Genomic DNA, 144,179 nt, shown 5'->3' on the forward strand with positions numbered 1-144,179 from the left:
ACAAATCCACTATTAAATTAAATTGTTACAGATCACAAGTCTTAGTATTCAGCACAACTATGTTACTAGCAACACAGCTAACTTGTATACAATTTGAAAAGCCTATTCTGCAAACTCAAATCTCTCAATGACTGGTAAGCTTCAACGAATCAATCTTTCCCTTTCTTCTTGTATCAAGGACTCACCGATCTCAAGTATGATATGTGAGAAAGAATGCAGTGAACAAGAAGAGTAAGTATGAAGGAGAGTGTTTCCAGAAATCAGTTTGTGAAGACTATGCAACACATGAAACAATCAACAATACCTAATATCAAAAACTCTACCTTCACATGTCAGTTTGAAAACCTTATATAGAGGAGCAAGACTCCCCCTTAATCAAATCTCTTCTTAATCATAGAATAAGATAAACATAGAAAGGTTTTAAAACTGTTTTGAATATGCAATCAAATCTTTTCTAACAGTAATCAATATCTCTATCGGATATGCATTTTGAAAGTATTGTCAATCAGATGAGATTTTCAGATCAATTAAAAGCTATGCATATCAATTTAGAATCATGCAATAATGATATGAATTAAAGACACCTTCATCGTAAGATCAGTGAGCATGATTCCCTTGATTTCCTCTTGATGATCCAATAGTCTTGAGTCACCGGAAAGGCAGGAGAAATATTCTCCTAATCCTTTGCGACTTCTGATCTCCTAGTAGCCTTTTGTTTCCTAGTGTCTTTGGGAATGTGTGTGTTGAATGAGAATAGCCTAACATACTTACAAAACCCTAAAAAACCGAAGAGGTACTAGCTTTGCAATTCTTTCTCTCCAACAAAGGCGAATCCAACTTTCTGAAACCAGCTGCAGGAATACTTAATACCTTAGTTGCATTGAGAAAGTCTTATTTCTCTAATATGCAAATCTAGGTAGGAATAATAATGAGATTTTTTTTTTATTAGAGGAAGACGTCAAACTTTTATTGATCATGCAAACTAGTGAGTACAAATTTGAGTAACAACGTTACTCAAAGCTGGAGAATGGAACCTTCCCAAACAAAGTGAAAATTTGAAGCTAAAGCAGCCTTTGCTATGTTATGAGTATAGCACTCTATCAGCATAAGACAATGTAGAAGAAGGAAAAGAAGACAACAAAAATCTAATATCCTCCATCACTCTTCCCAATTCAGAGACGTCCTCATTCCCATTTGCCTAGACCGCAAGCACAATAGTCAAGCAATTAGACTCAATAGCAACAGGGGCGAAATGAAACTCCTCCACCAAACTTTAAGCTGCCCTCGCAACCAATGCCTCCATCACCACTACAAAAAGGCTCTTTAGTTCAATTAAAGTAATTAACTTGTCTTATAGATATATAAACATGGGCCGCGATAACCAATCAATATTATGAATGCAAAAGTCAATCAGTAGTAAAGTCTGGTCTCTTTAACACATCAGAATAGGTAAAGTAATTAATCAATTTACCCAAAAAGCTAAAGTAATAAATGAATAATTTACTCCATTGAAGAAAACCCATCCGACATTATATTTTCTTCACCAATATTTATATAAAATTCTTTTAGTATCTTTCGGAATTCAAAGTTTAGAGGGTGTATAAAATATAATTTTTTCTTGATTTAATGATTAGTTCTTCTTTTATAATTTTTCTTCAAAAGAAGAATACGTGAAACATTGAATTTAATATTGTATCGCTCAATATTGACATTGCGATGTTGTACACTAATTTAATGTCTTGGGAGGGTCCAAATTCCAAATCTTGGTTCCACCCCTGACTACAAAATTGCACAAAAGCACGCCGAGCACATGCTCCTCCAACAACCAAACCAGTGCTATCATGCACCACTACACCCCAACTCCCTACACCTCCTAAGAAAACCTTAAGCCAACCAACCTGTGGAGGCTGCCACGCCCTAACACTCCTAATGGCCTCCACACGCACTGATCTAGATGCCTTGAAAGCTGTGAAGAAATAATTCAACTGGAAAAAAAAAATCTGATTCATAGAGAGAAATTTATCAGACTAAGAGCATCTTTAGCTGACTCTCTATTTTGGCTCCTTAACTATTTTAGAGAGCATGTTTAGCTTTTTATCTATTTTAGCAGCTGCACTAGACTCCTAAATGGCTCTCTATTATAACTTTTAGCTATCTCGCTCTTAAATATAGAGAGCGAGATGAAGCTCTCTATTATTTAAAACATTCATTTTGAGTTATTTTATGTAATTTATAAATACATTTAAACTATTTTTTTTTTGATCAAATAAAAACTTCATTAATAATGAACTGCTTACAACGAGTTTTAGGCGACATCTCTTATACAAAAATGGCCAATAGACTTCACACTGGAACTCTATAATGACTGACTCTAAACTTGCACTACAACTGTATGGCAAAGACAACAAACGCAGGAGCAGTGAATCTTTGACAGCTCACCTCTTGTCCAGCCAATAAGAACTCTAAACTGGACAACTCACTTGTGTCAACACTAACTCACCAACCAGAGTCCTCCTGACTAGCTTTTGATCGACCAAGCCAACACTCGTTGTGACCTAAACCCGACCAACAGAATTCCCGGACATTCGGACCTGGGACTAAAATAAACCCCACACCGTCACCACCAAATTGTCAACACCATCAACCCACAACTGCCTCAACTCGCCATCGCCGCCGACCCAAAACCAGACAGGAACTATCCACTAGAAGGCCATTAATGCTCGTCTATGGCACAGCCAGACTTTTTTGCTGACCCAAAACCAGATAGGTAGGACCCACTAGAAGGCCGAAGCGAAGATTGTCTCTGCCACATCTTGTAGTACACACGACCCGACAGCTAACACCTAACACAACTGGAAACAATAGCTAATACCACACACCAAACCTTGGTTGTGCCTTATTACCAACAAAACAAAAACAAAAATAAAACCCAACCCTAAACCCTAAAAAGACTGAAAACAAAAAACCAAATAATCCAGGCCCAAAATGCATCCGGCCCACGTTGAAGTAATTGGTTGCAGACGTAGTGACCCAACCATCTTGCCGGCGCACCACCGTCTCCTACCTTCCGCCAGCAAGCCACGCCGTCCTTCCTTAGGTCGAAAATGAAGCACTCAACCCAGATCGGTATCAACCGATCCGATCTAGACACAATACACTTGAAAGGGAAGACCAATAGTCACCAGCTGAGCCCGGCCCAACCTCACCATGCCCACCGCCGGCAGACCACCAATTGCGTCGTCCGTCCATTGTCGTCGGACCAACATCATCGTCATTCCACCATCCCCGCCGCGCCAAAGGTAAGCGCCGCCTCCTCCAAGCAAATCGATTCCCAAATTGGACCCGTGAAACTCACTCCAGATGGGATCAGTACGATCCGATCCAATCCACGCCGCCACAGATCCAACCTTGCCCGGCAACCTCCGAACCTGCATCTCCACACTGTTTCGTCGACGATCCCAGCGAAGCAGCAACCCAAACACAGCTACTGTGAGCCCCCGAAAATTTTGTTTAATTTTTAGAATGTAATTTTTCGCCAATAAGATTTTCGCAAGGTAATTTAAGTGAAGGAATTTATTTTGGAAATTATTTTGGTATCGAGATTACGATTCGGGCCTCATGATTTAAGTGTGGGCCAGAGTTCCTCGTTTTGGGCCTAAGATGAAGTCAAGAATTAATTAAGGAAGTTTCAGACGAAAAGCGAATGAAAGAAAAGTCCCGAGCCCAAAACCCGAAAGAAATTAGCTAGGAGAGTTTCGTAATTCGTCGCAAGGGCAAAATTGGTATTTCACGCACACAACTATAAATAGAAAAAAATTGGAAGCCCTAGTCCCATTTCTCCCTTGCAGCCGCGTCCTTCTCCTTCCCTCTCCCCCGACCTCTCGCTCTCTCTCTCTCGTTCTCCCTCTGCCATCACCGGAGACTCCATCTCCGGCCACCATCTCACCACATCACTTCCACCAGTCGACGCAACACCTGAACCCGACCAAAACCCACCCGGAATCACCGACATGCATCGCCGGTAGCCTCCACACGCGACCACCAAAAGCTGCGACACCACTGCCCTTTCTCCTTCGTCGATTTCCGACCATCACCATGCCACACTGACACCACCGTCCGACTCAGTGGACAAGGAAGAGCGAAACCCGTGAGCATCATCACTCGTCGATGTCGGGAAACCGCCGTACCAGCATCGTCGGAGGCCTCGGCCCTGCATGCCCTCGTTCTCTACTCTCCAGCTCGGATCGAGCTAAACAACCTCCGTAGCTGGAATCAAGGCTTCACGATGCATCAAAGCCATAGACCCTCAGCCTCCGATTTCGGCCAGAGCCCCCGCACGCGTCTCACGCGCCACCGCTGGCACGTGAGCCAACCTAGCGTCACCGTGAGCACCACCAGCTTATTCTCTTCGTTCGGTAAGCTGGATTCTATCCCTTCTTCTTAGTGAGGCTTCTACTTTGATCTAGATTGAGAACCCTAACTCGATTTCTTAATTTGAAATCTGTGAGGATTTTGGAATATGTGTTCTGGAGGTTTTGGAGGAAGGGAGGTCTGCAAAATTGTAAGCCTTCGGAGAAGAGAAGTGCTGGGTCAGTTCCATTTGTATTGAGGAAAGGTAAGGATTCAAGAACTCGGTTTTGGAATGAATTTGGTTAAGAGTTGGACTGTTGATCTTGTCATATCTGTTAGGTGCCCAAAGCAATTGTTGGAGCTGGATTGCAGCAATTGGATTTAGCCCTCAGTTTGGAGAAGAAGAAATGGTAAGGGTCTGGGTTTTGAATCTATTGTTGGTGAAACTGTGGTGGTTGTAATCTGTTGTTTGTAGCCTCATGAATGGGAAAGTGTTAAAATGGTGATATGGATATGTTGTTGAGTGGATTGGAATTGATAGGAAATTGTCCTTGTTGATTTAATTATGAAAGCGGTGATTTGGCTAATTGCATGAGAAAAATTATAAATAAGAATGGACCGGTTTTGGATAAGTGAATTAATATGTGGAATGTTCAATTTAAGGTCCGTGAATAGAAATATTCCAAACCTACCATATCCCGGAATTATTGTATAATGAAATTATTCGGGAATGGTGGTTGCTATTTAATAGCTTAGGGTTTAAAGGCTAAATAAAATGAGGTCAAACCGGTTGACCGAAATTTTAGTATGGGAAGAAGTGTGATCACCATATCCCGAATGAGCTTACTATGTTAAATGAATTGTTCGGGAATGGAAATTGCCATTTGTTTTCTTAAGGTAAAAAAGGTAAAGAAATGAAGGTGCAGGTGCTAAGTATAATCACCATATCCTAAATGATTCAAATGCTATATCATTTGGATTTGGATTGTTTGGGAATGGATAATAGAATTTATCAACTAAAGGAAAATTCTATAAACACAAGTTCTAGATCATTTTTCGATTAAAGGATAATCCGATGGACTATAAGGAAATTAAGTAAATGTTTTGGTTGCTCGGTTAGTTGAGTTATAATGAAGTCAGGTTACTTATTGGTTTAATTTTATTATAAAGGACCCGAGCGTGTGCATTTGGAAGTGGACAAAGTGTTGAAAGTCGAGAACGAACCCGAATGTGGGCAAGCACTCCAATTCCAGGTAGGGTGAGCTGTCCCTTCCTTGTTAGAGGCTTTTCAGTATATGTGGAATGCTATACTATGATAGTATGTTGCCTGCAAGAACGTTTTTGGTTGTTCATCAGTCGATGCCTCGTGATACATGTGTTTTCAGAGCTGATAATTGTTGATTGCGAAAACCGAGGCTAGACTTGCATGTTGAGATACTGTACCCTTTGTATGTTTGTGACCTGAAAGTGAATGGGACCTAGACGCGTTGATTCCTAGGGATCCCACGGTGTCGATAACCGTGAACCTCCGGAGGGGGCTGTGCTCCTATGTTTGTCGGGGAAAGGTAAGTACAGACAGTGAACCAGTCATAGGAGACTCAGAGCCAGGAAATGGACACTTTCGCTACTTGTAGTCACAAGGACTACAAAGTAGTTGGCTGGTTCTCTTACTCAGGACGAACCAGATCGGTCACTGATTTATTTTACTTTAGCCGGCAGGTAAGTATCTCGGAGCTCCAAGTGTGTGAAGCATACTGCACATGTTTAATGAAAGAAAACGAATGTTTGTGGTTGCCACTTTTCTTAAAGCATTTTTCGATAAACGTGCACAATATTATGTAGTAAATATTTTCAAGTATATTATTTTTTCAAACCTAGCATGGTTGGGTCGGCCCCTACTGGGCATGCGAGGACGAAAGCTCACCCCTACTATAGTGTGCAGGTTTCGAGCATGTGGTCGGGAAGCGTACAGGGGAGGCACATGGCACGGCTTGGCGCATTTCTCTTTAGTTTTATCAAAAGAAGGTTTTGGTCCTTAATCGGATTTTGTAGTAGCTAGTTTATTTACTTTTTATTTATTTCCTACTCGTTTACAAAAAAATTCCGGGAGACCCGTAACCCTGGGGCGCGTCTCCCATACTTGTAGTTACTTAGTAATCCGTTTTATTTTCCAAATTGGGCTCCGATTGCAAGCCCAAAACTCTTAGCCCATTTCGAATTCCGCTTTTGACAATGTGTTGTTAGGTTGCTAGAATGATTTGTCCAAGAAAGTGTTTTGTAAACCAACAACCTAAACTCAAAAGGCCTTGCGGTTTCGGGTTGATGAGCTATCGAGATGCCATTCGTGACATGTCGATTCCTCATTGGCTCGGAGTCGCGGCGCTGTGGGACCCCCCTTTCGGGTCACCACAGTAAAGTGGTATCAGAGCTCTAGGTTCCGAAATACTTTCGAAATCGTTTTTGCAAAACTGCAACCCTTGTCATAATTTTTTTCAAGTGTCGAATTTGGTTGGGCAAAACGCTCGAATTTCTTGGACATTTTAAAGTATGTTGGTAAAAAAAAAAAAAAAAAATGTTTTCGACGTCCTTCCTTTATTTTATTCTTCCCGGAGGATACCCTATTGCCTTATTTCGCTTGCAAATATTTTTCATTGAGGCTACTTCCGAGTCATTCAAAGAATTTCCAACGGATTTAAAAAGTAAAGATACATTTGAGGTTCCTGGAAAAAGAATTTTGTTTGTTTCCTTGTGGTGCTTTAAAGTTTGGTTTAAATTTTAAATTGCCAATGCCGTCATGATGCCACTCGACCACAAACGCTCCAAAGGTAGTAAGTATGAAAATTGGATAAAGTGTTGGGTAAATTATTAGGGGATTGAGCATTAAGGAGTTAACGAAGTTATATTCGGTGAGTTGATACTCGGAAAAGTAAGTTAGAGATGAAGTTGAAAGGAATATTTGTGTACCCCCATGCTAGTGTTATACAGTAAATTTTATTGATGGATTAAAGTTGTTGTACTACATATATTGTTGCACGTATTGAAAAATATAGAGTGTTGTGTGGAGCAAAGTGAAAAATTGAGTAAAAGTGAGATCATGTCCCCTATATAGTCATTTGGATAAGTGGTGTTCGTATTTTCACTCGATTTCCTCTTCTTCCTTCCGAGCGATGGCCCGACTGCAGCGGTTCCCCATCGATGCTCTACGGAAAGAAAGTGTGATTTTCGAGTAAGGTAGACACCACTCAAGTGTTTCCCAAGTGGTGGATTGATAGGGAAACTTGTAATGGCAACACAAACATGAAATTGATTATTGCTTGAGCTTGGCATCTCCCCAATCTTGTTGTTAATTGGTGGAACGATATGAAGCTTTGTTGCTTTGGAAACTCTAATGTTGTATTGTTGTGCTGACAAGATTACTTTGTGGGGAAGCACAGAAATTCAGGAAAGACCAGTGGAGTCACATAAACTATTCTTGAGTTGTCATTGGTCTGCATAGAGTTGAGAAATTATGTTCCCTATAATCAGGGAAATTGTTGGGAAAATAAATGATTGCGGAACCAGCAACGTACTCGGAAATGTTAGTATGCTTTGAGATCACAAGGTCACGACCTTGTACTGGTATTTAGTAGGATCACTAGCAACGTTTCTAAGAATGGTCAAGAAAAGATCTTTAAAGGATTATAACTTTAGCAGCCAGTTTTCTGTACTTCAAGGAATCTTTGATCGCTTTGAAGTCAATAACGCTACGAATTTCAGAACGTAGACAAGTTGGTAGCACACTCTTGAAAGACAACTTTGATTACGTGGTTAGAATGACGCTGAAATGGTGACGTCAAGGCGTAATTGAAAAGTTCAAAAATCTAGGTGACAAATTGCGCATTTACCTCACGTGTTTGCTTTTGAGACAAGGAATTCGTAACATTTCTTCCACACCAGGAGTTTACATTAACTGTTTTACGTTCTTGCCTCTTACTACAAAAGTTGATTTTCGTCTCTTGCATTACTAAAATGTTTTCCTCATAAGTCAAGAGACTACACCTTAAACAATCAAGTTTTCCTTACTAAAGTGTTCTGTTTTACAAAGCTCGAACATTTTGGGTTCTTCAAAAAAAAAAAAACACAAAAAAAAAAAAAAACAAAAAAATTCTACAACCTAGACTTTGAAAACAAACTCAAAACTATCTTCAAGGCTGTTTCAGCAAAATGCATTTGAAATTATTTCCTTACCTACCAAAAAGTTTGTGCCAACAAATCTTGTTCGAAAAGTAGGAGAGTTTACAATTTCCCTATTCTGTTTTCAAGCAAAAAAAAAAAAAAAAAAAAAAAAAAAAAAAATTGAAATTCCAAGAATTTTACTATTTTGTCTCCGCAACTACTCGAAATTTAGTTTTATCCGACCTCTACTACTTTTAAATTTCTGAAATTTTGACGACGGTCTCAGTCAGCATTTCTACATCGAACCTACTGATCTTGATTTGGTTGAAATTGCATATCCAAAATTTTAGTAGTGAACTCATTCAAAATTATTTTCCAACTTCTTGGAAACTTGAAATGTTAGTCTCGTTGTGGCTTTCTCTTATCATTAGTTATCTTTTATGTAAACTGGTGGTTGAAAGAATGTTAGTTCACCTTCGGATTTACTCAGGGCACCCATTTCGAAAGTAAAGGATTACTTTAAAGGAGAATATTTAGAAATTACTTTTTCTTGTTGTCGGACGAGGACACAAGAAAATAAAGTGCTTGTAACCGATTCAACTATTTTGGCTTGACCAAAAATTGAAGGAGCGCTTATGACTTGATTTTTGAGTTTTGACATCAAACGAGTTCGTATGATAGAAATGATAGTTCAAGGTCGAGACCGTTAATGGAAATGCTACGAACTTTACAAATCTCGAGGAGTCAACTTCGATTGGTGATCCTCGAATTTCGTTGAAACTTAGCGAAAAGTATTGTTGCAACTTGATGCCTTGAGCATTGGACGGTTTGTTTGGTCAATGCCAAGCGACCTATTGATTGGTGTCTCATGACGTGTTGTAGGTACTTAGGTGTTGCGATTTCACAATGTGACATCGAATTTACTGAATCGTTTGCTTGGTTTCGACGTCATATGTACAAGCTGCCACAATTGTTTGTCCATGGAGTAAACAGTATCCGCTAAGCTACGTATAAGTGTGCATGAGGTATGACAACCAAGATCGTTGATAACTACGAGGCGGACGACAGCGATGACATCGTTGACGTGTCATTTGTAGTGACGCTCTACGAAACTTATTTAGGTTGACCAATGGAGAAAGCTCGGTTTCTCTCCTTGGTTGCCACTTATATTTAAGGCTCAAATTCCCGAGTAATTTTATACTCTCGTTAAATGGGAATTGAGCGTAGACGTCGATTTGTTTTCGGTGATTTTGAAAAGTAAGCGATTATTGCATGGTTGCAACGAAGTTGCTATTCAGCGAGTTGCTTATCGAAAAGAAGCAAGATTCACGGAATAAAGTGTATCCTATGGAACGTATGATAGGAACACTTACTGAATTGATAAAGATAGCTCCGGAATGGGGATATGAAATTAATGGAAGCACGAATTGTGAAAGTTTTACGAATGTCATTGTGTTGTGTAAGATAATGTGTGACGGGGCATTCCACGCGAATTGTTTACAAGTAATGCTTGAGGATTCTTACACTAAAATGTTGGTCATTTAGTTGTGGAAATGAGGTCGACGAGTGGATTTGCCACTGCTTTGCAGTATGTGGTTATTGAGATTAGTGGTTGACTAAGTGTTAGTCCCCGATTTGTTATAAGACTCTTTGAATTATTCGGAAAGGCTAAAATTATAATGTCTTTGTATATGGCATTGAGCTCAGAGGAGTTGGATGAGACAATGAAATCAAATGTTTGCACATACACACACAATGTGATAGAGGAAAAGTGCAATTTGCGAAAAAACAAATGGTTATAGAGTTTGATGAGGTCGTCCCCATAAGTGGAGTAAGATGTACCATGTGAATGGTAAAGGTTCAAAAAGTATCAGAGGAAGGTAAAACAATGTCTTGTGCAAACTCGAGCCCGAGGTGAAAAGAAGTAACCTCTCTCATTCATACATTGGGTAAATTTCGAGGACGAAATTTATTTTAAGGGGGGTAGAGTGTGAGCACCCGAAAATTTTGTTTAATTTTTAGAATGTAATTTTTCGCCAATAAGATTTTCGCAAGGTAATTTAAGTGAAGGAATTTATTTTGGAAATTATTTTGGTATCGAGATTACGATTCGGGCCTCATGATTTAAGTGTGGGCCAGAGTTCCTCGTTTTGGGCCTAAGATGAAGTCAAGAATTAATTAAGGAAGTTTCAGACGAAAAGCGAATGAAAGAAAAGTCCCGAGCCCAAAACCCGAAAGAAATTAGCTAGGAGAGTTTCGTAATTCGTCGCAAGGGCAAAATTGGTATTTCACGCACACAACTATAAATAGAAAAAAATTGGAAGCCCTAGTCCCATTTCTCCCTTGCAGCCGCGTCCTTCTCCTTCCCTCTCCCCCGACCTCTCGCTCTCTCTCTCTCGTTCTCCCTCTGCCATCACCGGAGACTCCATCTCCGGCCACCATCTCACCACATCACTTCCACCAGTCGACGCAACACCTGAACCCGACCAAAACCCACCCGGAATCACCGACATGCATCGCCGGTAGCCTCCACACGCGACCACCAAAAGCTGCGACACCACTGCCCTTTCTCCTTCGTCGATTTCCGACCATCACCATGCCACACTGACACCACCGTCCGACTCAGTGGACAAGGAAGAGCGAAACCCGTGAGCATCATCACTCGTCGATGTCGGGAAACCGCCGTACCAGCATCGTCGGAGGCCTCGGCCCTGCATGCCCTCGTTCTCTACTCTCCAGCTCGGATCGAGCTAAACAACCTCCGTAGCTGGAATCAAGGCTTCACGATGCATCAAAGCCATAGACCCTCAGCCTCCGATTTCGGCCAGAGCCCCCGCACGCGTCTCACGCGCCACCGCTGGCACGTGAGCCAACCTAGCGTCACCGTGAGCACCACCAGCTTATTCTCTTCGTTCGGTAAGCTGGATTCTATCCCTTCTTCTTAGTGAGGCTTCTACTTTGATCTAGATTGAGAACCCTAACTCGATTTCTTAATTTGAAATCTGTGAGGATTTTGGAATATGTGTTCTGGAGGTTTTGGAGGAAGGGAGGTCTGCAAAATTGTAAGCCTTCGGAGAAGAGAAGTGCTGGGTCAGTTCCATTTGTATTGAGGAAAGGTAAGGATTCAAGAACTCGGTTTTGGAATGAATTTGGTTAAGAGTTGGACTGTTGATCTTGTCATATCTGTTAGGTGCCCAAAGCAATTGTTGGAGCTGGATTGCAGCAATTGGATTTAGCCCTCAGTTTGGAGAAGAAGAAATGGTAAGGGTCTGGGTTTTGAATCTATTGTTGGTGAAACTGTGGTGGTTGTAATCTGTTGTTTGTAGCCTCATGAATGGGAAAGTGTTAAAATGGTGATATGGATATGTTGTTGAGTGGATTGGAATTGATAGGAAATTGTCCTTGTTGATTTAATTATGAAAGCGGTGATTTGGCTAATTGCATGAGAAAAATTATAAATAAGAATGGACCGGTTTTGGATAAGTGAATTAATATGTGGAATGTTCAATTTAAGGTCCGTGAATAGAAATATTCCAAACCTACCATATCCCGGAATTATTGTATAATGAAATTATTCGGGAATGGTGGTTGCTATTTAATAGCTTAGGGTTTAAAGGCTAAATAAAATGAGGTCAAACCGGTTGACCGAAATTTTAGTATGGGAAGAAGTGTGATCACCATATCCCGAATGAGCTTACTATGTTAAATGAATTGTTCGGGAATGGAAATTGCCATTTGTTTTCTTAAGGTAAAAAAGGTAAAGAAATGAAGGTGCAGGTGCTAAGTATAATCACCATATCCTAAATGATTCAAATGCTATATCATTTGGATTTGGATTGTTTGGGAATGGATAATAGAATTTATCAACTAAAGGAAAATTCTATAAACACAAGTTCTAGATCATTTTTCGATTAAAGGATAATCCGATGGACTATAAGGAAATTAAGTAAATGTTTTGGTTGCTCGGTTAGTTGAGTTATAATGAAGTCAGGTTACTTATTGGTTTAATTTTATTATAAAGGACCCGAGCGTGTGCATTTGGAAGTGGACAAAGTGTTGAAAGTCGAGAACGAACCCGAATGTGGGCAAGCACTCCAATTCCAGGTAGGGTGAGCTGTCCCTTCCTTGTTAGAGGCTTTTCAGTATATGTGGAATGCTATACTATGATAGTATGTTGCCTGCAAGAACGTTTTTGGTTGTTCATCAGTCGATGCCTCGTGATACATGTGTTTTCAGAGCTGATAATTGTTGATTGCGAAAACCGAGGCTAGACTTGCATGTTGAGATACTGTACCCTTTGTATGTTTGTGACCTGAAAGTGAATGGGACCTAGACGCGTTGATTCCTAGGGATCCCACGGTGTCGATAACCGTGAACCTCCGGAGGGGGCTGTGCTCCTATGTTTGTCGGGGAAAGGTAAGTACAGACAGTGAACCAGTCATAGGAGACTCAGAGCCAGGAAATGGACACTTTCGCTACTTGTAGTCACAAGGACTACAAAGTAGTTGGCTGGTTCTCTTACTCAGGACGAACCAGATCGGTCACTGATTTATTTTACTTTAGCCGGCAGGTAAGTATCTCGGAGCTCCAAGTGTGTGAAGCATACTGCACATGTTTAATGAAAGAAAACGAATGTTTGTGGTTGCCACTTTTCTTAAAGCATTTTTCGATAAACGTGCACAATATTATGTAGTAAATATTTTCAAGTATATTATTTTTTCAAACCTAGCATGGTTGGGTCGGCCCCTACTGGGCATGCGAGGACGAAAGCTCACCCCTACTATAGTGTGCAGGTTTCGAGCATGTGGTCGGGAAGCGTACAGGGGAGGCACATGGCACGGCTTGGCGCATTTCTCTTTAGTTTTATCAAAAGAAGGTTTTGGTCCTTAATCGGATTTTGTAGTAGCTAGTTTATTTACTTTTTATTTATTTCCTACTCGTTTACAAAAAAATTCCGGGAGACCCGTAACCCTGGGGCGCGTCTCCCATACTTGTAGTTACTTAGTGATCCGTTTTATTTTCCAAATTGGGCTCCGATTGCAAGCCCAAAACTCTTAGCCCATTTCGAATTCCGCTTTTGACAATGTGTTGTTAGGTTGCTAGAATGATTTGTCCAAGAAAGTGTTTTGTAAACCAACAACCTAAACTCAAAAGGCCTTGCGGTTTCGGGTTGATGAGCTATCGAGATGCCATTCGTGACATGTCGATTCCTCATTGGCTCGGAGTCGCGGCGCTGTGGGACCCCCCTTTCGGGTCACCACAGTAAAGTGGTATCAGAGCTCTAGGTTCCGAAATACTTTCGAAATCGTTTTTGCAAAACTGCAACCCTTGTCATAATTTTTTTCAAGTGTCGAATTTGGTTGGGCAAAACGCTCGAATTTCTTGGACATTTTAAAGTATGTTGGTAAAAAAAAAAAAAAAAAATGTTTTCGACGTCCTTCCTTTATTTTATTCTTCCCGGAGGATACCCTATTGCCTTATTTCGCTTGCAAATATTTTTCATTGAGGCTACTTCCGAGTCATTCAAAGAATTTCCAACGGATTTAAAAAGTAAAGATACATTTGAGGTTCCTGGAAAAAGAATTTTGTTTGTTTCCTTGTGGTGCTTTAAAGTTTGGTTTAAATTTTAAATTGCCAATGCCGTCATGATGCCACTCGACCACAAACGCTCCAAAGGTAGTAAGTATGAAAATTGGATAAAGTGTTGGGTAAATTATTAGGGGATTGAGCATTAAGGAGTTAACGAAGTTATATTCGGTGAGTTGATACTCGGAAAAGTAAGTTAGAGATGAAGTTGAAAGGAATATTTGTGTACCCCCATGCTAGTGTTATACAGTAAATTTTATTGATGGATTAAAGTTGTTGTACTACATATATTGTTGCACGTATTGAAAAATATAGAGTGTTGTGTGGAGCAAAGTGAAAAATTGAGTAAAAGTGAGATCATGTCCCCTATATAGTCATTTGGATAAGTGGTGTTCGTATTTTCACTCGATTTCCTCTTCTTCCTTCCGAGCGATGGCCCGACTGCAGCGGTTCCCCATCGATGCTCTACGGAAAGAAAGTGTGATTTTCGAGTAAGGTAGACACCACTCAAGTGTTTCCCAAGTGGTGGATTGATAGGGAAACTTGTAATGGCAACACAAACATGAAATTGATTATTGCTTGAGCTTGGCATCTCCCCAATCTTGTTGTTAATTGGTGGAACGATATGAAGCTTTGTTGCTTTGGAAACTCTAATGTTGTATTGTTGTGCTGACAAGATTACTTTGTGGGGAAGCACAGAAATTCAGGAAAGACCAGTGGAGTCACATAAACTATTCTTGAGTTGTCATTGGTCTGCATAGAGTTGAGAAATTATGTTCCCTATAATCAGGGAAATTGTTGGGAAAATAAATGATTGCGGAACCAGCAACGTACTCGGAAATGTTAGTATGCTTTGAGATCACAAGGTCACGACCTTGTACTGGTATTTAGTAGGATCACTAGCAACGTTTCTAAGAATGGTCAAGAAAAGATCTTTAAAGGATTATAACTTTAGCAGCCAGTTTTCTGTACTTCAAGGAATCTTTGATCGCTTTGAAGTCAATAACGCTACGAATTTCAGAACGTAGACAAGTTGGTAGCACACTCTTGAAAGACAACTTTGATTACGTGGTTAGAATGACGCTGAAATGGTGACGTCAAGGCGTAATTGAAAAGTTCAAAAATCTAGGTGACAAATTGCGCATTTACCTCACGTGTTTGCTTTTGAGACAAGGAATTCGTAACATTTCTTCCACACCAGGAGTTTACATTAACTGTTTTACGTTCTTGCCTCTTACTACAAAAGTTGATTTTCGTCTCTTGCATTACTAAAATGTTTTCCTCATAAGTCAAGAGACTACACCTTAAACAATCAAGTTTTCCTTACTAAAGTGTTCTGTTTTACAAAGCTCGAACATTTTGGGTTCTTCAAAAAAAAAAAAACACAAAAAAAAAAAAAAAACAAAAAAATTCTACAACCTAGACTTTGAAAACAAACTCAAAACTATCTTCAAGGCTGTTTCAGCAAAATGCATTTGAAATTATTTCCTTACCTACCAAAAAGTTTGTGCCAACAAATCTTGTTCGAAAAGTAGGAGAGTTTACAATTTCCCTATTCTGTTTTCAAGCAAAAAAAAAAAAAAAAAAAAAAAAAAAAAAAAAAATTGAAATTCCAAGAATTTTACTATTTTGTCTCCGCAACTACTCGAAATTTAGTTTTATCCGACCTCTACTACTTTTAAATTTCTGAAATTTTGACGACGGTCTCAGTCAGCATTTCTACATCGAACCTACTGATCTTGATTTGGTTGAAATTGCATATCCAAAATTTTAGTAGTGAACTCATTCAAAATTATTTTCCAACTTCTTGGAAACTTGAAATGTTAGTCTCGTTGTGGCTTTCTCTTATCATTAGTTATCTTTTATGTAAACTGGTGGTTGAAAGAATGTTAGTTCACCTTCGGATTTACTCAGGGCACCCATTTCGAAAGTAAAGGATTACTTTAAAGGAGAATATTTAGAAATTACTTTTTCTTGTTGTCGGACGAGGACACAAGAAAATAAAGTGCTTGTAACCGATTCAACTATTTTGGCTTGACCAAAAATTGAAGGAGCGCTTATGACTTGATTTTTGAGTTTTGACATCAAACGAGTTCGTATGATAGAAATGATAGTTCAAGGTCGAGACCGTTAATGGAAATGCTACGAACTTTACAAATCTCGAGGAGTCAACTTCGATTGGTGATCCTCGAATTTCGTTGAAACTTAGCGAAAAGTATTGTTGCAACTTGATGCCTTGAGCATTGGACGGTTTGTTTGGTCAATGCCAAGCGACCTATTGATTGGTGTCTCATGACGTGTTGTAGGTACTTAGGTGTTGCGATTTCACAATGTGACATCGAATTTACTGAATCGTTTGCTTGGTTTCGACGTCATATGTACAAGCTGCCACAATTGTTTGTCCATGGAGTAAACAGTATCCGCTAAGCTACGTATAAGTGTGCATGAGGTATGACAACCAAGATCGTTGATAACTACGAGGCGGACGACAGCGATGACATCGTTGACGTGTCATTTGTAGTGACGCTCTACGAAACTTATTTAGGTTGACCAATGGAGAAAGCTCGGTTTCTCTCCTTGGTTGCCACTTATATTTAAGGCTCAAATTCCCGAGTAATTTTATACTCTCGTTAAATGGGAATTGAGCGTAGACGTCGATTTGTTTTCGGTGATTTTGAAAAGTAAGCGATTATTGCATGGTTGCAACGAAGTTGCTATTCAGCGAGTTGCTTATCGAAAAGAAGCAAGATTCACGGAATAAAGTGTATCCTATGGAACGTATGATAGGAACACTTACTGAATTGATAAAGATAGCTCCGGAATGGGGATATGAAATTAATGGAAGCACGAATTGTGAAAGTTTTACGAATGTCATTGTGTTGTGTAAGATAATGTGTGACGGGGCATTCCACGCGAATTGTTTACAAGTAATGCTTGAGGATTCTTACACTAAAATGTTGGTCATTTAGTTGTGGAAATGAGGTCGACGAGTGGATTTGCCACTGCTTTGCAGTATGTGGTTATTGAGATTAGTGGTTGACTAAGTGTTAGTCCCCGATTTGTTATAAGACTCTTTGAATTATTCGGAAAGGCTAAAATTATAATGTCTTTGTATATGGCATTGAGCTCAGAGGAGTTGGATGAGACAATGAAATCAAATGTTTGCACATACACACACAATGTGATAGAGGAAAAGTGCAATTTGCGAAAAAACAAATGGTTATAGAGTTTGATGAGGTCGTCCCCATAAGTGGAGTAAGATGTACCATGTGAATGGTAAAGGTTCAAAAAGTATCAGAGGAAGGTAAAACAATGTCTTGTGCAAACTCGAGCCCGAGGTGAAAAGAAGTAACCTCTCTCATTCATACATTGGGTAAATTTCGAGGACGAAATTTATTTTAAGGGGGGTAGAGTGTGAGCCCCCGAAAATTTTGTTTAATTTTTAGAATGTAATTTTTCGCCAATAAGATTTTCGCAAGGTAATTTAAGTGAAGGAATTTATTTTGGAAATTATTTTGGTATCGAGATTACGATTTGGGCCTCATGATTTAAGTGTGGGCCAGAGTTCCTCGTTTTGGGCCTAAGATGAAGTCAAGAATTAATTAAGGAAGTTTCAGACGAAAAGCGAATGAAAGAAAAGTCCCGAGCCCAAAACCCGAAAGAAATTAGCTAGGAGAGTTTCGTAATTCGTCGCAAGGGCAAAATTGGTATTTCACGCACACAACTATAAATAGAAAAAAATTGGAAGCCCTAGTCCCATTTCTCCCTTGCAGCCGCGTCCTTCTCCTTCCCTCTCCCCCGACCTCTCGCTCTCTCTCTCTCGTTCTCCCTCTGCCATCACCGGAGACTCCATCTCCGGCCACCATCTCACCACATCACTTCCACCAGTCGACGCAACACCTGAACCCGACCAAAACCCACCCGGAATCACCGACATGCATCGCCGGTAGCCTCCACACGCGACCACCAAAAGCTGCGACACCACTGCCCTTTCTCCTTCGTCGATTTCCGACCATCACCATGCCACACTGACACCACCGTCCGACTCAGTGGACAAGGAAGAGCGAAACCCGTGAGCATCATCACTCGTCGATGTCGGGAAACCGCCGTACCAGCATCGTCGGAGGCCTCGGCCCTGCATGCCCTCGTTCTCTACTCTCCAGCTCGGATCGAGCTAAACAACCTCCGTAGCTGGAATCAAGGCTTCACGATGCATCAAAGCCATAGACCCTCAGCCTCCGATTTCGGCCAGAGCCCCCGCACGCGTCTCACGCGCCACCGCTGGCACGTGAGCCAACCTAGCGTCACCGTGAGCACCACCAGCTTATTCTCTTCGTTCGGTAAGCTGGATTCTATCCCTTCTTCTTAGTGAGGCTTCTACTTTGATCTAGATTGAGAACCCTAACTCGATTTCTTAATTTGAAATCTGTGAGGATTTTGGAATATGTGTTCTGGAGGTTTTGGAGGAAGGGAGGTCTGCAAAATTGTAAGCCTTCGGAGAAGAGAAGTGCTGGGTCAGTTCCATTTGTATTGAGGAAAGGTAAGGATTCAAGAACTCGGTTTTGGAATGAATTTGGTTAAGAGTTGGACTGTTGATCTTGTCATATCTGTTAGGTGCCCAAAGCAATTGTTGGAGCTGGATTGCAGCAATTGGATTTAGCCCTCAGTTTGGAGAAGAAGAAATGGTAAGGGTCTGGGTTTTGAATCTATTGTTGGTGAAACTGTGGTGGTTGTAATCTGTTGTTTGTAGCCTCATGAATGGGAAAGTGTTAAAATGGTGATATGGATATGTTGTTGAGTGGATTGGAATTGATAGGAAATTGTCCTTGTTGATTTAATTATGAAAGCGGTGATTTGGCTAATTGCATGAGAAAAATTATAAATAAGAATGGACCGGTTTTGGATAAGTGAATTAATATGTGGAATGTTCAATTTAAGGTCCGTGAATAGAAATATTCCAAACCTACCATATCCCGGAATTATTGTATAATGAAATTATTCGGGAATGGTGGTTGCTATTTAATAGCTTAGGGTTTAAAGGCTAAATAAAATGAGGTCAAACCGGTTGACCGAAATTTTAGTATGGGAAGAAGTGTGATCACCATATCCCGAATGAGCTTACTATGTTAAATGAATTGTTCGGGAATGGAAATTGCCATTTGTTTTCTTAAGGTAAAAAAGGTAAAGAAATGAAGGTGCAGGTGCTAAGTATAATCACCATATCCTAAATGATTCAAATGCTATATCATTTGGATTTGGATTGTTTGGGAATGGATAATAGAATTTATCAACTAAAGGAAAATTCTATAAACACAAGTTCTAGATCATTTTTCGATTAAAGGATAATCCGATGGACTATAAGGAAATTAAGTAAATGTTTTGGTTGCTCGGTTAGTTGAGTTATAATGAAGTCAGGTTACTTATTGGTTTAATTTTATTATAAAGGACCCGAGCGTGTGCATTTGGAAGTGGACAAAGTGTTGAAAGTCGAGAACGAACCCGAATGTGGGCAAGCACTCCAATTCCAGGTAGGGTGAGCTGTCCCTTCCTTGTTAGAGGCTTTTCAGTATATGTGGAATGCTATACTATGATAGTATGTTGCCTGCAAGAACGTTTTTGGTTGTTCATCAGTCGATGCCTCGTGATACATGTGTTTTCAGAGCTGATAATTGTTGATTGCGAAAACCGAGGCTAGACTTGCATGTTGAGATACTGTACCCTTTGTATGTTTGTGACCTGAAAGTGAATGGGACCTAGACGCGTTGATTCCTAGGGATCCCACGGTGTCGATAACCGTGAACCTCCGGAGGGGGCTGTGCTCCTATGTTTGTCGGGGAAAGGTAAGTACAGACAGTGAACCAGTCATAGGAGACTCAGAGCCAGGAAATGGACACTTTCGCTACTTGTAGTCACAAGGACTACAAAGTAGTTGGCTGGTTCTCTTACTCAGGACGAACCAGATCGGTCACTGATTTATTTTACTTTAGCCGGCAGGTAAGTATCTCGGAGCTCCAAGTGTGTGAAGCATACTGCACATGTTTAATGAAAGAAAACGAATGTTTGTGGTTGCCACTTTTCTTAAAGCATTTTTCGATAAACGTGCACAATATTATGTAGTAAATATTTTCAAGTATATTATTTTTTCAAACCTAGCATGGTTGGGTCGGCCCCTACTGGGCATGCGAGGACGAAAGCTCACCCCTACTATAGTGTGCAGGTTTCGAGCATGTGGTCGGGAAGCGTACAGGGGAGGCACATGGCACGGCTTGGCGCATTTCTCTTTAGTTTTATCAAAAGAAGGTTTTGGTCCTTAATCGGATTTTGTAGTAGCTAGTTTATTTACTTTTTATTTATTTCCTACTCGTTTACAAAAAAATTCCGGGAGACCCGTAACCCTGGGGCGCGTCTCCCATACTTGTAGTTACTTAGTGATCCGTTTTATTTTCCAAATTGGGCTCCGATTGCAAGCCCAAAACTCTTAGCCCATTTCGAATTCCGCTTTTGACAATGTGTTGTTAGGTTGCTAGAATGATTTGTCCAAGAAAGTGTTTTGTAAACCAACAACCTAAACTCAAAAGGCCTTGCGGTTTCGGGTTGATGAGCTATCGAGATGCCATTCGTGACATGTCGATTCCTCATTGGCTCGGAGTCGCGGCGCTGTGGGACCCCCCTTTCAGGTCACCACAGCTACCAACTCAATCTTCCCTTTCCAAGCATCTACTACAAGTTTCCATTTTGTTTTTTGTGCCCACATCCTTGACGGTAATTCTTGTGGTTTACAAATTTGGCGGTACATTCAAGAATCACGTTTTTTTTTTTAAACGAGAATCACGTATATTTTTTACCAAACCGGGACAGCAATGTCATTTTAGAATCAAAACGACGACCCATAACCAGATCCACTGCACAAAACGACAAACCTCCCCACAACAAAATAAATATAAACCACGAACTACTCCCGAGTGCACAAACCACATTGTTGCTCTAGATAACACGACCACCACTAATTCCCAGTCAGCACTTCTCTCTCTCTCTCTCTCTCTCTCTCTCTCTCTCTATTCACCACGCGCCTCTGCCATCCCTCACGCGCCTCTCCGATGGCCATCACTCTCCACCTCTGCCGCATCCCGCCCCGCACCGATCTCTTCTCGCCTCACAGCCTCGCCGGCAGCGTCTGTTTCCGCAGCCGGAGCTCGCTCCCCGTCAGATGCTCCGGCGACTCCTCCGCCGCCGTGGAGTCTGATTTCGACGCCAAGGTGTTCCGTAAGAACCTGACCCGGAGCAAGAACTACAACCGCAGAGGGTTCGGCCATAAGGAAGAGACCCTCGAGCTCATGAACCGCGAATACACCAGTAAGCTACTAGCTAGCTATGAATAATTTCAGTCATTAATCGAAGTATTGAAGAAGAATTATTCGGTAAATAATTGAAGGATTGAACGATTTGAATTTGAAAATTTTAGGTGATGTTATTAAGAAGCTGAAGGAGAACGGGTTCGAGTACACCTGGGGAAACGTGACCGTGAAGCTCGCCGAGGCGTACGGGTTCTGTTGGGGCGTTGAGAGAGCCGTGCAGATTGCTTACGAGGCCAGAAAGCAATTTCCAGATGAGAGGATTTGGATTACCAACGAGATCATTCACAATCCGACTGTCAATAAGGTTCGTTATAAATTCTTCAATTTTCGATTCAAGTGAAGGTTGATGGTTGATTTCGTTTGTAAATTGATTGATTGGGATGAATAATGGCAGAGGTTGGAGGAGATGGAGGTGAAAAACATTCCGATTGAGGAAGGGAGGAAGCAATTTGAGGTAGTGGACAAGGGTGATGTGGTAATTTTGCCTGCTTTCGGAGCAGCAGTGGATGAAATGCTGAGCTTGAGTGACAGAAATGTTCAAATTGTTGACACTACTTGCCCTTGGGTTTCCAAGGTAGTTATTTATTTATTTATTTATTTTTTCATATGTTTTGAACTCTATTTTTTAATAGGATATGAAAATTGGGTCTCATATTTCATATATACAATGTCTCTATGTGTGAAGGTTTGGAATACTGTAGAAAAGCACAAGAAAGGAGACTACACTTCTATCATACATGGTAAATATGCTCATGAGGAAACTGTGGCCACTGCTTCTTTTGCCGGAAAGTATGTTATAGTGAAAAATATGGATGAGGTATGCAAGTGATATGTACGTTGTCGTTGATTTGTTGGCATTACAAAAAATTTTGGCTTCAGTCTTTTTGTTAGTTTACTATAACTTTGAATTTGATTACAGGCATCGTATGTGTGTGACTACATTCTTGGTGGTGAACTTAATGGGTCTAGCTCAACTAGAGAAGCATTTCTAGAGGTGCATTTCTGTTAACTGTTGCTTCTGTATGAATTTGCTAGTTTTTTGGGCTTCATGCAGAGATTTACTGTTTTAATTCGGTATGAATGCAGAAATTTAAGAAAGCAGTTTCTCCAGGGTTCGATCCAGATAGAGATCTTATTAAATGTGGCATTGCAAATCAGACTACAATGCTTAAGGGCGAGACTGAAGACATTGGTTAGTGAACTGTTATGCTAGGTTGGTTCATCTTTGGTGAAATTTTTTTTATTTGCAAACTATTAACTGCATCCTAATGTCAATCTAACAGGAAAATTATTAGAGAAGACCATGATGCGCAAGTATGGAGTGGAAAATATCAATGACCATTTTGTGAGCTTCAACACAATATGTGATGCGACTCAGGTATTGTTTTTGTTGATGATTTTTCTAGTCTGATTTATTGTCTGATACTAACTTTTTATTATATTGTACAACATAGTTCTTCATCTTCTTATAACCTTCTATGCTATGTATAAATTTAGCAAGAAAGAGAAAACAATGGTGTTTCTGACTGCCCATAGCAGCCACTAGGATTTCACCTATTTTGTTTACAGATTAGCTTGAAAGCAGAGTGGCTTTACCACAGTGCACTGCCAGTATAGGCACTGCATTAAATGCTGAAATACTTGGTGTGACTCAAAGATCATCTTTTTGTTACATTTACAGGAGCGACAAGATGCAATGTACAAGCTGGTTGAGGAAAAGCTAGATCTTATGTTAGTTGTTGGTGGGTGGAACTCGAGCAATACCTCTCACCTACAAGAGATTGCAGAACTTCGTGGAATTCCCTCATACTGGATTGATAGTGAGAAAAGAATAGGACCTGGAAACAGAATAGCTTATAAGCTAAATGTGAGTTTGTGGAGACATGATAATCTCATTTGTTGATGCTTATATTATTGTTTTCTCTATGCCCATTACACCTCTTGTAATTTGTTTATAATTTGTTACAGCACGGCGAGTTGGTTGAGAAAGAAAACTGGCTGCCTGCAGGTCCTGTGACTATTGGTGTGACATCTGGTGCCTCAACTCCAGATAAGGTAATTATTTTTGGTGGAATTGTTGCTAGAACCATTGAACTGCTTTATTTCAAGTATTGTGAATTTTCCCTATGATCTTAGCTCCATACTTTCCGTTTCCATTTGGCTTTTTCGTAGGTTGTTGAAGACGCCCTTATCGAAGTGTTTGACATCAAGCGTGAAGAGGTTCTGCAACTCGCATAATCTAGGTTAGGCATGACTAGACACAGTACACAGTACACAGTACAAGTTTAATCATACAACTTGGTTATTGTAAAATCGAGATGAAAGGCGTTACTGTATTGAATGTATGTTACAGTTCCATGAACCCTAGAAATGTAATTGTTGTATGATATAAAGGTCAAGGTTCTTGGTTCTACTGTTATAACTTCTCCCGTCTTGGCTGTCCTCTTCTCATGAGCTCAAGTTACTCTTAAATTTGGTTAACTCAAGCAATATCGTCTTGTCGAAATTAATAACCCCATCAAAAATTTCAAATATCATTACTTCAGCTGGTAATCCCATCCACTTGAACTCAATTTCCATACGGGGAAGAGTAGTTTTCAAAAGTTTTGAGTAACATACTCTGCTATCATCTTTTATGACCGAGTGAAACTGGTGAAAATTTCATGCATCTAGAGCCCAATCAATTATGGTGGGCTGGCCCACGGGATTTTTATTCCCTCGCACTTAATGGTCCATTTTTCAACTCCAACAACAGTTGTAGTACTCTAGACTTTTAAATTCCATAGATTTCTTTAAAAGTTTCACTAATTTCATATACAATACACTCCCCTAAAAAATGTTGGAGAAACAACCATGCATAATAAGCACAAACATCTTCAAAATATGAACTTGGTGAGTTTGCGGTGGAAAGCACAAGGAAAATGTGTTCAATTGTGCTTCGAAAATTAGAAGATCTTTCATTACATCCAAATGTCTTATGTCTCAGCAACTAGCCATTCAATGCTATCTTATAGCCTGGAATGATTCAACTAATTCGGGAACCTGATAACGCAAGCAGTTTGATTTGCAAATACCCTTTGTTTTTTGTTAGTTTTTCTCCTACAGCCATCGTTCTTCCTCCTCGGTCCAGTTTTTTGTTGTGCAGAGAAAAGAAGCAACAAATGAATAGTTTCGGAAGATTCAAGACTGGAATCGTTCCAACTCATACAAGTGGGTTTACTCATTGGAATCCCCTCCTAAATATACAGGGTAATACAGCTACCTTCAGTGTATGAGAATGTGATTTCTCTCTTTGCTCGACTTCCTGATAACACCTTTACTCATTTGTATAGGGAAGCGAATGAAGCAGCTCATTGTCTTGCTCGCTGGTCACTAGCAAATAAATCTTGTAATAGTTTCTCCCTGATTGCTCCTCCTATTGTGGAAGAGGTGATTTCTAAACATTGCAACCATTATCGATACCATTCAACGAATTTTTTTGTTTCTTTAAAAAAAAAAAAAACAACGAACAATAGTTTGGCGATCGAATTGAATAGTGGTTACAATGTTTAACTAGGCTTGACGAAGGCACTCTTAAAGATGTCAAATCGAAAAGGTTTTCATGTTAGAATGGTTTTAGCTAATTGGAGTAGGTAGTTAGGTACCAACCATATCAGAAAATAGGGAAGCTTAACTATCTATGATCAATATTTTATGTTGGAATTTTTGGCATACTAGGCATAAGGTTTTTTTCAGCAATTTAGTCCTCATCCTGCTGAAGTTCTAATGGTTGCTTTGACTTCTTTTTCTCACAATGTTCAAGCTGATCCTTCTCTTACAAAAGTTATGAGACATTTGGTCTCTGTCAAAAGCCGAAAGGATCAAGACAATGTTAAGAGCAAAACCCAGATCCTTCTTTAAATCCAAAAGCTCTGGTGCTCTACAGTATTGTGGGAACATGGCGGTGAACTTGCTTACGTAGCCAAATCCACAATGAAAACCTTAAGAGCTGTGGCAAAGTTAAAAGGTAATCAAGAAAACTAAAATCATTTTACCACCCTGAACTTTGCACCTAAAATCATTTCAGTCCTCAAACTTCTAATTTGATCGCTTGTGCCTGTTTCAGCTGTATAGATGGTGGTATAGTCCAGCGGAATCACAAGGTGTCTTGTTCTGTCACTATCGCTATCGGTCTCGTTTATCTGTAAAACAAACAAATGTCAGAGGGAAGACCGGGTGTGTCGGCCTTTGACGCTCCGATGCGTAAGTCAGTATCGTTATGAGATAAAGATAATAGAAAGCGATAGTAAACAGTTACCTCTTTAGGACGTTGGAGATGACTCTTTTGTAGAGGATTTGGGGAGATGCGGTTTCTTTGCACCAGATGTGGGACGGTTGAGTTTCCGATACCCCCCTTGGTGGTATCGGGAACCCTGCTTGAGAGTACTTTGCTGATCCTTGGTGGCTAGATGAGCCTTGTGCTTTCGATACTTGTGCCTGGGAGGTATATATACCAACAAATCCCCCAATTCCCCGGTCAAGAGTCCTCTTAGGTGGGGAGTTTGTTCTTGGTAGAAGTATCGGAAGTGCAAGGCGAGTCTCCTTACCACGTGGCTTCCGTACAACCATTATCCCCAGTCCCTCAAGTCCCCAACTAGGAGGAGTGTTGACTGGGGTGGAGTAATTTTCTTTTCAAAGTCCCCCAGGTACCCTCTTTTCTTTTGTATCGATATCGGGTGCTTGGGTTAGGGTTTCATGTATCTTTTGGCGTATTCTCAATACCCTGGCGACACGTGTCTTGTTATCATTCGTACTTCGTGTGCAGGAAGTCTGGCGTACTGGAGTCCGTAACATGTAATAATGGGGTAGTAGGGAGGGAGCCGAGGCGACGGCGCACGACCACTGTTACACTCAGACATGTCTGACACGTGACGAGATCTCATGATGTAGTCCTTGCACATCCAACGGTCCTCGTGCTCTCGCGGACCTTATATATAGGTGGAGGAGAGAGACGGGGGCGGCTACTGTTCCTCATATTTTGATCAAATTTTGGGAGAAGAAGCTGGATAAAGTTGGGGCTTTTGACATCCAGAAAGGTTGATTCTTAAACCGTTGTCAGAGTTCTTGGGGCTGGAAGGGTTTGCGGTCGCTGTTTTCCTCATCAGCTTTTGTCAAACAGATACGATTTCGTAATGCTTTCTGGGTTTCGTTTTGGTTGTCTGTTATTGAGAGAACATGGGTTGCAGCGGGTTTTTGTCGTCTTTTGTTGGTTTGAAGTGGAGAAGGTTGAGTCTTTGGCGTCGTTGTGGTGGGTTTTAAGAGTTGGGTTGGGGGTTGTGGGGTGTTTCTGCATTGTGGCTTTGAGGTGGTGTGTGCGGATTTTGAAAATTTTGTCGTGGGGCGGGTTGGGGAAGGCGATAGGTAGAGTTGACTAACTTTGACTGACCTTAGGTGTGCCGTTCGTAGTATGGCTCGCGAGCAATGTGCCCGTGGCTGTGGGGGCGGTGAAGATTCTTCTCGTGGTGGTCCAAGCCACGTTGGGCCTCCCGAGGTGGAAGCGGGTCACGAGAGTGCGGGTTCTGAGGAGTACAAGCTGTTGGAGGTTCCTCAGTCTCTGGGTGGGCGATTGCTGCTAGCGCCTGACAATATGCCAGTTGACCAACTGGGGTGTAATATAACCCAAGTGCAAATTGATGATATGAGGGCGACTTGGGACATTCCGAATAATATCTTGCTGTGACCTTTGAGAGATGGGGAGTTCTTTAGCCATCCCGAGTTGGGATGGGCGTGTTTTTATAAATATCAGCTGAAGTATGGCCTGTCTTTTTTGATACCGGATGAGATGTAAGACTTGTTGTCTTACCTCAACATTGCTGTGGGTCAATTGTCGCTTAATGCACTGAGGCAGCTTCTATGGGTTTTATTGCTTTGGAGGATTAGCAAGCAATAATGTCCCAGTATAGATGAGTTCAATTCCTTATTTAAGATGCAATATTCAACGAAGACTGGCGATAGGGGATGCGTGAATTTTCGTGGGCGGGTTATCAATGATGACCTACCGTTCAATATTTATACTCGATGGAAAAGTAAGCCTTGTCTCGTTGGTGGTCTCTGGCAGAACCCCGATATGGCTCATTGGGTGCCTACCCGATTCCAGCCCATTGGTGAGTCACATGATGATGTCTTTGGTGTGACTATTATGGATGTGTGCTAATAGTGTTTGTTTTTTATATTAGTGAGGCAAGAATCTAACCTTAGCCAGTTGGAGAGTAAACGCATCATGAGGGTGTTGGGCAAGTTCCCTTTGGGGAAGAGAGGGTTTTACCGCCTATGTAGGCTTGTGATATACAAGAGATGGCGATTGGGAAGGCGTCCTGGTAAGGTTTTGCCCTTGTAACTGGTGTCATATCGGTATCGCATTTCTGACATGTTTTGTTCTTTTTGTAGCCAACTTGCCGAACGAGGCTGCTAGAAAGAGTGACGCCCCTTACGTTGACGCGGCTACTGATGCCATTATTGAGGAACTGGTTCGCGATTCCGAGGCGGTTAGGCGGGCGAACCTTGACTTGCAGACAAGGAAGCTTTACGATACCGGTCATCGCGTAGTCCTGTAGTTGCCGTGAGACATGTACGATAGGTTCCCTGACAGGGTGTTGTAGTTCCTTAATAACCTGGCAGTGGATGCTGAAGGGGCACTAACGGGTGTTGATGTTGGCGAGGTCCAAGATAGGCCGGCAAGACAGAGTCGTTCAGTTCAGGCGGGTGAAGCGAGGTAGCGTCCTCAGGCGCAAATAGAACAGAAGAGGAGGTCACCCCAGATTGGAGGAGAGGGGAGGCAGTCCCCCCGAGTTCAGGTGGTTGAGGGAGGATCATCTACCCAAGCTCCAAGTAGGGAGGCTAGCCAGTCCCCCCGTGTGCAAGTGGAGGAAGGGGTTCGCGAGATCGGACAGGGCTCCCATGATGTTGGGGCAGGGCAGCAGGTTCCACCCCCCATTGAAATGGAGATTTCCATAGAGGAATTATTTGAGGAAGTTGAGAGGCGGCAAAGTGATGCCGGCGCGAGGGTTCGCTTGGTGGAAGATGTTGTCTTGGAATAGTTGGAGGGTGTTCTTGGTGCCGATATCGGGGGTCCCAAATCATAGGAGGTGATCACCGTTGACAGTGGCGAGGCTGAGGTGACTAGTTAGGCCGTTGGTAGAGAGGTGGTTACAGACGCTGGAGATCCGTAGCGAGATGCCAGCGCGCGTGGTGATGGTGAGAATATTCCTGTGGCAGTTTGTGCGTAGCCAGGCTAGGGGTATGGAGAGTACCTGTGCGCATACTGATGGCGCTGCTAGCCAGAGGAAGAGGACTGCCTCTCAGCTTCGTCTCGGGAGTCCCCCGATGGGGGTGAATGGATCCTCGTGGAGGAAAAAGGTCTTGGGTTGATGGGACAGCCTGGTCGAGGTCCACGAGTGAGGGGTCTCAACACTTTCGTGATGAAGTGGTTGGAGGCCTTGCCCGTACTCTTGGTGAAATTGGCATTACTGATGGCGCTATCCTGCACATGGTGGCGGATCTGCGCAACTATCATTGTGATCGGGGCCGAGTTAATATTGAAGATCCTCAAGCTGGGTATCGCGATGCTCAGGAGAGGTTGTTGAGGATAAATGTACTTTTATGTTGCCAGTGGTTGTATCATTGTTCTGTGTTTCTTATGTGGTTGTTGTGTGTAGGCTGTGAATGTGAATTATCAGGCGTCGTCGGAGCTGCTAGAGCATTTTGATCGGGAGATTGCCCAGCTCAGGGGCGATTTGGAGGGGGAAAGACGGAGGACCCAAGAGCTCAAGGACTTGCTGGATCACGATAGGGTTGGCCGAGAGGAGACGAGACGGGCGATCAATGGAGGCATTGCCAGGAGAATGGAGCTGGAACAGTTACTAGCTGTGGAGGAAACAAATCGCCGAGAGGCCGAGGAGGCTCTTGGTCCTTCGAGGGATGCCAACTTGGACCTTATCAGGAGGTTACAGCAGGTTGAGTTGGGAGTCCAGGCCCTGGAGGAGGTTAGAGAGCAATTCTGCTATGTGGATATGCGTTTTCAAGAGTTGGAAAGGCAAGTCCGAGAGCGAGATGCAGAGTTGGAGCTCTATGATGCAATGCTGCAAAGCTTAGCCCCTTATCTTGATCGCGTTACTGAGCTGGAGGGGCAGCTAGGGATTTTGTAGGGAAAAGTTGATCGCTTGAGGGTTGTCGAGCATTAGGTGGGAGAAAAGGATGCGGAGCTCGAGCGCTTGATGAAGGAGGTGGCCGAGGAGCGGTCTCGGGCCAGCTCTTTTGCTGATGACAGCCTCCGTCTTCGTACGCAAGGGGAGACCCATGCAGACAAACTCAAGAAGGCCAAGAGGGATGGTGCATTTCGTGCCGTCGATGAGTACTTGTTATTGCCCCACTTCTAGGCGAGGCTGGATCAGGCGTTCTCAGAAGGTGCCTTTCACTAGATTCGCGAGGGACGTGCTGGGGGTTGGCTTGATCATGATAAGATGGTTTGCGATATGCAAGCGAAAAAGGCTAATAGGGAACAAAGTAGTGCCGGTGGCAGTGTTGTGATCCAGGAACCACCGGCGAGAGAGCCGGGGAGTTGGAGATGTCGATGACTGTGTTGGCGAGGGTGGCGAGGCTCTGGTTGTGGAGACGTTGCAAGGGGGTGATGACATTGAAGGGTTTGAGACATGGGCGGGGCAAGCACGCAGTGACGAGGGCGATAATGTTGAAGGGCTTGATGTCGAGGGCAAGCGAGCGCGTAGTGCCGAGGGCGAGACTTAGTTTTCTTTTGTAGCTATTTTGGTTTGGGTCAGCGGTAGGTTTGCTGACGTGTAAGTACTTTGGATTTTGTTGGGATATTGGTCGTTTGGCCTATTTTCTGATTTTTACTTCCCTTGGAAATATGGAAAGTCATTTGTTGGGAGTGGTTATATCGATGGGCGATAGTCCCCCATGCGTTGAATGTATTAACTGTCTTGTCTATTTTCAATGTCGTCATTGTTGCAGGTCATTAAAGTGGTGCGACCTTTGGGTGTTCTGAGGCGGTTTTGGTAACAGCTCATTCGCTATAAATAGGTGAGGTGAGTTTGGGGTGGAGCAAACCCACAACATGGCTTTTTTCTTGTTTTTCGTTTTGCTTTTGCTTGTGAAATCACTCATTCCAACCATTAGTTTTCGCATTCAAATTTCTGGGCTTTATAGCTTAATCTCATGCCTGTGTTATAGGCTTTATAGCCTGATCTGAGGCAGGCTCAGCCCCTCCATCACTTGAGGGGTTGAACAATCGGTGCTCTGGGGAGCTGAACCTTCTTTCAAGTGAGAAACCCAAGGGCACCGATAGCTGGTGGTGCGGCGTGGGTACAATGATGGAGATTGGGCGGCGATAGGGCAGAGAGTGAGTCTGTCCTCCAGTCTTTACCACCAGAATTGGACCAGCCTGTCAGACAAGCACCTTCAGCGCCGACGGTAGTGATCTTCTTTCGAGGCTCCTCAAATTCCAAAGGATCAAGCATGTCGGAGGAATGATATTACTTTATCTAGAACATACTTGTGTATCGTATTTTGTAATGAATGGACTTTGATGTATTGCTATTGGCCGCAAAGCCTTTGTAGTAAATGAAATCTTTGATTTTGGGTATACCATTTGTTATCGGTAGCGCGAGGCGTTGGCGATTATTGGTTGTTCGCTATTGACATTGGCTTGTATTTGACTTGGCGATAGCTTATGCCTTGTGAACCTTGCGTTTTATTGGCTTATTGGCGATTGTATGTTTAGATTGGCGATAGCATATTTTGGGTAATGTCGAGATCTTTGGTGTGGCGATTATGATCGTAGGTTTCTGATATACGCATTTGAGATGTCGTCGATGATGACGCGTTTTGAAGTATCATTAGTGATTGCTATGCGTTGGCGAGGACAGATTTGGAGATTTATGTTGGCGATAACGTATCGGACGTGATAAGTTGGTATTGCGCTCTTGATAGGACGTTTTTTGATATCAGTCATTTACCTTTACATTATTTTCCTTTACGCTTAATCATTGATCATTGGCATCGATCATTAATTCGTGTTGTTAAGATTTAGTAATCATTGACTCGCATTTAATCAGTGGTGTTGGCGGTATGTCGTTGAGATTTATTAACTAATCGCGATGGGCGACACAAGGGTTTGCGAGGGATAGCATTGGCTATATCAGCAAAACCGGCCATGAGCAATGTTTCTTTTGCATTGTTGGTGACGCTTGAGCAGTGAGTTGGGATTGCTATATAGCGTGCCCATGCCCTTAGAGTATGTCATTTTTATATTTGAGCCACCTTGTGGCTTTATTGTGGTAGGCGATGCTGGGTTTGCGAGCAATTATTATGGCGATAGCCAGTCAGCGATCGTAGGATGTAGGTACAGATGAAATTTGCAATATGTGGTGGTAATAAAAGGGTTTCATTGAATGCTTCTCTAAAGACAGGTACACGGTACATTAGATAATTTAAAACCTTGGTGGTAATATGGTTGATACTAGTATGAGACCTGGGTGGCAAGAGGGCGATCTTGGAGCTTGGGTACGTTCAGCTTTACTTGGGGTAGTAGCAGAGGTGTTGAGCATTCCCTGGGTGTGGCAGTATGTTGCCATCACCTCTTCTTAGGTAGAAAGTGGTCGGCCCAACTACTTCAACGATCTCGTAGGGTCCTTCCCAGCGGGCCTTTAATCCTGTCGGGGTTGGCATTGTTTCCTTCATTACCTAATCCCTTATAGCGAGTAGGCGAGGCATGACCCTGACATTATAGTATCGGGCGATGTGTTGCTTGTTATTTATGTTGTGCAGGTGTGCTCACTCTCGGCGCTCTTCCAGGAGATCGAGATTGAGGTTGAGGCCCTCGGAGTTGGTTGCCTCGTCAAAGCATGCCACCCTATCGCTTTAGACTTCCTGTTCCACAGGGATGACTGCTTTTGTGCCAAACGACATGCAAAAGGGGGACTTGCCGTTAGCTTTGGTTGAAGTTGTCTAGATGGCCCAGAGGACTTCTGGCAACTTTTCTGCCCAAAGGCCCTTGGTGTCCTCGAGTCGTTTCTTTAGATTCTGCTTGATGATCTTGTTGATTGCTTCTACTTGTCCATTTGTCGGATCTTGGTGTCGTACTAGCCGACGAACTCCCTGAGTATGTTATTGTTGAATTGAGCACCGTTATCGGTGATGATTGTTTCAGGGATTTCGAACCGGTAGAAGATGTTCTTTCAGAGGAAATTTATGACTTTGGCGACCGTGATGGTTGCGAGGGCCTCTGCTTTCACCCACTTGGTGTTGTAATCCACAACGACAATGGCAAATTTTAGCTGTCCTGGCGCTATGGGAAACTTGCCAATGAAGTCCAGTCCCCACTGGAAATATGCCCAAGGGGCGATAATGATGGTGGAGAGTGGCACAGATGGTGCGATTTGAGAGTTGGCGAACTGGTGGCACTTGAGGCAGGCGCTGGCGATATGCTTTGCATCGTGTTCGATTGTGGGCCAGTAATACTATGTACGAAGTGCTTTGAATGCCAAGTTTCTGGCTCCTGCATGGTTGCCACAGACTCCGCTGTGTAGTGATAATAGTACTCGCTGTCATTCCTCAAGAGAGATGCATTTTAAAAGGGGGAATGATTTGCCTTTCTTGTAAAATTTTCCTTCGCGGATTGTGTATAGTGTTGCTCTTCTGCGAAGACTTGTAGCGATAGCCTTATCTGTTGGCTCGATGCCTTTTGAGACATAGTCAATGAACGAGTTCATCCATGAAGGTGGCCTTTGGCTTTCTGTGGTGAAGGGTCTATCAATACTTTGTTTGTCCAGGACTTCTACCTTGATGCCTTCAATGTCTGTGCCGGGTGGCGATGTTGCTAGCCTGGCGATTGCGTCTGCCTTGGTGTTCTGTGGTAGTGGGATCAGGGCGATCGTGTGGGAGGTGAGACATTGCTTGAGTAGGGCTATTGTGAGGGATTGATAATAGGATAAATGAGGTTCCTTGGCCTGAAAATCGCCATCGACCTGGTTGACAACGAGTTGTGAGTCGCTGTAGATTTTCAAGTCTTTTGACCCTGAGTTCTTTTGCTAATTGAATGTCATCTATCAGTGCTTCATACTCGGCTGTGTTGTTGGAAGCTTTAAACTTGAACTTCAGTGCGTACTCGTATGTGTGCCCTTCTGTGTCAGTGAGAATCACGCCTGCTCCGCTGAGTTTGCTATTAAAGGAGCCATCGACATGGAGCGTCCACATCGGGGTGGGGTTGGGTTCCGGATTTGTCTCGCTTTGAGGCTCGCTTTCTTCCAAGGGTATGAAGTCTGCTATAAAATCTGCAGCGACTTGCCCCTTGATGGGGGTGCGTGGCACGTAGTGGCTATCAAACTCGCCTAACTTAATGGACCACTTTACCAGCCTTCCTGAGGATTCTGGCTTCTGGAGAACTTGCTTTAAGGGCTGGTTGGTCAGTACAAGGATGGTATGTGCCTGGAAGTATTACCTTAATCGCCTGGCAGTGGTGAGGAGTGCGAGGACAAATTTTTTGATATCGGAGTACCTGGACTCTGCGTCGTTGAAACCTTTGCCTGTGTGATATACTGGTAGCTCGTCGATGCTCTCTCTCCTGACGAGGGCAGCGCTGACTCCTGTGACCGATACTGCGAGATATATGTACAAGATCTCCCCTAAGATGGGTTTAGAGAGGGTGGGTATAGACGCTAGGTAGTCTCGGATTCCCTTTAATGCTTTGTCATGCTCTGGTCCCCAATTGATATTTTCAGTGCGGTGGGTCTTGAGGAGCTTGAAAAATGGTGCCCATTTGTCGGTTAGGCGAGATATGAACCTAGCGAGAGCTACAACCTTACCTGTGAGGGATTACTTCGTTTCTTGTTTTTGGTGGTGCCATATCGAGAATGGCTTGGACTTTCTCTGGGTTTGCTTCGATACCTCTCTTGCTAACCACAAAACCCAAGAACTTACCTTTGAGGACACCAAATACGCATTTGTCAGGGTTGAGTCTCATACCATACTAAAGTAGGACATATTGACGATGCCTAGATTCTTGATGTGGTCCTCGATGGTGACACTCTTTACTAGCATGTCATCGACGTATACCTCCATTATTTTCCTGATATGATCTGCAAACATGGTATTGACTAACCTTTGATATGCTGCTCCAGCATTTTTTAGTCCAAATGACATTACCTTGTAACAGACGTACCTTTGTCGATGGTAAAAGATGTGTGCTCTTGATTGGAGGGTTCCATGGCGATTTGGTTGTATCCCAAGAAGACATCCATGAAACTTAGAAGCTTGTGCCCGGCAGTGGAATCGACAAGTTGGTCAATTCGTGGTAGAGGAAAATTGTCCTTGAGGCAGGCCTTATTCAGGTTGGTGTAATCAAAGCATATGGGCCATTTGCCATTAGATTTCTTTACCATTACGACATTGGAAAGCCTGACGAAGCCGATGTCCTGGAGCTTCTTAACTTCTGCTTCGATGGTTTTATACTTTTCTTCTGTGAAAGCCCTTCGCTTCTGTCTGACAGATGGTGAGTTTGTGAGTGAGTAGGTTTGGCGATATGCCTGGCATGTCAGCATACGACCATGCGAATACTTCCTGTCTGGATTTGAGGAATGCGATCAACTCTGCTTAAAAGTACGGATTTGTTTTGGAACCTATTTTGACCTTCCTTTCTGGTAGTGTGTCGGATATAGAGACCGATATCAGGTCTTCCAAGGCGTCTGGCCTTGGGTGTTTGAGCTTCCTTTTGTCTTCTTTCTTTTTGCTACGGGTATCGCTATCTTCCTGGGTCTCGGGATCCTCTCTTGGATCGTTAGGCTTGTCAGATGGGGAGGGAAGGTCTGTGGCGAGGAGTATCTCATGTCTGTCGTGCCCTCTTGCGACGGTCAGGGAGTTGGTATCTTCATAATCAGCATGTGTCCTGCCACAAATCATTGAAGTCTCCAAATGGTGTCTCGCCCTCGAATGACGTTGTAGGATGAGGGACAGTCGACGACGATGAAGTGTGTTGTCATTGTAGTGATAGTGCTACCTCCGCCGAGTGTGATGCGTAAGTTGTCTGACCCCAGGGGTTGTGTGATTTCTCCTACAAAGCTTATTAAAGGCTCGTGATCCTGGGTGAGTTTCTTCTTGTCTCGCCTTAGACCTTCGTAGCAACTGCTGAACATTACGCTGACCGCGGCGCCGCTGTCGACCAAGACCCTGTGCCATCGATAGTGGTCGATAACCATAGTGATCAAGAGGGGGTCGTTATGGTGTTTCCTTATGGCGTCCTCCTAGCGGTTAAAAGTGATCGAGTCCCAGTCCACTTGGGGAGTGTTGCATCCGTAACTGAGTCCTAATATTTCTTGCCCACGAGGGCATTGGCATTTGGGTAGGTGAAGGGTCTCGGCACAGGGTGCACCGCCATTTATGGTAAATATCTGTCCATAAACTTCGATGGCGTTGGCTCCTGTGGCGGGGGTGCAATACTGCTGGAGTTTACCGTTTTGGATAAGGCGCTTGATGGCATTCTTTAGTGCCCAACAGATAATGGTAGGATGGCCTGCTCCCTCATGGTAGGTGTAGTACTTACCGTTGTCTCGGGTCTTCTCTTGTCCAGGTCTGCGCTTTGGTGGGCGCGGGATGATATCCCTGTTGTTGTTCCAGATGTCTTCATAGGAGGTAGTGAAGGTGGTGTAGATCTCGTATCTGGGTGCATCATACTTTGGGGTCTCCTTGTATCAGTTGTTGCTGTATGGCGCATCGCGATATCGGCTGTTTGATGAATTGTGCTTGGGCTTCTTGGGGCTTTTGTTGTACTGCTTGTCTCTCTTATCGCTGCTGTAAGTGGTTTTTTCTCGTGGTGTTCTTTCATTATGATGGGTGGGCTTGTCCCTGTTGCCCTCTCTGTTCCTATTATAGGTACTCCGGCTAGGGTTAGTGAGTTGAGGTATAGTGATAGGGTTGGTACTAGTGTTCATATTACGACCAAATGTATCGTACTCGGCTTGGGCATAAGCAGTAGCGGCATCGAGTAAGTCATCATATGTGGTAGAAGGGTTAGTATTGATTTGGAGCAGGAAGTATCTTGGCTGAAGGGCTTGCTTGAATGCTGATGCTGCCAAGGTTGGGTCGAGAGAGCAACACTGGGTAGCCTGTTTCTGCCACCTTCAAACAAAGTCTCTTAGGCACTCATTGGGCCTATTTGTGTCTGAACAGGTCAGGTGTTGTGCAGTAGCCACTGCCGCATAAGATGAATCGCCGGAGGAACTTGTTCCCGAGTTTCTGGAAGCTATCGATGGAGTTGGTGGGTAGGTTGAGGAACCAACTCAAGGCTTTGTCTGTTAGTGTTTCCTCGAATAAGTGGCAAGCCACAACATCAATGTATCGTGTTCCATGCAGCAAGGATTGGAATACCTCGAGGTGATGATACGGGTCTCGAGTGCCATTGTATTTCTCACTTTTGGCCTGTATCCGAGGTCTGAATGGTCCTATTTTTCCATAAAATCCCGCCGTTATCGGTTGCCATCCGGATCTATTCTCTGCGCTTTCAATCCGTGCTTGTAAGGCAATGACAGTTTCTCTCATCTGGATTAATAACCTTGTTTTGGGGTCAGGTAGGGGGACGGTGGTGACGTTTGTAGCCGTGTTGACCCCTGATGTGCCTGCCATGTCCGGTGCGGGTTAGGGCAGTGGTGCTGCGTTGAGGTGGTTGGGGAATAGAGGTGTGTTGCGGTAGATTATTTGTGGGCTCGTGCTTGTGGTCCCTGGTGTTAGGCCTGCGAAGGTTCCAGAAGTGTCAGTTGTCGAGGTTAGGCTGAAAGTGCCAACGAGGCCAGTACTCGGGTCTGTGGTTAGGAAGGCCCCAGGTCTGTTGATACCACGGATGGTAGGCATTGGTGTTTCTTGTTGACGGGCCCTGTCGAGTGCTTCATTATTCGCAATTCTTCGGTGAAGTGCATTACGAAGAATGTGGTTTTGGTTGGCCATGTTTTTCCCCTGTATGTTGGCTTCTGCGGCCCCTAGGCACTCGGCCTCTGCTTGCTCACGCAATTCCAAGAGGTCGTGTTTGGTGATTTCTAGTGCGGTTATGGGGTCCGTCGTTACAACCGCGGAGGCCTCGCTGCTGGGGCTAAAGAAATCGAGTGTACGTTGGACCTCACGAGTAGCGTCCTCATGCGGGTGGTCATCGGGGGTGTTGGTAGCCATTGGTAGAGTGTATTGTCTTGCTAGCAAGGGTCTAAGGGGACTCCTTGACCGGACCCGCCCTGAATTTCACCCCGAAATCAGAGGTGGCCCTATGGGGCCCACCTTAGAAATAACTCTACCAAAAATTCAGCAGAGTCACCCCTAAAATGGACTACCCAAAACCTGTGGAAACACATTCACACTTCTAAACAACCCTCCAAAAGCTCCTGGAGCCACGTTGCTCCCAAAATTGAACAACTCCACAATTCAGAGTGTCATAATCATCCAAGTATCTCAAGTTACAACCAAGTCATAGGTTACAATATTAATACAAAAGTCCCATGGTTATCAGAGCAGTCTAAAGCCACAAAAACAACGGTAAACAAAGTAGGTTAGCAAGTAACCTACGAAGGATAGATGGCAGCGGTGGTGCTAAGCCTCAACTCCTAAAGCCGAACAGCTACACTGCAGACTGGGCAATTGAAACCGAAGGGCCCAGGGGGAAAGTATATAAAAACGTTAGTGTGAGTGGACAAAAATAAGTAATTGTAAAGAAAAAGGGTTTTATGCTTTCCCACATTTATTCCTTTAAAAAATTCGATGCATGCAACAATTAAGGAACACAAACCGACTGATGTTCAGCTCAAGAAAACCGACTAGCCTCGCTAGTCACAATAACCAAGTAAAAAGATTGAAACTCCGATACTCAAGAAAATAAGACCAGCCCCGCTGGTTAAGGGAAATCGGACTAGCCCCACTAGTCAAAATAATATAATAAGTAGGGGAAGATGATAGCCATACGAGTGAGCCTCCCAGGCTCGGGTGATAGCCTCCCAGACTAAAGTACTCCCATACTCCCATATATACCCTTACGCCACTATGTGTGGCGATTAGGATACTGGGCTTCAGTATTACTGTCAGGAGAATGGAGCTGGAACAGTTACTAGCTGTGGAGGAAACAAATCGCCGAGAGGCCGAGGAGGCTCTTGGTCCTTCGAGGGATGCCAACTTGGACCTTATCAGGAGGTTACAGCAGGTTGAGTTGGGAGTCCAGGCCTTGGTGGAGGTTAGAGAGCAATTCTGCTATGTGGATATGCGTTTTCAAGAGTTGGAAAGGCAAGTCCGAGAGCGAGATGCAGAGTTGGAGCTCTATGATGCAATGCTGCAAAGCTTAGCCCCTTATCTTGATCGCGTTACTGAGCTGGAGGGGCAGCTAGGGATTTTGTAGGGAAAAGTTGATCGCTTGAGGGTTGTCGAGCATTAGGTGGGAGAAAAGGATGCGGAGCTCGAGCGCTTGATGAAGGAGGTGGCCGAGGAGCGGTCTCGGGCCAGCTCTTTTGCTGATGACAGCCTCCGTCTTCGTACGCAAGGGGAGACCCATGCAGACAAACTCAAGAAGGCCAAGAGGGATGGTGCATTTCGTGCCGTCGATGAGTACTTGTTATTGCCCCACTTCTAGGCGAGGCTGGATCAGGCGTTCTCAGAAGGTGCCTTTCACTAGATTCGCGAGGGACGTGCTGGGGGTTGGCTTGATCATGATAAGATGGTTTGCGATATGCAAGCGAAAAAGGCTAATAGGGAACAAAGTAGTGCCGGTGGCAGTGTTGTGATCCAGGAACCACCGGCGAGAGAGCCGGGGAGTTGGAGATGTCGATGACTGTGTTGGCGAGGGTGGCGAGGCTCTGGTTGTGGAGACGTTGCAAGGGGGTGATGACATTGAAGGGTTTGAGACATGGGCGGGGCAAGCACGCAGTGACGAGGGCGATAATGTTGAAGGGCTTGATGTCGAGGGCAAGCGAGCGCGTAGTGCCGAGGGCGAGACTTAGTTTTCTTTTGTAGCTATTTTGGTTTGGGTCAGCGGTAGGTTTGCTGACGTGTAAGTACTTTGGATTTTGTTGGGATATTGGTCGTTTGGCCTATTTTCTGATTTTTACTTCCCTTGGAAATATGGAAAGTCATTTGTTGGGAGTGGTTATATCGATGGGCGATAGTCCCCCATGCGTTGAATGTATTAACTGTCTTGTCTATTTTCAATGTCGTCATTGTTGCAGGTCATTAAAGTGGTGCGACCTTTGGGTGTTCTGAGGCGGTTTTGGTAACAGCTCATTCGCTATAAATAGGTGAGGTGAGTTTGGGGTGGAGCAAACCCACAACATGGCTTTTTTCTTGTTTTTCGTTTTGCTTTTGCTTGTGAAATCACTCATTCCAACCATTAGTTTTCGCATTCAAATTTCTGGGCTTTATAGCTTAATCTCATGCCTGTGTTATAGGCTTTATAGCCTGATCTGAGGCAGGCTCAGCCCCTCCATCACTTGAGGGGTTGAACAATCGGTGCTCTGGGGAGCTGAACCTTCTTTCAAGTGAGAAACCCAAGGGCACCGATAGCTGGTGGTGCGGCGTGGGTACAATGATGGAGATTGGGCGGCGATAGGGCAGAGAGTGAGTCTGTCCTCCAGTCTTTACCACCAGAATTGGACCAGCCTGTCAGACAAGCACCTTCAGCGCCGACGGTAGTGATCTTCTTTCGAGGCTCCTCAAATTCCAAAGGATCAAGCATGTCGGAGGAATGATATTACTTTATCTAGAACATACTTGTGTATCGTATTTTGTAATGAATGGACTTTGATGTATTGCTATTGGCCGCAAAGCCTTTGTAGTAAATGAAATCTTTGATTTTGGGTATACCATTTGTTATCGGTAGCGCGAGGCGTTGGCGATTATTGGTTGTTCGCTATTGACATTGGCTTGTATTTGACTTGGCGATAGCTTATGCCTTGTGAACCTTGCGTTTTATTGGCTTATTGGCGATTGTATGTTTAGATTGGCGATAGCATATTTTGGGTAATGTCGAGATCTTTGGTGTGGCGATTATGATCGTAGGTTTCTGATATACGCATTTGAGATGTCGTCGATGATGACGCGTTTTGAAGTATCATTAGTGATTGCTATGCGTTGGCGAGGACAGATTTGGAGATTTATGTTGGCGATAACGTATCGGACGTGATAAGTTGGTATTGCGCTCTTGATAGGACGTTTTTTGATATCAGTCATTTACCTTTACATTATTTTCCTTTACGCTTAATCATTGATCATTGGCATCGATCATTAATTCGTGTTGTTAAGATTTAGTAATCATTGACTCGCATTTAATCAGTGGTGTTGGCGGTATGTCGTTGAGATTTATTAACTAATCGCGATGGGCGACACAAGGGTTTGCGAGGGATAGCATTGGCTATATCAGCAAAACCGGCCATGAGCAATGTTTCTTTTGCATTGTTGGTGACGCTTGAGCAGTGAGTTGGGATTGCTATATAGCGTGCCCATGCCCTTAGAGTATGTCATTTTTATATTTGAGCCACCTTGTGGCTTTATTGTGGTAGGCGATGCTGGGTTTGCGAGCAATTATTATGGCGATAGCCAGTCAGCGATCGTAGGATGTAGGTACAGATGAAATTTGCAATATGTGGTGGTAATAAAAGGGTTTCATTGAATGCTTCTCTAAAGACAGGTACACGGTACATTAGATAATTTAAAACCTTGGTGGTAATATGGTTGATACTAGTATGAGACCTGGGTGGCAAGAGGGCGATCTTGGAGCTTGGGTACGTTCAGCTTTACTTGGGGTAGTAGCAGAGGTGTTGAGCATTCCCTGGGTGTGGCAGTATGTTGCCATCACCTCTTCTTAGGTAGAAAGTGGTCGGCCCAACTACTTCAACGATCTCGTAGGGTCCTTCCCAGCGGGCCTTTAATCCTGTCGGGGTTGGCATTGTTTCCTTCATTACCTAATCCCTTATAGCGAGTAGGCGAGGCATGACCCTGACATTATAGTATCGGGCGATGTGTTGCTTGTTATTTATGTTGTGCAGGTGTGCTCACTCTCGGCGCTCTTCCAGGAGATCGAGATTGAGGTTGAGGCCCTCGGAGTTGGTTGCCTCGTCAAAGCATGCCACCCTATCGCTTTAGACTTCCTGTTCCACAGGGATGACTGCTTTTGTGCCAAACGACATGCAAAAGGGGGACTTGCCGTTAGCTTTGGTTGAAGTTGTCTAGATGGCCCAGAGGACTTCTGGCAACTTTTCTGCCCAAAGGCCCTTGGTGTCCTCGAGTCGTTTCTTTAGATTCTGCTTGATGATCTTGTTGATTGCTTCTACTTGTCCATTTGTCGGATCTTGGTGTCGTACTAGCCGACGAACTCCCTGAGTATGTTATTGTTGAATTGAGCACCGTTATCGGTGATGATTGTTTCAGGGATTTCGAACCGGTAGAAGATGTTCTTTCAGAGGAAATTTATGACTTTGGCGACCGTGATGGTTGCGAGGGCCTCTGCTTTCACCCACTTGGTGTTGTAATCCACAACGACAATGGCAAATTTTAGCTGTCCTGGCGCTATGGGAAACTTGCCAATGAAGTCCAGTCCCCACTGGAAATATGCCCAAGGGGCGATAATGATGGTGGAGAGTGGCACAGATGGTGCGATTTGAGAGTTGGCGAACTGGTGGAACTTGAGGCAGGCGCTGACGATATGCTTTGCATCGTGTTCGATTGTGGGCCAGTAATACTATGTACGAAGTGCTTTGAATGCCAAGTTTCTGGCTCCTGCATGGTTGCCACAGACTCCGCTGTGTAGTGATAATAGTACTCGCTGTCATTCCTCAAGAGAGATGCATTTTAAAAGGGGGAATGATTTGCCTTTCTTGTAAAATTTTCCTTCGCGGATTGTGTATAGTGTTGCTCTTCTGCGAAGACTTGTAGCGATAGCCTTATCTGTTGGCTCGATGCCTTTTGAGACATAGTTAATGAACGAGTTCATCCATGAAGGTGGCCTTTGGCTTTCTGTGGTGAAGGGTCTATCAATACTTTGTTTGTCCAGGACTTCTACCTTGATGCCTTCAATGTCTGTGCCGGGTGGCGATGTTGCTAGCCTGGCGATTGCGTCTGCCTTGGTGTTCTGTGGTAGTGGGATCAGAGCGATCGTGTGGGAGGTGAGACATTGCTTGAGTAGGGCTATTGTGAGGGATTGATAATAGGATAAATGAGGTTCCTTGGCCTGAAAATCGCCATCGACCTGGTTGACAACGAGTTGTGAGTCGCTGTAGATTTTCAAGTCTTTTGACCCTGAGTTCTTTTGCTAATTGAATGTCATCTATCAGTGCTTCATACTCGGCTGTGTTGTTGGAAGCTTTAAACTTGAACTTCAGTGCGTACTCGTATGTGTGCCCTTCTGTGTCAGTGAGAATCACGCCTGCTCCGCTGAGTTTGCTATTAAAGGAGCCATCGACATGGAGCGTCCACATCGGGGTGGGGTTGGGTTCCGGATTTGTCTCGCTTTGAGGCTCGCTTTCTTCCAAGGGTATGAAGTCTGCTATAAAATCTGCAGCGACTTGCCCCTTGATGGGGGTGCGTGGCACGTAGTGGCTATCAAACTCGCCTAACTTAATGGACCACTTTACCAGCCTTCCTGAGGATTCTGGCTTCTGGAGAACTTGCTTTAAGGGCTGGTTGGTCAGTACAAGGATGGTATGTGCCTGGAAGTATTACCTTAATCGCCTGGCAGTGGTGAGGAGTGCGAGGACAAATTTTTTGATATCGGAGTACCTGGACTCTGCGTCGTTGAAACCTTTGCCTGTGTGATATACTGGTAGCTCGTCGATGCTCTCTCTCCTGACGAGGGCAGCGTTGACTCCTGTGACCGATACTGCGAGATATATGTACAAGATCTCCCCTAAGATGGGTTTAGAGAGGGTGGGTATAGACGCTAGGTAGTCTCGGATTCCCTTTAATGCTTTGTCATGCTCTGGTCCCCAATTGATATTTTCAGTGCGGTGGGTCTTGAGGAGCTTGAAAAATGGTGCCCATTTGTCGGTTAGGCGAGATATGAACCTAGCGAGAGCTACAACCTTACCTGTGAGGGATTACTTCGTTTCTTGTTTTTGGTGGTGCCATATCGAGAATGGCTTGGACTTTCTCTGGGTTTGCTTCGATACCTCTCTTGCTAACCACAAAACCCAAGAACTTACCTTTGAGGACACCAAATACGCATTTGTCAGGGTTGAGTCTCATACCATACTAAAGTAGGACATATTGACGATGCCTAGATTCTTGATGTGGTCCTCGATGGTGACACTCTTTACTAGCATGTCATCGACGTATACCTCCATTATTTTCCTGATATGATCTGCAAACATGGTATTGACTAACCTTTGATATGCTGCTCCAGCATTTTTTAGTCCAAATGACATTACCTTGTAACAGACGTACCTTTGTCGATGGTAAAAGATGTGTGCTCTTGATTGGAGGGTTCCATGGCGATTTGGTTGTATCCCAAGAAGACATCCATGAAACTTAGAAGCTTGTGCCCGGCAGTGGAATCGACAAGTTGGTCAATTCGTGGTAGAGGAAAATTGTCCTTGAGGCAGGCCTTATTCAGGTTGGTGTAATCAAAGCATATGGGCCATTTGCCATTAGATTTCTTTACCATTACGACATTGGAAAGCCTGACGAAGCCGATGTCCTGGAGCTTCTTAACTTCTGCTTCGATGGCTTTATACTTTTCTTCTGTGAAAGCCCTTCGCTTCTGTCTGACAGATGGTGAGTTTGTGAGTGAGTAGGTTTGGCGATATGCCTGGCATGTCAGCATACGACCATGCGAATACTTCCTGTCTGGATTTGAGGAATGCGATCAACTCTGCTTAAAAGTACGGATTTGTTTTGGAACCTATTTTGACCTTCCTTTCTGGTAGTGTGTCGGATATAGAGACCGATATCAGGTCTTCCAAGGCGTCTGGCCTTGGGTGTTTGAGCTTCCTTTTGTCTTCTTTCTTTTTGCTGCGGGTATCGCTATCTTCCTGGGTCTCGGGATCCTCTCTTGGATCGTTAGGCTTGTCAGATGGGGAGGGAAGGTCTGTGGCGAGGAGTATCTCATGTCTGTCGTGCCCTCTTGCGACGGTCAGGGAGTTGCATTGTCTCGCTATCTCCTGGTCACCTCTGACTGTGAGGATACTCGGGAGTGGGTATCTTCATAATCAGCATGTGTCCTGCCACAAATCATTGAAGTCTCCAAATGGTGTCTCGCCCTCGAATGACGTTGTAGGATGAGGGACAGTCGACGACGATGAAGTGTGTTGTCATTGTAGTGATAGTGCTACCTCCGCCGAGTGTGATGCGTAAGTTGTCTGACCCCAGGGTTGTGTGATTTCTCCTACAAAGCTTATTAAAGGCTCGTGATCCTGGGTGAGTTTCTTCTTGTCTCGCCTTAGACCTTCGTAGCAACTGCTGAACATTACGCTGACCGCGGCGCCGCTGTCGACCAAGACCCTGTGCCATCGATAGTGGTCGATAACCATAGTGATCAAGAGGGGGTCGTTATGGTGTTTCCTTATGGCGTCCTCCTAGCGGTTAAAAGTGATCGAGTCCCAGTCCACTTGGGGAGTGTTGCATCCGTAACTGAGTCCTAATATTTCTTGCCCACGAGGGCATTGGCATTTGGGTAGGTGAAGGGTCTCGGCACAGGGTGCACCGCCATTTATGGTAAATATCTGTCCATAAACTTCGATGGCGTTGGCTCCTGTGGCGGGGGTGCAATACTGCTGGAGTTTACCGTTTTGGATAAGGCGCTTGATGGCATTCTTTAGTGCCCAACAGATAATGGTAGGATGGCCTGCTCCCTCATGGTAGGTGTAGTACTTACCGTTGTCTCGGGTCTTCTCTTGTCCAGGTCTGCGCTTTGGTGGGCGCGGGATGATATCCCTGTTGTTGTTCCAGATGTCTTCATAGGAGGTAGTGAAGGTGGTGTAGATCTCGTATCTGGGTGCATCATACTTTGGGGTCTCCTTGTATCAGTTGTTGCTGTATGGCGCATCGCGATATCGGCTGTTTGATGAATTGTGCTTGGGCTTCTTGGGGCTTTTGTTGTACTGCTTGTCTCTCTTATCGCTGCTGTAAGTGGTTTTTTCTCGTGGTGTTCTTTCATTATGATGGGTGGGCTTGTCCCTGTTGCCCTCTCTGTTCCTATTATAGGTACTCCGGCTAGGGTTAGTGAGTTGAGGTATAGTGATAGGGTTGGTACTAGTGTTCATATTACGACCAAATGTATCGTACTCGGCTTGGGCATAAGCAGTAGCGGCATCGAGTAAGTCATCATATGTGGTAGAAGGGTTAGTATTGATTTGGAGCAGGAAGTATCTTGGCTGAAGGGCTTGCTTGAATGCTGATGCTGCCAAGGTTGGGTCGAGAGAGCAACACTGGGTAGCCTGTTTCTGCCACCTTCAAACAAAGTCTCTTAGGCACTCATTGGGCCTATTTGTGTCTGAACAGGTCAGGTGTTGTGCAGTAGCCACTGCCGCATAAGATGAATCGCCGGAGGAACTTGTTCCCGAGTTTCTGGAAGCTATCGATGGAGTTGGTGGGTAGGTTGAGGAACCAACTCAAGGCTTTGTCTGTTAGTGTTTCCTCGAATAAGTGGCAAGCCACAACATCAATGTATCGTGTTCCATGCAGCAAGGATTGGAATACCTCGAGGTGATGATACGGGTCTCGAGTGCCATTGTATTTCTCACTTTTGGCCTGTATCCGAGGTCTGAATGGTCCTATTTTTCCATAAAATCCCGCCGTTATCGGTTGCCATCCGGATCTATTCTCTGCGCTTTCAATCCGTGCTTGTAAGGCAATGACAGTTTCTCTCATCTGGATTAATAACCTTGTTTTGGGGTCAGGTAGGGGGACGGTGGTGACGTTTGTAGCCGTGTTGACCCCTGATGTGCCTGCCATGTCCGGTGCGGGTTAGGGCAGTGGTGCTGCGTTGAGGTGGTTGGGGAATAGAGGTGTGTTGCGGTAGATTATTTGTGGGCTCGTGCTTGTGGTCCCTGGTGTTAGGCCTGCGAAGGTTCCAGAAGTGTCAGTTGTCGAGGTTAGGCTGAAAGTGCCAACGAGGCCAGTACTCGGGTCTGTGGTTAGGAAGGCCCCAGGTCTGTTGATACCACGGATGGTAGGCATTGGTGTTTCTTGTTGACGGGCCCTGTCGAGTGCTTCATTATTCGCAATTCTTCGGTGAAGTGCATTACGAAGAATGTGGTTTTGGTTGGCCATGTTTTTCCCCTGTATGTTGGCTTCTGCGGCCCCTAGGCACTCGGCCTCTGCTTGCTCACGCAATTCCAAGAGGTCGTGTTTGGTGATTTCTAGTGCGGTTATGGGGTCCGTCGTTACAACCGCGGAGGCCTCGCTGCTGGGGCTAAAGAAATCGAGTGTACGTTGGACCTCACGAGTAGCGTCCTCATGCGGGTGGTCATCGGGGGTGTTGGTAGCCATTGGTAGAGTGTATTGTCTTGCTAGCAAGGGTCTAAGGGGACTCCTTGACCGGACCCGCCCTGAATTTCACCCCGAAATCAGAGGTGGCCCTATGGGGCCCACCTTAGAAATAACTCTACCAAAAATTCAGCAGAGTCACCCCTAAAATGGACTACCCAAAACCTGTGGAAACACATTCACACTTCTAAACAACCCTCCAAAAGCTCCTGGAGCCACGTTGCTCCCAAAATTGAACAACTCCACAATTCAGAGTGTCATAATCATCCAAGTATCTCAAGTTACAACCAAGTCATAGGTTACAATATTAATACAAAAGTCCCATGGTTATCAGAGCAGTCTAAAGCCACAAAAACAACGGTAAACAAAGTAGGTTAGCAAGTAACCTACGAAGGATAGATGGCAGCGGTGGTGCTAAGCCTCAACTCCTAAAGCCGAACAGCTACACTGCAGACTGGGCAATTGAAACCGAAGGGCCCAGGGGGAAAGTATATAAAAACGTTAGTGTGAGTGGACAAAAATAAGTAATTGTAAAGAAAAAGGGTTTTATGCTTTCCCACATTTATTCCTTTAAAAAATTCGATGCATGCAACAATTAAGGAACACAAACCGACTGATGTTCAGCTCAAGAAAACCGACTAGCCTCGCTAGTCACAATAACCAAGTAAAAAGATTGAAACTCCGATACTCAAGAAAATAAGACCAGCCCCGCTGGTTAAGGGAAATCGGACTAGCCCCACTAGTCAAAATAATATAATAAGTAGGGGAAGATGATAGCCATACGAGTGAGCCTCCCAGGCTCGGGTGATAGCCTCCCAGACTAAAGTACTCCCATACTCCCATATATACCCTTACGCCACTATGTGTGGCGATTAGGATACTGGGCTTCAGTATTACTGTCACAAAGACAGTAACCAGCGCCACAAAGGCGGACGGGCTTCCGTGATCCCATCACGTCGCCACAAAGGCGGACTCAATGCTAGCATGATAAAAATCACCCCAAAGTATGGCACAAGAAAACATATTCGAAAATCCAGTAAATCCATAAATACATAAGGCTTCCCCATCTCTCTCAAATGAATTTCCAACGACGTGTCCCACACGCCAAGATAATCTCAAGTTCAAAATAAATAGCCGAGAAATAATAATAAATCATAATCTCCGTAAATCGAAACAAAACCAATTCCAAAATCATCATCAAGGCATTCCCAATGCCAAAACCAAAAGTCGATAAATAAATAAGAAAATATAACTCCATCGAAATGCATTTCGAAAATCCTTTAAAAATTTCAAATCGACGAATAGAAATATAATTAATCCAGAAAACCACCTCGGAGCTATAATTCGTCAAAAATCAACATAGATCATAAGTTCAAATCCGAACATAGAAAACTCACGTTCGAAAATCATGATGGGAAAACCAATCGATAAACCAAATTATAATCCAAAACAAAAATAATATGCTCAACAAATATTAATATATTATGATAATTAAGGAAAGCATTTAATCACGAAACAAACACATGCATCATTGTTTAAAACAAAAGTCCACTCACAGTATACGGCTAACGTGGTACCCAAGAGTAAGGATCCTCGTCAAGCGATGGGTCGGTACCTCGTCCTGTACACAATTATATTCCGTAAAAAACAATTTGACAAATAAATACGATTCTAAAACGAAACCCGAAAACCCCACGTAAACCAACATCTCCATTTCTTCCCGGATTCAAGCCAAACTTCACTACTAATATTAATCCGTTGATTAAAGTATTCCATAGCGGAAACAAGGGAAATCCGAAGGTCGGATTCCCATAAATCGACCTCCGAAACTTCAAACTTCAGAAATTCACAATTGATATCAAACTTCTCCAAAATTCACCAAAATCACATATTCAACCTCTACAACAAATATAGGATTTTATTAGCTAAAAATCGAAATTAAAAAGCTGCCCTACGCGCCGCCGCCGCCACCAAGTCCAATGGCCACCAAATTTTGGCAGCAGCTTCGTCTCAACCATATGAACAACTTTCTCAACTACAGCAAATCCAGAAAATGACTAGAAGTACCTCAATAATTAAGGAGAAGTTTGAACCCGAATCGTGAATAATGACCCGTAGCTTCCAGCCGTCAGTTCTTCCTCCACGTTTCGATTCTCGGCAAAAGCTTTGGGGAGGATGGTCTACGTCTCAAGCCGCTTCTGATCGGCCAAGTTTGGTCAATTTTGGTGGCCGAAAACTAGAGAACGGCGCGTTGACCGAAATTGGCCCCGTGCGGTTCCCCACCTCGTTCCTTCATTTTCCAGCCTCGAAGTTGTGATCCACCACCGTAGGGACGTTGGGTAGGAGTAGAGGAGTTGAACGGTGCAAGTCGTTCGTCCCCAGGTGGCCGGAAGAGAGAGATGGCCGGAGTTGCAGAGGAGAGAGAGAGCGCGCGGGGAGGAGAGAGAGAAAATTACCCAGCCACAGTAAAAAAATTCAAATTTATACTATCTACTATCTACAGTAACTTTCGTATTTCCCTATAATTTTTGCATACGAACTCCGATTTTTACGTACCATATATGCACACGCTCGGTTTAACGTCATCTACAACTTTCATGAAGAACATTTTCTCAAATTTTAAGCAGAACAAAAAGTCAAATTTTAGGGCCACTAAAAGTATCGAAACAAAGTAAAAAGTGAAAGCAGTTGTCATTTACCGTCCAAATGACTAGTAAACGGGTAAATTGAGATACGGAACGTTACACTCCTTCTAGCGCCAAATGTTTCAGCTGTATAAATGGTGGTCTAGTCCAGCGGAATCTTGGGGTGTCTAGTTCTGTCACTATCGCTATCGGTCTCGGTTATCTATAAAACAAACAAAGGTCAAAGGGAATACCGGGTGTGCCAGCCTTCGACTCTTCAATGCCTATGTCAGTATCGTTATGACATATAGATAATGGAAAGCGATAGTAAACAGTTACCTCTTTGAGACGTTGGAGATGACTCTTTTGTAGAGGATTTGGGGACATGCGGTTTCTTTGAGCCAGATGTGGGACGGTTGAGTTTCCGATACCGCCCAGGGAGGTATCAGGAACTCTTCTTGAGAGTACGTTGCTGATCCTTGGTGGCTAGATGAGCCTTGTGCTTTCGATACTTGTGCCTGGGAGGTATATATACCAACAGTGCCCTTATAAGTACTCTCCAATTTGATTGGTTATAGTAAATTCTTAAGTAATACATCAGTTTCTTCATATAGTGTTGTTCAGTCATGCAAATTAAATTTTGGCCTTCAATCATGCAAGAAACATATCATTCACATGGCCAAAGCTAAAAATTAACTCTAAGTGGACTCTCATCGTCACCAATTTATGAATAAATTGACAAATTAGTTTACTAATGGCTATGGTTGATCATATTTAATTGAGAGTATAAGGGCATATGTGTTCAAATTAAAAATTTCAGAGCAGAAACAATTTTAGGTGTAAAGTTTAAAGATGTTTGAATTTATTAGTGCTAGGCTCACACTCACTTTGAGTGTGTATCAGCCACACTCACTCCTTAACTTGCCACGTGTATAGAGAAAAAGCTCCTACAAAATATTATATTTCTATTTTCATTTTTTTAAGAGGAACAAAATTGGGTTCCATTAATATAACGACCTCTCTCGGTCAAGCTAGAGGGATTCTAAAAATCCCTCATATTATATCTCGATGACCAAATCAGACTGCATATAGCAGAGCTACCAAAAACAAAAAAATCAAACAAAAAAAGAAAATGCAAAAAAAAAAAAAAATGTAAAAAAGCTCCTACACCTATCGAACCCTAAATCAGAGCCACAGACTTGACAAGCGTTGACGCCTAAGATCCTCATGGTGTACATCGCCACTCATCAACTAGCAAACATCTACAATCGAGGGCAGAACATGGTAAGGATAATTATTCAAAGCAAAAGAACATAATTAGGGTTCTACCACCCCCCAAAAACCACCACAGGCCTGATCCAAAAGAAAAAAAGAAGGAATCATGGAATGGCCCAAAAGGCAAAACAGCAGGCCCATTGCCCCAGGCCCAGCCCAAAACCCTAGTTTGGGACTAGGGTTTCTCGCCGAGAAACCTGGAGATGCGAACTGACCGAATCTAGCACCTCCACCAAAGCTTGGGCTAGTGTCCGTCGTCGTCATCAACCTAGCTCGGCTCGGCGGTCCGATAGGAGTCGAGCCCATCATCCTCTCCTCTCCCCCAAATCGGCTTGTAGCGAGTCGTCGGAAGAGCAGCAACCAGTCACCATTCCGGTGGTCGAGCACTATCCTCCACCATCGCCTTGGTCTAGAAAAGAAGCCCTTGGATTCTGACCTAGACTCAAGCGAACACGATCAGACTGCCTCCCTCAAGATGCAGACTGTCGCCCTTCTCAGAAGCTGCAAACGCCGATGTAGTTGTTATGAAATTTTAATTAAAACTCGCATGCACACGAATCGTCGTTAGTATAGTGTGCAAGTACGAGGTCGTTCCAACTGAGGATTGATAATTAATTTAAACCCTAACTCAATTAATCCGAACACAAAATCATAAAAACACAATGAACAATTAAGATAAAGAAAGTATTGTTTTTAGATTTTCGAATAAAGAAATAATGTGAAACAAACAAACAAACAAATTAAAGTTTATAAGTTGAAGAGCAAAGATGACAAAACCTAGGGTTTCGGAATCAACCACTAACAATCCTATTTATGTTTCGATGCAATTAACAGATTCTTTTGTTTCTTTTGATGACAATTCTCGTATCTAAGTCCAGGTACGACACTTAGACCATATATAGTTTTCCTTAAGTGTATGATTCTCTCCAGGTACGGCAGAGGTCGTATATCCTAACATGCAGTTTATCCAGGTACAGCATAAATTTAACACATAGGACTCATTACGTTCTAGAAAATAAGAGAATCATGCAAACCATTACTTCAGGTACGACAATAATGTAATTCACAACTCTTAATCACAAGAAGCTAATTTGAATTATATTGCAGGTTCGCCTCAAATTCATCTTCTAATTACTAGATGCAAAGCCCTAAGGTGATCAATCAAAGAACTTAAACATAAAGCATCAATTCAAATAGTGACTAAGAATTCATCATAAAGAAACTATAAATCCATCAATATAACATCAAAGTACATAAACAATCATGATAGGGCATCATCTTAACCCTAGAAAAAGGTTTAGCAAAATATAACTAAATAAAACATAGAAAGAACATAAAAAGAATGGAAGGGAAAAGATGGGGAAGATGGATGAGTAGTCTCTGCTCCTTAGGCGTCTACATTGTGCTCCCGAGACTCCTCCCTCATGTAAATTCGTGCTCCCTTAGAGATAGGGAAGATTTCTGCTCGTCTTTGGCTTCATGTTTCCTTGTAAAACTTGGGTTTAGATTCCTTTCTTCATTTGGAATGGGAAAACCTTGAAATATCTCTTGTAGAAGTAAGAATAAGTTCCTCATCTGAATTAACTTCCTTGAAAGATTAGGATTGATGATCTTGTGCCACGGAACTTGAGTTCCCCACGAATGGTTGTAAATTCCCGAGCAGATTTCCTGTCCGACCTATCTTCACTCAAATAATCATAACTTGCTCTAGAAGAATCAAAATTGATATCCGTAAAATTCTACAGAAAGTAGACATCCGTAGCTTTCCATGTATATAAGGCTCATTGTCTGATTCGATCTGGTTGACTCCCAGTAATTCGGCGAAGTTAGAAATTCTGCACAGGCAGATTCTGGGACTTGGAATTGCACATTGCCTTTCAATCCTACTTAGCTCATTTTAGCTTCTTTTCTTCTTTCTATGGAACAAACCTACAAAAACACTAAAAGATGTAAATGAATCATAAATAAGGAGACTTAAACATAAAAACCAAGATTAAGAGGCTTAGAAATATAGGATAATATGAGCACATCAAACACCCCCACACTTAGACTTTGCTAGTCCTCGAGCAAAACAAACTAAAACAATTAAGACTAACTAGAACGAACACACAAGAATAAAAGCAAAGTTCCTAATCCTTCCAATCACCTCAGAGAATCAATCTCACATTTATATCATCCAAATAACAACAATCATCAAAGCAGGTCCATAAGAACTTTCAATTGAGTGCTAATAAATTCCGATAACAACCATGCTTGTGTAGATAGCCATAAATCAATACAAATTGCCACAATCCAAATAGACACATAAAAATCAGCTTCAACTCCAAATCTCACCAAGGATATATATCACTCAGAATAAAGCGCTCAGATTTTATGGGTAATTCTATATCACTCATGTTTATGTGAGACGAATGATATATCAAGGCAACAAATAGCTCACATAAAAATTAAGATAGAAAGGCTCTTTCTGAAAAATAAGGGTTATTATCACAAATGGTATCTGAACTATACCTCAATCTTATCGATGGTACCTGAACTTTAATTTTGATCACAACCAGTACCCAAACTTTTCGATTTCATTTTCAATGGTACCTAGAGCCACCTCCGGTCACTATTCCGACTAAAAAACGGCATGGGAGGCAATCATAGTGATGATTTTTGATGATTTCAAGGGTTGCAATCATATATAGTGATGATTTTTTGGTAATAGACTTGCCTTGAACTTGTTTCTTTTTTTTTTTTTTTTTTTTAGATTTGGCTTTTTTGGCTGGAATAGTGACCGAAGGTGGCCTTAGGTACCATTTAAAATGAAATCGAAAAGTTCTGGTACTGGTTGTGATCAAAATTAAAGTTCAGGTACCATCGATAAAATAGAAAATAAGTTCAGGTACCATTTGTGATAATAACCCGAAAAATAAAAATAAAGAATTATCTCATGCTAGAATATCTATTACTTGAATTATAGAATTTCCCCATAGGCTCACCTCTTTGACTCATCTCCACAAATTGCCTCACACTTTTCCTAGGATCATAAAGGTATTTGTTCTGGTTGTAATGGGGCTAAGGGTTTTGGCTAAAAGAAACGAAAGATAAAGGAATTCAAAGGTCCTAAGAAACTAATAGAGCACAAATAAATTGAGACTTAAGATCGCTGAATTCTCATAGTTGTTACACTTTCACTTCTCAAAAGAACGAACAAGGAAGGCCTAATTTCATTGTGTTGGGCCTTGACTTCACTCTAACCTTCCTCATACTCCAAACAACACTCCAAGAAATCTTCAAGACATGGTTTTAACGTTTGTGATTCTCAATACTTTTTTTTTCTTTGAATTTTTTGTCTTTTTTTTTTTCCTTTTTTTCTTTCTAACCATAGAACAATGAAGACAAAATCTGCATCAGAAACTCCAAGTTTCAATTCTTGCTTCTTGGTAGTTGGTATCACGTCAACTCTCTTTGTTTCTAACACATAGCCTTATTCTTTTTTTTCTTTCTGTCACAATCCCAAAGAGTCTTCTCATTATTGCTTTCACATGCCAAGCTTGGAAACCTTCTTTCAGAGCTCTTCCATTGTAACGTCAAAATTGTTTCCCCTTTTTTTTGTAGTTCTGCTTTGCATTAAAACATCCTATATCCAAGCTGCAACTACAAGTTCATGCTTTAGACAGCAGCAATTTCCTTCGAAACAATAAGCAAGGTAGACTTCCCTTCTTAACTTCGGTGCCATTCAAAAGGCCAAGGTGTGTCCAATGTTGAAGGATATCGACATAATGTGTGCCTCTACAAACTAGGGTTAGAGTTGTAATAGGAATGTGTTCTAGGTATTCAATTGTAATCGGATTCTATTACCTTTTTGGGTACCTTGTAACTCCCTATTTAAAGGGCTCCTATTATCAATAATACACACACAATTCCATTCCCCTGCAGCCCCCTGCCGCATCTTCCAGCCTCCTGCCGAAAGCTCCCCTGCACCGTCCTGCTGCACAGCCGCAAGCTCCCCTGCACCTTCCTGCTGCACTGCCCAGCTCGCCTGCTTGCTACCTGCAGCCGTGCACGCCCCTTGCGTCCTTGCTGCGTTCCTCGCCCACTCGCCTGCAGCCGCAAGCCCGCAAGCCCAGCAGCCCGCGCTGCTTTCTGCCTTCTGCTACTGCAAGCAAGCGCCCTGCGTCCCTGCAAGCCCGCCTGCGCCCTGCTTGCCTGCCTGCGTCCCTGCAAGCCCGCCTGCCTGCCCTGCGCACCTGCTGCCGAAGCACCTTCTGCCAGTGAAAGAAGAAAAAAAACAATCACAAAACAAAAGGAAGAAGAAGAAGACGCATAGAAGAAGAAGGGGAAGGAGTGGGCCCAGAAGAAAAAAACAAAGAAAAAAAGAAAAGGGGGAAGCAGGCTTGGGCCTGGAAAGAAAAAAAAGAAGGGAGAAGAGCAGCCCACCAACTGCCAATTTCCGACCAGATTCCGGCAATCCTAATTTAGCTACACGCCTGCATCAACACGCGCGTGTATAAAGTATCGTGAAGCAAAGGTTTAAATTACCAAGTAAGTTTTTACGATTAAAGTTCCTGCTTTCTTGTCTTTTAAATTCTTTATTTTGCTGCAGGATTTGTATAATATGAACATGATTTTGAAAGCGGAATTGTGGGGATTCGCGCTTAACGAACTAAGAGTGTTCGTATGAACTAAGAGTGTTCATAATTAAACGAACTAAGAGCGTTTGTATGAACTAAGAGTGTTCATAATGCTTGGACTAAGAGCGTCCATAAAGCATCAAATTGTGACCATATTAAAAACATCATTGTTTGGTCTAATCCAAAAGAGATTCTTGGAAATCGATTTCTTGGTAGCATAGCTCGGAAATCTTATTATTGTTAGTTTTCGTGGAAGTTTAGCTCCGAAACTAATTCGTTCTTGTTTCACCCCTTTTTCAGGATGTCAAACTCGAACATACTCGATTTTGTTCCATTGGATTATGCAGGCAAAAGATACCTAACGTGGGCTCAGGATGTTGAGCTCCACCTTATTGCCCGTGACTTATTGCATACAATCCAAGAGCTTTGTCCTATAGAAACAGCTCCAGACCCTCAAACTGAGAAAGATATTTCCAGGGCACTTGCCTTCATGAAACGTCACATGGATAGTGACCTCCAGTTTGAGTTCATAAATGAGGATAGCGCTATAAAGCTTTGGCAAGCGCTTCGCGAACGAAATGGCAATGTTCGTGACTCCATCCTTCCGAATACAGAAGCAGAATGGAAAGATCTTCGCTTCTCTGAATTTGACACAGCCATGCAATTTTATTCGGAAGCCCTCCGCATCAGAGCAATGATGCACTTCTGTGGCAAGACGATCACAGAAGAACAATTGATTGAGAAAACCCTCAATACCTTCCCTGTCTATGCTATGAGATCCTATGATTTATTTCGGACTCATATAAATGCAAGACGGATCACAAGTTTTCAACAGCTTATTGAAGCTATGAATAGAGATATTGATAGGCCTCAAGATGGCCATCAAGAGCATCGTCCCATGGCTAGAGAAAGTCGCCATCGACGTCATGATCCATACGATCGAAATGCTCGAGAAGGTAATCGCCCAAGGCGACAATCACGCGACCGTAGGAGCCGTGATTTTGAGGGAAGAAGGGTTGGAAACCATGGAGCCAACGTTGGCCATGGTCATCACTTTCCAACGCCACTGGTCCTAGGAACCATGCAAATTGCGCCAATGCCCCTCAATCAAGGGAGAATCCTCTTTATGGTGTCTATTTCTGATATGGAACGTCTGATCAATGGACCCGAATTTGCAATGTACCTAAGATGGTAGCCGCGTCATGGTGATCAAGACATCGAGTTCAAAAAGACTTTAAATCTGGCGATGAAGACAAAATGCCGCAGATTTTTATTTCGAATAGTCTTTTATTTTCCAAGAAATATGTAATGGCAATTATGCCTTAAATCAATTTGATTGGAGTTACCAAACGGATTGAGTGACTACGATTTGTCTAAGTTTGATTTTTATTATGGATTAGACTTTGGAAACTTTGATGTAATCATTGGCTAGTAATAAAGTGTCGATTCTTTTACTTAATGTCTTGGACATACCTTATTTAATTCGAACTTTATTACATAAGAGCCAATGGTTTTCATGTGGAAACACATTATGAGAATGGACAGAGTTCCTTTGCATTACCTCTAATGACTACAGACATAAACGAGTATTAGAGAAACTTATGTGTCGCTCTAGTGGGTTGTATGCAACCACTATTCGAGTTATTGAATCCAACCATGTCATGAGAGACGACTTATGGGATTCTGACACATATAGGCTTTGGCATGACCGTTTGGGACACCCAAGTCATGACATGATGATCCGTGTATTAAAAGACTTCACACGGACATCCATTTTTAGAACGAAGAAGTAAGAACCAAAAGTTGGTTTGAGGAGCTGCACATGCGCCTCATGGCGCCATGATTGTGCAAGACTGGCCACACATGGCCAGCACCGCCTACCCCCTGCGGCCAATACATGGCATTGACGCCATGTATGGAGACTTGGCTCCTCTCTCTACTTCTCAAAATAAATTGTGACATTCTAGCTCAACCAAAACCTTCATTGGTTGATTATAAGGCCAATCTTTTGTTCTGTAAAGCCTATTTTTTAAGGATCACGACCATCCTATGCAAAGGACACTAAAGGAATAATTTCATTCTTACAAAGAATCCAAGGGGATTCTGTGGATCGACTCAACCAACTTGCGGACTGCTTAGATGTTTTATGCTGTTGGTTAATATGTGGACACGCTGGTCACATGTCGCACTATCGTCCACTCGTAATGCTGCTTAAGATGAACTCCTAGCCCAAATCATATGGCTACGGGCTCACTACCCGGATCATCCCGTTCAGTCAATTCGACTTGAAAATGCTAGAGAGTTTACATCGAAAATTTTCGATGACTATTGCATATCATCGGGTATTGATATCCAGTATCATATTCCCATGTACACACCCAATTGGTCTGGCGGAAAAGCCACCATTAAAAGACTACGATGGTAGCCCAGACTTTGGTAATGCGCACCAATATTTCCACTTGGGTTATGCAATATCGCATGCAGCTATGCTAATTCGTCTACGACTCATAGCAGCCACACAACTTTTATTTGCGTTACAGCTAGTGACTGGGTTCGGGTCTAATATCTCGTACTTATGCATATTTGAGAGTGCGGTTTATGTGCCAATTGCGCCGCCACAGCGCATCAACATGAGTCATTGCAACGAATGCATATATATATAAGTCCGCTACGTAGAACCCTTGACAGGCGATCTCTATTTCGCTGGACTTGCGAATTGTCACTTTGATGAGACAGTCTTCCCATCGTTAGGGGGAGATTAGAACATCAATGTTCAACAGGAATGACAGGAATTGTCGTGGTCTGTCCCCACTATGTCTCATCTTGATCCCCTAAAAGTGACGAGATCACATATACCTACTGCAAACATGCCTGCAAGGATTGATGTCCCCATAAGAGGACATGGTGCCACCCAGAGAAGATGGGTATGGCACCACCACCATGGATGGTGGGATGGTGACGCCACAAGGTGGCATAATGGCGTCATAGGCCATGGGTTCCGCTAGAGAGCGTAGGAGACCCATAGGTTCGCTGGATTCTCGCCCTAAGAAGAGAGCGAGTTTGGCACAACTTGATCCATTGATCATTGATACTCAAAATCCGTCTCATGAGAATATTTTGGATTGTGGTTATGTCCAAGAGACATCATTGGGGGACGCCTCAATGTTAGAACCAATTCCTGAGAATATAGAGATCTCTACGAACTACACTAGTGTACATGAAGACGTGGAATTATTGAGACCAATGACATCGAACCTTACTCCGTTGAAGAATGCCAACGTAGAGAAAATTGGCCTAAATGGAAAGATGCGATCCAGGTTGAATTGGATTCACTAACGAAGAGGAATGATTTCGGGCCTGAGATGCCAACACCTCCTAACATAAAACCTATTGACATTAATAGGTCTTCGTTAGATAGCGTGATGAGAAAAAAGAGATGGTAATCTCGCCTTATGGCGCAAGGTTCTCACAACGCCCTGGAATCGACTACGAGAAGACATATTCTCTCGTAATGGATGTCATTGCACTCCACTACCTTGTCAGTTTGGTAGTTTCCAAATAACTGAACATGCAGCTTACAAATGTGGTCACTACGTATCTTTATGGGGATCTAGATACGGAATATAATGAAGGTTCTTGTGAACCTCATTTACCCAAGTCAAGTGGCTCTAGACCACGGAGCACGTTTGCAACGAGGTTGAAACGCTCACTAAAGTGACTACTTGATTGGGAAGGGATATGATGAACTATGCCCACGTGTTTCCATGACAAGTTCCGGATTTGCAATTGTCGCGGTTTATGTTGATAAACATAATTGGAACCCTCGTGAGTTAAGGAAAACCGCTAAACACCTGAAATCCGAGTTTGAGAGGAAGGACCTTGGGAGAACACGGTTTTGTATACCGTGTCAATAGATGCTTAGGCATTTTGATAAAGTCAAAGATGCACTCCCATGGTCGTCCGTAGTCTTGGCCCTAAAAGGGATCCGTTTCGTCCCAGGGATGATGACGAAGACGTGTTAATAGCAGAAGTGCTTACTTATGTACAATAGGCGCATTATTGTACTTAGCACAATACAAGACCGGACACCTCAATTATTATGAACTTGTTGGCTAGATATAGCCCCGCGCCAACGCAACGCCATTGGATTGGCATAAAGACAATCCTCCGATACTTGAGAGGTACGATTGATATGGGCTTGTTCTATCCCTACAGAGAGAAAAGAAATAACGGAAGTGTGGGATCAGACTCCACAAGGCAAAACGCCACCTTCCGTGCTCCTCCTCCCCTCCATCAAAATGACAACGATGTCTTGATGGGTTTTGCTGATGTAGGGTATCTCTCTGACCCTCACAAAGGTCGCTCCCAAACGGGTTATGTCTTTACCATGGGAAGCACTGCGATATCTTGGAGGTCTACAAAACAGACCCTTGTTGCTACTTCCTCAAATCATGCAGAGATTATTGCTCTACATGAAGCTATGCGAGAATGCATATGGCTAAGGTCTATAGTTAGACATATTCGAGGAACTTGTGGTTTGAAGTCTACCACAGATGAACCTACATGCATTTATGAGGATAATGCACCTTGTATTGAACAAATGAAATTAGGTTTCATCAAGGGCGACAACACCAAGCATATATCGCCTAAGTTCTTTTACAATCAGCAACAACAGACACTTCTAAATATTGAAGTGAACCAAATCCGATCTGAGGATAATGTAGCGGACTTATTTACTAAGTCGTTACCAAAATCCACCTTCGAGAAACATGTGAAGAGCATCGGATTAAGGAAGTTATCCGAACTCCAATGATTGTAGCAATCAGGGGAAGATATGGACATCAGGGGGAGGTATGATGTCTACATGTTAGATCTCGAAGAGTGAAGGACGTGTTGTGCTCTTTTTGTCCTTCGACCAGGGTTATTTTTGTCCCACAGGGTTTTTGTTACCTGGCAAGGTTTTTAACGAGGCAACAATCAAAGCGTCATCACCAAGTTTGAGCGGCACAAGGGGGAGTGTTGAAGGATATCGACATAATGTGTGCCTCTACAAACTAGGGTTAGAGTTGTAATAGGAATGTGTTCTAGGTATTCAATTGTAATCGGATTCTATTACCTTTTTGGGTACCTTGTAACTCCGTATTTAAAGGGCTCCTATTATCAATAATACACACACAATTCCATTCTCCTACAACATCCAACTTTTTTTCTTTCTTTTTTTTCTTGTTGTCACTATTCAGACACACCTTGCATTCACAACTACTTTGACAATGGCAACTCAACTGAAATTCAGATGTTTTGACATGCAAATTCCACTTTGCCTTCAATTACAAATCACAACCCCCAAACTTGTTTTCTTCAGTACATATTCTCTACTCCAAAATTCCTCATATGCATCTCTGTAATGCTCCATTAATTTCTCAGAACATAGGTAGGATATGTGTTTAAGGGTGAAGGGTTGGGAATATGTGTTTTATGAAAGAAAAGGCTTATTTTGGCTCAAAGGGCTAACTAAGGGATAATGTAATCAGGAATGGAGGCTATTTGGCCATGGTGGTGATGATCCTAATTGCCTTAATCCCTTCCCAAAAATCATGTGAATCAATATAAAGTCTCGAGAGTCATTGAAGCAAGTTCTAGGACAAAATAATGAGATCATGTACAACCTATCTAACAAGAAAGATCACAGAACTATGTAAAGCACTCTCATGAATAAGAAATAGGCTCAATACTCACATAGGTTATACAAGTCTACACTAACCATCACATGCTTCTCTAGATCACAAATTTTCATATTAACAATGGCTGTTGTGTTTCAAGCATGATCATCATAAGAGAATATTAACAAAAGATTGATGTCCAGACCTAAATTGTTGCTCATCATATTCATCAGCTCTAACAAAAGATTAAATTCACAAGTTCTCATCCTAGGTGTTGGAAGAAACTAAAGCAAATGACACACAAAATAACAACGAAGTAGAACTATTTTTTTTTTAATTTTTTTTTCTAATATTTTCTACTAAGCTATTCTACCACATGTGAAGCTAAAAATATAAAAACAAGAATCTAAATTCCTCCCCCCAAACTTAAGTGAGACATTGTCCTCAACGTTGAAAATATGAGCTAGCAGTAATGCATCAAACAAGTAAGGGAAGAAGCACAAAAAAAAAAAAATTTAATAAAAAATAAAAAAAAGTAAAGAATGAGTTTAGAGTTCCCTGGATGTAGACGAAGAGGAAGAAAGGCCAAGACATGCTCCAAGTAGAAATCTCCATGGTTGTTGAAGTTTAACTCCCGGATCGGACACTGAAGACAGAGTTATTTGGCCAAAATTCACCGTGCAATGAGTCTTGTAGCTCTCGTCGAATCACATAAAATCGACATATTACATGTCAAAAACGGACATTCCTGCTGCAAGTTATCACAACCTGAATTTCACAGTGCGCTTTCTTTTACCCGAGATGCCCAAAATATCTAAAATAGTAGCTTCCTTGAGATCGCAGCAGCAAACATCCTACTTATACGAGAATTCCTAATTTTCCAATCACTTGTCTTGAGTATGCAATGCTTCCTCCTTTTTACCTTTTTCTTTCGACACCACTTCATGTTTTTCCTTGCATTAAACTTTAAGTAGAGCATCAACAATTGTAAAGGAGGTGGCCATGGAGGTTGAAGTGATTGTGGGAGGAACTCATCCTTAGAATTTGAGGGAAGCTTGGGAACACACATGAGCTCAAGTCTTGGAGCTGGAATAAAGGGAAGAACGAGCTTGGAGGGTAAAGAAGGGAAAACTTAGCAAATTTGGGGCTCCACAGATGCTTGAAAATTTGGTGCATCAACTACCACAGTGGTGACTTCATCAAGCACATTCGATGTATAAGTTCTCACAGCTTCTTCAAAAATAATTTCATCCTTTGATTCTTTATTCTCTAGCTTGTCAGCACATAACTCTGTAGGAACTTTAATAGAAGGAGAAAGGTCGGTGCTCTCAGTAGCTTTATCATCAATAGTTCTTGTTCTCATGTTTGGCTCAAAATATTCATCTTCCTCATCAAGCTGAAAATCAAACCTTTCTTCTAGTTTAGCAAGAAGCATTAAGTCCTCTTCCTCCCAGACATTAGCAAGCCGCAAAATTTGAAGTTCAATTTCCGATAACGTTTGTGCAAGTTTTGATTGCTATTCTTCAAGCTTTGATTGATCCTGTTTAAGAATTGCAACCTCTTGATCAAACTTTTCTGATCTCTTCAATAGTTCAACTACCATCTCCTTTATAGTAGGATCTTCTTGCAAATAGATTGGAGCTTGATAGGATGATGGGACATTGCTAGAGGGATACGACCACTGTGCAGTTTCATAATATGAATTTTCAGACCACGAGTAGTTGGAATGATCTATCCATCCCATGTTGCAATTATATGGTTCTTGTTTTGGCCATGAAGGAGCATCCCATAAATACGAATTATTTCCAGACATTGAATTTGTGTTTCAGTGGTACACTTGCTTAGAATAATACCCAGTGAAAGCCATGAAAATTTACTCTTTGCAGCTTGCACAAAAACTGTTCTGTTTTCCACGCACATTGAGCACTGTTTGGTATTTCTCAAATATCTCTTAGCTCACAGCTCAGCATGATGATCTTCTTGGAGCGTTGGAAACTAGACTCGTGTAGCTTTCCGGTGATATGCAATAAGACTGTTAAAAGTACCAGGAACAAGTCCAGAATATACGTCAAAAGGCAGGTACAGATTCTGAAACACACAACAAGATAAATGTTAGCAAACTTAAAACTAAAAATCGTAGAAACTAAATAAACCAAAATATAAAATCAGATTGGTAATCCAGTTAGAATCAAAATCAATCGTCGATCCCCGGCAACGGTGCCAAAAACTTGTTGTGAAATTTTAATTAAAACTCGCAAGCGCACGAATCATTGTTAGTATAGTGTGCAAGTACGAGGTCGTTCCAACTGAGGATTGATAATTAATTGTTAACGTTAGTGATCCGTGGGATCTCTAGTTAGCTTTAGAGAGAGAGAGAGAGAGAGTGTGACACGAGATGTATAGTGGTTCATTTCCCACCTTAGCGGGAAACTACGTCCACTTGAATGTTTAACTAGTGTGTTCGGGCCTTGCCGCCCAAAGGGATTACAAAAGATGTAATGGGATTGTGATGGAAATGAATGGTGTTTAAGTGGGAGGAGAGTTCCTTTTATAGGTGAAGGAATGCTCTTCCTTTACATGGTTTTCGATGTGGGACAGGCAACCACACAATTCTAGTCTTGAAGCCTAGTTGTGAGGGCATCTTGGCAAGGGCGGGAACGTGGCTTCCCGGCGACTGATTTGCCTCTTCCGGATACCGTGGCGTAGCCTGAACATAGGGCTACACGATGGATGTCGCGGTTGGGCCTTGCCATGTCTCGTGGATGTCCCAAAGTGGGTGTTACTTATGCTTGGTGATGGAGAGAACTAGCTTTGCTAGTAGAGGTATCTACAAGTCCCCGAAGTCCCCGAGTAAGAGTATCTTCTTGGTTGGGGAGTTCAAATCATGAAGTCATCAAGCATAAGTAATATTCGAGAGGCGCACGGCCTCTACAAGTCCCCGAGCTCCGCAAGCAAGAAGGGACTCGCTATCCTGTATCACAAAAGAGAAAAATTCGTAAGTGCATGAGAGAATGGGCCGTCGCCCTGCCGCATGGCGGTAGGTCGTAGACCATAGACTCGTGGAGCCCGGAGGCTAGACCATATGTAAGAAAACGTGAAAAAGTGTAGTGCCCGGAGGCTAGACCACATGTATGAAGCATTGTGAACCGAGAGCGTAACTAAAGCATGTTGGATAAGTGGAGCGAGTTAGGTGTTCGAGCAAGTTGGGTGTAGGCGCTGTATGAGCGTGCGGGGCGTTGCCCAAGCGAGTCGTGGCCATGCTTTGATACCCAAGCGAGTCGTAACAGTTTCGCAAGCGATTATCCGAGCATGTTTAATTGAGCTATAAGTGTCACAAGGTTCTAAATGAATGTCACATGAAAGTGAATTTAAGCATGTATGTGTGTAGCATGTACTTGTAGGAAAGTTGCTAATAACATTTTGTAGGCATGCTTAATGGTCATGGAGACATGTATAGACATGACAATAGCTCTAATTGCAAGAGCGTAAGAGATAAGAGGAAGGCACTTATCTTGTGCCAATTTGGAGGCTAGCGGAGTTGTTCCAAGCATGACGCTCCATTGCTCCGGCGATGTACCATAGTAAATGGTCAACAACTTCATTGATCGAAGAAGTATTCGGTGATTGTTTCTCCTCGAAAAATAAGAAATAGGTGATTAGTACATGGGTATGGAAAATCAACACTAATAGCCTTTACATGTGAGTTATGATTGGATGATCGTTGAAAGTTCCTTGGGTGAGGCCGGCGCTGAGCCAAGAAGATGGTGCGGGTGTCTAAATCAGATGTCTGGGTGTACAGGTAAGATAGAAACTCTGCCCAGAAAATTGAACCTCCGCCAGAGATTTTAGCTCCGCCTCCTTAAAGCTCGGCCCAAAAGGATTGAAGCGGAGTATGGCTGGCGGTTGTTGGCGACTAGCGGAGGTTGTTGTCAGCGGTGATCTTGGTCAGCGGAAGTGCTCCGCTGAGTGTTGACTGGCGGAGGTGGAGCTGCAGGTTCGGCTCGGCGGAGCGGAGGGTCCGAGCCTGCGGAGCGGAGGCGCTGTTGGATGCAGAAGGGCAATGTTGCTGCCACCACGACCGGAGTCTCCGCGGAGCGTCTCCGGGCTTGAGGTGATGCCAGCGGAGGTTTGTAGCAACAGTGCAGTCCCCGACCTGGCAGTTGGGCGGAACTTCGAAGTTGGGCGGAGGCCTGCGGTGGGCGGAGTTGTGCCTAGCCGTTGCTGGCTCTCTTTACCGCTGGAGTGGGCTAACGTTCGATTCCCATAGCAGTGCAGTGAGTTGGTCGGAGGGAGCTGCAGCGGAGCTTTGCAGCGAGTGTGCAGCGGGTCTTCCCCGGAGGAGCTGCAACGAAGCCTTGCAGAGCGTGAAGAGGAGAGTTGCTGCAGTTCGCTGGGCTGGGCGGTGGAGCACTGGGCGGAGGAGCTCCGGAGCTGCAGTGAGCGGAGGAGTTGGGCGGAGATTCTTTGGCAGAAGCTTGATTGGGCGTTGACTGAGCGAGAGAGTAGTCTGACGCTTACAAGAGAGGATGGCCGAGTTGTCCTAATGGGTGCCCAGAGTATATATATGGCGGTGCCACAAGAAGCAAGGCTCGAATTTGACGGTGCTTCATGGTATGCTTGGCGGAGGTTGCTAACGACAACAGCTAGCGGAGGAGCGGTGTACAGTTCAGCGGGGACGCTGATGATGACTGAAATGCCTCCGGGTGTCCAGAGCAATTTTCTGGGTAGGTCAGCGGAGACCATTTGAGTTGGGCGTTGACCATGTGTTGTGGAAGTTGACCGGAGTTCTCACTAGCCTTTCTAGCAGGTGTTGACAAAATTTGCCAGCGTTGACCAAGTGTTGACCATGTGTTGGGCGGCCCTCTGAGATGCACACTTCTGCACATTTCTGCTCTGGTTGTACCGCTGGGGTAATGTTGATCAGCCTAGGCAAAAAGTTGCCGCCAAGAAGCATTAATTCAAATATAAACTCAAAGAAGGAAGAAATTTCTTCAAGCTCCGCTAAGCAGACTTAGCTCATGGAAGGTGACGAAGCCAATGTGTCGGCTTCCCACAGACGGCGCCAATGTTAACATTAGTGATCCGTGGGATCTCTAGTTAGCTTTAGAGAGAGAGAGAGTGAGTGACACGAGATGTATAGTGGTTCATTTCCCACCTTAGCGGGAAACTACATCCACTTGAATGTTTAACTAGTGTGTTCGGGCCTTGCGGCCCAAAGGGATTACAAAAGATGTAATGGGATTGTGATGGAAATGAATGGTGTTTAAGTGGGAGGAGAGTTCCTTTTATAGGTGAAGGAATGCTCTTCCTTTACATGATTTTCGATGTGGGACAGGCAACCACACAATTCTAGTCTTGAAGCCTAGTTGTGAGGGCATCTTGGCAAGGGCGGGAACGTGGCTTCCCGGCGACGGATTTGCCTCTTCCGGATACCGTGGCGTAGGCTGAACATAGGGCTACACGATGGATGTCGCGGTTGGGCCTTGCCATGTCTCGTAGATGTCCCAAAGTGGGTGTTACTTATGCTTGGTGATGGAGAGAACTAGCTTTGCTAGTAGAGGTATCTACATTAATTTAAACTCTAACTCAATTAATCCAAACACAAAATCACAAAAACACAATGAAAAATTAAGATAAAGAAAGTATTGTTTTTAGATTTTTGAATAAAGAAATAATGTGAAACAAACAAACAAACAAACAAATTAAAGTTTATAAGTTGAAAAGGAAAAATGATAAAACCTAAGGTTTCGGAATCAACCACTAACAATCCTATTTATGTTTCGATGCAATTAACAGATTCTTTTGTTTCTTTTAATGACAATTCCCGTATCTAAGTCCAGGTACGGCACTTAGACCATAGTTTTCCTTAAGTGTATGATTCTCTCCCGGTACGGCAGATGTCGTATATCCTAACATGCAGTTAATCCAGATACGGCATAAATTTAACACATAAGACTCATTACGTTCTAGAAAACAAGAGAATCATGCAAACCATTACTTCAGGTACGACAATAATGTAATTCACAACTCTTAATCACAAGAAGCTAATTTGAATTATATTGCAGGTACGCCTCAAATTCATCTTCTAATTACTAGATGCAAAGCCCTAAGGTGATTAATCAAAGAACTTAAACATAAAGCATCAATTCAAATAGTGACTAAGAATTCATCATAAAGAAACTATAAATCCATCAATATAACATCAAAGTACATAAACAATCATGATAGGGCATCATCTTAACCCTAGAAAAAGGTTTAGCAAAATATAACTAAATAAAACATAGAAAGAACATAAAAAGAATGGAAGGGAAAAGATGGGGAAGATGGATGAGTAGTCTCTGCTCCTTAGGCGTCTACATTGTGCTCCCGAGACTCCTCCCTCATGTAAATTCGTGCTCCCTTAGAGATAGGGAAGATTTCTGTTCATCTTTGGCTTCATGTTTCCTTGTAAAACTTGGGTTTAGATTCCTTTCTTCATTTGGAATGGGAAAACCTTGAAATATCTCTTGTAGAAGTAGGAATAAGTTCCTCATTGAATCCTCATCTGAATTAACTTCCTTGAAACATTAGGATTGATGATCTTGTGCCACGGAACTTGAGTTCTCCACAAATGGTTGTAAATTCCCGAGCAGATTTCCTGTCCGACCTATCTTCACTCAAATAATCATAACTTGCTCTAGAATAATCAAAATCGAGATCCGTAAAATTCTACAGAAAGTAGAGATCCGTAGCTTTCCATGCATATAAGACTCATTGTCTGATTCGATCTGGTTGACTCCCATTAATTCGGTGAAGTTAGAAGTTCTGCACAGGCAGATTCTGGGACTTGGAATTGCACATTGCCTTTCAATCCTACTTAGCTCATTTTAGCTTCTTTTCTTCTTTCTATGGAACAAACCTACAAAAACACTAAAAGATGTAAATGAATCATAAATAAGGAGACTTAAACATAAAAACCAAGATTAAGAGGCTTAGAAATATAGGATAATATGAGCACATCAGTAGTCGTTGTGAAGCTTGCAAGGGTGCAGACCCCGACTCGATCCGCGCACCTTGAACCACACCCTTAACCGCTCAGCTGAGAAACGCCTCGATCGGAGCCTTTGGACACCTGAATCGAGACCACAACGCCGTCGCTTTGGAAATCTATAGACGCACCGCCTCTCCGAGCCCACGTCGTCTTCATCCCGCCTTTGTCTGGTCTAGGGAGAGCAAGCTCACCGCCACCACCATGAAACCTAGGTTTTGCCTCTCAAAGTCGCTTCGTATTCCTCAGAGGCCTTCAGAATAGATTTCTATTTCCACTCTTCACCTCTCTTTAATTTAAAAAATAAAAATAAAAACTCTTTAATTTCTTCAAACCCTCTTGACCAGTTTCTCCCTTGTGCTGAGCGTTTGTTCAAATGCAAAATAGGGACTGATGTTAGCTGCTTTCGTTGTGGAAGAGTAGAGGAGTCGGTTTTGCATTATTTATGGAAGTGTCCAAGGGCATGTAAGGTCTGGAAAGGTACTTGGCTAGGTGAGGTGCTCAAAATTTGGTGCATTCCTAGTTATATTGATATGTTGGTTCGGGTGTTAGCTGATGGAGGCTCTAATGAGGTTGAGCAATTTTGTCTCATTAGCTGGTGGTTATGGAAAGATCGGAATAATGAGAATGGTAAATTGCCTCTAGAGCCATTCCATTTATTAACTCGGTGTATGGATTGGCAAGTAGAGTTTGTGAAGGCCCAGCTGCACAAGGTTTCTGAAAAAGGCAAAACGCTCCACCATGATGAGAGAGATGCTAGGGAGGGTGAGGGTCTACATGGGATGGGATGGTCTGGGGTGAGATTATTCTTTGATGGTGCTTGTGCGGTAGAGAAAGGTAGGACTGGGTTGGGGGCTGTAATCCTTGATGCAGCTGGGAGTATGATAGTGCTGCAGCTATTCCAATTTTTGGGTCGCTCCGGGGTCAGCGGAAGCTTTGGCTCTTTGGAAGGGGTTGTGGTATTGTAAAACACCAGGAATGGATCAAGGTTTGATAATTGGTGATGCCATTAACGTTATTAAAGCTTTGGATGACTTTGGATTGGACTTGAGTGAAGATGGTGGAGTGCTTGATGCAGTTCGTTCTCTGTTGAAGGAGTTTGTTGACAGGACCCATCCCAGATTTCACCCTGAAATCCGAACTGGCCCTGCGGGGCCCACCTTAGAAGAAATTCTTCCAAAAATTTGGCAGAACTTCCCCTAAAATGGACTACCCAAACCTGTAGAAAGGAAATTTACACTTCCAAAATCACCCATCCTTATTCTCCTGGAGCCACCCTACTCCCCAAATTACAACATTGTCCAATTTCACAAATCTCAGTCTCAACCCAAAAACAATATTAATCCCACAAGTTATCAGAGCAATACTAACCCACTAGGTAACAAAGAAAATATAAATAGAATGAGTACGCGGAAGCAATGCTGTTGGCTATGCCTCGACTCCATGTACGCCCGACCTCAACTAATTTCGCCTGCAAACTGGGCATTTGAAACCGAAGGGCCCAGGGGAAAAGTATATAAAAACGTTAGCGTGAGTGGACAAAAATAAATAATTGAAAAGAAAAAGGATTTTATACTTTCCCACATTTATTTCTTTAAAAACTCGATGCATGCAACAATGGTGAAACATTTATCTTTAAAATCAGGAAACTGGAAACTGGAAACTGTAAATCAAATCCGTTGAGTATCGTATCATCGGACTAGACCCCGCTATCCCAGAAATAATATAAAAGTAAGGGAAGAAGATAGCCATACGAATGAGCCTCCCAGGCTCGGGTGATAGCCTTCCAGGCTAAAGTACTCCCATATACTCCCGTTATATACCCACACGAGACTATGTGTAGCGATTAGGATACTGGGCTTCAGCATTACTATCACAAAGACAGTAACCAGCGCCACAAAGGCGGACGGGCTTCGGTGATCCCATCACCTCGCCACAAAGGCGGACGAATCAATGCTAGCAATGATAATAGTCACCCAAAGTATGGCAAAAGAAAATCCGAAAACCACATAAATCCATAAAGCTTCCCCCACATCCTCACAGTAAGGCAAAATATCATCGACGTGTCCCACACGCCAAAAGTATCTCAAATCCGTAACCAAACCCGGAAATTAATACGAGCACAAATTCCTTCGGAAAATTTGATTTCCAAAAATATTCTAGAATATCTCAAAATTGGCTACTAAATATAATATGTAATCCGGAATCATCTTGGTAAAATAAATCGTCGAAGAATCATGTAAATCATATTTCCAAAATAATAATCATATATTCCAAAACCAATTCCGAATCTCTCTTGAAATCTCAAGAATTGATAATTCATTATAATAAAAATTTCCGGAAATTCCACGGAATAAAAATATGGTAACTATTACATAAATCAAAATCCTCAAATCGAGCATAATGAATCTTAATTCAAAAGTTCAAACCAATAAATCAATCAATAATCCAAACCAAAATAAAATGCTCGATAATTAAGTTGATAAATCAATAAAATCAAAATTTGCGGAAATTAATTTGCATGCATCAATTTAAAATCAAAAGTCCACTCACAGTACTATTGGGCGACCACGCAAACGAGTTCCTTCATCTAGCCGTAGCTCGCGACATTGTCCTGTACACAATTATATTTCCGTAAACGACAATCCGATAAAATACTTACGAGCCTAAAACGAAATCTCATCTTCATAACTTCTCGGATTCAACCCAAATCTCCCCCATAACACCAATCCCTCAATTACATACTCCATAGCAGAAACGAGGGAAATCCGACGACCGAATTTCCCACAATTCAATCACAAAACTCCAAACTTCAGAAAATCACAAACAATTCCAAACTCCTCCAAAATTCACCAAACCTCACATACAAGCTCTACAACAATTATACAATTTAATGGGCTAAAAACTGGAATTAAAACACTGCCGTACACGCCTCCACGCGCCACCCACAGTGGCGGCACGTGGGGTCCACGCGCCGGTACCAACCTCCACAACCGGCTGCCAAATTCCATGTACAACAACAACTCGACACACTGATCCTTTTTCTCAACTACAACACATCCAAATTTTACCTTGAAATAGTCGAAACCGGCCGGTGAAAAAAAAACCCAGAAATTTCAAACCCTAGGTTTGAAATTTCCTTCAATTCATCCTCCACACTGCAAATTGAAATGAATCACCTTAGGGGAAATGATCACCGGCTTGAGGCGCTCCTACGGTCCCAATTTGGTGGTCGGAAACGGCCGGAAATGGAAGATTTGCCGGAAAAAGCCAAACTGCACCTATGAGGAACTTTGCTTCGATTCAAGGTTTCTCGGCCAAAACGCCACAACCTAAGGCTACTAGGGTGCAGAGGGGAGGGAGGCGCTCCTGTGGTGGCCGGCTGCACGCCGGTTGGTGGCCGGAATGCGCGGAATCGAAGGGAGGAAGAAGGACCCGAAAGGGAAAGAGAGAGTTCGGGGGAGAGGAGAGAGAAGGTAGATTTCCGGAAATGGAAAATCTACCACAGTAACTTTCTATATATATAGAAAGTTACCATGAACAGTAACGTTCACATTTTCGCTTATAACTTTTGCATACGAACTCCGATTTTTATGATCCACACGTACATGCGCTCGGTTTAACGTCCTCTACAACTTCTGTGAAGAAAACTTTCTCAAATTCTGATCCGAACAAAAATTTGACTTTTAGGGCCACTAAAGTTACCGAAAAAGAGTAAAAGTAAAACAAATTGTCGTTTACTGCCCAAATGACTAGTAAACCGGTGAATTTGGGTTCGGGATGTAACATTTGTTCTTGTTTTGTGGAAGATGGTTGGGGGCTGTAATCATTCACATCCTTTCTTTTTCAAAGAGTTTTAGCACTCTATCCATCACCACCACACCACTGCACCTCCAGCATCCTCAACCCATCACCATCTTCAGTCATCCTCAGTGGCACCGCAATCGTCGCACCTCCCAGATCTGTTCCCATCGATTTTAATTATCTTTTTTAAGATCTGGATTTTGTCAATTTGTGCATGTTCTATGGAAGAAATGTTTTATGCAGGGTAATTTTATTCTCTTCTTTTCTTGAGATCTAGGTTTGTAAAAGTTGAGATTTGGGTTTGTAAAAATTGATATTTGAGAATTTTGAGTTGTATTTGGATTTCGATAGTCTGCCTTTCTATATTGATGATGTTGGTTTTGCAGTTTTGATTGCTTTGTTTTTGTTTAGTTGGCTGTAATTCATGGCTAGAGCCAAGAAGGATGTCTAGGCAGATGCTCGCTCGAGAGCATGATCATTTTTTTTAATTTAAAAAAACAAGTTTAAATCCCGTAATGGGCCCGGGCCCGAACCGAACCCGTTTAGTTTCGGTACCGTCGGTATCAACTTTGAAAAATCAAAATCCCGTTCCAGCCCGTACCGAAATATATTTTCGGTATCGGGCTCGATATTAGATCAAAACCGGGTCGTGCCTAGCCCTAATTTCAATATAAAAAAAACGGAGAACTTATCTCTCCTCTCTATCTTTTGCCTTCTCTATTCTCGTACTTCTATTTCTTTTGTTGTATTGTTCCACCACCTAAAAGACTTCCAGATTTGTTTCATCTCTATCCAACCCATATCCTTTCAATACCCAGGCAAGGAGGGCATTCTCTTCTTCTTCATTCTTTATATCTTGTCGGACCTTTTGCTTTCTATGAAATTTTTCTATTCCACAATCAATTTCTCTATTCCACCATTAATTATGGCTTTTCAGATCTGATTTGTTTATGCGTTCTTGTGCATTTTCATTTAATATAATTTGATTTCATGACCAAACGAAAAGATTAGCAAGTTTCACTTTTTTATTTGATCTAAACTAGACTTTTTTGCAAAAAATCATTTGATTCATGACCAAACGAAAAGATTAGCAAGTTTCACGTTTTTATTTGGGGAAAAAATCATGAATAGTATCCGAAATAAGGCCCACTACGAATTTCAGTACATAAATTTCCAAAACATAAACTTTGGTACATCAAATATGAAACCCGACCCAATATACGTACACGACGTCAATGACTCCGTCAGACGTCGTGCCATTACGCACATAATAAAGGGCAGAATTGGTTTTTTAGTTTGAAAACCCTTATCCCTTCGACTTGGTCAGCTGTCGTATATAAGGACATGTAGTCCACCACAGTCAACTCGTTTCTCTCTCTCTTTTATCCCTTTGACAGCCACAGCTCAGAGAAGGGGAAAGCACAGCAACAGCTAATACTATGAGTGAATAAGGACTATGAGTGAATAAGGACAGTTAAGGGCAGAGGGAATCAGAAGGTGGATCCCTCTGATCTCCAGACTGCGCCGATCGGGTACGGCCCCAGGAGGTACTAGGAAATGGTGGCCGGTTGCCGGTTTTTCGCTGCCGCAACGGTTTTGATGTTATAGTACATTGGGTTTTTTTTTGGATTAGGAACCATGTCTAATTTGCTATGCTTTTTTTTGAGTTTGTTGTGAACTAGTGCTTTGTCCTTTATGGGAATTTCTGTTCTGGATCCAGAATTTAAAGCATGTCTCTTTATTTAGATTTGCTGCATAAGTTGTTTTGATATCGTGGTTAATTGGTTCAAATGTTGTTTCTGTGTTAATTGGTTGATATTTTGGTTGATTGATGTTAGGGGTTTGTTTAAGAATGATTACAGTAGGGTTTAGATTTGAGTTTATTTGGAAGGATCTGGTTTGGTCTTGTTGTTGGATATGATTACTTTGGTTCCACAAATGACATTGTGGTTCTAGGTCCCGGGAATTGAAGTGATGTTGATTTCAATTATGTTAGTTTGTTTAGTTGTTAGAGAATGCAAGCTTTTTAGTGAGGCCGTGGATAAATCCCCAGGCTCATACTGACCTGCTTTTTTCTGCTTTTTTGTCTCAATCTTAATATTGATTCCGGAGGGCCTGATAGGAATGGAAACCTTTCTCAAAACATGACCGCAGTTGGGCAGAGTGCTTCTCAGGTAAATTTTGTTGGATGGTTATTGTTGGTTATTGTTGGTCATTGTGATTGTGTGAAATAATAGGTTAGCTGGTTTGGTTGCATCATTTTATACGAACCATTGCTATTCAACTATCTATTTCATCATTTCCTAGGCTGAACCAGTGAATGAGACATCATCAGCAAGTGCTGGAGGGTCAAGGAAGAGGTACAAGTTGCCTGCAAGGAGAATTAAGCCAAGAAAGTCACCCAGACTTGCTGCTGCATCTGTTCAACCTCAAAAACCGAAACTGCAGAGGGCTTTGTGGAAACCCTGAATTCTGTGTTTTAGGAACCAAGCTTGGTAGTTATGGCAAGAAACACCACCTGTTAATGTGGCATTTGTTTTCTTTTGTTATAGGATAAATGCCATAAGCTTTTGTGTAACAAGTGGTTTTTGGAAAATCTGTAGTAGGGGGCAGTATGAACAATTGCTTTCCATTATTTGGAATTTCTGTGTCATGCACAATTGAACCATTAACTAAGTAATTTCATTCCTATCATTGCCATTTTTTTTTTTCATTTTCACCACTACTAATAGTCCATTTTTAAACAAGATATGGTTAGTTGCAGACTTTATCAGAATTATGGCGGGAAAAATATGTGTAAGGAGTGTAGGTTGTAGGTTGGAGGGAAAAGGCCGTACAGACCATTTTACCCCTTCAAATACGGCCATCTGGCACCAAACTAACGGCGTCATTGACGTCGTGTATGCTAACTGGTCAGTTTTTAAACCTCATGTACCAAAGTTTATGTTTTGGAAATTTATGTACTGAAATTCGTAATGGTTCATAGTTTAGGTACACTTACCAAAATTTTCCCTTTTATTTGATCTAAACTAGACTTTTTTGCAAAAAAAAAAAAAAAAAATTTTGAATTTGGGGCAAATTTATTTGATAAAGTAGAGATATGCCCAGAGTATAAAGTGCCCAGATGCTTGACAAGATGCAGAACAATTGATGAAGAACATTGATTCCTTAATCTTCATTTTGATCAATTAAAACATCTCTTCTTCTTCGAGCAAAAAATGCAGTAAAGACCTAGGACCACTAGAATCTCCACAGCCCAAGAGCAATTCCGACTCTAACTCGAGTATCCAATCCCGGTAACGACGTTGACGGGGAGGTCGCGGTTGGCGTCGACGATGTTTTAGATGGAGGCGGAGAGGAGACGGCTGGCCGTTGGAGTGAGAGAAAATAATTTAAATTTTATTTTTAAATTAAAGAAGGGGTAAAGAATGGAAATAGAAAGATTATATTTTTTAGAAAGTTTTCTCTATACATATGGTAAGTTAAGGAGTAGGTGTGGCTGCCTACAACTCCCTAAGAAATAATTGTCAAACTTGTAGGCGTCTAGATAAAGGATGTTTGAATTTATCTCTAAATAAAGACTCAAGAAATAACTTCTTCGAAAAAGAATCAAGAAGTAAATAATTATCAAAAACTTTATAGGCGGCTAGTTTTGTCGATTTGTTGCAAATGGCCGACACATCAGAAACTCTTACTATAATTGGCACAATTGGACACTTAAAATTGTAGGCCCAATATCTTTGGCCGCCTAATGGCTAATTAGGAACGTGTTCCGCTACACGTATCAAAAAAAAAAAAACGTGTTCCGCTACACACGCACAAATTTCTTGGACACGCACCGCAGACATTATAGTAGTGGAGATTATTTTAGTAGTATAGATTAAGGAATCAAAACCACAACCAATGATCAGATGCCGTGCCGTGCACAAAAAGCCAACGCTCCCAGCAATTAGTTTAGACGACGCAAATATATAAAACCACGAAATTGACCATGTCAAGCATCAGTTTCTCTGTCTCCCTCTCTTGATCTCGACGCTTCTTGGCTATCAGTCAGAATGGCTTGCGCCTCTCCAACGGCACTCAGTCTCCCCCTCTGCCGTCTCCCATCATCCCGCACCAATCTCTTCTTGCCCCAGCTCCCACCCGGAAACAGTTCATCTCTTCGTCGCCAGAGTTCACCCCTCGTCCGGTGCTCCGGAGACTCTGACGTATTTGACGCCAAGGTGTTCCGTAAGAACCTGAGCAGAAGCAAGAACTACAATCTCAGAGGGTTCGGGCACCAGGAAGAGACTCTCCAGCTCATGAACCACCAGTACACCAGTAAGCTATGACACCATTTCTTCAAAACTCTCCTATATAGATGCCGGGATCGCTTATCTTGCGCGCGACCCGCATTCCGGATCGGACGAACCCCATTGCGGTACGTCCGCGACCCCGATCACCATGTTTAGTGATCCCATACCCAGAATCAGTCTTCCACAGGGGCGGATCTAGGTATGGGGTGGGGAGGACTCAAGTCCGCCCTCTAGTCCTCCATTTTTGTGATTGAGTTGAGTTTACCCAGCATCAGGTCTAAACACTATGGTGTTCTTGAAGACTGAGTCGGTGGTGTTCTTGATGTTTCCTCCATCTCGATTCAGTTTCAGGGGGTTATTACCTCTGATTTCATAGTTTATATACTAGCATGGACCTTCTATTGCCACTTCTTTTAATTCCATTATTTTTCAACACATTTTTTGAGAAACAAATTTTATAGCTGATGCTATTGCCAACTTAGGGCATGATCTTGTAAATGGTTCAACTTGGATCAATAGGGTCCCTAGCGAGGCCTCAAGAGCTTTGCTCTTTGATGTTGTAAATTGCGGATGCCCAAGAGGCTTCCAAATATAATTTATAGTCTTTTCGTATTAGAAAAATACTAGCATAGGCCTACACACGCTTAGGGTTGTCACTCGGTCGGTTCAAATCCGTTATAGATTTTACCAACTTCAAAACCAAATCTTTCGGTTTCAAAATGGAGCTACCAATTACCAACCAAAATTTTTTTGGTATTTAGTTATAACTATCAAATTCGGTATTTCGGTTTTCGGTATTACCAACTTTACAATAAGTATCTTTTTGTAATATAAATTAGAATGAATAATAGTAGATTTTTTAATTTGATAAATTGTCGAAACCTTTGTATTCATCCACTTATCTGATTATAGCTCTCTTATGTATATATGACATCAAGTTTCAGTCATTTTCAATAAAACAAATTATATAATGATCTTTTACCAAATTACTTAAAATACATGTACTATTAATTAATCTAGTATTAGTAGTAATGTTAATATTGTATGTTATGAAAATAATTATGTTTATATATCTAAATATACATGTATATGTATTGAAAACTAGAGTATATATAGCTAGTATTAATATTTAGATAATCGGTAAATTCGCTATTTACCAAAACTAAGTTAATTTTTTTGGTAATATTCAGTTTCGATTTTATTAGTTTCGATTACCAAAAAATTGGTTTACCAAACTTAAAATATCGGTTGGTATCCGATAGGCTTGATAATTACCAAACCAAATGGCAGCCCTACACAAGCTGTGTATAGGGAGTTTTTTTTTATATTTTTATTTTATTTTTAAAAGAGTTTGTGGGAAGATAGTTAAAAATAGCGAGAGTTTCCTCATGGTATATGTTTCCACAATTCCACTACATTTATTTTATTTTTGTTTTTATTTTTTGTTTTGTAAATTGACCTTATTATTCCTATTGGTCATTTCTAATTCAAAGTCTTTTAATATATAAAAGGTGAATTGGTACAAAAATTTAGTTATGGAGAATTGGAGAGCAAACTCTTTTATTAATTTATTATGGTATATTTACGTAAACATATTCTATTTCCAAATATGCTATTAGAATTAGAATGATTATCTATTTATTATTTTTTTATAATTATATATGATAAATAAGTTTATTTTTTTAATATATTCTAGCGTACGGCGTACCATAGAAACTGGCGCATCGCATACCTGTACGGTAAGAAACCGCAATCCAGGTAACACATTGATATAGGCTACGAACATATATACAAAACTGATCTACATGAAGATCGAATAACTTGTGCAGTTCGTTGTGCATGTATTTGGCCCCGACAATAGGAGCATGCAAGTTTGGTATTCTTGTTGTTGCAATTGAAAAGGGGCATCCATGTAACCAACTGACCATGTACGTGTTACTACATGAAAAGCCACCTGCAGTCCGACCGGCCAATCGGATGAGGTCAAACTAGTCTGTGGTCAAACGGTCTACACATCCCCTGTTTCTTCTTCTCAATTTAAGCTTTTCCTTTTATTAAGGGATTTTTCATTCTAAAAAAATCCTCACTTCTACCCACTCCTGTGTGGAGATTTGAATACATAAACTCCACAGTGTCCGATATTTCATATATACTGATATTGCACAGCTCATCGGTAAATATATTATTTCAATGCTTTCTATATTTATTATTATTAAGAAAATAGGGTTTTGTTAGTCAAAATTGAAAAAAAATGTACCAAAACAACTTTGAAATAATAAACTTTAGTATTCATAAAATATATAAGAATAATATAGTCGAATTACAAAAGAAATAGAAAAATAAGAAAAGAAAAAAATGGTGAACAGATAAGTACATAGGAAATACTACCCATGAAAAACTTTTGCAGATAGTAACTACCCACTATCTGCAGATAACTTTTTTTTTTTTCTTAAATAATTTTTAAGGAAAATAACAGTAGAAATTTTTTTCTTAGACATGCACAACATGTGGTTGTAAACTAGTGTATTTCAATTTTTTTGATCTGGTTTCTTGTTTATATATTCATTGTTCAATAATAATAATAATAAACTAAGAGTTGAATCGGAAGAGTTTATACCTAAGGAGGAGTAGGAAGAGAAATTTGCAGCTTGGGGCTGTTTTCTTGTATTTTATTAGGGTTGAAATTTGAAAGATGCTACATATATGCACATCATAGGAAAAAAAAAAAAAAAACTTATTCAATTTGCTTAGACTAGTTAATTGTTTTTGACTTTTTTCTATTTCGAATATCAATTTAATTATTATATTTATACTATATATAAATATTAAAAATTTAAAAATGCACTCCGTGCTTGCCAATTTGCTTTTATAAAAAAAATTTAAAAATTAAAAATTTTAAGGAAATTAAACAAAAAGAAAAAAAAATTGAAGGCAGCAAAATACCATTGACGGTTACAAACGTGGGTTTTTTTCCCCTTATTTTTGTTTGTAATTTCTTGAAAAGAAAATACTGATTTTGTTTATTTACTGTTTTAGCCTTGTAATACCATTTTTATTTTTTAAACAATTCAATCAATAAAGGGCATAATATGAGTTTCAAAAATTTAACCATCATTCCCAACAATTTGCTTTATATAATAGATATTTTGTCTCACCTCGGACAAAAGATTTTAGCTCCACCTTTTCACAGCAGATAAGAAATTATAATTTTCAAGGGACCAATAAGTCATTTCATATATTTTAATTTTAATTTAAAAAATATTATAAATTGTTATAATTTCAGTCTTTAAATATAATATATATGGTCGAAATTAACTTGTTCCTCAAATTGTCTCTTAGGTGAGCATGATTGTTGTAAGTATTCTATAATTTGGTCTACAATAACGAAAGAAGATTCATTTTATGTAGTATAAATATTAATGAGTAATTTACTAAGTGAATGATTTTATTTTCAATTTTTGAGGTGATATAATCAAGACGTTGAAGGAGAATGAGTTCAAGTACACATGGGGAAACGTGACTGTGAAACTTGCTGAGGCCAACGGGTTCTGTTGGGGAGTTGAGCGGGCTGTGCAGATTGCTTACGAAGCTAGGAAGCAATTTCCTGATGAAAGGATTTGGATTACCAACCAGATCATCCATAATCCAACGGTGAATAAGGTCATAATTTTTTTTTTTTTTGCCTATTTTTCAATAAATGTAGTTAATAGTGATCAAAAGTGGATTCAGAATTTTTTTTTTAAAGTCGAGTAAGACTAAGATTTGAAACTATTATCCAGTTTGGAAAGAAAAAGACATAACAAAAAGCAATGACAATAAGTTGTTTTGAAATACTTTCATGCATGCATATAAATGTAACGGTATTTACCTTTCTATTCTTTTACAGTTTTACTATACAAGTGGTCGACTTTCCTGCATAGTGCGTACGTAGCTAGAAATTTCAACTAGGAGGGTCAAAACATAAATAGCTATTAATTACATTGGAAAAAAAAATCGTTTAATAAAATAATTGCTTATGTAAAATCATTACATAATTGTTTTGTACCTAGTTTGAGAAATTACCTAATTTAGATTGATTTATTGGAGAATATCAATGTAATTTCCTCTGTATTAATTGAAATTGAAAGAGGAATGCATCAAACAATAAAAACTGAAAATAGAGAGATAAGATTATGCATTTAATTATTATTTTTTTTTTAATAGGGTTGATTTTATTAATAATCAAGCCATGAAAACAGGCTTGAGTCTAACAGAACTTACATCATTTTCCAGGACAAACCGGATAACCTATCTAAGCCACAACTAAACTCATTAAGATCTAAAGGGACGCTTGCTGAACAACAAGCTTAAAACTACGCAAGAATAATCTCGCCCTCTAAGGAAAAAATATTCATCTAGTATAATCTGCCAAGCACGCAATTGTGGTACAAATATAAACTAGAAACGTCTTAGAAAAAGCATATAGAAATAACCCGTACTGCAAAGGCTTGAGTCCAGAATGTCTTATTTTGTTGAACCCTAAACAAGTACTTGCTCATTCCCCTTGGGGTCCGAGCTAGTACTTGCCTCAGAGTCTTCAGCATCCAACAACCTCGGCATCAGGTTGGTCCTCTTTCTTTCCAATTGTCCATCATGAACCTTGGGCTTGTTCTTGCGACCCCTAGGGCGACCCTTCTTCTTCGGAGTCTTCCCAATAGTAACCGAGACCTCCACAAGGTCACCAAGATGAAATTCACGAGGTATCACCGCCAAACTAGGCTTTAGCCGCTTCTCCAAGCTCCATTCACCCTGGCACCATTTGCTCACCCCCAAAATTGTGCTTCTTGCAGCATCAGGCCACCTGCAGTAGGAGATGCAGGCCCACCAGTCCCGACTAGGTCCTCAAGCCCCACTAGTCTAACATCTGCCCCCTCAGCTCCAAGAGGCCCAATGTCCAACAGCCCCTCATCATCGAGCTCCAGTCCAGCGTCAGCTACACACAGCCCAAACTCAAGCAGCCCCTCATCCCGACCCAAAGCCACCTCCACCCTCAATCCAGGCCCACTACCCCCCGGCCCAGCAGGGAACCCTAATATTCAATCAATCAACAATTAGAATGAGAATTTGAGAAGGGTCAGCTCGCCCCATACTCCCTACACCCATGCCTATGCACTTGCATGTACTCAAAATCAGTGGCAAAGCGAATGACAAAAAATTAGTACCATCCACTAGTACAATGAAGCTCAATTATTCCAAGAATCTACATGACTACGTAAACTCTTCTTTGTCAATGCACTCAATTGTGATACTCCGGAATATTCTATAACCTGGCGTAAAACGACATAAGCTAATCTAGCTATAATTTTACTAGCAAAGGCCATAGTGCATGTGGGAAAATTCTACAATATGTTTGTTTGGCTCCAATTTTGCTGCAGCTGGTCAACAATCTCTTTTATGCTCGGGCGTGCCAGCACCGTTCGGGTGCGGTCGTCGGGGGTGTCCCTTGACCTGACTTCTTTCAAGCGATTGTAGACGAGGAGAGCACCAACCTCGTCGTGGGGATTCTTTCTGCCTCGTGGTGAGGACTTTGCTGAAATTTCTTCTTGTTAACACAATCGATACTCAATATTGTAGATCGAGCAGAGCGACATCACCGGGAAGTGTTGAGATCTTGCTAAAGCGTGACTTTAGCTTGGCTGGGTTGCTAGGGCGTTACCCTTGCTTGGCTGGTTCTGTAACCGTTGTGGTCGCGGCACTACCGTCGGCTCCCGAGGAGACTAGGACCGAAGCACGTTGACAGGGGGTTTGGTGGCACTGAAAGTCGGCTTCTGAGAAGACTAGGACTAGGAGTATGATCACCGGTAAGAGAAAGAGAAGGAGAGGGAGAGGAGTTGCTCTTAGAGAGGTTGCTCTAGAGAAAACTTAGATCATCTTAGAGATGTTGTTGTTGAATGTGAATGTGTGTTTTAGAATGAGAAGAGAAGGTGTTTATATAGGGAAGAAAAAGAAGAGTGAAATGATGAGTGGAAGAAAAATAATGAAAGTGGAATATGAAAGTGATTTGTAAAATATGGAAAAGATAGAGAAATGATGAAATGAAAGCAAGGCATGAAGGTGCAAAAACATGGAAGTGATGATGATCTATTAAAGAGATTGTCTTGAAAAATATATCCAAGGAAAAGAAGAAAAGCATCTAGCTTTCTTCATGTGGGTAGGAAACATGAACATGTGAATATTGAGCTGGTTTTAGGTCAGTTTCTGCCCCTTTATTCCTTCAATTATTTCTCTAACAAGACTTCAGAATGAGCTTTCGACTTCTTCATAAAAAATGTTCCACTATGAGTGTAGATCACCCTGGTAAAATTTCAGAGCTTTTCATATAGTGGTTGGGCCGGAAACGCTGCTGGACCTCTTACAGGTCCAGTTTTCCAGTTTTGCTTCTGTAGAAAATTGGACTGATTGTTTGAAGGCCTTCCACTCAAAACAATCTCTGGCACTCTTCATAAGAAATGATCCTTGGACTGTCTAGAATAGGTCTGGAAAGTTTCAGCACATTTCGATTTCATTTGGTTAGTCTGCCACCCCTCCTTCCTTGTCTAGCTCGGTTTTTCCTAGCCGAAGTAGGAAAATATGCTAAAGTTGACTTGTCATACTTCCATAGTAGGCTTTATTTAGCCTCTAAATATATATTTCGAGCTTGTCGACAATATATAGCTTGAGCCACTGACATTGTCTCAATCTCTCCAAGACACGCCTTGTCAGGCCAAAATGTTCATTTTGGGTCCAAACATTGCCCCCCAGACCTCGAAGTCAAAGGTCCTCGTCTTGACTAAAGAGGTCTTGAATCAGCACTCCTCTTATAATGTTGTTGCTCCAAAGCCACTTGTATTGGCTTGACTGTTTCCATATAGGCCTCTAAATAGGCCATAAAGCTTGAATGCCATTATTGAATTGCCTTTGTCATGAACTGACGCTTCCTTTGCCAACTTTATTGCCCCCCATGGATCTGGCAAAACTTGGGCAGGTTGTAGGCAATCAAAACTTTAGCGTGCCCCCCATGCGAAGGAGACTGCTTTTGATCGCGAATGAGGATCCTTCTCTTCCTTGGTGGTAGCTTCGCCATGTGTATAGCAACAAGTATCTGCCTTGTTTGCTGGCTCTCTGTTGATTTTTTCAAATGTAGGTGTTGGAGCCGCTTTCCTAGCTAGATCAAGGCCTATAGTACTTGGCGAAATAAGATAAAAAATAGCAAACTTTTTTTTTTTTTTTAGGCTAAATGGGCTTAGTATTGTATAGTGTTGCCCCCTAGTGTTGCTAGGCATAGTGAAGAAATGATTATGAGCCTCAAAAACAGGCCTTCATGAATGGGCTTTACGAGTGTAGGAACACTAGAATTGTCCCCCATGTCTTATGCGAATAAACTGTCTACGACTCCTCCGAGTCCCAGACATTAGGAAAGTATTTCTTCAAGTATCTCCCATTGATAGGGTTATGATGGACATCTCCATCCAGGTCCTTGAGATGAAAAGCTCCTTTCTCTAAGATTTTATAGATGATGTACGGGCCTTCCCATCTTGGAGTCCATTTTCCGCGACCATCTAATTTTTCGCCAAGCGGGAGAACTGCTTTCCAAACCAACTCTCCTTCGCTGTAACTCCTTCCCCGCGTCCGCTTGTCATAGGCGCGAGCGACTCGTTGCTTTTCCATGACCAAATTATCTAAAGCCTCCAAGCGCTTTTCGCTAAGGTCTTCATGTTCCTGCCACATAGCCTGAACGTAGTCTTCTCCAATGAGATGATGTTGCTCTTGAACTCGTAATGATTGGACGTTGACTTCCAACGGCAGAACTGCATCATGGCCAAACATCAAAGCATAAGGTGTTGTCGCGGTGGGATTCTGCTTAGAGGTGCGGTAGGCCCAAAGAGTTTCATAAAGTGTCTCATGCCACTGTCGTGGATTAACTTCCAACATTTTCTTCAGCAAATTGATAATGATCTTGTTGCTGGCCTCTGCTTGACCGTTAGATTGAGCATAATATGGACTGGAATGGATGAACTGTATTCCCCATTCTCTTGCCAGTTTATCAACTTCACCACCCATGAAAGCTGCCCCCCGGTCCGAAACAAAAACTTCTGGGATCCCAAATCTGCAGATGATGTTTCTGAATAGGAATTGTCGCAACGTGCCACCAGATGCTTCCTTCAAAGGTTCTGCTTCAACCCACTTTGTAAAGAAATCAGTCGCGACGATGATGAACTTGTGTTGAAGTGATGAATGTGGGTGAATCATCCCAATTAAATCCAACGCCCATGCTCTTGCGGGCCAAGGCTGTATAATGGGCTGCATTGGAATATTAGGAACATGCTGGACCAGCCCATGAGCTTGGCAGTCCAAACAACCTTTAGCGAACGCGATACAATCCTTCAAAATACTGGACCAAAAATATCCATGTCGTCTGAGCAACCATCGCATCTTTGGACCTGCTTGGTGGGCGCCACAAATGCCAGAATGAACTTCGCGCATGAGTTGTTTCGCTTCGTGGCCATAAACACATCTGAAATCCATGCTATCTTTTCCTCGTCTGCGAAGTTCATCACCTCTGAGGAAGTAGTTGAGGGCAAGATAGCGAATCCTTCTATTCGTGGCCTGATCAGGATGCTTGAGATAATTGATCAAAGGGATGCGCCAATCCACGTCAATGGATTCCAAGGTCGCGACTGAGGTATGATCTGGAGGATCTCTTCTCGCCATCCATGAAGGAAGCGTGCGACGCTCGACTTTAAGGATTCTCTCCCGCACGCCATATCTCAATGTTACCCCTGTTGCCAGTTGGGCCAACTCGTTCGCTGCAAAATTTCGCTCGCGAGGAATGTGCTCAAGATGTATGTTATCAAACTGGTCCAACAGGTCTAATGCCCTGTTCCAATAAGGAACCAACGTGAAGCTATTGCATCTGAACTCGTTACACAACTGATTGATAACCAAGAGAGAATCGCCAAGTATTTGTACATCTCCGATTCCCATTTCCAGTAGTACTTCTAGGCCTATAATGAGGGCCTCATACTCTGCTTGGTTATTGGTACGGAACTCCAACTGGAAAGAGTAGGAAAATCGATCGCCGACCGGGTTTTCCAAGACAACCCCTGCTCCTGCTAGCGTATCTGTTCTTGACCCGTCAAAATATAACAACCAGGGCTGGAGTGAGACTGTGCCTTGATGCAGTACAGCGTACTCTGGTACGCACGCCAAATCTGGGCGATCTAAAGTTGTGGCAGCGACCTCTAAATCTCTAACCGCGGGGACATCCAGCATAGGGTGATGTGCCAGAAAGTCCGCGATGGCTTGCCCCTTTACTGCTTTCTGTGGGACATACTGTAGTGAGAATTCTGATAAGGCGAGCACCCACTTGCCAATACGGCCTCTCAGGATAGGTCGCGATAGCATATACTTGACTAGATCGGTTTGAGCAATGATGCAAGTAGTAAAGGACAACATGTAATGCCGCAACTTGCATGCTGAGAAGTATAATGTAAGACACAGATTTTCCATTGGAGTGTACCTTGTTTCGCAATCTGTGAGTGTCCTACTGAGGTAAAAGATGGCATGTTCAACACCATTTGCATCATCCTGAGCGAGGAGGCTGCCAATAGAAGCCTCAGCTGCTGAAACATACAACTTTAATGGAAATCCCGCTCTAGGAGGAACAAGCACTGGCGGGCTCACCAGATAGGCCTTGATTTTGTCGAAAGCCTCTTGATGTTTAGGTTCCCACACAAACTCATTCTGTCCTTGCAACTTCAACAGTGGTGAAAACGGATGGATTTTGCCTGAAGAGTTAGAAATGAATCGTCGCAAAAAGTTGATCCTACCCAGTAGTCGCTGTAACTCTTTCTTCGTTCGCGGGGGAGATGCATTGATGACCGCGTTTGCTTTATCCTCAGGGACCTCAATGCCTCTTTGATGGACAATGAATCCCAGGAAATCTCCTGCCTGAACTCCAAAAACGCACTTGGCGGGATTCATCTTGAGCTTGTGTAGCTGCATGCGCTCGAAAACTTTTCTGAGATCCGTGAAGTGATCTCCACTTTTCTTAGACTTCTCGACGACGTCATCAATGTAAACCTCTAAGATCTTTCCAAGTATGTCGTGGAAGATCAAGTTCATGGCTCTCTGATATGTTGCTCCCGCATTCTTCAGTCCAAAAGGCATGACCACATATTCAAAAACTCCTGTAAACCCAGGGCAGCGGAATGCGGTCTTGTGTCTATCTTCTTCCATGACCGGAATCTGGTGATATCCCGCTGTACCATCCATGAAAGACAACAGTTCATGCCCTGCAACTGCATCTACCAACATGTCCGCAACAGGCATGGGGTAGACGTCTTTAGGTGTAGCCAAATTAAGATCTCTGTAATCTACGCAGATCCTCATCTTGCCATTCTTCTTGCGAACAGGCACTATATTGGACAGCCACTTATTGTACTTAGCTACCCTAATAATGCCCGACTTGTACATCTTTTCGACTTCCTCTTTGACCAGAACTTGGGTCTCCGAGTTCATTCTTCGCGGCTCTTGCTTCACAGGCCTCTTATCAGGCAGCGTTGGTTGTAATACCCTGGAAAATCCAAATTAAATTCCGTGGATTTTTAGAAATGATTTCACGATAGTAGGAGCGAGTACGAAGCTTGGAGAAGTTGTGGAATTAGTTCGAACGGTTTTATTTTCTAAAACGAACGTTTTTAGGGGGTCAACAAAGTTGACTTTTTATACGTTCAAAATTTGGGAAAACTTCCTTCATGAAAGTTGTAGAGCTCGTCGATACGAGTTCGTGGACATGTAGAACGCAATATTCGGAGTTCGTATGATTAAGTTATGAATATTTGAAAATTGGGAATTTTCTATAAATAGGAAAAATATCTGATTTTTCATTTAAGGACGAAACATTTTCATTTTTGCTGAACAGTCCCCCAGCTCTCTCCGTTCTCTCTCTTCTTTCGACCGTCAGACCCAACGGGTCTTAGCCGACCCGACCCGGATTTTCCTTCCTCCTCCGGCGTCCTCCCGCCACGACCCGGACACCATGGTGATCGCCGCTCCAAGCCCGGCCTCCCTCCGGTGTCGCCTTGCCCCGCCGCTGCCCCCAGATGGAGATCGAAGAAGCCAGCCAAGAGGAATCCGACCCGACCGGAATTCCATTTTTCCGGCGTTGCATGGGCCGATCGTTCCCATTTTCGTGATCTCCTCCTCCCCCTGATCATCCCCATATAGGCCTTGCTTGACGATTTGGAGTGTGGAGTGAAAGATCACGAGTTGAAGATTTCGACGTCCCTGATTCAATCTGGAATCTGATCAGACGCACGAGATTAATCCAACTTCAACGCTTGATCTAGGACGATCTAGGCCGAACCAGGCTTAGCTCCAGGTATGAAAGTCGACCACCCTTTCATTTTGAACCAGTTTGTAGTTGGTCACTTTGCCATCTGAGGTGGTTGACCGGCGTTGACCGCCGCGTTGACCGCCCACTGACCACCGCTTGTGGCGGCGCATCAGACCATATTTCGAGTTTTCATTATCTAGGCGATGATCTATGCATCCATACGAGCGTTTTGATATATAACATGGTCATGTTAGAAAAAGTTGATAAATAGTGGATTTACGTTTTGACGTTACTATTTAACGTTTTTACGTTTATCTTCGGTTTACGATCTGTGAAGATCTGACCATCGGTTTTGCTTCAATTTTGGATATGTTGATCGTATGACTGTCCCGGTGACCTTGTGAGGTCACGGGCGAAGATCCGACCGTTGGATCTTCGTATAATTGAGAAATAGTGATTCGGAAGGCGATTCGTGAGAATCTGACCGTCGGATTTTCATATAATTTTGTGGAGATGTTAGTAAAGGCGATTCAGGAAGATCTGACCGTTGGATCTTCGTGATAATTTTGGAGGATGATCCTAAAGGCGATCCGTGAGGATCCGACCGTTGGATCATCATTAAATTCAGATCCGACCGTTGGATCATCGTTTAATTTGAATCTGAGCGTTGGATCGTCGTTTAATTACATATTTGAGTTGTTGGCTAAGTCAAGATCATTATTGGACTAGGTGATTGACGGTTTGAGTTGGTGGACGATTGTGGATCGTATTTTGAGCTGAATTGAAGACGCAGCGGGATTATCGAGGTGAGTAAACCTCACGTGGTTCATATTACGAACCCAATATATTTAATTGCTTTATTTTGCAATCATATGAACTATTGTTGGTGTATTAGACATTCCTGTGTGAATGTCTGTATATATATTATTACGTGAAATAATATGTATTGTTGGAGTTGTGTTGAGTTTATTGTTGAGAAACAATATATTGTGAGAGGTATTGAGTTTATTGTTGAGAAACAATATATTGTGAGAGGTGTTGAGTTTTATTGTTGAGGAACAATAAATTGTTGTGATCTGTGGAGATCACTAGGTCACGAGGTGACCATGGCATCTATTAGTGAACCACGCTCTCGTACCGGGCTGGTGGTTATTAATAGTATTAAATCGTAATCACGTCTGTGGCCGGACGAGTGGTTACGTTCAGTTAGAGCTCTAGTCTGTCTGCCAAATGTGGAGTGACCTTATGAGTGAAATTGAGAGTAACTCATAAGTGTCAATATATATATGGTAACCTTATGAGGGAAATTGAGAGTAACTCATAAGGGTCTATATATATATATGAGTCTGTCTACCAAATGTTGGGAAATCTTATGAGCGAATTTGAGAGTAACTCATAAGTGTCTATATATATATATGAGAGTGAGGGATCTTATGAGCTAAATTGAGAGTAACTCATAAGTGTCTACATATATATATGAGAGTGAGTGATCTTATGAGCTAAATTGAGAGTAACTCATAAGTGTCTATATATATATATGAGAGTGAGAAAGTAACGTGGGTTTGTGGTAGTCTTGAAATCTAATAAATCAACAGTTCTTTCTTGTTTACTCATACTGGCTGTAAAAAGCTTACCGGGTTTTGTGTTGTTGCAACTCCCGGTACACTATTCAAATTGTGTAGCGGGTAATCCTACAGGACAGGAGAACCAGGACGGTGATCGTGCGGTTAGAGCAATTGTTAGAGTTTTACAACAATTGTAAGTTGTGAGGTGTGTTATGCTCATTTGAGCTTTATAATATATTGTGAGAGTGAATTGTAATAATGAACTCGAAGTTTCGAGATTTGTTTTTTTTGTAATTGTAATTATTCAGGTTTCGGATTTGAATTTATCATTCAAAATCCGGGGCGTGACAGTTTGGTATCAGAGCGTAAGGTGCATATTTGGTGATGTGTCAATACCTTCCGAGTGATGGCCCGTCTGCAGCGGATCCCCATCGTGTGCTCTTCGGTATTGGCTAAGTCATTGGGTATGCGTGAGTGTTGGGAGTTGTTTAGGCCGCTAGGTCGTTTTAGGAACGTGAATACCTTCCCTATAGTATTGACTTGGTTAATATGAATTTGTATTTGACTTATACTGTGTTTTAGGTGTTATACATGTATTAGCCAAGCATACTATACTCCTTAGGTGATGGAGATTCGAAGGGGTTGTACTTAGAACCTTACAGTTGTCTTGTAGGTTCGTATTGGAATAAGTTCAGTGGCCGCGAGTTACAATCCTTGAGGAATAGAAACCTCTTGATTCAACTCTGTTAAGTCAACGAGGATTGTTTTATGGAAATGAGGTTCTTTTGATTGTTGAAGTGTTTGGTTGAAGGCATGGTGTGGACCTATGCTCGTCTGTAATGTGGATACGAGTATTAATCGATAGTAATTTTGCCTTTTTAAGTTGGATATACTAATGTTTTTGAATAGATTCTTGACTCATGTGGAGTTGTGAGTAGTGTTGCGGTTAGGGAAGGAATTATTGTGGTTAATTCTTCCATGTGTTTGTAAGTTGTTGAGCAGAGTTTGAGGTGCGAGAACGGAGTTTGATCTTGTGTTTGAGTGATTGAGACGAACGACTATATATTTAAGTTATCTACAAGTACCTATAATCATAAGGGTTATTGAAGTGGGACTAGTAGTAATTTTAGTGATTCTAAAATTGAATCGAGTTCGAGGAACGTGTTTTATATACGTGGTTGATGTTGCGAGCATCATTTTTGATTGATATTTTGCGTTTCACAAAGACAACTGGATTGGAAATTCTCCATTTGGACACCTTGGTCTGTTGACCTGACTATGACTTGTGGACATAGTTTTATTTAAGTGAAGGAAATTGATTTTGTGAACTAGTTTTCTTAAGTTTTGGATCGTAGTATGGAGTTGGACTGAAGTGAATTTGAGGTTGTTTGTGTTTTAAGTTTAAGTAGGCGGGACACTTAAAGTTTTGAAATGGAGTTGATTTTGGTGTAATTAATTGGGAAAGTTAGAATCAGTTCTTGTGAAGGATGTTGGATGAGAGTGTGTGCCTTTGGTGATTGATCTTAGGTGATATAGTTAAACGCAATTTCGGATATTGATTTTAGTGACTTTGTTAAGTATATCCATAGTGGTTCAAGTGAATTACTATGTGATATGGAGTTTGATTCGGTTTCTAAATCGTAAATTCATAGGGTATGAATTGTGGTAAGTTTAATGGAGCAGTTAATAGAGGAAATGGTTGAGATTTTATAAGATTTGTATGGGTAACTCTAAGGATGTGGGTTTTTCCTAGCTAACTCAGGATGTGTTTAGCTTTATTAAACCCTAATTCTAACGACGAAATTGTTTGTGTTTGGTTTGACTCAGAGGATACTAGCTAGACCTCGATGCGACTTATTTGATTGTTGGATTCTTTTTGAGTGATTGTTTTTATTGCATCATTATGAAAGATGTGTGCAGTAGAGTTGTTTATGGTTTTGAAAATAGTATTGGGTGACCAAGGTTCGATCCTTGGTGTTGTTGTTGGTTAAACAAAAAGAAAAGAAAACATGCACACCATCTTATTGATTTTTTATTACAAAAAAAAAAAAAAAAAAACGAGGACTATGCTATACTAAGCCTAGTCAGCAGCTCCGGATGGATTTAGGCTGAGCTCAAGAGAAACGTTTGAGCCACTGTGGTAACCGCCTGAGCCACCAGAATAGTAACCAAAAGCGCTACCTTCCTCGGAAGTAGCCTTCAGGTTACCAAAGACGTCCTCGCCGTGCACGGGGAACAGAGGAAGAGTTTGAACCTCCTGGTGATCTCCTCCTCGTTGTTGCAGGGATGTTTGTCCTCCTGTTGTGCCAAAAGAGTTGTACTGGTATTAGTGTTGAAGTGTGAGGAAGAATACGAAACAAAATTTAAGTAAATAAATCCTTCATTACCAGTAGAATAGGTGGAACCAAAGTTGAGATCAATGGATCTACCATCATCAGTAGAACTAGTGGACCTAAAATTGATGTCAATGGATCCACCAGCTGGCCCAAAATTGATGTCGATGGATCCACCAGCACCAGTAGAACCAGTGGACCCAAAATTGAGATCAATGGATCTACCAGTACCAAGAGAACTAGTTCTCATGGGCACTGGAGCAGCCTGATTACACCTATTCATCTGCTTCTCTCGAGCCCTGACGTTCTGGAACCAAAAGTAAATGTTCTTACCCTCAACATACCCATACTGGTTCAGCTGGAGACAGATCTCGTGAATCTGCTCTGTAGTTGGGCACTTAAATCCCTTGACATAGTAAAGATCCTTGAGGATTCTTATTTGTTCTGGAGTAGGAATCCACCTGGTACGGCTTCGCCAGAAATCCATGTTGGCACTACTTCCAGCTGCTTGGGTGTTTCCTCCCTCCTCTGTTGGTTGCTGTTGTTGTGGTTCCATTTGTTGCGGGGTTTGGAGCTCCATTAGTTGCAGAGTTCGTGGCTCTTGGGTCATGGGGTGAGAGGATGTGGAAATCGAGGAATACATGGTTTAGTGTTTGAGGGAGATTTTGTTAGAAGGATTGGAGTTGTTGAACTGGTGATTGGAGATCTGAGATTCTCAGAGGAAAGATGAGATCGAATCTTCAAATGGAAGAAAAGATCTGAGAAAGAAGGATTGAAGATTTGGAGGAAAATATTGAAGATCTGAAAGTTCAGAGGAAAGATGGGATTGAATCAACTAGATGGGAGAGAAGATCAGAAGAGAAGGATTGAAATTGATGAAGAAAGGATTTGAGAAGAGAAAGGCTGAAGAGTTGAGAGAGAAAGACTTGAGCTCGGAAGAAAAATTTCTTTTCTTTTGGAGTGAACAGTTTTTCTCCAGAATGCACCTATTTATAGAACAAGGTGAGCAGATCTCCACCGTTGGATGAACGATCTCAGAATTTGAATCCACGCGTTGGATTAAAGTCGCCCCGAAACCCGGAAAAGCTGTTGGCGCGTGTTGAGCGTGTAAGGGGACAGGCCGAACCTCGAGACGCTGTGGCAGACAGCTTTAGCCGAAAGTGATTTGCTTTCCGTAAATCACGGAAGAGACGTGTCGTGGCACGTGGAGTGTACCGACAGTTTGTTGTTATTCTATCGCTTATGATAGAATAAATAAAAGAAGTTGCATGGATAGTAACGAGAGCAGCTGGTGCTCTAGTGGTTGAAGAGCAAGGCTCATGTACAAGAGGTCAGAGGTTCGAACCTTGCCTCTCGTTTATTTTTATTATGTTCGCTTATGACATAATAAGTAAAACATTTGTACACATTATATTAAGCACAGCTTGTGCTCCAGTGGTTGGTGGGCAAAGCCCTTGTGCAGCAGGTTAAGGTTTCGAACCTTGCCTCCCCCGTTATTTTATTTATGTCGCTTATGACATAATAAATATAACACGTGAGCATATATTAATGAAGGCAGCTCTTGCTTCAGTGGTTGGGAGCAAAACCTTCGTGTTTGAGGTCGGGAGTTCGAACCTTACCTCTTACAAATATTTTTGGATCTCGTATATGCTTGATATACGACGTATATACGGTATGTACGGTATACATACGTATATACGGTCTGTACGGTATGCATACGAATATACAGTTGTACGGTATGCATACGTATATACGATCTGTACGGTATGCATACGTATATACGGTATGTACAATTTCATACCGTAGCCGAGCTGGAAGTTGGTGGGCCGATTGGTAGGCCCAAATAGTAAGCCCAAATAGTAAGCCCAAATAGTAAGCCCAAATAGTAAGCCCGAATGGTAGGCCCAAATGGTAGGCCCAAATGGTAAGCCCAATTGTTCGGCCCGAATAGTAGGCCCAAATGTTAAACCCAAAGTGGTTTGGGCCGGTTCGAAATGTGGATGGTCCGATTTCTTCAGGCCCAATTGGCCAGCCCTAGTGCTTAACCCAAGGATTGAGCAAGCCCAAGTCATCATCATTGGATGACATAATTTATTGGCGTGCTTTTGGGGATGATTTGTTTTGAGTGATGCATCTTAAGTTTTACTATGGAGATTTACCGTGATGCTAATTGAGTAGCGAAACACTTTGTGAGAGTGTTTACTGTGCTTGTATGCCAGTACAGAGTGAAGATCTATGTGATGATCTATGTGAAGATCTATGTGAGGATCTATGAGATGATCCATGTGATGATTTTGTGTAATTGATGTGGATTGATGTTGAACAGTTGTGTTGTGCGTTTACGTTTGTGATGAAAGGATTTAGTGGCTATAGGAATGTATTTTTATACAAGGGTTGAGGCTTTGTAGATTACTACAGCTTTGGGAAAGATGGAGATTCGATGGTTAGGTCAACCTTAATCGAGAGGAATTGACTTACGCTCAAATTTCGGGACGAAATTTCTTTAAGGAGGGTAGACTGTAATACCCTGGAAAATCCAAATTAAATTCCGTGGATTTTTAGAAATGATTTCACGATAGTAGGAGCGAGTACGAAGCTTGGAGAAGTTGTGGAATTAGTTCGAACGGTTTTATTTTCTAAAACGAACGTTTTTAGGGGGTCAACAAAGTTGACTTTTTATACGTTCAAAATTTGGGAAAACTTCCTTCATGAAAGTTGTAGAGCTCGTCGATACGAGTTCGTGGACATGTAGAACGCAATATTCGGAGTTCGTATGATTAAGTTATGAATATTTGAAAATTGGGAATTTTCTATAAATAGGAAAAATATCTGATTTTTCATTTAAGGACGAAACATTTTCATTTTTGCTGAACAGTCCCCCAGCTCTCTCCGTTCTCTCTCTTCTTTCGACCGTCAGACCCAACGGGTCTTAGCCGACCCGACCCGGATTTTCCTTCCTCCTCCGGCGTCCTCCCGCCACGACCCGGACACCATGGTGATCGCCGCTCCAAGCCCGGCCTCCCTCCGGTGTCGCCTTGCCCCGCCGCTGCCCCCAGATGGAGATCGAAGAAGCCAGCCAAGAGGAATCCGACCCGACCGGAATTCCATTTTTCCGGCGTTGCATGGGCCGATCGTTCCCATTTTCGTGATCTCCTCCTCCCCCTGATCATCCCCATATAGGCCTTGCTTGACGATTTGGAGTGTGGAGTGAAAGATCACGAGTTGAAGATTTCGACGTCCCTGATTCAATCTGGAATCTGATCAGACGCACGAGATTAATCCAACTTCAACGCTTGATCTAGGACGATCTAGGCCGAACCAGGCTTAGCTCCAGGTATGAAAGTCGACCACCCTTTCATTTTGAACCAGTTTGTAGTTGGTCACTTTGCCATCTGAGGTGGTTGACCGGCGTTGACCGCCGCGTTGACCGCCCACTGACCACCGCTTGTGGCGGCGCATCAGACCATATTTCGAGTTTTCATTATCTAGGCGATGATCTATGCATCCATACGAGCGTTTTGATATATAACATGGTCATGTTAGAAAAAGTTGATAAATAGTGGATTTACGTTTTGACGTTACTATTTAACGTTTTTACGTTTATCTTCGGTTTACGATCTGTGAAGATCTGACCATCGGTTTTGCTTCAATTTTGGATATGTTGATCGTATGACTGTCCCGGTGACCTTGTGAGGTCACGGGCGAAGATCCGACCGTTGGATCTTCGTATAATTGAGAAATAGTGATTCGGAAGGCGATTCGTGAGAATCTGACCGTCGGATTTTCATATAATTTTGTGGAGATGTTAGTAAAGGCGATTCAGGAAGATCTGACCGTTGGATCTTCGTGATAATTTTGGAGGATGATCCTAAAGGCGATCCGTGAGGATCCGACCGTTGGATCATCATTAAATTCAGATCCGACCGTTGGATCATCGTTTAATTTGAATCTGAGCGTTGGATCGTCGTTTAATTACATATTTGAGTTGTTGGCTAAGTCAAGATCATTATTGGACTAGGTGATTGACGGTTTGAGTTGGTGGACGATTGTGGATCGTATTTTGAGCTGAATTGAAGACGCAGCGGGATTATCGAGGTGAGTAAACCTCACGTGGTTCATATTACGAACCCAATATATTTAATTGCTTTATTTTGCAATCATATGAACTATTGTTGGTGTATTAGACATTCCTGTGTGAATGTCTGTATATATATTATTACGTGAAATAATATGTATTGTTGGAGTTGTGTTGAGTTTATTGTTGAGAAACAATATATTGTGAGAGGTATTGAGTTTATTGTTGAGAAACAATATATTGTGAGAGGTGTTGAGTTTTATTGTTGAGGAACAATAAATTGTTGTGATCTGTGGAGATCACTAGGTCACGAGGTGACCATGGCATCTATTAGTGAACCACGCTCTCGTACCGGGCTGGTGGTTATTAATAGTATTAAATCGTAATCACGTCTGTGGCCGGACGAGTGGTTACGTTCAGTTAGAGCTCTAGTCTGTCTGCCAAATGTGGAGTGACCTTATGAGTGAAATTGAGAGTAACTCATAAGTGTCAATATATATATGGTAACCTTATGAGGGAAATTGAGAGTAACTCATAAGGGTCTATATATATATATGAGTCTGTCTACCAAATGTTGGGAAATCTTATGAGCGAATTTGAGAGTAACTCATAAGTGTCTATATATATATATGAGAGTGAGGGATCTTATGAGCTAAATTGAGAGTAACTCATAAGTGTCTACATATATATATGAGAGTGAGTGATCTTATGAGCTAAATTGAGAGTAACTCATAAGTGTCTATATATATATATGAGAGTGAGAAAGTAACGTGGGTTTGTGGTAGTCTTGAAATCTAATAAATCAACAGTTCTTTCTTGTTTACTCATACTGGCTGTAAAAAGCTTACCGGGTTTTGTGTTGTTGCAACTCCCGGTACACTATTCAAATTGTGTAGCGGGTAATCCTACAGGACAGGAGAACCAGGACGGTGATCGTGCGGTTAGAGCAATTGTTAGAGTTTTACAACAATTGTAAGTTGTGAGGTGTGTTATGCTCATTTGAGCTTTATAATATATTGTGAGAGTGAATTGTAATAATGAACTCGAAGTTTCGAGATTTGTTTTTTTTGTAATTGTAATTATTCAGGTTTCGGATTTGAATTTATCATTCAAAATCCGGGGCGTGACTAGATCGGTTTGAGCAATGATGCAAGTAGTAAAGGACAACATGTAATGCCGCAACTTGCATGCTGAGAAGTATAATGTAAGACACAGATTTTCCATTGGAGTGTACCTTGTTTCGCAATCTGTGAGTGTCCTACTGAGGTAAAAGATGGCATGTTCAACACCATTTGCATCATCCTGAGCGAGGAGGCTGCCAATAGAAGCCTCAGCTGCTGAAACATACAACTTTAATGGAAATCCCGCTCTAGGAGGAACAAGCACTGGCGGGCTCACCAGATAGGCCTTGATTTTGTCGAAAGCCTCTTGATGTTTAGGTTCCCACACAAACTCATTCTGTCCTTGCAACTTCAACAGTGGTGAAAACGGATGGATTTTGCCTGAAGAGTTAGAAATGAATCGTCGCAAAAAGTTGATCCTACCCAGTAGTCGCTGTAACTCTTTCTTCGTTCGCGGGGGAGATGCATTGATGACCGCGTTTGCTTTATCCTCAGGGACCTCAATGCCTCTTTGATGGACAATGAATCCCAGGAAATCTCCTGCCTGAACTCCAAAAACGCACTTGGCGGGATTCATCTTGAGCTTGTGTAGCTGCATGCGCTCGAAAACTTTTCTGAGATCCGTGAAGTGATCTCCACTTTTCTTAGACTTCTCGACGACGTCATCAATGTAAACCTCTAAGATCTTTCCAAGTATGTCGTGGAAGATCAAGTTCATGGCTCTCTGATATGTTGCTCCCGCATTCTTCAGTCCAAAAGGCATGACCACATATTCAAAAACTCCTGTAAACCCAGGGCAGCGGAATGCGGTCTTGTGTCTATCTTCTTCCATGACCGGAATCTGGTGATATCCCGCTGTACCATCCATGAAAGACAACAGTTCATGCCCTGCAACTGCATCTACCAACATGTCCGCAACAGGCATGGGGTAGACGTCTTTAGGTGTAGCCAAATTAAGATCTCTGTAATCTACGCAGATCCTCATCTTGCCATTCTTCTTGCGAACAGGCACTATATTGGACAGCCACTTATTGTACTTAGCTACCCTAATAATGCCCGACTTGTACATCTTTTCGACTTCCTCTTTGACCAGAACTTGGGTCTCCGAGTTCATTCTTCGCGGCTCTTGCTTCACAGGCCTCTTATCAGGCAGCGTTGGTAGTTGGTGGCATACCAAGTCTGGTGATAGGCCTGGCATGTCCTCGTATTTTTCCGCGAAGCAGTCCTTGAATTCCAGCAATAATTCGACGAGCCTCTGTTTCTCGCTAGGCTCTAAGTAAGTGCTGATAGCCACTTCTATAGGCTCATCAGTTGTTCCCAGATTGACCTTTTCAGTAGGGTCCCTAACCTTCGGAGGTGTGTCATCCAATGCCGCTGGAGCAAGCTGAATCTCTTATTCCTCCTCTTCTTGGTCCGTGAACTCTTCATTAACAATTTCTAAAGTCGCGACTCGATCATAGGCCTCTTTTTCCAACAAGTATAAGGATAGCCTCTCATACAAGGAATGGACGGCCTCCACCTCTTCCTCCATGAGTTCGTGATCCATTAATCAGCACTTGGAGATGGCACCGCATATCCAGGCCTTTCGAGGTCATTTTTTGCGACTGCGAGCCCCCATTGTGCCAATTCAGAGGTCGTCACCCCTGTGGGGCGGCCCTTATCATCAATACCAACGACTTGTAAAGGAGAGATTGGTTCTAGGTAATACCTTGCGTCCAAGTAGTTGGCGGACACCGAAAAAGGGCGCGGGTCTGCTTTAACAATTTCTGCCTTGTCCGCGACTCTGTCCCATATGATCAGCTCCTGATGAAGGGTGGATGGGACACAATAACTCATGTGGATCCAGTCGCGGCCCATAATTGCGCTATATGCCGCATAGCAATCTGTAACAAAGAAAGCGTAAACCCCTTCTGCTGGACCCACCTTGACTCGTAGGAAAATCAAACCCAATGTTTTGGTCACAGTCCCCGCGAAGTTCTTTAGCGTAAGGGAAGTGGATTGGATCTTCTCTTTCTTGATCCCTAGTAGATGCATGGTTCTGGTAGTAATGACATTCACAGCCGCGCCGGTATCAACCATTATCTTATTGACCTTAGTCCCATTCATTTCTGCTGTGATATACAAAGGTCGCATGTGTTGCACCATGGCGGGTGTGGGTCTTGTGAAGCTCATGAAGAAACCCTTGTTGTTAGCATCTTCAGTCTCAAGGAACACTGCTTCTTTCACCTGCGTTGTTGCGGCTGAAGTGATCTGCAACTGCTGTTCTCCAATCGCGTCAGTTTCTACATATTCCTGCGCAGTAACTGGTAAAGCATATTTAGCAGGGAGCACATAAACCATATTGCAAGAGGTATCCACCATTTCTATTTCATCCATGTCATCATCAAGATTGAGCTTGGGTTCATCTACTGGGATATCGGCGTTGAACCGTTCAACCATGAAAGCAACCAATGATTCCTCTGCGGGGATCACCACCTTGGCTTGTTCATGCTCCTGTACCATGGAAACCTGGTTCAGTGATTTGAAAATTTGTTTTGCCGCTGGCACTTCCTCTGGGAGATCGACCACCGAACTTTGAACTTTCTTAGGCCTCCACTGCACAATTGCGGACCGATTGTCTTTGCCCCCCAGCCTGTCAAAGATTGAAGGCTCGCTATTTCTTCCTTCGTGAGATATTCTCCGCCAAACATTGACTTTACGAGCTGGCGGCGGTTCTCGCCTTGCGGGAACTAGGGACTTCTCCTGAGCGCTGCTCTTGGGGGTCCGTGGCTTTCGCTCTTCACGCGATACTTTGGGCTGCTGTTTCTGAACTCGCGGGGAAACGAATCTCTTGGAGGCCAGTGCCTCCAATTGTCTCTGATACTCTTCTGGAAATTTTAGTAATTGCGATGGTTTGATCAGTCCTTGATCTAGTGCTTCCAAGGTTCGCTTTGCTTCTCCAAACCTCCGCTGGAGTTTTCTCTTCCTTGAAGAGCTCATCTCCACCGCCTTGCCCTTCTTCTGTGTATACCATCTCCCTTCTTTGATGGAGGACGTCGATACTGGCGGAATGTAAGGTCTGGCTAAAACCCCTTGCCGCTTATCTACTTGCTCTTCTTCCCTCGCGGTCTTCAACTTTTTGAATAAGTTTGAGTCCCTTGGAGAAAGAGTTTCTGAACCACTGTATACTCTTGGGCTGTATGGTTGGAAGTTTCTAGAGGATGATACTAACCGTATTGGCGGCAGAGATCCAAAGCGGACAGTCTGGGATGTTTGCTCATCTAGGGCTTGAGTGTCACATTCTTCCTTGCACCGAGAGCATAGGACGATGGGTAAACGAGTCTTGGATTCCCGCTTCATGACTTTGTCTCCAACCTTTTTCAAATCCTTAGCCACATGGTCTGGACTTTGATTCTGCTGATCTTTTTCACCCCATGCCACGTCCACCATGTTGATGCCGGTATCTGGGAAGGGATCTAGGTCCACCAACGCTGCTGCTGTTTTCGGTGCCTCTAGTTGCAAACTACCGTTATTTAACCAGATTTGGATCTGATCCTTCAGCTTAACACAATCGGCTGTATTATGATTCCACATATTATGGAGTTTGCAGTATTTCTTCCCCCTTAGCTGCTCTGGTTTGGGAAATGGGCCGAAGTCGGTTTTCACCATCTTCGCGGTGATCATTTCATCCAAGATTTCATGCGCTTTGTTCGCATCGTAAGTATAACTTGCGAACTCTGGTTTGGTGAAAACCACCGACTTGAGCTTCAACGGCTCTTTGCACAACTTCAGTTGCTTTAACGTTGAAGCCTTTTTCCCAGTGAGTTCCAACGCAGCTATCTCGTCTTCTTCAGACTCGTCAGCCTCTGCTAGGCCTGATTCCTCGCTCCTATAGTAAGGATCATAGGAACTTGATTGATGGCTGAGCGCAGCCACAGTTCTATGCTTCCCAGGCATGTATGTTCCTTTGGATGAGTTTCTCATGGCGTCCATTTCCCTGAGGAGATGCTCAAAGCTCCCTACTTCTGTGATCAGTTCCCCCATAGAGTTGAACATGCTTCCATGCTGTTTTTTGCATTGGCGGGGCTCTAAGCCTTTGATTGCCAACTTTACCAGTTCTTTCTCCGGTAGAATCACGTTCAACTCTCCTTTCTGGATCTGAAAGCGCTGAAGGTACATGACAGCGGATTCAGTTGGCTGCTGAGCCATCTGAGTGAGTGAAGCCAGATCTACTTCCGGCTCGATAGTCCCGAAGGTTTCCTTGAACAGCTTCTCCATCGCGGGCCAACTCGCAACTGATCCCGGTTGCAGCTTAGTGAACCAGGTGAAGGCAGACCCCGATAAAGAAGTAGCGAAGATGTTACACTTCAGATTATCGTCGTTCTGGTACTGGCCACACTGTACTCGAAACCTAACCAAATGGGCCGCGACATTTTCGACTTCCTCTCCCGAGAAAGTAGAGAACGTAATGTTCTTATATCCCCTAGGATAAGGTGTCTGTGTAATATGCGGTGGGAAGGGCCCTTGGTAGGCCTCCTCCAGGTTAGGCCTCTGGTTCGCGGCCCTGATCATTGCTTCTACCTCCTCTCTCCTTATATATCTTGGATCAGGAGGAGGTGGGTGAACCACTGTATCATCAACTGGCCAGATCAGCGGTGGCGCCTGTGAAGCCAGATTAACCAAAGATATGCCGCCTCCATGGGTCATTTTGTGTCGGGTTGACGTCTGCGACATAAAACCCACTGCTGGCTGACCCTTTGTGGCTGTGGTGACCTTCGCTGGACTTTCAACCCGGTCGATACCATAATGGCTTGCTGGAGGTGGATCGTGGTGCACGTATTCAACTCCGTCGCTGTCATATTGGGGAAACAGGCTATGACCAACAGAGGCCCCTTCATTGATTTTCAAAGTCCTGGTTCCTTGCGTGACTGATGACGCGGCGTTGTTCTTCCCGCCCGTTGCCACAGTAGTTTCTTTACCTCTGACTGATACAGCAGTAACGGATGTGGCTGTACTGCCGCCGCTTGCTTTTGCTCGAGCATTTGGTGGTATGTACTTGCCTGATCCTGTAGGCTGGCCGAGGGACCCTAGAATAGCATTGGGGTCCCCTAACACCTTATTCAGGACATCTCTTGCCTAATCCATCTCAGTTTTTTGCATGGCAACTTGGATCGCGGTATTGTATCCCTTACTGCGAATAGCCACGACTTCTGTGAGAACGACCTTAGTCTGCGCAGCTTGGGCATTTATCAAGGTCACGAGCTGTTCATGTTGCTCCTGGGCTTGTCGTGACGTGTGGTCTATATGCCCTTGCAACAGCTCCGCATTGCGCTCCATCTCCAGCCTGACTTTCGTCATCAGATTGTTGGACATCCGTCGCTGCTCCTCGAATCTTTTAGCCGTCTTTGCCCAGAATGTACTATTTTTTTTTCGCATGATGTTAAGTTGCGCTTCCAGGCTGGCGTTTTCTGGGATAGGGATGGGTGCAAAAACATCCGCTCTCACCTCATCCTCAGCCACCCTGGTGGTATCAGACGCTTTTCCGGCCTCATTAGGCTGGGCGGTGAGAACTGCCTCGCCCTCAGTAGTGGGCTGTTGACCTTCTCCTCGTTCGGTCGTCATCTCTGTTGATGGCGTGTGGAGAGAAAATCTTTGAATTACTAATTCTTCTAAAAGACCACGACAGTCTGCACGCGAGTGCGGTCTGTAACTGGAGGTCTTATGTTTCGGGCAGTTAACGTAAACCTTTTGATAAGGGTTTGCGCTTGACTTCCCAATGGCTTCTGGAAGTCTGAATTGAAAGTAGCTGAATTCAATAAGACACTATGAATCAAGGTTTAGACGTGCGGCCCAAGTATAGTCGCCTAGACACAAACTTTCTTTCAAATCCTTTGGGCAACCTTACTGAAATGGCCAGGTGGGGGAGGGCGAACAAAAGAGGCAGAATCCATTTTGGCATGAACTACTCCCACACAGTGGTTTAGGCCCATTTGTACGCACTTCTGGATTCAATAACCTGTTATGAACGTTGTCCCCTTTCTAGACACCATTTCACATAGGCTATTCTTACTAAGATGAGAAAGATCATAAGTGTGAAGACAGTTCAACAAGTGTTAATAAAAACCGCCCTTAACCTTAAGGGACCTGAACTAGGCACCAATAAGGAGTTTAGGTCAATATTAACAAAAGAGACTTCACCTATTCCGTTATGATTCACAACCCCTTACTAACCTCAACTTCTTAATAGTGGTGTGATTTACAGCTCACAGTTTGTCCCACTGGGCGTGCCAAAATGTTTGTTTTGAAGCCCGGTGGTTAAATGTGCTTCAGGAGAAAAACTTCTACAGTAGGTCCCACTGGGCGTGCCAAAATGTTTGGCTCTAATTTTGCTGCAGCTGGTCAACAGTCTCTTTTCTGCGCGGGCGTGCCAGCACCGTTCGGGTGCGGTCGTCGGGGGTGTCCCTTGACCTGACTTCTTTCAAGCGATTGTAGACGAGGAGAGCACCAACCTCGTCATGGGGATTCTTTCTGCCTCGTGGTGAGGACTTTGCTGAAATTTCTTCTTGTTAACACAATCGATACTCAATATTGTAGATCGAGCAGAGCGACATCACCGGGAAGTGTTGAGATCTTGCTAAAGCGTGACTTTAGCTTGGCTGGGTTGCTAGGGCGTTACCCTTGCTTGGCTGGTTCTGTAACCGTTGTGGTCGCGGCACTACCGTCGGCTCCCGAGGAGACTAGGACCGAAGCACGTTGACAGAGGGTTTGGTGGCACTGAAAGTCGGCTTCTGAGAAGACTAGGACTAGGAGTATGATCACCGGTAAGAGAAAGAGAAGGAGAGGGAGAGGAGTTGCTCTTAGAGAGGTTGCTCTAGAGAGAACTTAGATCATCTTAGAGATGTTGTTGTTGAATGTGAATGTGTGTTTTAGAATGAGAAGAGAAGGTGTTTATATAGGGAAGAAAAAGAAGAGTGAAATGATGAGTGGAAGAAAAATAATGAAAGTGGAATATGAAAGTGATTTGTAAAATATGGAAAAGATAGAGAAATGATGAAATGAAAGCAAGGCATGAAGGTGCAAAAACATGGAAGTGATGATGATCTATTAAAGAGATTGTCTTGAAAAATATATCCAAGGAAAAGAAGAAAAGCATCTAGCTTTCTTCATGTGGGTAGGAAACATGAACATGTGAATATTGAGCTGGTTTTAGGTCAGTTTCTGCCCCTTTATTCCATCAATTATTTCTCTAACAAGACTTCAGAATGAGCTTTCGACTTCTTCATAAAAAATGTTCCACTATGAGTGTAGATCACCCTGGTAAAATTTCAGAGCTTTTCATATAGTGGTTGGGCCGGAAACGCTGCTGGACCTCTTACAGGTCCAGTTTTCCAGTTTTGCTTCTGTAGAAAATTGGACTGATTGTTTGAAGGCCTTCCACTCAAAACAATCTCTGGCACTCTTCATAAGAAATGATCCTTGGGCTGTCTAGAATGGATCTGGAAAGTTTCAGCACATTTCGATTTCATTTGGTTAGTCTGCCACCCCTCCTTCCTTGTCTAGCTCGGTTTTTCCTAGCCGAAGTAGGAAAATATGCTAAAGTTGACTTGTCATACTTCCATAGTAGGCTTTATTTAGCCTCTAAATATATATTTCGAGCTTGTCGACAATATATAGCTTGAGCCACTGACATTGTCTCAATCTCTCCAAGACACGCCTTGTCAGGCCAAAATGTTCATTTTGGGTCCAAACAATGTTAACGTATGACATGCATACAATTGCCTTAAAAGTTGTAAAATGAGTCCTCAAAATAGTAATATTAGTCCTCAAAGTGGTAACATGAGTCCTTAAAGTGGTAAATTTTCTTAGTTACTACATGAGTCCGCAAAATAGTAATATTAGTCCTCAAAGTGGTAAATTTTCTTAGTTTACCATATGAGTCCTCAAAATAGTCATATTAGTCCTCAAAGTGGTAACATGAGTCTTTAAAGTGATAAAAATAGTTGATGTATGAGAAATGTTAACATACCATAGCTTTACCCAATGCATGTGTAGGCTAAGTTAGCCATAATTTTACTAAAGGCCACTCCAAAACGAAGTTACTTGACCAAAATAATTCCTCCGGCATCCCAAATGTGAAATCTTCTGTTCTTTAGGCCCGGCAGACTAATCCAAAGTAGAGCCCAGATAAGGCAAACACACCATTCGGCTTCGAATCTCATTAATTGACTCTTAATACATAACTTCGTTGTTAATTTCTTTTTTAGGGATTTCGATCGATTTCATTGTTAACTTCATTGTTAATCCCCCTCTCAGTTATCATTACTTAGATAATAAATTAAATTAAGATGAATATTGGCAGCGGTTGGACGAGATGGAGGTGAAGAGGGTCCCGAAAGAGGAAGGGAGAAAGCAATTTGAGGTAGTGGACAAGGGTGATGTGGTCATTTTACCTGCCTTTGGAGCTGCAGTGGATGAGATGCTCATCTTGAGTGACAAAAATGTTCAAATTGTGGACACTACTTGCCCTTGGGTTTCAAAGGTAGTTTTTTTCCCCCTCAAAAGTGAAAAATAAAAATGGGGTCTGGTAATGTCATCTGGGTCTCTTTGTTGTATGAAGGTTTGGAATACTGTAGAGAAGCACAAGACAGGGAAGTACACTTCAATTATTCATGGTGTATATGATCATGAGGAAGCTGTAGCAACTGCTTCATATGCTGGAAAATACGTTACTGTGAAAAATATGGATGAGGTATGCAAGTGTTTTGTACTCAGTCAATACCTGTTGGCATTATCAGAACTTTCAGCTTCATTCTTTCTGTTAGTGAAGGTACAACTTTGATTTTTGTTACAGGCATCATATGTGTGTGACTATATTCTTGGTGGTGAACTTAATGGGTCTAGCTCAACTAAAGAGGCATTTCAGGAGGTGCAATTTTGTTGTTCTTGCTTGCATGAACTTTGCTGCTATTTTGGGGTTCATGTAGGGTGTTACTGTTTTATTGGCTTTGAATGCAGAAATTTAAGAAAGCAATTTCTTCAGGGTTCGATCCGGACAAAGATCTGGTTAAATGTGGGATTGCAAATCAGACTACAATGCTCATGACTGAGACAGACAGCATTGGTTAGTTTTATAATGTTGGTTCATCTTCGAGAACAAATGATTAGTTGCATACTAACTTTAACTTCATACCAATATTAATCCAACAGGAAAACTAGTAGAGAAAACAATGATGCGCAAGTATGGAGTGGAGAATATCAATGACCACTTTGTGAGCTTCAACACAATATGTTATGCGACTCAGGTAAGTTCTTTCTTAGTTTATGGTTTTTCTTGTCTGATTTCTAGCTAGTTGGGTTTATCCAAAGTTTGTATGTTGCATGTTAAACATTGTGTACATAACTTTTCTTTCACTATCTATCTTGTTTACAGATTAGCTTGAAAGCAGTGTCTTCATCATAGAGCTATGCATATGATTTTTTTTTAAATGCTATTATAAGACTTAAAAGGTGTTATGCCTGTTTTTCTAACAGGAGCGACAAGATGCAATGCTCAAGTTAGTTGAGGAAAAGCTAGATTTTATATTAGTAGTTGGAGGGTGGAACTCAGATAACACCTCTCACCTACAAGAGATGGCAGAACTTCGCGGAATTTCTTCGTATTGGATTGATAGTGAGGAGAGAATAGGCCCTGGAAACCGAATAGCTTATAAACTCAAAGTAAGTTTTTGGAGACATGATGTTCTATTTTTTGTTCTGGATTAAAAGATCAGATTCAGTTCTATTTTTCCATGGCTCTTGTGCCTGTTGTAATTTGTTTACTACATATTTGTTATAGCACGGCGAGTTGGTTGAGAACGAAAACTGGCTGCCTGAGGGTCCTGTGACTATTGGTGTGACATCTGGTGCCTCTACTCCAAATAAGGTATTTTTCCTCGTTGTTGATGATGCTCCAAACTTTAAGTGCTGTCACTGCAAGTACGTGAAATTTCCTAAATCATTTTATCTTCATATTTCCTAGGTTGTTGAAGACGCTCTTATCAAGGTGTTTGATATCAAGCGTAAAGAGGCCCTGCAACTAGGCATAATCTAGGTTAGGCATGACTAGACATAGTTCTTCGTGATTCTAATGGCCATTTTATGTGCGTGTTTGTGTTTCCCTCGATGTTTGTGAGTTTGATTGCTGCTGAGATCCTTGTGGTAATTGAGGCCGTTGAGCTTGCTTGGGTCCAGAAATGGCATCATCTTTGGCTAGAGACGGATTCCATATATGTTGTTCATCTTCTCTCTTTATCATCTAGTGGTGTTCATTGGTAGTTTTGTACTTAAAGTTGCAATGGGGCAACTGTCTATCTCTCCATATATTGAGAATGTAACTGCTCATGATGAAAAATCTTGGTGGTCCTCCTTTCCTGAGTTCGCTGTAGCGCCTTTTAGGCAGCTGGCTCCCTTTCTCCAATGTGTATGGAGGTTGTTGTTCTGTTGTATTACTTTAGTTCGTCTTACTGTCATTGTTCTGCTGTACATCTACTTGGTTCTCGTCAGTTTTTTCATGCTAGGATCTGCCGTCACTGCATGTACTCGGTTCTCTGTTCCATTAATAAAGCAGCCTTATTTTCTTCTTTTCTTTTGAAAGAAAAGAAAGAAAGAAAGACTCGACATATTTCACAGTACTAATTTATTGTCTAAAGTATTTGGTTAACTGAATCAAGTTCATCTTGTTCAAAGTTTAAATTAGGACTTCATTCTCATCTTTGCCCTCCAAAGGAAAATTTTGAAATAATTCACGGTCTGTCGATTGAAATGATGTGAGGCTAAAGAAACAAAGAAAGAGTGCTAGCCAAACCAGTGTAAAAGAATGTTACAATTTTCCAATACTATGATATATATATAGCTGTTACATATATGTATGACAAGTTCCAATGGTGGAGAAACAACTGTACATAGATAAGAGAAATGTTCTTAAGACTTGGACTTTACACCAGAAAGCAGAAGGCCAAGGGTATATAATGCTTCTATGTATACATCCAGAAAATCAAATTCAACTGCTCTGCTTTGCCTATGTGTTGAATTCTGCTTCAAAAAATAGTTTTGGATGAAGAAAGGTAAATAAACTGCTCCTCCATTCTGTTCTGGATAAAAAATAGTTTGATGTATATCCTTGTTTGGAGTGGACAATCATTTAAAGTGGTATCTGGCATTTTCTTCAGAATTCAGACTAGCCACTAGTGCTATCAGATTGCTTGGAAAGAGATGAATCAATCAATTCAGGAACCCGATCAAGCAAGCGATTCATCTCTTCTGGAAATTCACCCTTTGCTCGGTTAGTTTTTCCTCCTACGACCACTGCTGTTCCATCTTGTAAGGCCCATATCTTTGTCGAGCAGAGGAGAACAAGCAACAAATGAATGGCTACTTTAGGCAAGCAGATGAATACTGGCAACAATACTTATAACAAATCACAGAAACCAATACCAACATAACATCAAGGCACTCTTAAATTGAAAAGGTTATTCATGCTGGAAATGGATGTTTTAGCACCAATTATAATATATATCAACCACCAAGTGAAGTGCACAAGATTCCAGAAAAATTACAGATAATTTTGTTTATAAAACATAAGGAGAAGTTCTTGAAGCAAATCAATTTATTGAGACAAAATTAAATGCAACAATGAAAAGCATATTGTAATCAATGACGCATATAAATAACGAGTGGCCTAAGTTTTGAAACCAAATGTAAAATAGTTGATCCTTCAGCAGAACTGGTGTACATGTTTCAAGTTTATAAACAACATTTTATACAATGTAAATTCTCACCTGTGAATGAGATAGAAAACTGATGCAAGTTGTGAGCATTAGAGCACCGAATCCAGCATATACAACCGGCACTCCCGGGTCAGTCTGATAAGGAAAATTTTAGTTTCAAGGCTCAATGAATGTAGCTCAAGAAAGTTCTATAGGGTTTTGTACAATAAATTTTTAGTCATCACCTTCAGGGCAAGACCGCTACTCCCAATTGCATCTACAATAGTAATTTTGGAGCCATCGATTTCAATTGGAAGCTTGGAACCTGGTCGTCGAACTCCAACAAATTTCCCTTCTTGATCATACAGGACAATTGATTGTAGATCTCGCAAAAGCATTGATCTGAAATTTTGAAGGAAGGAAAAATTAGTGTACATAAGTAACAACTGACAACAACCTATTAGCAATAATGGTGAGTGATGTTGTAACTTGAAAAGCTATCATTTTATACACTTCAATTTACTGAAGCCAAAACACTTTAGATAACCCAAAAGACTGCCAAACAAATCTTCTCGACAGTACTCCCTTTTATTTCCCTTTTCAAGGGTGAAGGGTGGTGGAAATGAAGTAACCTCTAGAAGAATCTTAATCTAAAAGCCTTAGGTAGTTGTCTAAAACATCAAGAAGAAAACAAGTGGAAGATAACCGTCCAAATTCATTTGGGTGCGTGTGTTTGGTGGGGGTAAGACAATGGCTTCCTATTTGGGAGGTCATGTTGTTCGAGCCCTATCAAGGGTGGAGAGGGGTGGGGTTAAAAAAAAAACAAAAAAGCCCTTCTAAATTCATTTCAAATGTGCTACTAGAGAAGCAACAGTTGTAAGAGGATCACATACATTCCCTTAACATTAGGAGCATCAACATCTCCAACAGGTAAGAAGGTTCCGTAAAGCTTCTTGTCTCCATTGATCTGAAGAGGTGCCACAGCCAAATTAAAAGGCCCTTCATTATCCTTGATCACTTGCAGTGCTGAAATACTCCAATCTGTCTGGTATATGGTGATCCCTCCATACCTTAAAGGGTTATTTACACTGATTGTTTTCCTCAGCAGCTCCTTCCCGTCTAGGTCCATAAGTGAAAGATCAGTATAAAATTGTGATACCTGTAACAGAAACCAGGGTGAAATGGTGAAAAAACCTTGCATGTAGCAGTCAGGAGCAATAAAACTAAGACATCAATTTTTCATTATAATAGTTATAAACAGAATATGCCCAAACTAAAGAGGCAGAAAGGAAAAAAAATGGAACACATCTTAAGCAAGCCTTTTGATCTGATCACCAACTTTACTTCTCAGCAAAAGACAAATTGTTCACCTCTCCACTGTCAAAATAGGTCATGTAGAACTTGTTTACATGAACCTCAGTGTTGAAAGCATCGGTTGGAGTAGACAGAAACCCAGATGGGCCTAAAACATCTCCTACAACAAAATTCAAACCCTGTGGAACTGTAACTGCTCCTTTGAAGCTCCCAGTTGCACTAAGAGTTCCACCTACCATTATCAGCAGCATTGCTAAATGTACTCCAATAGGGGCAAATCGTCCAGCCAACCCCCTAAAGGCATATAAAGAAGGTCCCTTCAAGAATACCTATAAGGATGAAACTACTCACAATTAACAGGTAGCTGTAGACGAGGAGGTAGTAATAACCTATGCAAGGTGATATCCAATATCAATGTAGAGTAAGTCAGTAAACTATCAGCAGTAATGAGACAGATAACCCATATGGATTAATTATTATATCTCATTTTTGCATTATTCTCACAGCTAGCAATAATAAAATTTCAGTAAATTTTAAATTTTCAAGGTATCCTACTGCATATAAGTAGAAATTACCATATGATGGCAGTAACTCTGTGACATTGTTTTCAGATAATATACCCTAGACCACTTGAGCAATTGTCATCTAATGATACTTAAAAATTTGAAAAGAGAAACAAATTCAAGAATATGAAAGAATATACCTCATATCCAGCTCCCATAAGAATAACACCCAAGTCCTGAACAGAAGCTCTTGGCAAAGACTCTGAAAACTCCTGCTTCTGGATGGCCTCAGAAGACTGCAAAAAACTCCATCTGTTTTCCCCAATTAATGCGTACGTTAAAAGAAAACTCCCAACTCAGTTTTAGGAATTATGAAAGAATTGGATAAAGCAATCAAACCTTCTTGCAACCTTGACTAGAGGTATCTGTGTTGTGTAAGTGCAGGCCATTAGTGATGCAGCCAGGAGAGCCAATGTTGCAAGGAAAATGGGAGATGAGTACATATGGTCAAACCCAAGGGCCAAAACCCATCTCCAAGTGAAAATTCCCAATATAGGATTACTTTCAGGGTATTTATCGAAATAATGATCCGGGGCCTCACCTTGATCAATGAAAGTTCCTGCACAAGCATCACATCCACACATAAGCCCTAATTACAATCTCACATGAAGGTAGGGAATACAAAAAAAAAAAAACTCTCTCTTTATTACTCATCTAACAACCTATGAAGTATTGAAACCATGTTTCTCAAATTTTCTCTCAAAATTGGGTATCATTAGGAGCAATAACAAGAGGATTAATTGGGAATGCTTATCATCTATACTTTCCTAATGTAACTATAACACCTCTTAAATGAATGAATTACCTTACCACCTCAAAATGACGAACCAAGAAAACAACTTTCCTATACTAAATTAGTTAGAGATAATGTAAGCAACTGCAAACCAAGTTTAAGAGGTTAAAAACCAAAACTTAACATACCGAGAGCCATGAGACCAGCAATGACAAACATTTCTCCAATAGCCAAGGGCAGATAAGACAAAACCGACAAAACCTTCCTCGGAAGCCTCTTCATCGAACCCATCACCCCACTCCCTGACTTGGCCGGAGCTTTGTCGCCTCCGGTGGCGCCGCCACCCTTCTCCTCCAACGGTGGCGGCGCTCCTTCGGAGAGTATAATCTTCTTGCTTATATTGTTGCTTTTCTTGTTCTTGTTTTCTTGAGGGGTCTTCAGCGTACAGGTGACCGAGAATGAGAGAGGTGTCCTTTTGAAGAACTGAGAATTGTGGGGCGAGAATGTGGGTTTGAAGGTGGAGTTGAGGAGATGGGATTTGAGGAAAGAGGTTCTGGGTAGACATGGTTTGGGGGTTATGGAGGGGTTTAGAGCCTCCATTGTAGAATGGAGAGTTTGGGAAAGCTGTTGGGGTGTTATCTGTTCCAGAGCTCAACTGTCATTTGAGGGACTGGCGTGTAACGACCTGCAGTTTTGTTAGTTTATCCTCTGCAAGGGATAATTTTAAATTTTTTGTTTTGTTTTTTCTTTTTTCATTTTTGTTATATTGTGAGGTCCTCTCAGATATTTTTATCGTAACAGTGAGTCGTATCAAATGATCACAACCTATTAATGATAGGATGAAAAGTGAAAATAATGAGTATATATGCAAACGAAAATGTTCTCCTGGTCAGCAGCTGACCAGGGATTGTGTGGTCACTCACCGTCCGATTTCAATCGGACGGTTGACAGCTAAGTGATGAGAGCTGTCAACCGTCCGATTGAAATCGGACGATGAGTGACCACACAATCATTGGTCAGCAGCTGACCAGGGGAACGAGACTATATGCGAAACTCTAATTTTAGTTCAAATGAGCTAATTTGTCCACCATAAAGTCTCCTTGAAAATGTGCACAACAGAGATTAAATAAAAAACTTTATAACTCTCCAAGTCAGGTTTCAATATCATTAGTTTCATTTATAAGAATTTTGGAAGCCGAATTGTCCCTCCAAATCTTCCAAAATGATTTCTAGGGGATACATATATTAGTTGTCTAATGGTAGTTGTTTTTGAATTAAGATTAGTAACGTCTTTCAGTTGTGATTCCTAATGATTGTATAGTAATATTGTGTAGTTGGAGAGTTTGTTTCTATATAAACTGAGTTAGTTTTATGTGGTATCAGTTAAGAGTAGTATAAATTGGGTGTACCAGTTCATAACCTAAAGTTTAGTATAAGTTTAGGATCGTAAATGCGCATTGTAATAGTGGATGCATCTCCATGCCCTCCAAAAAAAAAAAAAAAAAAAGGAAACACTAACCTTGAACCCTAAATCATATTCCTTTTTTAAACTCAAAGTTTAAAAGAGTAAACAAAATACGATTAGATTTCTTTGGGCTTGGTCTACAGTTTTCGGGTTTTGGTCTAAGTTTGGCTCCAAGTTTTTGTGTGTGGGGCTGATGACGGTGGCTGTGGTCCTTTTGATGCCCTTCTAAGGTCTAGGCCTGGACATCTTAGACCTAGGTCTTATTTAAAACTAATCTACAAATTGTTGACAAACTTGAATCATGATTTTTATGAGGAATTGGTAACCATCTTAGTTTGTCACTGCGGGTCTATTGCTTGTTGAGATTTCTTCTCTATGTTTTTTTCACAATTGTGTATCACAATTGGGTGCTCAACAAATGACTTTACATTGAAAAACGAAGTTGTGCTAGCGGGGTCTATAGACTCGCTTCTAAAAGCTTTAGTATTAATAGTATTTATCAAGGGTTGAGTGTACCTGAATTATATTCTATGTCGATTTTTGAGTTTTGACTTTGATTAAATTTTGAATTTATTTTGGGCCTTTTATTGATACGTTATAATAATTTCTTCATTAGGCCTTATATGAATATAGCCCAGTTTCTTAAAAGGCAGCAATGGAAACACTAGCCGCATCAGGAAAGGCTTCAATATATTTTGACCGACTCGGATGAGTCAATTCCAAGTCAAATAAGGACATCTTTCTCCGGAATGGCGGTGCATCGTTCCTAACCCTAATCAAATAGGGAATCCCAATTCGCTAAGGTACTCAATTATGAAGTGGATTCACAGTAACATGATGATTCTATATATATTACCTCACTCTCTCCTCGATCAGTTGTACTCTTCTACTTCGCCTTCGTCGTTCGTCTTAGTTTCAAAACCAAGACTCTATCCCACTCTCTTTGGTAGGAGTTGTATAACCCAGTACCCATATCTCTCACTCTCATGGATACTGATCGCAAAGAAACTCAGGTACTTCTTCCCAACTCCATTGATCTACAACAACCCACTAAGATGCCAACTCCTCCGGAGGCTTTAGAGCAAGCCCAGCACCTTGAAGTTGCTCCATTGAATCACATCTGTGATATTTGCCACAAGGGATTTCGGTCCGGCCAAGCCTTGGGAGGTCACAAGAGTATGCACTTTCGCGAGAGCGAGGCAATCATCACTAGTGCTACTACCAGTACCAGTGATCCAATTTGTTGTCTCGTTTGTGGGAAGAACTTCCTCTCCAAGAAATCGCTGTTTCGACACCTGAGGTCACACACTGGATATCTGTCCCCTCGGGCGGGTTATAACAGCGGCAACTCTTCTTCCACTGTGTCAGATGAGCCTACGTTTGATGATGGCAAATGTGATGGGGTTGATTCGGGTTCGCGTTTTGATCTGGCCAAGACTCTACCTGCAGGTTGGTCTATCACTAGAAAGAGGAAAAGGAATGCCCTTGGTACCTCAGCCTCTGATTGCTCTGGCTCTGATGAAACTGCTGGTAACTCGGGGTTGGATTCGAGTCCCAAGTTGGAATTAGTAACTGTTGATCCGAAACTGGAAGCGGAGGAGTTCAGTGGTCTTGTGATGCTGGCTCAGGTCTGTGCGGAGGAGGCTAGTCTCAGAAATTTGATTAATAATAACCAGGTTTATCATAATGGTCAGATCGAAATCAAGTATGTTGCAATCGAATGCAAGAGGAGGCGGCTGAATGATGGATATGAAAGAAGATGGTCTGCAGCTGATCATTATGGTTACAATTGCAATGACATTGATTCTGATTTTAGATGCAAGCTTTGCAATAAAACATTTACTAGTTACCAAGCTTTGGGAGGTCACATGTCAAGCCATAACCGGCTCAAGATCAACTCAAAGGATCATGATCATGCCCAATTTAACTTCGAACATCACAATGAACAACATCCTCTTCCTCCTCAAGTGGTTAGCACATACAGCTGCAATGTTTGCGATAAAACATTCTCAGGTTACCAAGCCTTGGGAGCGCACATCTTAAGCCATTGCAAGGATGTGAACGACAACAACACCCACAACTCAGCAGATAACAGTGTTGTTAAAGATAACAATGTGCCTGAGCCTCGTCAAGTTGAATTGCACAGTTGCGGTGTTTGCAATAAAGAATTCACAAGTTACCAAGCTTTGGGAGGACACAAGTCAAGCCATACGAAGTACAATAACAACAATAATATGGATCGAGATCAATCTAATTCTGCGGATATATCAACCGGTAGTGCTGAAGATAAGAATGAACGTCAAAAACTCTATGTAACAGTACCTCACCAATGCAAAGAATGCAAGAAGACTTTTCCAACAGGTCAGGCTTTGGGGGGCCATAAGAGGCTTCATTGGAAGGGCCCAACTGAAGCTACAGCGAAACCGAGTCAGCAGAGTAGTGCTCGTAGGATCCTTGAATTTGACCTCAATGAGATTCCATCTATGGAGGATGATGAAGAAATAAATGTGCCGAGCGTCCTCTTGCAATTATAATAGTCAGTAGTTCTTTGTTTCTGATAATTCTTTCTAGTTTTTGTTGCAGTGAAAGACACTAGCATAGGAACCATTTTGTTGCTGGTCTTGTGTTTTCACTTTGGGATATGATTAAGATCAGATTGTATATGTAAAGAGTCATGCATACATGGCGGGTTTCATAATGAGATATAAAAAAAAAGTCACGCACATTACTTTCTTTTAGATGGCGCCAAGCATCTTTTCTTTTGTTTTTTATTATTGAAATGAGCTTTCACACAGGATGAACAAGGCATAAAGTCTGGAGCTGGTCTTGAATCTCGAGCAACGTCCTCTTGCAATTAAGTAGTTACTCTGTAGTCTGATAAAGTATCATACACACTGAAATTATAAGAGAACACTCGGATATATTAACTCTATCTCACCGAGTACTTATCTGTACGTATATCTCAGAAAGTTAGCATATTTCTCCAATGTATCTTGAATCTCAATAGGCCGGGAATACTATCAAAAATTGAAATATCTCAAAAAGATCTCTAAATCTCTAAAGCTTTCTCAAATGAGAGAGATTATGGCACAATGCCTTGCTTTTATAGCAATCGGGTATATAGCTTGAACCACATCTCTAGAACTTAAAAATAACAAACTCCTAAACTGCTCAATGCAGTGATGCCTTGTACCTGGCAGTGATTAACTAAAGTGCAAGTTAATCTGGTGTGGTAAGCACTAGAAACTATGCTTTTATAGGCCAACACCCCCCTCAACCGCGACTTGAGGTACCCAAGTTGCAGGGTGCTGTACGTAGTGCTGAGATCAGTTGGGACAAACTGCAGGCACACGTCCTTTTGCTGAACTATGATAGTCCGTCTCCAGGTAGCACTTTATTCGATCTGCAACGAAAGACAGCATTTAGGTTTAGGCTATTGCATACAAAATTTCACAATGAATAAGAGGAGGGTAAGACAACACCATATGAAGATCACCAAGAACTTGTCTGATCCAATATAAATATGCAACAGTATTGGCCAAATCCCTGTATTTATCCTCTGTGGTGCTTGAAACTGAAGCTTGTTTCTTAGATTTCTATCTCTATGAGATAGGGTTATGGCCTACAAATACAACAAAGAAGTGGTATATCATATCTACAGTGTGCTCAATTTTCACTGAAACATCAGCATGGTGCAGATAATACAGATGAATGTAGTTAACATCCAGCGTTTTAACTAACTTCACGGCAATCTCTTACATACTCCAGGGTCTCATTTATCCCAACTTGATAGCCCTCTGACCTGAAAATGCCAAATTTTGTAGCCAATTGAACTTTTTCTCGAGGAAGCTGTTTCAAAGCATAAAAATTACAAGACAGAGAGAATTTTCCACCAAATTTAGTCCCACTACTTATAAACAGAATATCTAATCAAACAGCTCATCAAATTCTGAGATTTTGACAAAAAAAGAAGTGTTCATCATTTAACTAGCCAACCAAGATTGGTTATGAACATAAATATCTGAGTGTCAAAGAATGTATGTGGTGCCCCTATATTTGCTTCTTTTATCACTGAACATCCAGCTTCATGAGAGACAGGAAGAGCTTTGTATGCCAGATAATCCTCCACATCCAAAACCAATCTAGACACCTACAGATTAGAAATGTAAAAAAGTCAACTTCCAGTTAAGTAAACATCAGACCAAATAAACAGAAGTAGTGTGCCTTTCATTACCTACAACTATAAGACTCATAAATACAGGAGTTGGAACCTCCTGTATAATCCCATGATTTTTTTATTCAGAAGTTGGAACCTCTAAGAATTCATAAATACAGGAGCAATGTGGTTCCCACAACTTCCGACACCCAATGCGTAGCCCTTGAATTTGTTATGATCTGTATTTTCCTTGTATTTTCACTCTTGATGACTCTACTGCCTTAATGCCTACAACCTAAGTTTATCTAATTTTTAGAAGCAAGACATGATGACATATTGGTCACTGTCAACACTAACCCATAGGGCCTCATTACAGCATTACCTTCTGCCATACAGCATCTTGTATCAGAGGTACAAATATAGAACATTAAGGTCATGCAATTTCTTACATATATTGCTAGCAGTTTTCACTTTCACATAACAACGTAAGGAATCATAGGAATCATATAGCAACTATGACTCTTCCCTGCAGATATGTCGTCCCATCTTTATACCAAACTACTTTTATTGATGTAAGAAATTACAATATTAAAGTATTTTGTTGCTTTTGCATCTGCAATGCCACCTGTAGTTGTCTGAAAATGTGCATGTCTGTCAAGAATAAAAACATATACCAAGTAGTAAGTACAAGTATCATCTGATATAAGAAAACTGATCCATTTTAGCTGCGAACTGAAATGGACAAAGACTAATGTAGTAATCTAAATGACAAATTAGAGTTCAGTGAAAGAGCTCACGAGACCATGGAAAATGACTCAACTGGCTTTATCCTAAAGTGATTCTGTCATATGCTTCTCATTTTTATTTTTCAGACCAGCCTTATTCAAATTATAGGGTTTTCTATAGCCTTCTTTTGCTGAAATGCGTTTTGCAGGCTCGCAATGCAACATTTCCGGTAAACATAAGCAATTAGAGCAAGTATTACTTACATAAACAAGAAACTACACTCAATTAAAATGAACAACTTGGTAAATTGCGATACCAACAACAAAGAGTGAAAGACTAAGTTTTACACAATGGTGATTAATGAATGAATTGCCAGTGTGCTGAAACATGGAGAGACACGAACCTGTGTTTTAACAGAGTGTATGTGCTGTATTTCCAAAGACAGAAACACTATGTCAGCTAATTCTGTTGATACTTAATAGTGATGAGCATTCTTCTTTTGCTTCAATCAGAAAATCAAATGTAGGTTTCCTAACATATGTCTCTCCTTTAATCTTCTCAGGACCGGAGGAAAAAGTTGGATTATACATGAGACAAAGTTAACACTGTCTAATTTTGGCCAAATATTTTGTAATCTTGATAGGAGAAAGTATGCTAACATGTCATTTTGCAACTTCAAACCAACCGTACTCCTTTTTTCTTTTGGTTTGTCACAGTGGTCATCTATCAGTGTGCTAATAGACTTCACATCAACAGAAAGAGATATACCTATAGTAATTATACCAAGTGTGAGTCAGAGTAATCCACAGCAAAAACTGATAATACTATTGCAAAAATTTGAACTGATACTCCAATATATGCTGACAGAAATTTCTAATTTGTACAGTAGCATAGTATATATGGAATTATAGATTTCATCCTCACACACCTCCATGTACGGGTACTTACCATCAAGGAAGTAGGATTATCATCTAAAGCTAGAAATATAGTTTCTTATTGACCAACTCAACAGATGTCTTAAGGTCTTATTCTGAAGATTATAAGATATGACTTTACCAGGCATATGCAACCAAAGAGCAGGTGACGATTCCTCAACCTCATCATAATTTTCCTTCTCTCGGAAAAGATACAAGATAACAAATTGGGACCTGACAGGATGAGCCCCTAATACCGGATTGAGATCAATACAGCAAGGTACTTGACAAACCAACCTGATTAGTCGCTCGCCATCTCCATGACTTCCATGAGGTACGACGTTACAATGCTTGTAAGTCTCGATCAAATTATTCAAATACAAGTGGCCACCAGACTCCCCAAAAATCTATGAATTAGTATTGGAGACTTTTTCTGTGACCTCTTTACAGCCACATGAACAGGAGTAGCGGTAGCAATGAATTACACGTACGTCGCCTTCATCTCTTACAAACATACCATTGCGGATATGAGAAGGAGTAAGTTGGCTTATGCATCTTATCCAATGAATTTTGCCATTGCAGAATACCGCGCCTTCCCGGCCTGCTCCTGTTGTCAAAGTGCATGGAACTCGGCTTGGGCAAGTCATGGGGAGAAACGGAACATCTCGAAGCTTCTTCTATTTTTGAGTCTCAGATAATGCGGTGCTTTCCCCCATTATAATAGTGCTCCATGTTATTCACGCAGATCACATTGTAATAAGGAGATATTAAAGGGTCACAAGCCAAAGCATAACGTACAAACATAAATGGGGTACCTACTTTGGGAAAAAAAAGATCGAGCCGAGAATTATCCCAAGCGTAGCGAAGGTAGAGGAAGGGGCCGTCACATGACTGAATAATCTTCAGCCTGGAGCCATCACTCAAGGAATCATGAACACTTTTTCAAAGTTACCGAGAGGTATGGACTTGAAGGACTCCTCTTGGTTTTGCTAGAAAAGAAACTGGAGATCTTGGGCTTTTGGAGGGGTACATATGATCCTTGCATGATCATGTATAAGATTGATTTGTTATTTAGAAAATCTTAAAAAAAAGGGAAAACAAAAATAGAAAAGATCAGAATTTGAAAATAATTTAATCCCACCCTAATCCTTCGCATATGCTCTTCGCCGATGATAGCCTGATTTTTGCCAATGCAACAATGGAGGAGGCAGAGTCGATTAAGCAATGTTTGCTGCTGTATGAAAAGGCTGCAAACAACGAATTAATTTCCAAAAATCTGCTGTCTCTTTTGGTCCTGGGGTACCTAATGACTTAAAGAAGCGTATTCAAGACTTTTTAGGGGTTTTATGTGTCCCCTTCCATGAGTGCTATATCTAGGCCTTCCCACCGTTGTAGTCAAAAGTAAGAAGTAGCTAGATGTTCAAGAGAATAAATGACAGACTACATTCACAACTTTGTGGTTGGCAGAGTAGGTTTTTATCAAAGGCTGGTAACTAGTACTTGTGAAGGCTGTTGCGCAAGCTATTCCGACATATGCGCGCTATGAATGTCCTCCGGTTACCTAGCCTCAAGGTGCATGTACGTCATCCATTCCAATCCAAAGTCTCTAATTATTGGTGGGGGAATGGCAAAGGGAAGAAAGGTATTCATTTGGGAAATTGAGTCTTTTATGTCAAAACAAGAAGAGTGGAGGTTTGGGGTTAGTGCAAGTTCACCCGTTGGGTCACCAGGTCACCCACTATTCACTGCTTTTTAGTGTTAATTTCACCCTCTGGGTCACGAGCACAGTGTATTACCACGTCACCCTGTACAGTGTTCTGGGTCACCATGGTGACCTGCACAGTGTATTTCGTGCCCTAGGTCACGGGCACAGTGTATTTTGTGACCCAGAGAATGAAAATATACACTCAAAACAGTGAATAGTAGGTGACCCGGTGACCCAACGGGTGAACTTGCTCTTAAGAGACGTCCAAGGTTTTAATCAAGCAGTCCTAGCCAAGACTGTTTGGCGTATTGCTACTAAGCCTGGTTCCCTAGTCCATTCGATTCTTCGAGCAAAATACTTCTGGATTCAAATTGGGTTGGGGCAAGAACATGTCCGAATGGTTCTATGATTTGGAGCAGTTCGCTTTGGGGTCGTGACTTGCTTTGCCAGGTGTTAAGGTGGAGAGTGGGTAATGGAGAAAGCATTAAGGTATGGGGAGATAAATGGATTCCAACTCCCTGGAATTTTAAGCTAGTCTAGCTGTACATATATTCTCATATCTTCGATTTAGTTGCTAGTTGAGATTTGAGAAATAATGTTTAGAGAATAGGCATTTTTCTGTGAACTTAATTTCTGAGTCCAAACCAAGAAACATTTTGTGACTGTAAAATAGAAAACGAGGTGTCCTATCAGACCACAAAAAAAAAAAAAAAAAAAAAAGGTGTCCAATTTGGCTCATGCATGGGATGTAATTACAATGAAGGTTGTTTTAAAACATGACGTGTACCTGTATGATTTTACACTATAATTCTCACTATTTTCAGAGTATACCATGACGTGTACCTGTATGATTTTAATTGAAGTTAACAAAAAAAAAAAATAGAAAAAGGGTTGCCTCTTAAGAAGCAGTTCCATCGTCTGTGAGAAAAGTTGAGGCATAGCACCCAATAGCATTCTTTATGACAACAGCAATGTGTATCTTTTGATACTCTATACTTCTATAGCTTTGCTAGGATAGAAAAAGAAAAGAAAGAAACATGTAAAACTATAATCCCATAACCCATATGTACATAGACCTTTGTAAGGGGCCTGTCTCATACGTCCTTCCATCGATCTTAGAGAAGCAGCACAATCGATCATTACCAAATGACTACTGGTCTAGTATTTATTATCTTCACAGTATTGGATAAGGTCTCAAATTCATTTCAGAATAGGGATCAATGTTCCAATTTGTGATGTCGTCTAATTTTTCCCTTGAGGATATCCCAAACGACTAGAATCAACAAACACCACAAACTCAACCCGAAAACCTTCTCCACCAAATCGTTTTTCCTTTCCCTCGGCATGGAGGGATGAAACATCAAAAGAATTGCAACTACTGGTAACACCCTTGTCATGAAAATCTCCATGGCATATCTTCCAAACCGAAACAATGTCCGGCTAGCATCGAATGCACACCGTACAAAACAGTTCACCTTGGTAGTTGAAGTAAGACTGCCAGCGCCCGCAGGTGCAATAGCTCGAAAGCTTGAGTCCGAATCATGTGATGACGATTTTATCCCTTTTCCATAAAGAGGGATCAATTTGTTCTCCTCTATGACAGCATTACAAACCCAACAATTGGAATTTGAATTCCACTTGGAAAGCCATTTATAGATGCAAGGCCAACAATAGAGGTGGCCACAGTGTGTTATAATTGGATCTTGAGCTAATCCAGAGCAAATGTTACATTCAAACCGAGATATCGGGTTGGATTCAGACGATTTCAACTTTCCATAAGAAAAGATTAATTTGCTGAATTCGATGTCGGACTTGCAAATCGGACACTCATTGTTGGAATACTGCGAATTGAAGAGCCATTTGACCAAACAAGACCAACAGTAAAGATGACCACAGAGTGTTATGACTGGGTCCTCAGCTAAGGCAAGGCAAATGTTGCATTCAAAACCAGCTTCATTGTCTTCGTCCATTACGTAGCGAGCTACAAAATCCTAAAACACATTGATGATCAATTCTCAACCCTAAAATACATTAAATTCACAGTCCATTGCAAAATTAGAAAATCCATGCACTGTTTGTATCAACATGTGAGTACAACGGTTGTTCGCATTCCTAATTAGTCTTTCTGCACTATTAAATTATGTTCAAGTATTTTAAACACATTTACAAGTTGAACATGGAAACACAAACTATGATTCTTTTTTTTTTTTGGTCTGACAAACTATGATTCAAAATAGCATTTCCATAATAGTTCTAACATAGCGAGACAAATGCATCGGTATAACTACACCTAGTTTTCTAGGAAATCAAAAATAATTAAAAGCAAATAGGAAAAAAAAAGATCTGAAAAGAACCATATGCATATGAATCTTCATCCGAGGAGAAACAGTTGACTATAACATCATTTGAGAGAGGACAAGATTATTGAAATCATAAGGATTTGGAATAGGATAATCAAAGACTAACCTTCATTTCTCAATGACTAAAACTGGTTTTGACTGCTGAGATATCCAAGTCTTCTATTGATTACCTGTTGGAAGTAAGAATGATATGGTTTACGTATTCCTTCACATGTTTGAGCATAAAGCCCTAAACTCATGTTAAATTTAAAGGACCGTCTGTTATCACTTCTAGTTTTCTGTTTTTAAAAAGCAACAACTGTTTGTAGTTTATCATTCTCAAACAGAGACTAAAAACAGAAACAGCAAACTAGAATTTCTTTTTCCAAAAGAAAAAGAAAAACAGAAACTATACGGTAAGAGTCTAATGGGACCTGTTTTTCAGTTATAAGGGGAAAAAAAACTTGCTAACCTACTAACTGCTTTAAATCAGTGTGACCTGGATTGTGGGTTTTCTTGGTACGGAAATGCGGTATCGGTAGACGGTACGTTAGTTATCTAGGTACGCGGTACTCTAGGTATATATACTTACTCAATTTATTTTGATTAATATATTTTAAAAATTCAAACTCATTTTTAATGAAGATAAAAATAAGAAAAATGAATCTAATTCTTTTTTTTTTACAGTGATTAAACGTACCAATTAAGATTAATTACGCCAAAAGAAAAAGAAAAACATAACAAAATTAGGTAAATTAGCCTTTTTCTTTTACCTTTCCTATGGCTTTATGCCTTTATCCGAAAAGAAAGAAAGAAAATATGATCAATTAAAAATATTTTTTTAATAGGATAGGAAGAGGAAGTTGTTGTACTGTTGTACAACTCTGCAACTATTTCAAGCTGACCGAGAGTGGAGGGAGATATGATCCCATATGTCTAGAATCATCAGAACTTAAATCACAATCAGTTTTTGTCTGTGTAGATTATGAGTTTCAAATGTGCAATAACATGAAACTACTGGAGCGCTGGAGTTACTGATCTGGTTCATAATCGTACAGAGCGCGCGTTTCGGGTCACGCGATTGGAATCACTGGTCGCCGGCAAACCTAGCGATCACGGTAACACTGCTTTTAATATTTTAGGTCTTTTTTTTTTTTTATTAAGAGGATTAAAGGATTTCACTCCTACCCTCCTGGTGACTCGGCTTTTAATATTTTAGGTAATAACTAACTAAGTTTGTTTTGGCACGCATCATATCTAAGAAAGTTATAAGAGTACTATAAGAACATCTCAAACGATAATAATTAGGGTGTATTGAAGCAATAGTTGACTTTGTCAACCCAACTGATCTGACTAATAAAGACATGGGAATTTTTTTTCCCTCAAATTCAACACATATTGAAGCTTCATGAAAGAAAAATGATAAACAAGATTTAATTATTAAAAGAAGACGACTATATCTACACTAGCTATTATATGAAGTAATGGGCACCACTTTTATAGATGAATTTGATCAACCAAGTTATGAAGGAAAAGATAAAATATTTCTTTTGGGGAGGTTCACGTGAGTTATGTATTGATTTTTTATGCTTTTGGAGTAATATCTACCACAAATTGTAGCTTTATGTATGATGCATCTATGTCTATACTTCATATTGTTATTCATCAACATATAACCTTTATAATGAAGATCTAAACGTGATCGGGTTAAGTCAGCTTCGAGAAATTCCAAAAATAAGAGCATTAGTATATTAGTATAGGCTTTGTTGTATATTGGCATTCCTAATACAAAACTTAGAATCTTAGGTCTAAGGTAGAAGTGTGTCAATCATTGGAGTGAAGACCTACTGGAATGAAAATGAAGCCCAATGCCCCAACTGACCCTCCTGGTTACTTCACAGGTAAATGCATTGCATTTCATAACCTCTTGTGTCTAAATGGATACTGGGATTGAAGATTGTGTTGCATTCCCATTGAAGTCTGTTTATGTGACTTGCTTAATTGTCGTTCAGTTTTCTTCGAGGATTTTTCTCTTTCAAAGCAGTCCGTCATTGAGTCTTAGAAGGATATTCATTCAGACTGATTTGGTTAGTCAAGTCTCCTATTTATCTTTGAGAATAAAATCACATTTTATTTATTGATTATTCTTTTGGAAATTTGAAAATTTGATCTATGGTTATTGGATTGCTTTGGATTGAAAATTTGATCTGTTGATCCGGTAATGGTCCGTATCCGTTAATTTACTTATTTAACGGATCAAACATGGATTTATGTGATTCGATCCCTTAGGGTGCGTCCTGTAACATTTTGCAAAACAATTTTCAAAAAAAAAATTTGAAATTAACGTGTGAAGTTCGAGTTTTGGGTAACTTTTCGGTCGCACATCCACATCTCGACCGTTAGTTTTTAGGTACTAGTGTATAGATCATCTCTGCAAATTTTCAGCCAAATTGATGATTGTTAAGGTATCTAACTCGCTTAAACCAATGGACTGACTGAATCTGTCAACCTGAACCGTACTATCTTTAAGGCAGTTATCAATGCCTTAACGATCATCATTTTGGCTGAAAATTTACAAAGATGATCTATACACTAGTACTTAAAAACTGAACGGTCGAGATGTGGATATGCGACCGAAAAGTGACCCAAAACTCGAACTTCACACGTTAATTTCAAAGCGGAGCTCCGCTCTGGATATGATCTGTATATATATATATATATATATTCTAGATGAATGGTGTCAAACTTTATTGAAAGAGCAAAAACTAGAGATTACAAAGTTCCTGAGCTATTGCATTAGTAAGGAAAGAAGGTACATAAGAAAAAGATAGGGTCTGGCCAGAAAGTGCAGCCATCAAATGAGCTGCTTTGTATGTATCTCTCCTAGTGTGCACAATCCTAACATTAGGCAGTGCATTCAGAAGCACTCCAAGGTCTTCATAAATTCGACTCAACCTAGATAGATTAACCCCAACATTAGTCAGTTGCTGTTTGATAACTAGAGAACCTGTTTCCACAATTGCAGGCTGCAAAGACTTCTAAAATCTAGGGCCTCTTTACATGCTAGAATAGCTCGGCTTCTGCTTGATGAGCATTTGGAATTTCTTCTGGTATTGGTGGTATTGGTTTGGTGCTAATTAAAACATAGTTCGGGCCAATTTTTGGTGGGGCAAGGTAGACCGATTTTGGACCATCATAACAGCCAAGATCAGTCAACTAGTACATGCATGTTATAACTCAACTATGACATGCATGTTGTATCTTTGTTATATGCCACACAGATGTTCCTTTTTATACGACGTTAAGAAAATTGAGGCCGTGAAGAGTCTTGGCAGAATAAGTGTAACTTTTAACAGGGATGATTATATCGGGATAAGGGTAGACACATCTGAAGCATTTCCTACAACAGCAATCAGTTTCAAGGGATACCAAAGAATTCTACTCATATATCAACTCACCAAGCACAAGAGCTGACAAGCGGTGGCCTAACAAATTAAACTTGATGACCTAACAAATTAAACTAGATTAAAACCAATCCAAGCTTTACTGATCATGCCAAAATATTGTGAAACAAGATTAAAACCAATCCAAACTACTCCTATATTCCAAGCGATGACCTAACAAATTAACTAGATTAAAACCAATCCAAGCTTTATTGATCTATCTCTGCTATCAGAGTATATATATCTGTCAATCATGCTCAATTATTGTGAAACAAGAAAATAGCAAAGACCAATTCAGAATTTCAGATTATCTCTCTCCATCAGTAACTCAGTACGCAAATAAGAAATAATACTCTTGCTATAAATCAGATTAACGGAAGAAAATTCAGAACAAGGAGAAGACTGAAGTAAATTCAAGATTGAGGGGAAGACTACCATATCTAGTGCGGTAGAGTCCAAAAGAAGCTCTGTTTCTTGAAGAAGATGAATGAAACTGAGATATGGATTGTTAGAGAAGAATGAATCAATGAATATATATATAGTCTTTGAGCAAAAAATTGAATCCATACCGTGCTATTTTTTTCTCCCAAAATCAGCATCCCGCGTTTTCACAAATTTAGGATTCTGTTTTCATAGAATAGAGGAAACGCTGATATATCGTTTTGAAAAAGATAGACTAAAATTGATTCCGTATTTAAGATAGAGTTTTCATTAAATTAGGAATTCAGTGCGCTGAACGCGATCTTTGGCTGTTTTAGAATTTGAAATATAGAAAACAGGGTTTGGAAACAATACCGAACGCGTCCTATGATTCAGTCCCTTAATGATTCGGTCCCTTTTTATAATTATTTGATATATATATATATATATATATATATATATATATTTATTATAAATACAATATTTTGCGCACCTTAGTATATTGTTCTAAGAAGTATTTTCGTTATTTAATTTAATATTCGGTGATACTCCTCATTTTGTTTCATTGTTTAATTGAAGTTTTTTGAAGTATCATAATAAAAGATTTAATATTATTATTACATTTAAAAATACTTAATATAATAAACAGATCGGAGTAGTGGATCGGATACCTGTTAATCTGCTAGATATGAATTTGGACTGAGCTATTAGCCATCCGCCGGGTTAATGGATCGGGTCCAGTTGAATTTTGTTGTTACTAAATGGATTCGGATTTGAGTCGATCCGCTCCAAACTAGTTTATTACAGGTTAACGTCTACACGTTATAGTATATTGTTGCAGGGACTTTAATTCTGGTGTATGTATTTTTGTTATATATAGTAGCTCTGTGAAGCCGTGTTAATATATTCATTCTCCTCAAATAAAAATTATTATCAACACACGTTAGACATCAATAGCCAGGTGAGTACAGTCCAAAAGAAAAGTATTGTAGCTTATAGAAAATAAGGGTGGTCTTTCCGAAATAAAAAAACTGGACATATGAACAGTATCAAACTGGCAGGGAGTGGTTGCTGTTGAAAAACCCAACTGATGGAATCCGGCCACCCCGTCGTGAATATACCATTTTCATGAAAGGTCCGATAACTCGAAATTATTTTCCTCTTAGCAGCATTACAAACCCTGCATTTTACACATGCTTGCAAAAAAAAAAAACAACAACAAGAATTTGTATTTAAAAGACGCATTGTTTAAAGAACAGCAAATATAGTTTAACACATTGACACATCAATGTGTGTACAATATAATTAAGTAAATATTTCCATCTCTCAAATCTCCTCTTAAACTCATTCAGTTGTAATTAAGTCGGACTATCACTATTCTGATCAGAAAAGGCAATGGCAGCAAAGCTATTGGAAATAGTTGGAGCATTGCCTGCAGGGACATAGATCAATGCCACTATTAATGTCCCAACAAATGTTACCATTACGATAAGAGTTCTTTTGTATCCGAACACCCAAGACGAAAGGTTCCCGGTGAGAGTGCTCCAAGCAATCGCAGAGGACTTTGGTCCTTCATGACCAGCTTCTGGCCTATTTGGAATCTGAATAGGTCGTAGAGACTGAGAACTTGGTTCCGAATCATCCTTCTGTGATAATCTGATCCCTTGTCCGTAAAGAGGGATTGATTTCTTCTCCACTATATGGGAATTACAAACCGAGCAGCTACCTGATCTATTGGAGTCCTTAGAGTTCTTGGAATTTGAGTGAACATGAAGCCTTTTGTCGAGACAAGGTCTACAGTAAAGGTGGCCACATAGTGTTATAATTGGCTCAGCTTGAGCTAATTCTAGGCAAATGTTGCATTCGAATGGGGATCTACGGCCGCAGTAAAATGGACTCCATCCTCCCTTGACATAGATCAATTTCTTGTGCTCTATAGTAGCACTACATACTGGGCAATGACGCTTTATTGAACGAGATAAACAAAGCGAAAGCCATCTATGTAGACAACTCCAACAGTAAAGGTGTCCACAAGGTGTCACAACTGGGACTTTAGGCGAGTCCTTATAGCAAATGGTGCATTCAAAACCACAAAAGTCACTTGATGAATGAAAGCAGCTACTGGATGTTGCTGCACTAACGGATTTAAGACCAACCATACTCTTACTATGCACATCCATGATCTTTAGAATCCTAATTTGAAACACATGCAGTGCCTATCGACTGTAAAATTGAGTTCTTAAAAGCAATCGATGCAAAAATTCGTCTTGCCGAGTGACAACTACATTCTCTATCCGCTTTTTCTTCCTAGCTATATGAATTTCTGCAAAAGATGATATATAAATCAATTTATTGAAATTATTTTGGCAATGGTCACTCTAGGGTTTAACTGAAGCACTTCAATTAGTAAACAATTTCTACTCTAGTGATTTGATTTTTCACAAAGAAAATCTCTGATCTCTACTTGTGAGAGAGAAGGGAAATAAACATTACTCTACTCTAGCTAATGATTCAGATATAATACTTTGTAACACAGAAACACATATAGAACTCACTATGTGTCTCTCCTGAAGTTACTCTTGCATCAACCAGGAATATACTACAAACTATAGAATGATCGACCTATATGAAAAAGGAGATACACATAGATTACCTTAACAGCTTGACCTGAGATGCGAAGACTTGTGGAAGGAAGCTCTCTCTAGTCTCCATCCAATATTCCCGGCTCTTACGTTACTATATAGATACGTTTTAGAAGTTCTAGTCTAATTGGGTTCCCACCGCAGGTGCAACGACTTTTCAATTGTTATCAATAAAAAAATAAAATAAAAGTAATTGGTATTCAAGAATGATACATCTTCCTCCCTTTTTTTTTTTTTTTTGATAGACGTAGCAGTGGTTTATACTTAGGGGGTGTATTGTATTTGAATTTGTGCAGACTTTTTTTAAATGACAGACTTTTTGAAAAGTCCACAGATTCTTTAAAAAGTTGATAGACTGTTATGGATTTCTTAAAACCATTGATTTTAACAACAGACTTTTATTGATTCATGAAAATCTATATACTTTATTATGAATGACTTCTACAGATTTCCTAGCATGTACAAAATATAAAATCAAAAAACAAAGCAAATGCAGCCCAAACACAAAACAAGATAATAACTTGTTGCCTCTTCAATGCTCAAGTATCTTCTAATAGAAATTGACTCAAATGAATGATTGTTAGTCTGTCTAGTGAGTTTGTTCTCATTTCTAATCTCCCAACAACATAAATATACAATCTCACTTGATGTTTATGGTTAATTATTCTCATCAATTTTGTTTTCGCCGATTAACATATATTATAGCAATATTGGTCAATGTCTTGATCTATAATCAATCAATTGAAATTCAATTGTTCAACGTTTCTTTGAACCATAATATAAATTCAAATTAATGAGAATAATTAATTAATAAGATAAAATTTAGTATGCCATAGCAACACTGTTCAAGGTCTTAGGGGTAGACCACAATATTTGGGTTTTAGGGTTTCATAAATCATTTTTATTGCTATTAGGGTTCGAAGTATCACAATTGAAAAACAAAAACAAAAAAAATCACATTCAACAACTATAATGAACATGTTGGGTATCAAAAAACGTTGCTATCATAAAAGATTAGAGAAAAGACAAAAAATTAAAGAAAGATAGATGATGAAGGACCAACTTCTTCATGCGTATAGAGAAGAACTTTGATAGACCTTTTTTTTTTTTTAAAAGAGAAAACTTTGATAAACTTTTTCAAATCTTTGGTCTGGAGGCTGGAAAATTATTGGAGTTTGGTATGTATAGTTAACACTACAAAGTCCATGATTATCCATGATTTTCTAATTCCATAAGTATGAATGATATTTTGAATACCTCTGTACTTTTATTCATTTTTAAAAGTCCTAATTGAATACCCCTAGATTTTGGTGGAATTCATGAACTCTTTAAAAATCCTAATTGAATACCTCAAGACTTTCATGGATTGCTAAAAGTCTATATTGAATACACCCAGACTTTTAAATTCCATAGATTTCTTTAAAAGTTCCACTAATTCCATATACAATACACCCCCCTCAAGCTTCAAAACCCTAGGAGTTTTTATAAACCAGCAAGTAGAGAAAAATCAAACCAAAAAGGAAAACAAAATCCCAAATTAAAAAGAAAATCAAATTTCTTAAGAAAACATTAATTAAATGCCAAATCAGATGCTCTAGAATTGACAATAATGTGAGTTATGTAGATCTTATGGTTCCATTTACAGATAGCTGCAATTCACTCGCGTCCAAAGTGATAATAACTGATTTCTGTGTCCAAAACCTGATTTTGCACATGAGTCACACCCGAAAAGTCCAAACAACAACTTCTAAACAGTCTAATAACCTCATGAAATGTAAATGACTAATCATCCAAAGACTCTTGATTTTATACCGCTTCTTTATTTTTATCTGTTTCTAGCTAAACTAGTCTTTATCCAGTATGTTGATCATTTGTTTGTGTTAATATAAACAGCAGAGTCCCGTACTAACAATAAAGTTCTTGAATATTGATCAATTACACCACCTTGTTTCGTAAATTAGATAAAAACCCAAAAAACAAAGCTGCTATTAAGAAAAACCCATCCCTATATTTTCTTTTAATCTACACCCAATTCACATAATTGAACATTCCTTATAGGTTTTAAATCTATAATTAACATTTTTCAGTTTGACTTTTTTGCCCTTCTGATTGAATAAATAAAATATTCCTCAAATATAGCTGTTGACTATTTTTTGAATTTAAATATTTAGAATTTAATACAATCAATTTAATCCTTGATTTTTCTCTTATTTAAAACGATTAATTGTCTTAATTATCTTATATTTCTTCCTTTCCGATGTGATCTATATATTTGCTATTGTGTATCATCAGATTCTGTTATATTCCTATTATATAAATATTTCTCTTTCTCGACATGATTAAACATCCTCTCATTAAGGTATGTTATTTTACTTATCCGTTCTAATAGGTGTAGTTATACAATCATTCCATATTCATTAATTTTCTAAAATGGTCGAGTTAATGTAATTAGCCCATGTAAAATGTACTTGATGTAGATTGATTGCTTCAAGAATTTTTTTTTCCGCCCCTACATTTTTCTCCACATAGGTGCCTGATTCTATGGGGTGGTCAAGGACCACATAATAGTTATGTGTAACTGTAGAGTTTGCTTAATATATAATTATCTCTTAATTTTGGCACATTGAATAATTTTGAATGTGCAAGAGTTTTTGCACTATAATTTAGCAAACTCATTATTATCATTCATTGTTTTACAATTGAAAATGAACTTTACAATATTAAGAAGTTTATTTCTAATATCAAGGTAATTTAAATACACTTTCTTTTTGAAGGAATAAACCTAAAAATTTATTGAAATAGGGACAATGAGTACAACCGTAAATGATGTTCATCCAGTATTGAAATAAACAATTTTAAATTTGTTTTTACAATTGAAATATAAACTTTACATTTTCGAACCTAATATAAAGAACATTATAACACTTCATCCGTCATCTCGACTAGCACTTTGCAATGTAGTCTTCATAAATCTCTCAACTACTAGTGCCCTGCATGTTGTGATTCCTTATACAATTGCAAATTACCTTCATAGATCTATTTCAAAGGTAAAACTCTATTAGGATTTTGTACATAAATGTACATTTGCAAGCATAATTAGCTATAATGGGCCACGCTCATTGTACCGCCAAAGGTACTAATTCCAACCAAAGGAATGACATGCAGACACACCGCCAGGCGGGCTACAACCTCAGCGTCAGGGCACCCCCAGATCGCCTCCGACGCGCCGCCACGCGCCGCGCCAAGATAGCATCAGAAGCTTCTGAAACTGGGAACTGAAGCACATCAGTCCCACATCGAAAACAAGGAGGAGGTCAGCCTCCTCCTCACCTATAAAAGGTTCTCTCCTCTCTCCTCATTAATTACGCATTCAATACTTACCTACTGTTACTTTGTCAACATAAATACATTGACTAACTTAGGCATCGGAGAGTTGAAGACCGCCCAACGCGGTCTCCCTCTGACGCCCTTTGTATTTTACTTGACAGGTAGCGGAGGCTTTGAGAGCACCACAAGTATCGATCCGCCCACTGGATCAGCGTTAACAAAGGTTCAGCTACCGCCGGACTTTTAGACATTAACATTGGCGCCGTCTGTGGGAATCCTTGAACAAAAGGTCATCCCACCACATCCACCATGATTAACGGTAGCGGAGGAAACGCTGAGGAACAGGCGGACCAGTCCACCATTCCCCAACCCTTCGACCCAGCGGTAGGCGTTAACCGCGCATTATTCACAACCCCGGCCAACCCCGGCGGTGAGGCAAATCCAAGCAGCAGCCGCTCGCCGGGCCAAGATCTCGTCACTATGTACGAGATAGCACTGGCGGATCTTCATAAGGCAAACAGAGAACGTGAGGAGGAGCGCAAGGAAAAGGCTGAAGCCCAAAGACAGGTGGCTACGCTCATGACACGTTTTGAGGAACTAAAGGGGGCGCTGGAAGCCACCGCCCGCCCAGCTCAGAGCGAACAGTCACGTAGCACCAGGCGTAGTCGACCCGGCACTGGCACATTGGTACCGGGGCCAGTCATACAGATGCAGGTACTGCGGGACCCACCTGAATTGTTGGGAATGGGACCACCGCCCATCCCCCAACTAATGATGGAGCAGGAGGCGGAATCACTACCGCATACCAACCGCTCGGAGGCTAGGGCAAGGACTGAAGGCAATCCGCCTACGCCAAGGCGCAGGCAGGTCCAGCGGAGTACTCAGGCTGATTCCGCCGGCGATGCAACCGCCCAGATATTGGAAAGGATGCACCAACTGGAGCAAAGATTGATCCGGGCGGAGTCAGGCGCCCCAGCGCCGACTCAGAATCCACTTTTCGCTTCCAGACTTGGGCCCTTCACCGCTGCGATTCTGCAAGCTATCAGACCAGCGTCTGCAAAAACCCCAAAGATGTCGCATTACGGCGGAATGTCTGATCCCTTCGTCCACATGGACACCTTCAAGAAGGTCACCAACAATAAGGGATTCGACGACGCCACCTTGTGCCACTTGTTCAGCGAAACGTTGGATGGCGAGGCAATGAACTGGTTCTTTGAGTGTCCGCCGGGGTCTGTCAGCTCATTCCATGCACTATCACACGCTTTCCTCTCCCGGTTCATCTTATTGTCCGCCGGGCATCACAACACAAGTCAGCTGTTCAGCGTCAAGCAGGGGGAGGACGAATCACTGAAGGCCTTCGTCACAAGGTGGCGAGCGGCAGCGTCTCAGTGCCGTGACCTAGACAAAACAATGGCATCGGCGGCCTTCAAGCAAGGACTTCTCAAGGGGCCATTCCTCTATCACCTCAATTACAATCACCCAAATGCGGCGTACGACCACATCATGAGTGAGGCGGTCATCCACGCCCAGGCGGAATTCATTACATATGGAGAAACCCCACCGCCACCAGCAACTCCCGCAAAGTCGTCACGGCCATCCCCCAGTCATCAGGAAACCGCTAACAAGACCCCTTCGACACCGCCTACTGACAAGAAGAGGGAGTGGCAGCAGGGCCACCACCAGAACAAGCGGCAGAAGGACCAGAATTACAACAAGGGCAACCGCCTAACCCATGGGGATAACCGCCACAAACAGGCAGAGTCCTCGCAGCGGTACGCAGTGTTCACGGTCCTCACGGCCTCATATGAAGACATCTACAATCAGTGCAAGGATCAGATCCCACCGCCACCCCCTCCAAAGTACCCAAAGACGGGCAAACCCAGGAACACCGGCAAGTGGTGCAAATACCACGAGGACAGCGGCCACAATACCAACAGCTGCAATGCTCTCAAAACGGCCATTGAGACCCTGTACCGTGACGACAAGCTGGAGCAGTTCAAGGTACGCCAACCACCACCAGTAATTGCAAACGTTGAGACCTTGGGCCGCATCAATACCATCGACGGCGGCGCTCCAATCACCAGCATGTCTCACAGGGCCAGAAAGCGCTATGCACGCGCCAATCACCCAAAGGAGGTCTGCAACATCCGCTACGAGAGGTCCGCCAAGCTCCCGAAATCAGGTTGGGAACCTATTACCTTCTCGGAGGAGGAGGAGCGCGGAGTGCATCTACCGCATGACGACCCATTCTTGGTCGACGCCATCCTTGGCAAATTCTCAGTAGGGAGAATCTTGGTGGACAGCGGGTCCACTGTCAATGTCATCTTCAACGGCTGCTACAACCACCTCAAGCGGAATAAGAAACTACTCCAGGATCACGAGCCACTGCTCAGCTTCTCCGGCGACGTCACACAACCGCTGGGGTCGGATTACATGCGACTGGTTATTGGTACCAGTCCATGCATGGCGGAGGTACATACGGAGTTCATTATCGTCGATTGTTTCAGTTCGTACAACGCCATCATTGGACGACCAGCGCTAAACAAGCTCAAGTGCATCATCGCCAGGTACAAGCTTCTCATGAAGTTCCCCACACCCAACGGCACGGGCTGTGTGAGAGGAAGTCAGCAATTGGCTCGAGAGTGCTATTCAACGACTGTGGCGCGGTCGGCCCGCCGCCATGAAATTCTGACGGTGGGTAATCAGGCACCGCCACCAAACATCTTTGAGGATCCTAGGGATGAGGAGAAGAAGTACGTAAAGAAGGAACCGGTCAACCCAGAGACGTCGTTGAAGGTCATCTCCATCTCGGACGAGCACCCCGAGCGGACAGTCCCCATAGGCGCCCAGCTAGACCCAGAGGTAGCGGCGGAGCTCACTCAGTTCCTGCGTGATAACGCCGCCGTCTTTGCCTGGTCCTACGCTGACATGCCAGGTATCTCCCCTGAAATTATAACTCACAAGCTGACCATCAAACCTTCCTTTTATCCCATCAAGCAGAAGCGGAGGGCCTTCGATGAGGAAAAGTACCAGGCAATAGGAGAGGAAGTTGCCAAGCTCCAGGGCATTGGATTCATCCGCCAAGTCATCTATCCCCAGTGGATCTCCAATTTGGTAATGGTCAAGAAGCCCAGCGGCAAGTGGCGGATGTGTGTCGACTTCAAAAATCTCAACAAGGCATGCCCCAAGGATAGTTTCCCGCTACCTCGTATCGATCAGCTGGTCGATGCAACCGCCGGACATGAGCTCCTCAGCATGATGGACGCTTTCTCCGGATATAATCAGATCAAGATGCATCCCGGCGACCAGGAGTGCACCACCTTCACCACTGACAAAGGCCTCTACTGCTACAATGTCATGCCTTTTGGTCTGAAGAATGCCGGTGCAACTTATCAGCGGTTGATGAACGCCATGTTTGCTGAACATCTGGGAAAGATCATCGAGGTCTACGTGGACGACATGCTAGTTAAGAGCATAAAGGCCAGCGGACACGTGGCAAACCTCAAGATCATAGTAACCATTCTCCTGGCCTATGGTATGCGCCTCAACCCAGAAAAATGTTTCTTTGGGGTCCCCGCCAGCAAATTTCTGGGTTACATCGTCAGCGAGCGCGGCATCGAGGCTAACCTAGACAAGGTGCAGGCCATCCTTGACCTGGCGGACCCTGAGTATAAGGTGCACGTTCAATGCCTCCAGGGCAAGTTAACCGCCCTCTCTCGATTCATCTCCAGACTCACTGATAAGTGTGCCCCATTTTTCAAGCTCCTCAAAACGACTCATAAGAAAGTCATCAACTGGAACCCAGAGTGTCAGGCGGCGTTCCAGGGCCTGAAGGAATACCTGGCGGCAGTCCCTCTCCTTTCTGTCCCTGTGCAAGGAGAGACACTGTTCGTATACCTAGCGGTCTCGGTGTCGGCGGTAAGCTGCGCCATTGTCCGGCGGGAAGGCCAAGACGAGCTCCCAGTGTTCTACTCCGGTAGAGGCATGAACGGAGCAGAAACAAGGTATCCTCCCTTGGAGCAACTAGCCCTCGCACTCATCGTTGCCGCCAGACGCCTCCGCCAATACTTCCAGGCTCACACCATCCATGTGTTAACCAATCAACCGCTGAGGCAAGTTATGCAGAACCCTGAACACTCAGGGCGCCTCAGCAAGTGGGCCATTGAGCTCAGCGAGTTTGACATAGAATACAAGCCAAGAACCGCCATGAAGGGCCAGGCAGTGGCGGACTTCATCGCTGAACTTACCGAGCGTCAGCCGGAACCTGGTACCGAGACAAGGCCCGGAACAGAAATGGTAACCGCTGAGGAAGCAACCCCCCCACAGTCAGATTGGAACCTGCATGTGGACGGCTCCGCCAGCGCCAAGGCCAGCGGCGCCGGAGTCATCTTAACAGGACCCGGGGGACTGAACGCGGAGTACGCGTTGAAATTCAACTTCAAAGCTTCAAACAACATGGCGGAGTACGAGGCCCTCATTGCCGGCTTGCTCTTCGCCATTGACTCAGGGGCTGACAGCGTCAACATATTCAGCGACTCTCAATTAGTCGTTAACCAGGTCAACGACAGCTTCCAAGCCAAGGACCAACAGTTAGCGGCATATTTGGGGTACGTCAAAACGTTGCTCAAAAAGTTCAAATTTCACACCATCACACAAATCCCCAGGGAAAAGAACGCTAAGGTTGATTCACTGGCGAGACTGGCAACCGCCCAACCACATCAAAGTCTAGCGGACACAAGAGTAGAGTGCCTTGACAGGCCAAGTATCACAAAGACCCTGGCGGAGATCTTCAGCATTGAGGTCAGTCCCAGCTGGATGGACGAGATCATTGCATACAAGCGCAACGGCACATTGCCAGAGGATAAGGTCCAGGCGAGACAGCTCAAGCGGAGAGCAACCCGCTACAACATCAAGAATGGCAAGCTTTACCGCCAAGGATTCACCCATCCCAACCTCCGCTGCCTAACCCCAGAGGAGGGAAAGGTCGTCCTAGCGGAAATCCATGGCGGAGAATGTGAAAACCACTCAGGCGCCAGATCCTTGGCCAACCGCACAATGCGACAGGGCTACTTCTGGCCCACACTTGGTGATGACGCCCGGCGGGTTTCGAGGTCTTGCCACAAATGCCAACAGTTTACAGATCTCCCACATGCACCGGCAGAGCCCATGGATTCACTCCACGTGGGGCCTCGATTTGATGGGAAAGTTCCAAACCGCCAAGGGCCAGTTCAAGTACATTATTGTTGCCATCGATTACAACAGCAAGTGGATAGAGGCGGAGGCACTGACGGCAATAACTACCACCAAGGTAATTCACTTCCTCTGGAAGAACATCTATTGCCGCTATGGTGTCCCACATACAATCATTACAGACAACGGCACACAGTTCAACAATAAGGAACTCATCTCCTTTACCGCCAACTTGGGCACCAAGTTGAGTTTCACATCTGTCGCCCATCCCCAAACCAACGGCCAGGTCGAAGCAGCAAACAAGATAATCAAGAAACTCATAAAAAAGAAACTCGACGACGCCAAGGGTTTATGGGCGGAGAAGCTGCCAGAAGTTCTATGGGCCATCCAGACAACTTCAACTTCCGCCACCGGCGAAACGCCCTTTTGTATGATGTTCGGAACAGAGGCTGTCCTACCTATTGAAGTCACTCAGCCTACCGCTAGGGTCGAAGGCCACTGCCCAGAGACCAACAGCGACGGCGTCAACCTGGACAGGGACCTCCTAGAGGAAAAAAGACACAAGGCCCATTTGCGCAACTTACAAAACAAACAACGGGTATCGCGTTTCTACAACGCCAGAGTCAAGGCCCGGAACCTCCAATTGGGGGACTGGGTAATGAAGGAAGTAATTCCACCACCAACAAAACTCCGCCCAACTTGGGAAGGTCCATACAAAATTGTGGAAGTCGTTAGCCCAGGCACCTTCTACTTAATGGACAAGGATGGCGTCACGTCGACCCACCCTTGGAATACCGAACACCTTCGGTATTATTACAAATAGTCATCCGCTACCCAGGAGCATCTTGACTTAGCTAAATTTTTGTTCAATATTTAGCTAAGGGAAGCTACCCAACGGGTACTACCCCACTTTTGTACACGCTGATCAGTCAGCTATCAATGAAACGAGGAATTATTCAAACCATTGTTACCAAGTCTAGCACTGAGGGCAACTGACAACACCAGCAATCGTCAGCGGACCTCGTCCGCTACGTGGTGCACTTGGGCCAATCTTAATTCCTTTAATGTTTCATTGATTAACAAAAGAAAAATACAAGTCAAAGTACTAGCGGTACAAACACAAAATAACAAACACCAACTTCGAAAATTTCATTCCATTTCAAAATATTTGTTACAAGTTATCATGCCTTAGCGGCTACAAAAAAAAAAGAATACAATGCGGTCCTAGATGGCCTCAGGGGTTGCCCTCGGCATTTTCTGCTTCAGCCGGCGGCGGCACGATCGCTCGACTCGTTTGATCTGACCCTCGGGCTGTCGGACTTGGGGTCTCTATGGTGCCGTCTGCCCGAGTGTGCGCCGCCAGGAATCCAGCCCGCGACACCTCCTACGGGGTAGGATTGGGGGTCTGCTGGGACCCTTCCGCAGGATGTACGCCGCTTTCTCCACTGCCTGAGCGGGCGCCCCCCGCTGGGGCAGGCGCGACGTCTTTCTCCTGCGGGGCACTCTTGGCCGGCGGCGCATCAGGCTGTGCCGCTTTGACGAAGTCAATGGCGCCCTTCCGCTTCAGCATTTCTATGTTTGCTAAGGCCCCAGCCTTCGCTGACTCGGTCATCGCCTTCGCATACTCCGCCGACTGCTTGAATGCTTCGACAGCGTCGGCCGCGGCAGTATCCCCTTCAGCCTTCAGACGGGCAACCTGGCCTTCCAGCCGCTTCAGCTCCGTCACCCTGGCGGCGGACTCCCGCTGCACAATAATGAGTTTCTTGTCCTTAGCGGCTATCCGCTCCTGCAGCAGCGCGACGTCCTGCTCCAACTGAGAGACGCGTTCATTCCTCTCCAGGTCCCGCTCGATGGCCACGTGGAGCTTACCGCGGGCGTCGGCGAAGTCACATTCTGCCTTGGCCAGCCGCCTCTCTGTCTCCGCCAGCTTCTCCCTTGCCTCCGCCAGCTCCCTCTGGAGGCTTTGAATCTCCTCCCTCAGCTCCCCTTCGACCAGAGGCTGTTTCTTCACCGCCTCAAACATGTCGTGCAGCCCAGCTGATATCTGACCAAAGGCCGAGCTATAGGGCGATTGGTCAATCGCTGTCGGGCGTGAGATCCCTGCTAGGCCGCCAAACCCTAGCCTTTCGCACAGGTGGAAGAGGAACTCCCGCTCGCCATCTGTAATAAACTCCGCGTAGGCGGCGAAGGAGTCCAGGTCACTGGCGGCAGGCGCCTCCCCTTCCACCACAGTAGCTTTAAGCGGGGCTTGACGGGCCTTCTTCTGCTGCCGGCCCCCGACAATCTCCACATCCTCCCCCTCTTCCTCGTCGGGGGAGTCTATCTGCCGGCGCTTCCTCTCAAGCACCCTTGTGTTCCCGCCAGCGGCCCTCGTCACCCTCAGCGGCGGTTCCTCCCTTGGGGCGGTGACAGTCCCTGCCGGCTGCACCGGCTTTTCTTTCTGGGAACCACGCCTGTTGGCGGGTACCCTTTCCTTTGGAGCAGCCGCTGTTGCGGCCCCCTTTTTGCCGCCTGCTACGGGGACCCCCGCCTGAACGACATGCAGGCCGTTGTCACCAAGGTGTGAGTGGCGCGGCATCGGCAACACCACCGGAACCTCGGACAGTCTGCTGGGCCGCCAACCCCTCGGCGTACATTGTCTCCAGAAAATTGTGAATCTCCGCACAGTCCATTGCTTTTTCGAAAGCGTCGCGGCTCGATTTGCTACCTGGCGGAGTTTCTAAAAAAAAAAAATAAAAAAAAACGATAAACCAGTCAGTCTGGGCTACTTATTACAAAAAAGAGCAGTCTGGCGGAAATTTCTTACCAACGGAGCGAGTTAGTTTCTGCTCGACTAGCAACTCCCAACCAGTCAGAAGTCGGAAGTCCAGCAAGTTGCGGTTCCACCAACAACCTCTGATCCGCGCCACGCGACACTCCTCCTCGCGCGTTAAGTTGTACCGCAATCCCGCTGCACAAACACAAATCGATTAGTAAAAGTACATCTGCAAAATACAAGCACCCGCCAGCTACATTCAGCAGAAACTGGTTACCAACCTCGGATAGGTTGGAACTCCGACTTAATCCTAAACGTCAGCCCTTCATCATTCGCCCCAGCCTGATACTCCCACCTCTCTGTGGCGACGCAGAAGGTCCCCCGCCAGTAGGACATTGAATCCCTTAGATTCTCGATCAGCTTGGGCGCTCCCTGGCGGCGGCTCAGGTTCACTTGCCCTCTGCAACCCTGGCGCTTCACGTAGACCAGCTCATAGAAGTGAAGCACTTCCGCCACAGTAGGCCCCTCGCACCCGGACAACCGCCACAGTGAGTTCATCGCCAGCATCAACCGCCACATGTTGGGGCAAATCTGACCGAATGCAAGGCCAAACTCGCACACCAAGATTTGGAGATTGGGCACCAGCGGGAGTGTCACTCCTTGGCGGAATATCTCCTCATGCACGGCCGCAAGTCCCTCTGGGAGAATCGACGCTTTCTCGTCCACCGACGGCGGGCGCAGCTTCACCGAGCCCGGCAACCGGAACGTCTTCTTCATTCGAGTGACGGCGGCGGCATTCATCCGCCCTCCTGCCTCGTCAACGGCGGTGCCATCCTGGAGGAACCACGCCGACTCAACATTCTCCCCCGCTGTTTCTTCTTCCCCAGCGGAGCCGCTGGCAGCGCTATTGCTCGCCAAACGCTCGTCGCGCCTAGCTTTGGCAGCAGTGGCCTCACCCGCCCTAGAGCTCTCTGGACGTGGACCACGACCCATAGCTACTTCCCAAGGTATGGTCTGTAGCGGCTCATCTAGCGGTTCTGGCAGTGAGGTTCCTGCATGGGCAGACGGACGCAACGAGTCAATAAATACCCTATCCGCCGCGCTGAACGACACGTCAGACCCGGAATCCTCACTGCTCGAAATCTCTATGACGTTAGCCATCCCAAACCCTAAAACCCACACCAGTTAGCACAAACACAGATCTATCCTATTCTTACATCAGTTATAACCAAGAACATCAAGAACAATTTACCCAGAAAATGCCAAAATAAGAACAAGCACACTCAACCCAGATGCGACCATCTAGCAAATCCCTAAACGTCAACTCTCTGCCAAGCACCATAACCCAACCCCCCCCCCCCCCCCCCCCCAAATCTCACTTCACACCACAGAACACGCCAAAGACCAGAAACCCTCCCAAACCCAAAAAAACAACAAAACCCAGAAAATAGCAGATTCAATGAAACAGGGAACAGGGAATCCAGATACCAACCTCGGTGGTGAAGCCTACAATGTGATGGTGCGCAGCAGTCTTAGGGGGGGTGAGATCGTCGTTTCTCCGGGAACGGTATATCAAAGCTCCGGCAACCTCTTTCTTCAGTCTCGGACGAACAGAGCAAGAAGACGACGACTGTGAGTTTGAAGCTTTTACCAAAGTGTCAAATCCCCCCCTTTTATCTCAACATCAGCGCGTTCTCAGCCGTCCGCTCAAAAACGACATTAGACAACAGCCGTACACGTGTCGCAGACCTCCACTTACTCTCCGGATTAACCGAGGCGTCGCCTCGGTTACGGAATCCATAATTACTATCATTTATGGCGAGAAAACGGCCAGGCTTAGGAGACAAACCTCCTCACGCTAACCCTCTACGGGTTGGACACGTGTCAACCACCACCAGACGAAGCGTCTAGTGGAAGTAACCGCTGAGGATGACTTCCCCAACCGTCCGAAGTCTCCGCTGAGCGAAACCCCGCTAGCGGAACTTCTCCCTTGTCTTCTTCCAAGAGACGAAGTCTCTGCTGAGCAAAACCCCGCCAGCGGAACTTCTCCTTTGTCTTCTTCCAAGAGACGAAGTCTCCGCTGAGCGAAACCCCGCCAGCGGAACTTCTCCCTTGTCTTATTCCAAAAGACGAACTCTCAGCTGAGCGAAACCCCGCCAGCGGCACTTCTCCCTTGCCATCCTGCAAGCGGGGCGTCTTCCGCCACACACATCTGGCGGACCCCCTTTCCATCTTGCAAGTTGCGTGCTTTGTTCAGCGCAATATCGCTCAATGAAGTACCGCCAGGCACGTCTACTGGACGCTGCTTCCTGCTGCAGTCAGTGGGGGGATATCCGCCAGCGGCGGATCCCGAGGCCACGCCTCACTCTGACAACGACCGCCACGCGGCGTTACAGTCAGACGGTCCCTACGGGACACGGGGACTTGTCAACAGTCTACGACGGCCCTGATCAGGCACGTTGACCCCCGTCACTCGGGTACTAAGATTGGGTTCGCTACCCAACACCCTCTGCTCCGTGCAGCTCCCCCTCAACAAACAATTTGCCGACCATCCGGAGGTCTATCTTAGCCGGGGAGTAGGGGACTCCCTGGGGGGCCTAGCAGGGGCCCACCCGAAAGGGTATAAAGTGTTTGCTCACAAAATCCATGGTTGACAACGCACTGACGCTAATTATGCTCTTGCAAGTCTAGAGGAACAAAACGCTTCAAACCGCCGAGCAACTCCCCAACCAAGATTGCCCTCCTTGACTGGGGACTTGGGGGACTTGTACATACATGTACATTTGCAAGCATAATTAGCTATAATGGGCCACGCTCATTGTACCGCCAAAAGTACTAATTCCAACCAAATGAATGACATGCAGACACACCGCCAGGCAGGCTACAACCTCAGCGTCAGGGCACCCCCAGATCGCCTCCGACGCGCCGCCACGCGCCGCGCCAAGATAGCATCAGAAGCTTCTGAAACTGGGAACTGAAGCACATCAGTCCCACATCGAAAACAAGGAGGAGGTCAGCCTCCTCCTCACCTATAAAAGGTTCTCTCCTCTCTCCTCATTAATTACGCATTCAATACTTACCTACTGTTACTTTGTCAACATAAATACATTGACTAACTTAGGCATCGGAGAGTTGAAGACCGCCCAACGCGGTCTCCCTCTGACGCCCTTTGTATTTTACTTGACAGGTAGCGGAGGCTTTGAGAGCACCACAAGTATCGATCCGCCCACTGGATCAGCGTTAACAAAGGTTCAGCTACCGCCAGACTTTTAGACATTAACAGATTTAAATACATATATCCAAAATATATTATCTAAATTATAGGTATATTAATTGTCAATACTATAGGTTATGGAATAAACAACCTATGATATAGAGTCACACAAATAATTTAAAACTACAAAAACAAACATCTAAATCATAGGTATTACATATTAAAGCAATCTAAGTATCAGGTAATTAGAAACAACGATTCTATTTTGAAGGAATGAAACTAAGTTTTGTACCAGATTCATAAATTGAAATTAATTTCTAATTACTAAAAACCCATCCAATTCAAGCTTTACACAAAATCAAAAGATTAACAAAGATATTATACTAAATAAATCTGATGAATAGGTAATTTGAATTACGAATATGATATATGTACCTATTTGAAAGAAAGTCTCTAACTCATAAGAAAATGATGAAATAAACCTCATGAATAGGTCGTTTGAAATCATCCTTTGAAATCATATGCAACTTTGTGAAACGTCTCCACCAAAAAAAAAAATGACGAATGAATTCACTAGCTTCTATATATAGGAAGAAACATACCAAAAATTCATCATTATATGATAATAATGACATTAATATAAACACCTAAAATTAAGTACTGATAAAAACCTAAAGTGAAGGTAATACCAACAATAACGTCAATCAAACTCCATAATATTTGCTAGATGATTTTGACTATTAATCCTATTTAATAGGTGAATGGGGAATTTGATAATGGCAGCTTCAGTAATTCTTAACAACATTGGGTTTTAATATTTACCCTATTTAATAGGTTTTTTTATTTTGAATAAACCTAATTAATT

General features: G+C 42.3%; 4 protein-coding genes and 3 long non-coding RNA genes across 7 annotated transcripts; 6 read left to right on the forward strand and 1 right to left on the reverse strand.

Moving 5' to 3' along the window:
• Positions 1 to 3,762: 3,762 nt before the first annotated feature.
• On the forward strand, positions 3,763 to 6,480 carry LOC133740734 (uncharacterized). Its single transcript, XR_009861386.1, has 4 exons — positions 3,763 to 4,615; positions 4,690 to 4,760; positions 5,521 to 5,603; positions 6,286 to 6,480. It is a non-coding gene; the product is annotated as an uncharacterized LOC133740734 (long non-coding RNA).
• Positions 6,481 to 10,769: 4,289 nt separating this feature from the next.
• Positions 10,770 to 13,921, forward strand: LOC133740497 (uncharacterized). Its single transcript, XR_009861265.1, has 4 exons — positions 10,770 to 11,621; positions 11,696 to 11,766; positions 12,527 to 12,609; positions 13,292 to 13,921. It is a non-coding gene; the product is annotated as an uncharacterized LOC133740497 (long non-coding RNA).
• A 2,949-nt stretch (positions 13,922 to 16,870) lies between these two features.
• LOC133740368 (uncharacterized) lies at positions 16,871 to 20,756 on the forward strand. The gene is made up of 4 exons (XR_009861168.1): positions 16,871 to 18,631; positions 18,706 to 18,776; positions 19,537 to 19,619; positions 20,302 to 20,756. It is a non-coding gene; the product is annotated as an uncharacterized LOC133740368 (long non-coding RNA).
• A 298-nt stretch (positions 20,757 to 21,054) lies between these two features.
• On the forward strand, positions 21,055 to 23,859 carry LOC133739783 (4-hydroxy-3-methylbut-2-enyl diphosphate reductase, chloroplastic). Its single transcript, XM_062167589.1, has 10 exons — positions 21,055 to 21,444; positions 21,554 to 21,750; positions 21,841 to 22,020; positions 22,132 to 22,263; positions 22,366 to 22,440; positions 22,533 to 22,638; positions 22,730 to 22,824; positions 23,128 to 23,313; positions 23,415 to 23,501; positions 23,619 to 23,859. Exons 1-10 carry the CDS (start codon positions 21,189 to 21,191, stop codon positions 23,682 to 23,684), a joined length of 1,380 nt encoding a protein of 459 aa, XP_062023573.1. The 5' UTR covers positions 21,055 to 21,188; the 3' UTR covers positions 23,685 to 23,859.
• Positions 23,860 to 75,835: 51,976 nt separating this feature from the next.
• On the forward strand, positions 75,836 to 107,328 carry LOC133738601 (4-hydroxy-3-methylbut-2-enyl diphosphate reductase, chloroplastic-like). The gene is made up of 10 exons (XM_062166173.1): positions 75,836 to 76,260; positions 79,699 to 79,895; positions 105,024 to 105,203; positions 105,282 to 105,413; positions 105,516 to 105,590; positions 105,680 to 105,785; positions 105,872 to 105,966; positions 106,196 to 106,381; positions 106,500 to 106,586; positions 106,683 to 107,328. Exons 1-10 carry the CDS (start codon positions 75,996 to 75,998, stop codon positions 106,752 to 106,754), a joined length of 1,395 nt encoding a protein of 464 aa, XP_062022157.1. The 5' UTR covers positions 75,836 to 75,995; the 3' UTR covers positions 106,755 to 107,328.
• A 192-nt stretch (positions 107,329 to 107,520) lies between these two features.
• Positions 107,521 to 111,719, reverse strand: LOC133738600 (cytochrome c biogenesis protein CCS1, chloroplastic). The gene is made up of 8 exons (XM_062166172.1): positions 111,207 to 111,719; positions 110,625 to 110,844; positions 110,426 to 110,537; positions 109,779 to 110,051; positions 109,302 to 109,567; positions 108,654 to 108,810; positions 108,481 to 108,564; positions 107,521 to 108,035 (listed from the first exon to the last, which is right to left on the reverse strand). Exons 1-8 carry the CDS (start codon positions 111,616 to 111,618, stop codon positions 107,880 to 107,882), a joined length of 1,680 nt encoding a protein of 559 aa, XP_062022156.1. The 5' UTR covers positions 111,619 to 111,719; the 3' UTR covers positions 107,521 to 107,879.
• A 2,365-nt stretch (positions 111,720 to 114,084) lies between these two features.
• Positions 114,085 to 115,212, forward strand: LOC133736383 (zinc finger protein ZAT10-like). Its single transcript, XM_062163844.1, has one exon. The coding sequence runs from the start codon at positions 114,100 to 114,102 to the stop codon at positions 115,015 to 115,017; it is 918 nt and encodes a 305-aa protein (XP_062019828.1). The 5' UTR covers positions 114,085 to 114,099; the 3' UTR covers positions 115,018 to 115,212.
• Positions 115,213 to 144,179: the final 28,967 nt, after the last annotated feature.

This window comes from Rosa rugosa, chromosome 3 (assembly GCF_958449725.1).
Source record: "Rosa rugosa chromosome 3, drRosRugo1.1, whole genome shotgun sequence".
Taxonomy (NCBI): Eukaryota; Viridiplantae; Streptophyta; class Magnoliopsida; order Rosales; family Rosaceae; genus Rosa; species Rosa rugosa.

Bases quoted from the DNA above. Each gene is read 5' to 3' on its own strand.
- LOC133739783 (XM_062167589.1), top strand. From the start codon at position 21,189: ATGGCCATCACTCTCCACCTCTGCCGCATCCCGCCCCGCACCGATCTC. The intron at 21,445-21,553 runs GTAAGCTACTAG...TGAAAATTTTAG, and splicing joins CATGAACCGCGAATACACCA to GTGATGTTATTAAGAAGCTG. The intron at 22,264-22,365 runs GTATGCAAGTGA...ATTTGATTACAG, and splicing joins TAGTGAAAAATATGGATGAG to GCATCGTATGTGTGTGACTA.
- LOC133736383 (XM_062163844.1), top strand. From the start codon at position 114,100: ATGCTGGCTCAGGTCTGTGCGGAGGAGGCTAGTCTCAGAAATTTGATT.
- LOC133738600 (XM_062166172.1), bottom strand. From the start codon at position 111,618: ATGGAGGCTCTAAACCCCTCCATAACCCCCAAACCATGTCTACCCAGA. The intron at 109,568-109,778 runs GTGAACAATTTG...TTTCTGTTACAG, and splicing joins CCTATTTTGACAGTGGAGAG to GTATCACAATTTTATACTGA. The intron at 108,565-108,653 runs GTGATGACTAAA...TTTCCTTATCAG, and splicing joins GTAGCGGTCTTGCCCTGAAG to ACTGACCCGGGAGTGCCGGT.
- LOC133738601 (XM_062166173.1), top strand. From the start codon at position 75,996: ATGGCTTGCGCCTCTCCAACGGCACTCAGTCTCCCCCTCTGCCGTCTC. The intron at 105,591-105,679 runs GTGCAATTTTGT...CTTTGAATGCAG, and splicing joins CTAAAGAGGCATTTCAGGAG to AAATTTAAGAAAGCAATTTC. The intron at 106,587-106,682 runs GTATTTTTCCTC...CATATTTCCTAG, and splicing joins GTGCCTCTACTCCAAATAAG to GTTGTTGAAGACGCTCTTAT.